At 45.0% G+C, this 144,179-nt stretch overlaps 1 protein-coding gene across 1 annotated transcript; it reads left to right on the forward strand.

Annotated features, from left to right (window-relative positions):
- The first annotated feature begins 1,836 nt into the window (after positions 1-1,836).
- Positions 1,837-58,202, forward strand: MSMO1 (methylsterol monooxygenase 1). The gene is made up of 6 exons (XM_069631382.1): positions 1,837-1,999; positions 11,940-12,248; positions 16,670-16,818; positions 24,981-25,107; positions 46,574-46,728; positions 56,746-58,202. Exons 2-6 carry the CDS (start codon positions 11,994-11,996, stop codon positions 56,951-56,953), a joined length of 894 nt encoding a protein of 297 aa, XP_069487483.1. The 5' UTR covers positions 1,837-1,999; positions 11,940-11,993; the 3' UTR covers positions 56,954-58,202.
- The last annotated feature ends 85,977 nt before the right edge of the window (positions 58,203-144,179 follow it).

Consider the following 144,179-nt stretch of genomic DNA (forward strand, 5'->3'; position numbering starts at 1 on the left):
TACTGTAACAGCCTCTATCTAAATCTTCCTGCCTCTACTCTCCGCCCTTTGCAACTCATCCAGAACAGGACCGCGAGACTTGTCCTTGGCCTCAAGCCCAGGGACCGTATCTCTCCAGGACTGAAATCACTACACTGGCTCCCAGTGGCTGCGAGGATTAAGTTCAAAACCCTCTGCATTATCCACAAGACCTTCTGGGGCCTTGGGCCAAAATACCTTCAACTCTCTCTTCCTAAATATCTTCCTTCTCGACCTCTTCGCTCATCCACCTCCAACTACCTCAGGGTCAGCTGCTTCTCCAAGCAACGAGCTGGGGGTAGATCTCTCTCCGCAGCAGGGGCCTCCCTCTGGAACAGCCTTCCTGCCGCCCTGAAACTTGAGGAGAACCATCTCCGGTTCCGGAAGCACCTCAAAACCTTCCTCTTTGCCTCCGCTTTCTCTCCCTCTCTCCCCTGCTAAAATCACTGAACCTTCACTGAATCTGCAACTGGGCCACTCACCGATCTCAGTCCTTGGCCCAGCCACTCTTCCCTGCACTGCCTACCTGCACTACGGGACTGTCTCTGTATCCTACAGCCCCTTTCTCCCGGCACTTACCTTGCACTTGCCACCAGCTGGCCCTATTATTTATCTTGTATTCTACTAACCATGTGCTGCACTTTCCTTGCACTTGCCACCAGCTGGCCCTATTATTTATCTTGTACTCTACTAACCATGTACTGCACTTTCCCCTCTCCCCTTCCCATTGCACTTTTCCCAGTCCCCTCTACCCTTGCACTTACACAATCTGAATGACACCTGGCCTAGTAGGATCATTGTCTGTCTCCCCTTGTTCCCCTCCCCCCTGCCTCATCGCGCCTTGAAACACTTGTGTATAGGTGCGTTACAAATGCCATATCATATCATATCATAAATATGTGTCTCCTATTTTCCTGTGGAAATCTCCCTCCCAGGTGCATCTGAATGTTGGCATGTATGATAATGTGATTTTGCGTGTACATGTGGCGCCCTGATGCTTGCGGGCTATGGCGCGGTAGGAATAAATTAATTAATAATAAAGATATTGTAGTCTTTTGGATACATTTGTCCATACATTGAATGCCGTGTTTCCTTAGTTGTTGAAAGTGGGATACGTATGTAACATGGTTGAATCGAGTGCCTGTAACGTCTGTTTCTTTCTTGTACGTTTGTCACCCAATGATTTGTTCTTCTGTATATAACTCAAGATTTAATAAAAAAATGAAGTGACTTTTTTCACTTTTATGCTTTTTATTACAGTTGCACATACATTGTGACTGTTCATGTGTAAACCATCATCACTTGTATATTATATATTGGGAGCGTTTGGAATACGATTAGCTGTTAAGGGCGTCAGAGAAAGTCTTGGATGTAACGCACTGAGGCCAGCAGATATTATTTTGTAATTGTAGGGGGTATATTTTCTGCAGGGTAATACGACACTGAGGCACCCGTTGGGACTGTCCAGATGTGTGAAGGCTCCATCCCGTCCCTACTCTACCTTTTGCTACCCCTCCTTCCCAAGCATTAGTCACAGGACGGACGAAAGACAGCACTGTAAATGTTAAAGGGACTCACACATCTTACAAAACTAGACCTAGAGTTGGCGCTTCGTGATGTCTTGCCGCCATATTAGGTGTAGGGAAGCACTCGCACGTACGTGACTGACCGACTTATCTTTCTCACCTCACTTTCGTCACACGGTTCTCGTTTGCTGCCGCGTTTCTGATTGGTTGTGGGTGAGCTGTCTGACGATCCTCACTCCATCCGTTCGGCCAATGCATGTCGGAGTAGGGTGCTGTGACGTTGTTACCTCTCAGTCTGTTATCCAATGGGCGCGTAGCCGGGCGAGGACGCTCCACCGGCAGAGGGGGACGGAGAAAGGGTGGCTCTGTCCAGGTGCTGAAGACACAGCGGGGGCTGCTGCTTCATATATAGAAGAGCACACACAGGTGTGACACGAGAGGCCTCCACAGCAAAGGTGAGTGACTGCGCGCTTAGCGATGCCCCATCCCCCCTTCACATCTCCCCAGAAGCCTTCACCACATTTTACTCCACGTACCTGCCCATACAAGATGTGCATATCCCAGGCTCCACTCCTCCAAATATCTAGTTCAAATTAATACAAATATGCAGTAGAGCGGATACCAAGAGCAGCGCCTACGTATAAAACAGCTCCCCAAGAGTAGGAGCTATAGCGGGGAATGTGGACCTATGTCACATTTAACTTCAGCTCCCCAAGAGTAGGAGCTATAGCGGGGAATGTGGACCTATGTCACGTTTAACTTCAGCTCCCCAAGAGTAGGAGCTATAGCTGGGAATGTTGACCTATGTCACGTTTAACTTCAGCTCCCCAAGAGTAGGAGCTATAGCGGGGAATGTGGACCTATGCCACATTTAACTTCAGCGTAACTTGCGAGCACTAATTCTCCATCGCCTATGGAAATGTGCTTTATGACACGTTATGCTTTAAAGAGATTGGAGAGCCGAATGGTGGAGTGATCGCTGTCTAAGCATGGTCTTGCAATAATGCGCAGTAACCAAAGTAATTGAATATGTTCCAGTTCTGTATTGTGCTCGGCCACATTAGATCGTGAAGTTTTGCCAATAATATCGACCTCGTCACAGTACTTTCCATGACAGAAGCCCCTTTTTAATTTGTCCCACAGTTGTTTACTTAAAATGTTCCTGTCCTCCAGGACCGAGGTAAATCGGAGCTCTGGGTACTGCAAGACATGATGTACTGATTTATTTTAAGAAGAGCAACTGAAAATACAACCCCTTTCTTTCCAAAATGATTGCTGCATGACAAACGTCTGCACTTGCATAAACGTTTACCCCTTTCTTGAACTGGGTGTTAATGACTTCTCATGCCACAGTGCTAATTCTGAATACACTTTACTGTGCCCTCTTCCAATCCTCTTTCCCTGAAGCACTGTTTGGTGTCTGTCCGGGGTGTCTGTGCTCCATTTTGCTTCTAGGATCTTACAAAAACTATATCTTGTGCCTGACATTTTGTGCATAGATGCAGCTGCTGCCTTACGGAATATGTCTAACTGTTATGTCAAGTGCAGCGATGGAACTGGGGCATTGTTGATGGGGTCCAGAACAGCACCGATGGGCACATGATGTGAGGCCAGGGCACCTCTAGTAGGAAAAGAGGGAGAGACAGAACTGAAGGCAATGCCAAACTAACAGAACAGTTCTGGTGAGAAGTGGCTTGGCCATTTGTGAGTAAATTGGACAAGTGGTCACAGAACAGGGTGTGGGGCCTGGGCAGTTCTGCCAGAATGACTGGGGCACTTCTGCTGTGTACAAGGACTGGTGTTAAATCGCTGGGCCGTGCAGGTGGGCACTGGGTGAGAGCCAGAGGCACAGCTGGTGGGCATGGGATAATGGGTATGGGTAACATGCAGGGTCGGCTATAGGGTTTGCAGGGCCCTGGGTGGCAAAAGGTGTTGCGCCCCCTAACCCCCCAGTATTTGCATAAATAGGGACAACAGTGATATTACAGAATATATTATAGAGTCTTCAATACGCAACAGTATTAAGGGAAGTTAAATTAAAAAGACGTTGCCACGAGTTAAGGCAGGAGAGAAATAAACTGCCGTCCAGTATATGGATTGTCACTATTAATATTTACCCATGTGGAAATATCAGGAGTGAGACTTTTTCTTAAGTTGAAGGCAGCGTGAGCGGGATACCTCAAATAGACTTCTATTTTTGGCAGAACACTTCTAATTTTGGCAGAACAGGCATGGTGAGATAAAAGCATCTGCCCAAGAGCACACACTTCGGTTAAGTGGAGAAGACGGTATTTGAGACCAATCTACAATTCAGAAACTTTAAAACATCTCTTCACAAATTTAATTGGTAGAAATGTTGTTTGTAAAAGGTATTTTTGAAACTTCTGTTTGAAAACACCATCTGAATGTGGAAGACCTGCAGAAATGTGATTTTGTTTTGCTAACCGAAGTTAACTGCTGTTTTTGTAGGTGTTTACCAAATTTTTATATTTTTTATTGTGGATATATTCGGCCATACTGTACAATCTAGCAGTAGGCTTTTATTTCAGAAGCTACAGATAAGTATTACTTTGGCTGTCAAAATAAATAAACACTAAGCAAGTTCCAAGGATGTCATTTCAGGGCAGGACTTGGCCCTGGGGCAGTCAATGTAGGGTGCGCCTACTGCAGGATTGCCTTATATTGCGATATAGCCTATTTACGAGTCCAGTCTTGAGGCAGGGAAGTACGCTTTTTCAGGTCTTCAACGTTAACAAAATGAACGGGGCTCGAGTTCTAAAAAAAGTGGGAGCGTGTGGGCTCAATAATATATGCATAGGCACTGAGTACATTGGGTAGAGGGCACAGCTGCACCCATTATCCTTGATATGCTCATCCAAATCATTGTTTGTGGCCGGATTGGGTTCAGGCTTGGTGACATGTTGGCATACATCTTGCAATATTAGCAAGTGCTTCTCACTACAAAATTGGGAAGGGGCCACATTAATGGAACACCTGACCTTTGATTGGAGGGGTTGGCAGGCCATATCTGCTTTGCAGGTGCAGGAGTAGCCGGAGATAAAATAGCAGAATGCTGCAAAGACAACTCAGCAGGTTAGGTGACTTGCCGAGATTGTATCTGTTTAGACCTTTCTATAAATCATACAGCTTTTTTCCATTCCTGCTAAAAAATGTGCTGTGAAATGTGTTGCTTCAAACTAGGGATGGGTACAGCTCCCTCGTGTCATTCAGTGTTGGAAGCCCTGCCCGTAGCAAAAATCAAAAGCTGAGACCCATTAATATATGCGTAGTAAGTGAACATATCTTTAAGTGAGATATGCAAATTTAGTTCAATTGACCTTTCCCCTTTAGATGAAAGTGCACAAGACAAGTGAGCATTTACAAAAAAGTAGTCAGCACTGTAAAAATAACATCAGAAAGGACAATTTCCCATAACTGTGCTGGCAAAGTATTAAAGCTGCCCACCTTTTAAACCCAACAATTTATAACGAAATATTCCAAGGAAAACAAAATCCAAACAGACGATGTGTGCTTTAATGATACTTTTATGTGGTCTTGTGGGTAAGCTTCTGTACTGGAAACATGGCAACCTGTGGTGAAATCACAGTAGCCGAACACTTGAGCATGCACATTTTTTCTAATGCTTGCCTCAAAAACACCTAACATGGGTTGCACCCACCCCCTTAAAAAAGTGGGCATACGCTGTCCACCCACATGTATCCTTGACCTGCGCCCTGAAAATCAGCACACGGCCAGAACCAGAGAAAATAACTTCTCCAGGCTCAAGGATTGCAACCTCTCTTGCCACATCCTGGGAAAATATTCATGACTCGCTTGCCCTCTCATCCTTACCCCTCTCAACCCCACGTTTGGCTTTCAACAATACTCTCTTTTATGAAGATAACTTGAAAAGTACACAAACCATATTAAAGTACTCACACAAATATATAAATCATTATAGAAATATGCTAGGCAAAAAGCTTACAATTGGGGCAATATTCCCCCACCTTGAATGGAAGACTACATATACCAGAAAGGCAAACATGGTCTGTGGATTCAAGACTTGAAAACTCATAACAAAAGGTAATGTCTGAAAAGGTTACCTGGTTGTGTTTCAATGTTTGACAAAGCCAAGCTTCATATATAATGTTAGGAAAATTTTACATTGTACCTAAAAAAAAAGGATCTACGTGATCCGACCGCGGCTGGTTTTCCTGCGGCCGGAAAGTTTGCATGAGAAATGCGTGAACCACAAAAGGTATGCACATTTCCCAATGCCAACACACGTACACAACCCCTACATACACATACCCCCACCCACCTAAACAACACACCCACAACACCACCCCACCCACACCCTCAACACACCCCCACCCACACCCCCAACATAAACATACCCTGCTTACCTTTTTCTTCACGCTGAGTCCCTGCAGCGCCAGTTCCCTTTCAGTTCTGTAATCGGGAACCGGCGCCGCAGGGTCCTTTTCTTTTTTTAACATTTTTTTTTTAAAGGGGGCTGCAGGGGTTTCCCCCGCAACCTCCGCTCACTATACTCCAAAGTATAAAGTATAAAGGGACAACCCCGCAGCCCCTGTTTTTCTTTTCTTTCTTTTTCGGGTGTGCTGTGGGGATGTCCCCCGCAACACCCCGCTCACTATATTCTAAAGTATAGTGAGCGGGGTGTTGCGGGGGGACACCCCCGCAGCCCAGGTTTTTTTTTTTTTTTTTAAATCTGCGAGAATGTCCCCCGCAACACCCCGCTCACTATACTCTAAGGTATAGTGAGCAAGGTTGTGCGGGGGACACCCCTGCAGACCCCGCAGTCTTTTTTTGTTTGTTAATACTTACCTACAATGCTACCACCAAAGGTTCAAACCTTTGGTGTTCAAACCTTTGGTGGTAGCATTTTTAGGGCTTTTTGTACATGCAACCTTTTGGATACGGTCAAATCGTACAATACCAAAATAAATGCTTTTTGGCGTGGTAAATATATACATGTGAAAATAAGGCAGATAGCTAAAATCAGTTTTGTGTGATAGATTTAAAGGACCGCGAGGAGGGCATAGATTTAGGCAGCCAACTGGTGCTTTGCATGTCCTTTTAAAATAAAAATGTCCCTTTGCAGTTCTCAACAAGGTAACATTAAAAATGTCTTGTCCAAAACTATGGTCTCTTAAGTAGGCCCTCACTTGTAAATCATTCCCACTTTACATGCTCTGCTTTCAAGAAAGAAAGTGATAATCATTGCTTCCGAGGCCATCAGCGTCTGATGGGTGCGGAATGGGTCCGGAATCAACAGTAGCACAGAGGAGCTGGAGGCATATCAAGGGGGACATCAGCATCTTTTGAGGGCATAAAATGAGATGTCAACACAAAACAAACAACTTCTTCGGAAATGGAGCATTCTTGCCTGTACCCTTGTATGCAAGGCAGTGTCCTCTTGTTGTTTATTTAGAATCCAGGGTCCGGCTCATTCTACTGGATTCTTGCTATTCACCACATGCAGCCATAAAAGGCATGGAAACCTAGATAATTCCTTGGCTGTGGTGCATTTCACTTCTACGTGCTGGTTAAGGTCATTCCTCTCTGATCGTTCTCAGTCTCTCTCGCTCTCTCCTTCAATTACAGCTCCAAGGCCCCTTACTTGTGGTGTTCCTCAAGTTTCTGATCTTTCCCCTCTTCTTTTTAATCTTTATATTCAGCCGCTTGTTAAACTGATTCACTCTTTCGAGTGTCAGTAATTCTCATACATAGATTAGACTCAGATCTCGGTCCGGCTTGATCTCCCTCTCCTTGCCACTGCTGAGCGGTGTCGTACTTGTCTGTCTGCCGTCCATCTCTGTTCACTATAAACTGCGCATCCTGTGCAAACCTTTACCCTACCACCCCCTCCGCTTCGCCCTCTGGTTGCAAGGCATATATTAGTTTTCGCAAATTGATTAGCTGAGTTTGCTAATTAACATTTTTTTGATTAGCAAACAGACAAATTTGATTAGCAATTTTGTACTAATATTGTTAATGTCAACAGATATTATTTGTACCTAAGACATGAAATACAGCAGTTTAGCGTAATTCTGAAATAAGGCATTTGTTAGAGGAGTCAGACATTGCCAATTATTTAAAATTCAGCTGGACCTGCAGGTTGGGTGACTTAGTTTCCCTATTCAACCTAAGAGAAATGCACTCATCTCATAGCAATGGAGGACAACAAATTTAAAATGTGATTTGTGTACAATGGTGCATGCCACTACAAACCTGCTTTGCTTGGCACACTACTGCCACCCAGAGGCCAGCCATGCACAGTGAAACTTTGTTTGACATTTACTGCAAAGTAAATGTTACATACAAGTTTCAAACACCTTTTGCAAATGCTACTGGCCCATCATAAAATGTACTCAACTATGCGAGTGGGCGAAAAGATTTTGTGAGCCACAACCGAGTGTCTATAAAATGTAAAAGGTTAGCTGCTTGAATGGACACAAATAAATAGGTATGATAAAAAAGACTCTGAAAACAGTTTGGCCAGATATCTCCTGCAGGTGGTAATCATCATAAAGCAAAATGAGTTCTGGAGGCTAACTACAGTGTTTGGTATTGCACTAGATCTGTAGATGTACAGATTGGATGGAGCTATTGATCACTACTTTGCCTCTAGTTAGCTTTGTGTATTCATTATGGAAGTGGACAGAAAGAGACTAAGCAGAGTGGATTGCGCAGCACGCAGAGAACTTTGCAAACTAAATGGAATATTGTAGTTTGTGGTCATCTCAATTTCAGGGTACGTGGTATAAAGCAACTGAGTTATAATATGAATGGCAAGGAGTATGGGTTTGTTAATGGATTGAGCACCAGTTGCAAAATGTATGCAACCTGCAGGTTACAGAACTAGGTTTCCCATCAAAAGCATTTGATCATGTACATTTTCAAAGTGTTCACTCGTCAATATCATGCACTTTCCCCAACAAAATGAAGTTGACACAATGACAACTAACCTAAACTTTGGAGATGATGCAGTGTTTTACAGTATCAATACTGTAATCATGCATTATGTAACAACCTTCATTTTAGGAATGGAATCGCATGACTGTCTTTTTAAAAAAATATGAAGTTGACACATACTGGTCTTTACCAGACAGCATATACAAAATTTAGCATCCCGATTATTTCTGATTTGCATTCATTTGAAAAAGAAATTCTTGACTTGCAATCCCACACATGCCTTTGACACTTAAGAGTGGAGGAGATGATTACTGCTGCACCTTCTCTCCATTAGGACTTAAAGTGAACAGAGAAAAGAGGGGGAAGAGAGCATAGAGGGTAAGAGAGCAATGCAGCGTGAGCAGTGCTTTCAAAGAAGAGGGCAACTTAAATAGCTATCTTTGCTACACAAGTGTCCATTTGATTAGCAAACTGACAGAAATGCATAGTAAACTGCTATGCAACACTGCTTATTTTATGCCTTGGGTTATATCTTCTTTAACATTTGGATCTTTGGACTATTGTTAATTAGAGTTTTCTTGCTCACTCTGCTTTTCTTCTCCAGCGATTGCATTGAAAATTCTCCAAGATTCTGCAGCGAGGCTGGCCACTGGTCCTGCTCATTATTCCTCTGCATCTCCCATTCTGAATGCTTTGCACTGGTTGCCTGTTGCTAAACGGATCAAGTGTAATGCCCTTTGTATTGTCCATTGGTCCTTTTACAAAACAGGGCCCCAATATCTGCAAGGTAAATTTGGTCAGTATGTTCCTTGCGCTCCTCTTCTGCCTTGTGGATTCTCGTTCCCCTCCTCAAATATTCTTGTGTGGGAGGTCGCTCTTTTTCTGTGGTTGCGGCTCAGCTGTGGAACTTCACTTCACTGTCCCTTCGTGAGATTGTTGACCACCAGACTTTTCTCTTCACGGCTTGAGCTTTTGCTCGCTGCCTCTTTGCTTGCTCCCTTTACAGTTTCTACCCCATTAGCGCCATTATGCCCTAGCTGGCGAAGGTTGCACTTAAGAAACGCAGTTAACATAACATACATGCAGTGTCGGATACACGCCATCATGAAAATAATTGTGGCCATCAATGCAACATAGATTCCTATAGAATGGGTCTGCTTTTTCCTGTTTTGGTAAAAGCGTGCGCTGTCCGCAGGACTCAAGCTTCTCTGTGAGGATCCGAATACTGATTCATGCAGGTATTGTGCAGGGTTCTCACACAATGAGCGGCGGGCGTCATTCAGAATGGGGTGAATGACAAAAAATGCACAGCCTGTCTTTATTTGTGCTATTTCTCTGAACCAGGTTTGTGGGAAATTTCGCACACTGTAGGAAATATTTCATATTTGTTAACCGTTGGATTACTGGTTTCAAATCAGCACAGGCAAAGCATAGGGAGCATGAAACATCCCATACTCTTTAAATCACATACTGTTAATCAAAGATATGACAGGCAGCCTAGCTAGCACCAGTTGTAATGATTGGATACACACACGCTCAGATGTCCACTGCAGCTCCAAGTCAGTGACTGATGTAAAAGGTAAGCTGTATCTAGCTAACAACTTTACAAAATGCAGAGTTTACAGTTCATCATTAATCTGCACTAAAGATACTTGCTTTATGTGGTAAAACAAGAAAATAAATTGCCAGACAAGGGAATTGAAGCACAAGAAACTAGCGATTTGCACAACAGCAGCCCATGTCGGTCAAGTAAGGAAACCGAGATCAGGATGCAGATGTTCTGGTTCCAATTTAATGTAACACTTCATACAGGTATACCGTTTATTACTAAATATTCCAACCTGTATCAAATGTGAGAACGGAGAAGAGATCGAAAGGTATTTGACCAGGCTCACAAATACTGAAAGCGGGATTAGGATCAGTAGGGTGAAGTCACTCAAGTCATCAGGGTCATGGAAGCAACATTGCATAAACCTTCATCCCTCAATGACATCACAGGAAGGGACACAACATGATCCCTTAAACTAACTGGGAGCCGGTGCATGCTTTTTCACAATGCTGGAAATGGGAGGCCACAGCGGCATGTTCATGGATAGGGATTGATAATTGCCACAGACCCAGTACCTGAAACCTCCAGGCTAATGGCATACCGACTTTTAACAAATCAGTAGTCAGATTGGTTCAATCCCAGGCGCTGCAATGCGATCCACAGTGATTGCAAGCCACAACAATAGGGATAGTGATTGGTGCACTGAAATGATGTCCACGATTAGAATCCAGACCTTCTGATTATCAAGTCTTTGGTTTTGCCACTAACATACCGTTCCTAACGGATTCCTTTGGTGAACTAGTGTGCACTATGTTCATTTTGTTTCTAACCACTCTCAAATTTGACAGATAATCACAAACAGGAAGGTTAAGTGATTTGCCCAGGATCAAATGAAGAAGTGGGATTAGATTCTGGATCTTTTCGATTTTAATTCAGTTCTGCATATTTCTTTGAACTCCCACATTTGGCAGCCAAGGCAATTGGAGTGCAGTAAGTTAAAGTGATGTGCCCAATATTACATAATTTTGGGCAAGTGGGTAATTCGGGATTACAATCCTTATCACCTTGTTGCAAAGTATGCCGTTTATCCACTGGACCACAACCGTACTCTTTTGGGAATTGTTTCTGGCTAATTAAGCATTTAATATTGGTGTTTAATATTGGTATTCCTTTTATTTCTACGCTTCCCCCACATTTGTCAGATATTTAAACAAAAGTGAAGGGAAATAGTCAGTTGCCCAAGTTCACATATGTTGTTCAACTAAGGAAGCCAAATACAAGCCCAGTTCTTCTGGTGCTGAAGTTGGTAATTTAACTCTGTCTTTCTGTCCCCATCCTTTACCCTTCTTACCCATTTGCGCTCCGTCCCCCTATTTTTTCTGTCCTTCAATGTCTCTATGGCCAGTTGGGTAGGGTGGAGGGTACAGTGGAAGGAGGTCCCATTCATGTTTGAATTTGTGGAGTTGATGAAGAGTGGGGCTGTGCCTCTGTGGGGCAGATGGGATGAGAGATTCCATGTGTTTGTTACTGTAGTATGTGGGCCTGTGGGGATTTGGTCAAAGGGCGGTGCTGTGCCTGTTTGGGTGGATGGACAGTGGTTAACTGCCTTTGGTGGAGTGAGTAGGGTGTTGGAATGTGTCTGTGGGGGTTAGTTTGTTTGATTGTTACAGGAGACGTGCGAGTGTTGCTGGGGATGTGCCTTTTACATTAAGGCTGTCTATAAGGGATGAGTAGTTGGTGTTTGGTGGGATACCCCAGCCATACAATGTCTGAGCGCTCTGGACGTCAGGACTTGATAACTGGTGAGCTACACTTCAGTGTTTATCAGTTTACAATGGTAATTCCCCTAAGCAATTAATAAAGATCCTAATTATTTTTGTAATTACTTTTACTTTACTTGTTTACAGTTAACACTATACTACCGGATATCCAGTGCCCAAGAAGTGCCTTCTGCGTGGACAATGGCAGCCAACGACAGTGCGGACATCCTAAACTCCGCCTACCTGGCTGTGGAGTACATTGACTCTCTGCTGCCAGGCAACCCACTGCAGCCTCCATTTAAACATGCCTGGACCTACATGCTGGACAATTACACCAAGTTTCAGATTGCCACCTGGGGCTCACTGCTCGTCCACGAGCTCATCTACTTCCTGTTCTGCCTTCCAGGATTCATATTTCAGTTTCTGCCCTTTATGCAAAAGTATAAGATCCAGCAGGTAAGTGCGGCCATTCTGAGGATTAAGCGCTCTTTGGGAAATGAAAAAATGGCAGTCAGGGAATCGATACTCTGGGAATATCCCACTTCCTACCGACAGCGAGCATGAAGCACACAATGACAAGGCGTCGTTCGTCCTGATTTCCTTGAAGGTTCAGATGCTGCACATAACTGCAGGGCTCCGGGTCACTATCGGCTACATTACACGGATGTGTACCCTCTCGATGTTTTGGCTTTGTGGTTTTATACCGGTAGAGTGAGGCACATGAAAGTCCAATGTTCTCTGTTCTGACGCCTGTAATTTCTTGCTCAGAACGATCATCTGGGGCAGATTACAGAAATGTTGCACTTGTGCAAGTGCAAGGTTGCACAGTATTAGCACTAGGGCAAAGTTTGCCCTGTTTTTTAAAAACACTGAGACATATTAGAAAATCATTGCATCATGGCAAGTGCAGTTTGGCGGGGTATAACCACCTGGACAAAGATTGCCCCAGTGCAAACAAGATAACTTTTTGATGCATTTTTGCACCAGGACAAAGTTTGGCCTTGTGCAAAAATGCAGTTAAATGTATCTTTTTTGCACTATGGCAGCTTTTGGCCTAGTGGTTATATACCATGCGCCTGTTATGATGCAGTGGTTTTCTAATATGTCCATTGTTTTAGGAAATAGGGAAAACGTTGCCCTAGTGCTAATACCGTGCAACCTTGCACCTTGACCAGTGCAACGTTTCTGTAATCTTGCCTCTGGCCCAACGTTTGAGACCAGGTGATCATACATGTAGCAGATTCCCTGGTGCTCCTGAAGGCTTATCTATATGAGTACTCCCTGGTTTGCCAGCCACAAAGCGTAGAGCCATTTTCTAGCTAGGTGCATGTTTTGCTGTGTGCTATTTTATGCAAGTTGGAGCTTATACAAGGGATGAACTAATGTATTTAAACCCAGGAATCACCAAAGGCCTCAAGCTGTCCTGAGGCAGATTTGAGTAGCTGATATAGCCCTGTTATTTTATTTGCATATTGGGACTTGTAATCCTGCATTGATAATGGTGAAAGGCAAAATACAAGTACCAAAATGAAACAGCATACCAGGACTCGTGTCTTGCATGTCTCTGCGAGCAAATCTGCAATCACAAATACAAACCAAGCATGTATTTTGTATTTATTGAGGCTACAGGTGTTTCAACAAGAAACTCGTACAAAAAAACACTCAACAGACACTGCTGTAATATTTAGTCAGGTAGCAAGAGATGGTTGCTAGATGGTGGATGATGGCGGAGTGTGTTGCGGAGAGCGGGGAAAGGACAAACACGCCCGGCAGATCTGGTTAAGAGCAGATTAGATGGTACAGTCATGGTAGAGCGCAAAAAGGCCGGAGAGGAGTAATGTAGCAGCAGGGTGAGGAAGCGCCTTCTTGGTTTAGGAGATGGAGCTTCCGTGAGTACTTGAATGACTGGGTAGTAATAGAGATTTTTTTTGTGTGTGTGTTGGAAACCAGGTACACTTTATGTACATATTTACATTGCAGGGTTCCTGTTACTCTTAGCTGTATACATGGACAGAGAGACAGGGATCAGACCACCCACTGGCCATCCTCTAGAACCCCCAGCTCAGGCCCAACTGACACACAGCAACACTCACGAACATTCTACTGAGCTGCCAATCACTCCTAGCACCAACATTCTCACAGCATTCATAGATGGCCAGCAGGGACAGGACAACATAAACACATACTAACATCTCTCCCCTTACAAACACACAACCAAACACGCTGAAACCTACACCAACAGCCAGTACTGCAGATGTACCCAACAGGTGCTCGGGGGCAAGGGTGGGGCACCAAAAGTTGTCACTCAATCAAAACTAGGATGCACCCTTTTTTTGGGTGCAGAGCCCCGGCCGGACAAAACAAGACCATCCACGTTCAACCAGCACACCTACTAGCAGATGGTGCCGCACAACGCCTAGTACAGCAAACAAGTGAGGTGAATAATCCTTCACTTTCCACCATCTCACAAAATATCTCACACCAAACAACCTTCATTCACCATACAGCAACCTGTCCCTTCCAGATGAATACTCATTCCAAAATCAAGCCACTCAGTTGACCAAACACTCCTCCCACCGTACACATATACACAACAAAGAAAACATCCCAATAACACTTTCAATCGGTACACTAGGCAGTACCCTTAACTGTAAATATCGCTACAGGCTATTATCTATAAACTATAGCGGATCCTCAAGACACTAAACATTTCCTATGTACATCCTTAACTGCAGTTAATGCCGAACCAGTTTGTTTCCAATCGCATGGTATTTCTCATCCAATATATTTATAGTCCAGACTTGTTTCAAAAGTTCTGCGAAGCTCCAAGTAGAGTAGTGGAGAGTTTAACATGTAGAGGAAGTAACTTCCAGGGAAGTGAGGGAGTTGGAAGTGGCTGTAGCCAGAGGGAGCCCAGGGAAGATTGGGCACAGAGAGATTAGGCAGTGAAGAAGAGTGGATGGAGCTCAGGGGAGTGTACCCATCAATAGTGTTTGCTTAGAAGGGAGGAGCAAGTCCATAGAGGGATTTAAGTGGCAAGCAGTAGACATTTGAGGAGAGATTGGTTTCTCTTACAGAAGGTAGTTTTTGGATGTGGGAGAAGAGCGGGGAAGTTTGCGTAGGGTGCAAATGGACATTATTGCGCAGAGAGAAGGAGAAGAGAGAGAGGCCAAGAAAGAGTATGTGAACGGTGATTGTAATGTCAAATGTAGCAGTGTACGGTTAGTGTTGTTTGGAGGTACTTTTCACACACCAAAGCTCTCGAGGTGTTATGCAATATCAGCAATTTACCAATTTGTGCACAATGCTTGTGACACTATGCCCAGAAGCGTGAACGCCAAAGAATATTTGGTGTTGCATTCATAGACTACTTGTTTACATGCGTGTCTTTGGTTATTTGCTCAATTCCATTCCATTTCATTTTCAAACGATCTTAATAAAATGTTAGCGAAACATGACAAGGGCCACCTACCATAGGGTGCAGTCAAGGGGAAACAGTCACACATGTCAGTCAACCAGCAGCCACACAGTAGCGATTCCATCTCAGATTCAGATTGCAGGTTGCAGCAGCACATCAGTCTGGCTTTAGATATGATTGGAGCTGTTGACCCCAAGAAGTGGTTGTTCTTCAGTGCATTGGACATGCCCACGCCTTCCACTCGTGCCTTGATTCTGAGGTGAAAACCCATGATAAAGTGGGGAGTGTGGTGCATAAGTGATTATATCATGGATGCATGTGATATTGGGACCAAGTGGCATTAACTTAATGAGAGATAGTGTGGTATAACTACAAGGTTCCTGAATGAAATGATGTCAGTATGGTAAGCAAATTCTGATGTAACTGTTCTAGACCTTGAGAGTAGGGATAAGGGGTTACGCTTAAAGCAACCCCTTTAACAAGGCTGGCATGCCAGCCCACTCCCCCCTACTTAGACCCATCTCAGTTCATGGAGGATTCCCACATGAAAGATACCAGGCTCAATTATGGTAGTCAGAAATGTTAGAGCCATTGTACTGAGAAGGATCACAGTTAAGTGGGAAGATACCCACTCAAGAGGACCTACATTCACGTTCTCGCCCACTGCCTTTTACCAGAGGAGATATATCAGTTTGCATGTCAGTCTGGCCCCCCCCCCATCAAGGACAGTGCAGCATGGACATGCTTGGGAATTCTCCCCTGAGCAAGAGCACTAACCGAAACCCCAGACACGTGTTTATGCCTCTTTGGGCCTCATCAGTGAGCTTTAACTGTGATGCTGTGTCTCCCTACGCACAGAGAGCAAGGGTCCATGCCTGGATGACCCTTAGTAACGTTAGTGGTTTATGGTGGGTGCATTCTGTAGTAAAAAGAGAGTTAGGATGTATCTTGAAGAGGTGGCCTCTGGATGGAAGTATTTATAGGTATAACTGGTGTCACATGGTGCCAAGTCATGTTGGGGACAGAACCGTGTGTGGTAAAGAAGGAAGATTTGTCTTCAGTGGATGCACTCGCAATGTTTCCCATGTGGGCAGTTAAAGGCAACCAAGTTCTGTTTTTCCAAAGCCTTGGGGACAGTCTGAGGTAATTTAATGTAGTGTTTCTGTTTGTTTAGACAGCCCCATTTCCTAATGCGTTCAAGAAGCAGGTAGTGAGCTTGTGATATGTGCAAGGTGTCCCGCTTTGTCACTGCCAGGTGGGCTTGTAGGTAGCCCCCGGATCCGTGCTTGTGCCAGAGACTCCTGAGTGCATGTCTCCTCACATCTGGTCTAGACAGGTTCTGGGCTTCCCAGAACCCAGACGTACATTGCTAGCAGGTTGTGTGCGCCACGAAGACACAACTGAATGACAATTCCTCTGACTGCAATTAAGATCACTTGTGGTTTCTTTCCTCTGTTAGGATAAACCGGAAACGTGGGAAAAGCAGTGGAGATGTTTCAAGGTTCTTCTCTTCAACCACTTCTGCATTCAGCTTCCTTTGATTTGCGGAACCTACTATTTTACAGAGTTTTTTAACATTCCGTACGACTGGGACACCATGCCAAGATGGTAACTATACACTGCCCGTTTTCTTCAGCTTTTCATTTATGTAATCAAATATTGTGATGCTATGGTGTGTTGTTCGAAGTACAGAGAAACCTCTTAGACAGTGCAGCAACATACAAGACAATGCCATTATACATAGCACATAAACAAACCGTAGAGGGAGGACATGCTGGCATTTATCAGGGTGACTGCACGGATAACATGTAAACACATGTGCTAGAGTAGGGTAACAGCTAGTTGTTGGGGACAATCTTCAGCGTTTTGGGTGATCATTGGGGTGGGGACAAGAATTGGATAAACAGTTCGGTTTGGAGCTCCTTTCTAAAATTGGTGGTGAGAGAGGGATGGAGTCTGAGGGGTAGATCACTCGAAAGTCTTGGTTCATCCAAAGGCTGAGGGTTTCTGATTGCCAAGTGAGATGCACGTTTATTCCATAGATACAGGGAAGCATAGGGGCCGAAATAGTATAAAGATAGCGGATGTATGTGATTTAACCGAATCTACTTCACCTAAAGGTGAAATCTTCAAGTTTTTTATTCTTCACATTTTGTTTTTATTATGCGGGGGCAGTCCCCCCGCCCCTCTCTTCCCCCTACCTTATCCTAACCCCTTACCCCACCCTCCATCTATGTTTTAAAATTTGCCCACGTACCCAACCAAATTCAAAGAAAATAAATTCAAAGATTTCTCATTAGGTGAAATTGGATCCGGGAAATGTAGGTATCCCAATGTTAGCTGCTGGAATATTGCCCCGAAGGAGACTCACTTGCTACCAGGCAGTTTGGATCTTTGTCTGTGAGCTGAGAAGCAGCATACTTATCACTTGGGTTAGCTCCGGGGGGTGGCGAGGGGGCAGGCAGAGCCATTGCAAAGCCATATAGAGCTATTGCTGGGAGTCGTAATGGAATTGGGGTGAAAGAGGTGTTGGGTGGTGTAAACACTCTGCTTGGATTGGGTTTAGTTTGAAAGAGATCCATTTTTTCTTGTCATCGCTTGTCAGCCCGCTTTCATGTGTACTTCCAGTATTTGAGTAACACCGAGATTTAGCATACATAGGTGATGGTGGCTGAAAAGGTGCATACATATATCCCTTTGACAGTCTGTGCTGTGTGAAGATACCTCAGAGAGTGATGGCAATAATACTGGTCAAGGACTGATGTCATCATTACAGTAAGTACATTTTTCAGAGTAACTCCCAGGATCAATGACAGTGCATAGTTTATTTCCTTCCCTAGGATAAGTGTGCGTAACACGGTGGTAGAGCATTGCTGATTTTTGGTTTACTTTGTTGCAGTTCTCCATGTTCCCGAGTTTTTACCCAGAACATTTGTTAACCAAATAGGTTTATTCAAGAGTAGTCCTCCTGTAGAGAAATCAGCCTGTTAGTTCGAGCGATGTGCCAGCGCATTTGTATAAAGTGAACACTTTCCAAATATTACCTATGAAACCTCCTTGTACTGGACCCAGGGACTGGAGTAGAGCTGGGCGAGCCCGTTGGAGATCAGGTCAGTCCGGGCCTAAACTAGGGGGCTGGCATGACCCTCTTCTCACGTCAGTCCGGCCCAAAGCAGGGGCCGGCCACAAGCACCACCTGCTCCCACGTAACACACATTAAAAAAAAAAAACATGCTTACAGGAGCTAGCCGGCTGACTTCCTGTCCGGGCCGTCTGACCTCCTGTCCCACCCCAGCCACTTGATTGGTTGAGACGGGGCCAGAGCACTTCCAGTTACAATGAAGTAGCGGAAGGCGGTGACTTTAAAGTTAAGTGCCTGCCTTGCATCTACAGCGCTTGTTCCCCTCGCCGTCTTCCATACTACCCACCCTTCCAAACAATACCCACACTGTCCCTGCTTCCCCCAAGCACCACGATCCTCTTTTCCCTGATACCCTCTTCTCCCATCCCCAAAACAGCAGCGCTTTCCCTGCCCCCAAGCACCACCATCCCCTTGTTTTCTGTCCCAGCTCCTCTCCTTGTCAAACGCCCCCTCCCCATCTCCTCGAGCGCCACAACCCTCCTCCATCATCCCAAAGAGAAAAATCCCTGTACTGATGCTGTCCTCCATGTGCCACCATCACAGACTCCTCCCAAGTGATACCAGTGGCGTATCCAGGGAGTGGCCTGGGGTGGCACGTGCTACCCCTTCAATCTGATTGGCCACCCGAGGTGCCACCCCATTCTCCTAAAGTATGATCATTATGTGTGTGTGTGCTAGTACTTCATGCCACCCCTGCATAAGTCAGTGCCCCACTTGGGATATCCCAGTCGAAAGAGAGGACAGGCCACCGATGGATACAGGGAATGCATCAATTATTGACAGAGGTAGACCTAAGATATCGTGATGAGATGGAATGCTAGGTTCATGTTATAATGCTATGGCAGATTAACTTTAGTTGTGCAATCGACTCAGGGGTCATTACTCATGGTAAAGTAAAAAAGAAAAATAGCTCTTCAAATTACTTTAGGGACATTAGTTGCTGCTTGCAACATTTTGTAATGGGAATTGGTAAAAAAAACAAATGGCCAGCACTGAAACTATGTACTTTGAGGTTTAGTAGAAATAGCAGTATTTGGATATAATGTACGATGCTTCTAGAATTGTTGGAACACAAGCTTGACTGTACTCCCCGCTTTTGTGTTTGGAGAATCTAAACCATGTTAGTCTTTCCAGAATTTTCTCTGGAAAAATCTGTGTTCTAACCAGTGAAGCACAGTGGACCAAAGCTCCTCCTACAAAGACCTGCCCCATTGCATGTTATAGACAAATGGTCTTTCTATATCTTGAAGAGAGGCCCCAGATCTTTTGAGGAAGAGCATTTACTTATCATCCAAGGTGTCATGGGGAGACAGAGGGGTTGCAGAGCAGTGGCGTGCCATTTCAAACCCCCAAAACCGGGGACTTTCTTACTCTAGGCCCACAACCCACTACTAGCTTCACCCTTTTCTAAAAAAAAGTAAATATCTTTTGCTGAAAGTGGTAAGCTCAATTACCCTTCATCACAGTTCGCCTCGTGCCAGGCATGCTCCCAAAGAAATTCCACTTTTACTCAGTATAATGGTGCACTGAGAGACTTCTCCCCCTCCTTCTTGCCTGCCACTAATAACCCCCCTGCCATTTAGCAAGCTTCCCATTTGCCAAAGCTGTGTTATTGGCAGAGAAGGCGAGTGGGATGTCAAGACTGTTGTGACGGAGAGTAGGCCAAGGAGTAGCGAAGATTGCATGTCACAAGTATGAATCCCGGCAAGGCTGACTCAGCCTGCCATCCTTCTGAGTCAGTAAATTGGGTACCATTAAATTGGTAACAATAAGCTATTATTCCAGTGTTTGAAAGTGGGAGGAATACAACATTTATTTATGTTGTCATTTCTAAAGCGCGCTAATCCCAGAGGCATCAAGGCGCTGGTTACATAAGGAACTTCAAGTCACAAAAATAGTATTAGTTATAAAACATTACGTGTTGCATAAGACAAGTTTCGTGAGCAGATAGAGTTACATGAAAGGCTTGGATTTGGATAATACATGAGCATTGAGTGTTGGTGGCTGGCTAGTAGTGGTCTTTGGTTTCCTGTTCTTCTTCGAATAGCCATGTTTCTAGGTGCTTGCGGAAGGCCCAATAGGAGAGTTCGGACCTTAGTGAGGCAGGTAAGGCGTTTGAATTCTTCGTTGCAGCTACCGGGAAACTGAACCCACCAGCCCTTTAATGGTTATATCTCGGGGCGGAGAGATGACGCATGTAAGAGGAACGGGTAGGTCTGCTGGATAGACAATTGGTGAACTTGGTAGAGAGATATTTTGGGGCATTATTGGCTAGGCACTTATGGGTGATGGCCAGTGTTTTGAAGTGGATGCGATCACGGATCGGCAGCCAGTGTACTTTTCTTCTGACTGCAGATATATGGTCTCTCTTGGGAATGTTCAAGGCTGCTCTCAGGGCATTATTTTGAATCACTTGCATTTTCTTGAAATTCCGGCTGCAGGTGCCCTCAGTGAGTTGCAGTGGTCTTGTCTAGATCCTATCAATGCTCCAGCTTGTGTAACACAGCTTTCTGGTGAGAGGAAGGGTCTGCTAGCATTGATTCAATTCATAGCGTAAGCTGTTTAGGAGGCAATTGCAAGTGACAGGTTAGAGGCCAAGTAGACCCCAGAGTTTTAACCCCATGGGAGACAGGGATAATGTTACCGTTAATGATGAATGATTTGTAGGCTGCGTCAGAGTTTCTTTAGCTGAGGTTGCAGACCAATCAGGAGGAGTTCAGTCTTGTTGTCATTTAGGCAAAGTGATTAATGCGCCATCCAGCACTGAATGTTGTGAAAGACGTTATCTAGCGTTTTTGTGTCAATGGAGTAGTCGCCTGTAATAGGAAGGAGAATCTGAGCATTATGTGCGTAGTGTAGGAGATACCCTGCGATAACATGACACACTACAAAAAAGAACTTGCTATAAACGCCTAATTTGTACACAATTCATTTAAAGGCAGATCTAAAAATTGAGTTGTGTTAAATGTTGTAGTCATTATATTGTCAGGCAAAAATGCAACTGTAAACTTCCTTAGAAAAGAACACTTTTGTGACTCGCATCGTACCCAAAAATGGCATATGTATCTGTATAGAAGTTTTATATTGCATGCTTTGTGGACATTTGAGGGTGAACATGGCAGATGAGGATAGCAGCTACATATGTGAGGTAATGCCTTACCCTATGTTATGTTAAGAATGCATCTTTCATATTACACCAATCAGCATTGTAGTAGTCTTATAGCACTGAGGCTAGGCTAGACCTATGATGACATATGATGGTATTATTGGTGCCTTAAATGCTACACTTAACGTATGAGAGCGAAAACATGTTTTATATCCAATTGAAATCGAATTAAGGAACACGAACCGAAAATAAAAATGAGTGTACACATTAGAAAACCATTCTGAATCTGAGAAACCATGCATGCACTTTAAATATTGACCACCAGAGGGAGACTCAGCGACACAAACATAATCTTTCACAGAACACGGAAATGATTGGTAGAGGAGATTCTGCCAAGAAATTATGGATCCGTGTAGCAGTTCTGTCCAAACTAAAGAATACAGTCACCAGATAGGAGGAAACACATTGGAGGGTTTTGTGGGAAAGTTGAGGTTGCGGAGGCAAGTACAGAGGGTAATAGAGGGAGTATAGTGAGGTAATATTCATTACATCGAGTGCCTGGAGACCATGAAAATGGCACTGGTGTATGGTATAAATTCCAATACTATAACAGTCAATTTCTGTGGTTTGGAAATTCACATTAATCAAGCATTGGCAAAGCCAGTATATTTTGCCTGTCATATGTTAAGTGTAGCCTCAGATGTCCCAATAAACATGCTATGGGCCTCATTACGACTTTGGAGGCAGCCATGACGCTATTAGCACCATGGCTGCCTCCAAAATCGGGTCCGTTCTGGTGGAGTGGGGACTTACCGGGACATTCCGCCCTAGGCGGACCCGGTAAGTCCCCATTCCAAATGCCATTCCCCATTCCCATTTGAACCCCCATAGGGCTCAACGGGAATGGGGAAGTAGCTAATAACGGTACCACAATTTGCGGTACCGTTTTTAGCGCCCTGGTCCCTTAGCGGGACCCGTAAAGGATGTGTGGTCAGACCACACGTTCTTTGAGGCTCCCGCTAAGGGACCTCGGAATTGGGCGGTAAGGAATTACCGGCACCGGTCTCCTTACCGGTGCCCGGTATCCCTTACCGCCCAACTTGTGATGACCCCCTATGTCTAGATAGCAGAGTTCGCTCCAAGTGACATCCATCTTTAAAGTACTTAGCATAAAACAGGCACAAGCTTGAAAGAAAAATCTAGAGCAAAGCAAACTGTTTAGTCAAACCTTGATATCTGGGGCTATTTCTATTAAAATGACATCAGAGGTAAACTTTTACAACTGAGGCATAGGCAGAATAATGTCAAACATAAAATTGTAGGGAATAATGACGCATCACTAAGGTAAATATGTGTTCATGCGTGTTTTCTATCTACGCCTATCTATACAAATAGTTTGTAATCCATTCAGCATGAGCCAAAACCTAAGATGCAGATGTTTGTATTTGTATTTATTAGGTTTATATAGCGCTTTAATCCAAAGTGCTTTACAATATAACAACAGGATACAAGAGAAATGAAAGAAGCATATTTACAATCATGAACCAAACCAATGAAACAATATGTAGAACAATTTATTAGGTGGAAGAATGTGAGGGGAGGGGTGAGGAGAAGGGAGAAGAGGAGGTAGTCAAGGGGAAGATGACATTTCTAATTACAAGGGGGATAGGAGGAGGGAAAGGAGAGGGTAGGAAGGTGGGTAGAAGGGAGAATATGGAAGTAGGAGAGGAATGAAGGTGGGGAAGGAGGTCAGGGGAGGAGTGGAGAAGAAGAGTTTTCAGGGAGGTGCAAAAGGAGGAGTAGGTGGGGATGGAGCAGATAGAGAGAGGTAAACAGTTCCAATCTAGGGGGGCCAAGAACTGAAAGGAACGGAAGCGTGAAGAGGCGCATGAGGAGGGGGGGCGGTGAGTAAGAAGAGATCGGCAGAGCGGAGAGAACGGGAGGGAGGGTAGAATGAGAGGAGAGAAGAAAGATAGGGGGGGGCAAGGCCGTGGAGAGATTTGAAAACAATATAGAGGAATTGCAATTTAAGTTGGGAGTGAAGGGGAAGCCAGCCAAGGTAAGAGAGCGAGGAGGAAATAGAGTCGCGAGGAGCAAGGAGACAAAGGGTACGGATAGAGGAGTGGTAGAGGGATTTGAGGGGGGCAAGATGAGAGACAGGGAGTCCAAAAAGAAGAGAAGAGCAGTAGAAGAGACGAGAGAAAATGAGGGAGGAGATTAAGAGTTTAGAGGCATGGAAGGTGAGGGAGGAGTGGATCTTACGAATGTTGAAGAGATGGTAGCGATAGGCAAGAGAGGTGAGAAAAATATGGTGAGAAAAGGAGAGGGAGGAGTCAAAGTGGAGACCTAGATTGCGAGCAGAGATGGGGAGATTGGAAGGGGGGAAGTGGATAAAGGGGGGGTAAGGAGAAGTGTGTTTGGAAGGAACGAAAAGCACTTCAGTCTTGTCAGTGTTGAGGGAGAGAAAGTGGGATAACATACAGTTTTTGATAGCTGTGAGGCAGGAAGATAAGATGAGATGGAGGTCAGGAGTGAAAGAAGAGAAGGAGAGGAAGAGCTGGATGTCATCTGCGTAGAAATGTTCTGGGCATGTGAACGGAGGGAGTGGAGGAGGTTGATGGGCCTCCACAGCTCCCCCTCTGATAGTCTCCTTTTCCCATTTCAGTTCAAAACGTATAACTATCCTCACAGGAATGGTACAAAAACAATACATTGGGATCTGCATTCAAATTATAATAAAAGATGCTACTAAATAACAAAATGAGAGACCATACATGTAAACGCTGTATGGTATTTTTTTTAGCAGTATCTTCACTGGTGCTATTGAAATTTCTACTTACTGTAGTCTGACCAAAGATGTAAAAAGGGTGAGGGGGGAAATAGTACGGAGACCATCGTATTTTCCCAAGAATTCTGGAGAAGGCCTGCTTTTCGGGAGCCTTTGTGTTTTTGGAGATCAAGGCTATTCCTTTAACATTCGCTCTCAAGCGGCCTCCCAGGGTTTGATGTTGATCTTGGTTGCCTGTAAAGGGCAACGCAGCTGCATGTTGTCAGCCAAAAGTCATAGAGCGCGTTTTGGTGGCCTGGGTTATGCAGCATGGTATATGCAGGATATTTGGTGATGGCCAGAGCAGAGGTATCTTTGTTTATGCCCTTATGTTTGACGGGATAGGAATGGGACAAAAAGAGGCAGACTAGATGCACCGACTCCTGCTACTCTGCAGAGGCACTGGAGCGAGGTGTGGCCAGCCACTGGATCGATTAGCTTTCCTTGATTTCTTTTTGCCAAATGTCACTCTGCCCAAAAACTATTTTCCCACCTTTTCTTTTTACCCCCCACAAATCAGCAAATTGCAATATACCATTGCATATTGCTGCTTCTGTATTTGGTAGAAGCTCTATTACATTTGATTGTGAAGGTGGGATGGATCCAAGTGGGCTTGCAAGTGAGCTACAGTGTCTTTTGCTAATGCTTTCCCTGTGTGTAAGCTGTATCTAACAATGTCTTTTTTGTTTGCGTAGGTACATCCTTTGTGCACAGTGTTTTGGCTGTGCAGTTATTGAAGACACATGGCACTATTTCCTTCACAGACTTCTGCATCACAAAAGTGTATACAAGTATATCCACAAAGTCCATCACGAGTTCACAGTAAGTTACCTTTACATTATTTGTGGTTGCAGTGAAAGTTGTGTCTTTGGGGGTGATTTTCCCCATACAGTATGTGCCCCTTTTACCAAAACAGAAGGCCAAATGTGCCTTTTTCTAACTGTTTCTTTATATATATATATACATATATATATAGCAGCGGTCGTCACCCTATAGTTAAGGTGAGCCGGACTCCCATAGGAACCCCTCAAAATTCTATTGTTAATAACTTTTGATTTCAGTCAGATTTGACCGAAAATTTGAAAGTGAGTAAAGACTTGCAGGCCCCCCCAGACTGCAAAGTTTCGTAAAAATTCATTCAAAAATAAAAAAGTTATTGAGAAGACAAAATAATTTTTTTTCTCCAAAAGTGCAGCCTACTTCCCATTCATTTTCCCATAGACAAACAAGATACATGTTTGCCAAAGCACACAGCCCAGACCGCTGGATGGATTTGGATCAGGTCCGACACAACTTGGGCATGAAGCGTTGTCTCACAATCCATGCTTGGTTTGGGGTTATTCCGTGTAGGCGTTTTTTTTATATCTGACGGACAAGGGGGTGCCCCCTTCTCCAAAATAGATAGCTATATTTTAGGGATTTATCCAAAACTGGATATTTGTAGCAATGAAACAGCCGCCATCTTGGTTTTCACTCGATGCAAGAGATAACCGTGGCTATAGCCTAGAATATGGGAAAATGAAACGCAGGAAAACAACCTATTTGCAGGTCAAATATGTCATCAGGTTAGAGGTGGGGGTTGCTAGAGGGCACCAAGGGAAATATGGGAGTTGGATGGGGTCTAGGGACTGAGTTTGCAACACAAAGCTTTCTGTAACCTTGGATATAGCCTCCATTGCAACGCAAACTGCGTCACAGAAACAGTGTGTGTTGTGAGGGGAAAGGGAGAGGGTAGGGGAGGTCCGGAGGCAATCTGGCCAGCAGCAGGAGCTGGCACAAATGAGGGCCTGGGAGGTCAGGAAAGCATTTTCTTTATGGCTGTTTTTCTGACTGTCCGTGTCTATAAACCACTACGGATAGCCGATGGTATGTATAGTTCAGTACCTGTGGTTACAGTTAAAAAAAAGTCCTTTAGATGTTTTGCACTCAGAGACCATTTTTTGCCTTTTGCTGAATTGCATTCTGGTGTTTGTAGTATCATAGTCAAAATGGGGTGTATAATGCCACAATTGTACACTTTTTGCATAACATAGTTCTATAAAGATTTATATATTTGAGTGACGCTATGGTATGTGTACTTTTCATATTAGCTTTATAAAGCAAAGTATTGTTGAAAGCCAGACATGGGAGTGAGGAGTGGAAATGATGAGAGGGCAAGTAAGTCATAAGTATTTGCCCACGATGTAGCAAGAGAGTGTGTAATCCTGTACACTGGTGCAGTTATTTTCCCCTGAATGTGTCTGCTTTTTAGGGCACCAGTAAAGAACACATGTGGGTGGACAGTGTAATTTTTTTCAGAGGGCGGACACAACCCCTTATGTGTTTTTGAGGTTGGCAAGCTTCCTCAAGTATTTGGATACCAGGATTTTACTCAAGATTTACTCATGTTCCCAGTGCAGAAGCTTACCCACAAGACCACAAGCACTTGCTTCGTAGTGGGATTTTGTTTTCCATGGAATATTTCACTGCAGATTGCTGGGTTTAAAAGGCGAGTACCTGTTATACCTTGCCAGCATATTTATTGGAAGATTTCCTCTCTGAGGTTATTTTTCTGGTGTTCATGACTTTTTTTAAAAGTCTGATGCTATTTTGTCTTGCGCTCTTTCTCCTAAGGAGAAGGTCAATTGAACTACATTTGTATATTTCACTTTAAAATATATGGTCACTTACTGTGCATATATTCATGGGTGCCTGCATTCCACTTTCTTTATTGGGGCAAAAGTACCTGGGAATATGTTATTCTTGCAGCCGGTCATTTCTTTCCCTTTTACGTGCTGCTTAAATATGGTTAATTGGGGTTGTGCTATGTATCACAACAGTCACCAAGAGACCGGCCATAAAACAAGGGGCTTATAGCACGCTGCTTAATCAAAGTGTGTGATCCTCGGCAAATAATTTAATCGCACAAGGCATTAACTAAAACCTAGAGAGTTCTCAAAGCCTGCAATCTTTCATGCATAATTTTAAAAAATAGATATTTTTACAACTACAGTGACATCAGTGGTGAATAATCACTAGTGACCTTGGTCTCCCATCCATGCAGTAACCAGGACCGACCCTGATTAGCTTTAAAGCGAGGAAAAGGCCAGCCCCCTCAGACGATGGTGCCTAATAAATTAGGCAAAATTATAAGATCACTTAGAGAAACATGGCCTGTGGGGGCCGGCCCGTTCTCACTTTGAAGATAAGCAGGGTTTGTCTTGGTTGTAGGGACGTTAAGGTGAGCAATACTTTGTAACAAAACCTTTGAAATTCAAGGAAAAAACATTAGTTGCAGGGACGTTAAAGTGAGAACTTAATGCAACAAAACCCCTGAAATTCAGCTAAAGCCACATTTACTTCACACCCCCGGTTGCGCAGCCTATGACCACAACAATGACATCAGAAATCACATCACTGATGACATCACTAATTACATGTTGTATGAGAACACGGATGACATTCCAACTCACATCACTGATGCCATCACTGGTGACAACACTAATTACATTGTAAATAACTGATTACATCAATGATGGAATTAGGCATAACATCATTTATAAGTTAGCTCTTGATAACTTTGATTACCTTAATAACAATTTAGGCAGTGGACATGGCCATGACAAAGGCTGGGGTCACTGGCCAGCACAAAAGGCCATAGCTAGTGGTCGGTTAGTGCTAAAAAAATACCAATGTGCTTGGTAAAAAGCCATGCCTAGTAGCCCATCAATGTTTTAAAATATAATGTGGGCAACATTGAAAGTTGTAGTCAGTGGCCGTGGCAAAAGGACATAGCTAGTGCCTATTAATATGTTAAAATATATAGTCGGCACAGCAAAAGGCCGTAGCCACTGGCTAGTATTGTGTTGAAGACCATGGCAAGTGGCTGGTTAGTGTATATGAAATAAATTGGTCACTGCTATCGCTTATTGCATTTTATTAATTTAAAATATACAGTGGACATGGCCAAAAGATGTACAATCTGCTCAAGGTCAAAGGTCATGGCTAGTGGCCCATTTATATGTTAGAATATATAGAGGGCACAGCGAAAGATTGTGGCCACTAGTCAGTATTGTGCTAAAGTCCATGGCTAGTGACCTATTAGTGTATATAATATATAGTGGACACGGTTGAGAGCTGTATCCACTGGTAAAGGCAAAAAATCTGTGGTTGGTAGCCTGTTAGTGTTTTAAAATATTCGGTGCACATGGGTGAAGGTTGTGACCACTGCCCATAACTGAAGCCCATGATAAGTCCCCATTCATGTGTTAAAATATATTTGGCTATGCAAATTGACATGGCTGAAGGCCATGCTTAATGTCAGTTACTTTTGTAATGTAATTAGTGATGTCATCAGGCATGTGATCATTGTGTTCATAGGCTGTGCGACAGGGGGCACCAAGTTAAGCTGGCTTTAGCTGAATTTCAGGGGTTTTGTTGCATTAAGTTTTCACCTCCACATCCCTGCAACTAAAGTTTTGTATATAAATATATATTATAGGCCGGTGGTCGCTGCAGTATAGTTAAGGTAAAACAGAGTTACATAGGACATCAAAAAAATGTATTGCTAATATCTTTTGACTGATTTGGCTAAAATTCTGCAAAAGAAATGTTTGTCACAGCCCTTCCACCCCCCACCCACAGTAGAAAGTTTCAGAAAGATTCTTTGACAAATAGAAAAAATGATTAAGAAAATAAAAAACGCAGTTTTGGCCTCGTCCCCATTCATTTTCCCAAAGACAAAAAAGGTAACATTTTGCCAGACCGCACAGCCAAACAGCTGGACAGATTTGGACCAGGTTAGAAACAACTTGGGCACAAAGCGTTGACTTGTGATCCTTTTATGGTTTGGGGTTATAGTCTGTCCAGTACTCTTTAAAATATTTGATAGAGAATGGGGTGCCCCCTTCTCCAAAATAGATAGCTATATCTCTGGTAAATTGCCAAGAAACAGGTTGTGTATAAATGAAACGGGCACCATCCTTTTTTCCCCTCAATGCGCGAGATAGCCCCAGCTATAACCTCGGTTAGCCAAAAACGAAAAAGCAGGAAAATGCCATTTTCAGGTGAAAAATCTGCGAAATGCCTTTAGGATCTAGGTGGGATGGTGGGCAGGTAATAGGACACCAAGTTACATCTGGGAGTGCAACACAAAGCTTTTCTGTAAACTCGGCTATCAGATATCTCAACCGGCTTAACTTGTTTCACAATGCGCTGAATTTTAAGGGTTTGGAGTTTTGTTGCGTTAAGTTTACTCACCTTAACTGTACTTCAACTAAAGTTTTTTCCTTCAATTTCAAGGCTTTTGCTATACCATATATTTTTATACATGGCCACTGTGTATTTTTAGGTGCCGTTGTCCATGGCCTTTTGCCGAGGCCACTAAATTTTGGAGCGGCGCTGGCCATAGCTTTCGTCCAAAACACAAACTGGCCACTAACCACGCCCTTTGTCCGTGCCCACTGTATTTTTTAAATCACTTCCTGCTCACTTCATGGCCCCACTCTCTATTTTCTTTAACACTACGCCCTTCGGCCGTGCATACTCTCTATTGTTTTTAACACTACGCCTTCGGCCATTCCCACTTTATATTTTGGAACACTACCAGGCCTTCAGCCGTTTGTCATCAAAGTAGCTGTAAAAATATATACCTTTTTAAAAATAACTTTTTTTCTATAACCGCAGTTACATTGTAATGAACTACAAATACCCTTGGTTATACCCTTAGTTATTTGTAGTCATTATACTCGCGTATATCAGGAAACACTGTGAAGAAAATATGCTTTTTTGTCCTCCCAGGCACTCACCAAGAGCCCCCTTATCTGTGCCTGCTCCCCAACTCCCCTCATGGCCTCCTCTCCTATTTCGCCCTAACATTTGTTGTTTCTGTGACGCAGTTTCATCTGTGAAGTCTGGTAGCCGTGGGTTATTCCTTCAATATCCGAGCATATGGGAAAGCTTTGTGTTGCAAACTCTGTCTCTAGGCCAAGTCCAATATCCTCTTGCCTATCCCCACGTCTTGCATAATGGCATGTGCTTATTTTTTGCACTGAGTGGCATTTTTCTGCCTTTTCTTTTTCCGATAACCGAGGGTATACCCTCGCTTATCTCTCGCATTGAGAAAAAAAAGATGGCGGTTTTTCCATTTCTGAAAAGCCTCATCCTGTAACGCATCATGGGGACATGGCTTTAATTTTGGGGGAAGAGGGACCCCCTTCTCCGTCAAATATTTAAAAAACGACTGGACAGAATAACCCCAAACTGATTGCGAGTCAATGCTTCTTGCCCAAGTTGTTTCGGACCTTGTCCAAATCCGTCCAGCGGTTTGGGCTGTGCGGTGGAGCAAACATTGACCCTTTTTGTCATTGAAAAAATTAATGTAGAGTAGGCTGAATGTATGTGCTGGGGTTGGGGCGTACACATTTGTCTGCAAAATGTCAGCCAACTCCGTTGCATGAGGCAAGTTTTAGCAATTAATTTTTCCTATGGAACTCACTACTCACCTTAACTATGGGGCGGCTGCTGCCACCCTATATAATATATATATATATATATATATATATATATATATATATATATATATATATATATGATATATGAGAAACTAGTTTGCTTATAAACGCTTCTCATGTTATAGCTCTTTGACTCGAAATACCTTTGTTTGTTCTGTGGCGAATCCCAGGATGCTTCATAGGGGGATCCCCTCCCCACGAGGCCAGGCCGGGAGGTGAGGCTGCTACCCTTTTGTCTGCCTGGGGCTGGTACTCAGCAGAAGAATCACATGGGGAGGGAAAACCCCTATGGGACCAGTGACGACTATTTAGGGAGAGCACGGTACACACACAACACCCACACCTCTCCTTCAACCGCGATCTCTCTATCCCTACCATCCTCTCCCAAGTGTTTTTGTACAGCTACCGAAATAGAAACCACTGAGATGAGGAAGAATAGGCCAGACTTGAAGGAACTAATGTGTAACACCACTGAAACGAGGAACAGCTGCAGAGCCCTACCAAATAGACTGCAGAATCAACCTGAGCGGTCTAGAAAACAGGAGCCAAGTAAGACAAGCCTAGTGATAAAAAGGAAGGAAGGACTACCAAAAAGGGTAGATCCTTCCAGGAGGATCTGAGAGCCGGGAAGCCGTCCGGTTTGGGGCAAAGAGGAGGAGGCCAAACGGGATGCAAAGGTGATGTCCTTTTTTCGGTTTACAATCTGCAGACCAAAATGTGAGTTGGAGGAATGGGAGCAGAGCTGAAGCAGCCCTCAACCCACACGACTGTGGAGAGAGATTCCAACCGCTCAGCCTCTACCGCAGCAGGACCGCCACAGAAAGAGTAGAACCTGTGGAAGAGAAAGAACATGGGAAACAGAACTGAGCACAGGAATGCTCCTTGTCTGGCGAGAAGCCCGGTAACCAGGGTTTGTGACCCATCACTGCAGAGCCACCATGAAGAGGGCACGATCACGCAGATGAACAAATAGTGGGTCTTTTTGTAGCGGCTGTAGCAAGTCAGGAAGGAGCTTGAGGCGATGAAGAATTGGTTCCCACTATTCGAGTAGGCTCTGCCCTTGGCAGCAAAGCAGTATTCAAAAGGAGGGGAAGGGCTAGAGAGCGCAGGCTATCCCAGCCAAGTTTGAATACCTTTAAGGGATACTCATACGTAAAAATGATCGGCTGTGCCAGGGGGCTACCAGTAAGTTATGCAAGTACTCACCGACCCTCGGCACAGTCCGGACCAAACTTCTCCGGTTTATTCGAGGTCGCTAATAGGTTCGAGTCCTGCAGTGTTGCTGCGCTCCGGCTCTCTGCGGGGGAGAACGATTGTCCGTGATGGGACAGTTGCCTTTTCTCAGCTACCGAAGGAGGTATGAAGAAATTTCCGGTGCAGCTGGCTTCAGGGCACAGGTGAGCAGAACAGCAGGGGAACTATAGTGACGGTCACCACCAGGTAAAGACGTGGGAATCGTGGATGCGGGCAGGATTACAGACTCTCATTATTCGGGACCCAGAGGTGCTAGGCCTGCGAAATCTGGTAGGAGTATGCACGGGACCACAAGCAAGCAATGTCACAAGTCCCGGGTCTACACTCTAGATGGCGACGGTGCTGCGATTTACCCTGAGGTAGAGCTGGACAGTTTGCTGGATGGCTCAGGAACACTTCCGAAGGGGCTTGTTTGGGGGGTAAGCAGGGGTCGCAGAGAGTAATTGTTCTCACTACTCCAAAGGGGCGAAGCACCTTGGCAGGCCTTCTTGATCGAAGAAGAAAGCAGGGGTCTGACGGGACAGCAGATGGCAAAGGGTGCCAAACCTTCCAAAGCGTCTGCAGCGGTTTCACGAGTCTGTTTCTCGTGCACGAGACTTGGCTCCTTCTGTAGTTCGGTGAGAACACAGGTGATCGACCTGGAATGGCTCCAGAGCCCCTTCTCTTATCCAAGATTAGCTTTGCACTGTAATCAAGGACTTCCAATAGAAGATCTGCTCTCTGGCAGGCATCGCTAACGTGGACCTATCAAAGCCAACGGTGGTCTCAGTCATTCAGGCACTCCAGACATCCTGGCACCAGTAGTGTGGACTGGGACTAGACAGTCCCAGCCCTCCTCCTGTAAACACATATGTGACAGGCAGAAGCCTGTGAAAGAGATCGGTTTTTGCGGGAGCCTGCATGCCCAAATAAGGAAAACCCATGTTACTCGACCTGGGCGAAGGCAACGGACAAAATGGCCATGGGACAGAACAAATGACTTTGTGGCTCTGCCATTTTCGGACCTGGCCACAGTCTTCAGCCAAACACGGTAAACACAGTTTAACTCAGTAAAAAGAAGTGGAACATTATGAAAAGTAACTGCTGCCGCCAGTTCATCCCAGGCACACTGGTACAATCACCAAAACATCCTTTGAGGGTGTCTAGGGCCATAAAACAGAAATGCCAACATAGTTGAAGACTAAGGTAAACCCTATTTCCCAGTACTGACAGTCTGAATGACGTGTCAGTTTCTCCATCACAAGTGAGCAAAAGCCCTGGGGAGTTCAGCTGAAGGCTGGGCTCGACTGGAAAAAGTCAGGTTAGGATAGCCACACAAAAGCAAAAGTTTGGGGGGGTCCATAAATGGAGGGAAAATTGCACATAAATGAAATCTTTCCTAACACCACCACTCTGATGACAAGGAATGCCCAAAGAATATGTAATTCCACCTCCCCTAGTGTACAGTCCCAAGTGTTTGTTGGTTATTTGGTCATGTGGGGACTGAACAGGACAATCCTGTGCAAGGCCCCTTTAAAGTGGATGGCTATGTTCCTCACCTGGGGCTGTTGCCGTCTCTTTTTGAAAACCAGAACCAATGGAAACCTCCCTTCTATTACAGGTAGGGACCTAAGTACACCTGTAAGTCAACAGGGCAAGAGAGAATCAGCCGGAGAGCATGTAACACCGGCTAACGCAGCCACGGACAGGAGGTAGCCTCTTCTTCATGGGAGAAGCAGGACTGGAGAGCCATGTAGTCGGTGTGGTGGGTGGGTTAACCCTATTTCCAGTTAAAGCTGAAATTGTCTTTCTTTTTATTTCATAGTCGAAGGGCATATGTTAACATAGCATAGGTTTTGGACAGAGGACAGAGTTTTTTTGTAAGACGTCCTGATGAGTTCCCTTTTGTTGTTTTATAGAGTAGGGACCCCATCGTAGAGGTAGGTGTTTAGAGGAGGTTTTCCTTTTTCTTTCTATAAAACATTATATTCACTGGTCCAGCTCCTATATTTGACTTGCCACAACACACTCATAGCTGATGCCCAGAAGCAGTTTTTTAGACTTTTAAAACGATTACCCATTAAACCACTGACTGGTAGAAACATGGAAATCATCCATACCAGATTCCATGCTACGAAACCGGAGTGACAGGCACTTTACTTATTTTTTGATGGGTTGTTATTGATTACTACTAGTCAAGGTCTATCCTTTACAGTTTAAATGTTCTCCGGAACTTGAGTACACAAAGACCACCACAAAAAGGAATTAGAACATGAATAACTGAAGTTCAAGCCTGGTTTCCATCCTGGGGAAGGACAACCCTGTTAAAAAGATAATGTAGAACATTTCGCCAGCATTCTGAAAGAAATTCTTTGCAGATTTTTCAACACCATATACTTTCCAGCTCCCACTTAAGTCATAGCTAAGGGCCCATGCACAAAGAAGAAGCTTGGCAGTTTGCCTTAGAGGTCATTGCCCAAATTGTCCTTGCAAATTCCATTTGAACAGGAAGGTCACTGTCAGAAATCAAGATCCTACGTGGTCTCTTGTTTTCTAGTCTCTTAGGCTGACCTTAGAATTTTGCTTCATCAATACTGCTCTTGTAATCACTAAGGCAGTTGCATCATTGTGTTGGTGGGTCTGCAGGGACAATCTGCCAGTAAGGCCTAGTTTTTAAAAGGAGAACTTCAAATGTTTACAGGGCAATAATGATCAGAATCACCTTCTGTCCTATTTGGGGAAGCGTATATTTCTCCAGATAGGTCTGATACTTGTACTTTTTTAATGGAAACATTGCCACAGGTTAGGAGTATAAATATAACAGTGCCTTGAAAACTAACATCTAAATACAGCACCAGAAACAGGGAAAGAGGAGACCTTGTGCCCTCTCCACTTGGGTGGCAGTACTGTGTTAAAGATCATCTACTGGCAGTGTATTCTGGACAATGCATTTCTAGTGGGCAGGCTAGCTTCATCCCAGATGTTCAGTACAACCCGGCCACATTTATTTGCATATAACACCTTGTGAGTTTGAGCAGCAGACAGTCCATTATATTTTCACAAAATTGCAGATTGTGTCAGTGTACACCATCTTTTTTTTCAACATCTTTTATTTAACAGACTGTGAGCAAGGTAGTTGTGGCAAAATACAGTATGTGCACAGGCAAAGGGTTACTACCAGTAACACAAGACAAAAGAGTTGTACAATATAGAGCATCAGCAACACGATAAACAATGAATGCCACCCGAACAACTGATCTATGCCTCGCCTGCATGAGCCTGTTCGACTCGCAAACCATCACAAAGGAACTCATAACAACAAGAATTGTCTAAGTATGGTCAGCTTCACAGTGATCGCGGGAACTTTTTTTGGAATATTCTATGAATGGCATCCATATTGACCTGTACTTTGCGTACCGACCCTCACTTATAGTGGTCATTTATTACCCTTCCAAAATCTCCCACATCTCATCTCTAACACCCTTGACATCCATGCCACTGTCATGATTATTCACCTAAAATATGCCTCCAAAAGGCAACAGCTGGTACGACTCCGATCTAGCATCTCTGAAACGCAAATGCAGAATTTCTGAACGGAAGTGACAGACCTTGGGCTTACCCTCTGACAAACTGGCCAATATTGCTTCTCTATCCTCTCCAAGAAGCGGGCCCACACCCAATCCCACATCTCTGGAGCCACAAACAACACGGCCAAACTTTTAAAAATCTGCAACGAACTTGCCAATCCAGCTGCAGTCTCCACCTCTCTTCTCCAGTCCCAGGTTCTCTGCACTGCATTGGTCTCTCATTTCACATCAAAAACCCAGGACATCATGTCCTCACTCTCCTCCACTCCTGCCCCTGGCTCCCTTGGCTCCTCTCCTTCCACCCCCTCACACTCCTTCCTCCTACCCCTAGCACTGGATGAAGCCTCTAAGGAGGTCCACTCTATTAAGGTCTCCTACAAACAGGCGCTCCCCTGCACCTCCAGAACCATTAAGGACAACATCTCCTCTCTCACCCCAGCTGTTGCTGACTTCTGTAACCGCTCCTTCACCACTGGTTCTTTCCCTCTATCCCTCCAGCACTCCCTGGTAAATCCAACTCTTTAACAAGCTGCCTGCTGACCCCTCCTGCCCGGCTAACTGTCGCCCTATCTCCACTACCCCTTTCCTGGGTAAATTATTGGAGACATTGATCCTCCCTTAACTGACCCTCCACACTGATCTTGTTGGTTGCCTTCACGACCATCAATCTGGGTATCCAGAGGCATGGAAACTGCTCTCAACACCCCTGAAATCATGCTCGCAAATCTTGACTCTAACTCTCCTGCTGTCCTCATTCTCCTTGATCTCCCCTCTGCCTTTGATACGGTCAACCATTCAATTCTCATAAAACGACTCTGTGACACTCTCGGCATCACTAACCGGGCACTGGATTGGCTGGCCTCTTTTCTCACTAACCACCCTTCCCAGTTGAAATTGGGCCCTTTCCCTTCCACCACATCCATCCCTCTCTACCTGTGGCGTCCCCCAGGGCTCTATCCTATCGCCATGGCTCTTCAATATCTGTCTTGCCCCTCTTGCTCACCTGATTTCCTCCTTCTCTCCTCATTTCCAGTGTTATGCTGATGACACACAGCTTTCCTTTAAACTTCCCTCTACTACCTCATCTTTCTCTTCTCTGATCCCTGACTATCTGTTCGCCATTCAGGCATAGTGTGCAGCCAATGATCTCTGCTTTAATGCCAGTAAAACAGATCCTTATGATTGGGACACCAGCGCCTTCTTTTCCTCCTACCCCCTGAACACCCTCTTTGGGCCCTCTACCCCCACCATCCTGTGATGCCAAAAACCTCGGGGTCATCTTCGACTCCTCTCCTTCATCCGTCACATCATGGATCTTATTAAGAGGTCCCACTTCCAGCTCCACCTCCTCAGAGGTATTCTTCCTTTCCTCAACTTCCTCCAGAAGCTCAATGTCTCCAGAGCTCTGGTCTTCTCCAGGTTGGACTACTGCAACAGCCTCTTTCTCAATCTCCCTCTTTCCTCCCTACCCCCCTCCAGCTAATCCAGAATAGGGCTGCAAGACTTATCCTTGGCCTCAAGTCCAGGGACCATACCTCTCCAGCCCGAAAATCTCTTCACTGAATCCCGGTGGCTGCAATGATCGAATTCAAGAACCTCTGCATTATCCACAAGGCCGTCTGGGGCCTGGGACCACGGTATCTCCAAATTTCCATGCGTAAATACTCCCCTTCTAGAGCCTTACGTTCCTCTAACTCCAACTCTTTGACTGTCAAATGCTTCTCCAAGCAGAACGTGGGGGGCAGGTCTCTCTCCTCGGCTGGCAGCTCCCTTTGGAATAGCCTCCCTGCCCCTGTGAGACTTGAGCCAGACCTCCTCAAGTTCTGGAAACTGCTCAAATCTCTGATGTTCTCTACCTCCTTCCCTCTTTCCCTTCCCTGCTAATCACCCCACTGCTGCTGTGACTGGTGGCCTGATCCTCATGAATCGCACAGGATTTCAGGCCTTTCTTCCCAGTCGATACCAGCACCCCACTGCACTGCCCTTGCGGGCTCCTGCCTAGCGGCTCTGCATCCCTGCCTTGGGAGTTGCCTGCACTAGCACTTAGCCTCATGTTCTCCCCCAAGCACTTCCCTCCACCAACACTTGCCACTCCTCTGCTCCCCCTCCCTATCTCCTGCACTTCTCCTCAATGCACTTGCATGCCCGAATGCCACAAGGCCTTGTAGGACCATGACTTTATTTTACTATTTTTGCTATTATTTTTCCCTGTTCCCCTCCCATTTCGCCTTGCGGTGCTTTGAAACACTATTCATTTGTATAAGCACCTAACAAACGCTCAATAAATAAATACATACATATAAATGTGTGCCAACGGCCCTTCCAGGCTTTTCAAACTGCGGGCAATGGTTATTTTGGCTGCCACCAATTGGTGTTCCACAAGAGTAGCCAGAGGTCCCAACATAGGGAGAGAGAACACCCTCTCAAGTGTCACCCAAAAGTATAATCAAGGGGTCCACTGGCAGCTGTAGGCCGGTAATCTCTTTGATCTGGGCCAGCACCTCTTTCCAGAAATACTGCGCCGTCCCACATGGCCATACTAGGTGTAACAGAGACCCCTCAGCCTAGCATCCCCTTCAACAATTGGGTGAGTATACACATTTTATTTTGTGCAATATCTGTGGGGTAGGTACCACCTGTAACACAATTTGAAAATACTTTCCTTATCAGTCGCACAGCGTGATGATTTATGCATCTGGGACCATATGCAGTGCCAGGCCTCCCCATCAATTTTCTACCCCCAAGTCTTGTTCACAATGAACCATATAAGGTAATTGTTCCTGGGGATCTACTCTATCAAGCAGCCTTTATAAAGACAAAATCTTTGATTGTTGTCAACACCCCCTAAAATGTTATTACCAAGTATTCAGTGGCCTACGTTCCACCTTGCTAAGCTTGAATTCAGCCTTGCATTCGCCCCTCTTTGTATAGTTGCTGCAGGGTACCCAACCCCTGTTAATCCAACTCACAGAACTGTTCCTTATGCATACCCGATTGGAACTCTGAATTGTTCCAGACTGGAGACAAAAGCCCCACTCCCGCCGGGGAACCCCAAAGCCCCATAGCTCTATTTATGCAATAGATTGTGTTTTTGGTCGATGTCAGCACACAGAAACCATATCTGTCACCAGTGGGACACCAAAACGGGGTCTGGGACAAGGGAACTGGAGACATTGCTTGTTCTATTGCCTTCCACTTGGACGTCAAGTCCCCCAGACCAGAAACTGAGAAACTTGCACAGCCAAATTGTATCGATGAACATCAGGGACCCCTAGCCCACCGCTCCTCATCACATGCATCAGGACCTTCTTGGAGATCCGTGCTTTCTTGTAACCCCAGATAAATTGGAAATATTTTGACTGAAGAGATTGCAGAATAGGATCCGGGATCTTGAACGGTAGCGCAAGTTAGTGGTACAGCAGTATGGTGACAAGGTTCATCTTTACGGCTGCAATTCTACCAAGCCACAAGATTTCCTGCTTGTTCCATCTATTAAGACCGTCTGAGAACTTCTGCAAAAGCGGCAGAGAACTGCTGTGGAAGACCCTATAGGTAGTTATCGGGATCCGTACTCCCATGTAAGGAATGCACTCGGATTCCCACTTTATCTGGCATAGTGTTTATAAGTGTGTGCGCATGAGGGGAAGGATAGAAACATCAAGTATGCAGGATTTGTTATAATTGACAACAAAGCAGAGACGGACCCACAGTTGGATAGTTCCACCAGCAATGCCGCCAACAATGCGTGGACATTGCGTATAGTAACCATGACATCATTGGCATATAAGAATATTTTATATTTCTCCCTACCGACCCTGATCCCCTTGATCCCTATATTATGCCTCTCTGTCCTAGCCAATAGTTCCATAGATAGTGTGACAATTAGCAGCAATAGGCCCCCTTGAAATCGCTGCTGTATGGAGCCTGTTAACCCTAATGGAGGTCGACTGTGCTTGATAATTTGCTAGGACAAACTTCCTAATATTATGGCCAAATCCAAAGGCTTCCAAGGTGCTTTCATTATAAGCTCAATTCACCCTATCAAAGGCAATCGCCCCCATTTCAAATCCCCAAGCCCAAGCTTGATCAGGTTAAAGACCCTCTGTATATTGTTGTGGGTGCTCCGGTCCACTATGAACCCATTTTGGTCTTGATGTACCAACCCTGCGAGGACTCCCATTAGTCTGTGTGCCAGGATCTTAGAATAACGTTTGGCATCATAGTTCATAAGGGTAATGGGTCTATCAGACTCGCAACTGGTCGGATCTTTCCCCGGCTTAGGTATTAGTATCATGATAGATTCCTTCATAGTTGCAGTGACCCTACCCATAACCAGGAAAAAATTAAACCACTTGGTTAGATGGGGCATGAAAAGGTGCTGAAACCTCTTATAAAAGGTGGCAGTAAAGCCATCAGGTCCTGGGGCTTTGTTCTTGAGATTCTTTATGACCCAGTTCACCTCAGTAACTTGGATTGGGGCATCCTGTTCCAGAGCGTGTGCAGCGGAAACGTGAGGATGGTAAGCATCAGCAATGTATAGCTTTTGCCCATTCGGCTGCTAATATTCAACCTCCATCTGGGTTGCATAATATTTGCGTATTATCCGTAGTTTCTTCGGGTCCCCGATTTGACCGGCGTCATACCTCGTTGCTTGTATGTTATTGCATGTTCTAAGCTTTTTTAAGTTGTGGACTAATAGACGATTAGCTTTATTGCTGTGAACATAATTGAATTGCTTGGTTTTGAGCATTGCCTGTGCTGACTTGTTCGCTAAGTGAGCTTCCAGTTTAGCACGCGCCAGTTTCAGCTTCCTAAAAGCCACGCAGGATTGCGTTAGTTTATGAGCTCACTCACCTACTTTTGAGACTGAGAGTGAAACAATTTACGCTCTCTTGACTATGCTGCCATGAAGCTTATATTTCGCCACTTACCTCTGCTTTCATCGCGTCCCATGTGGTTGCCAGGGAGACATCGGTGCTACAGATTTCCGCAAAGTAGTTTGGGAACAACCCTGCTAATTCCTGACATAATACTACGTCCTTCAATAGGGGGTGAAATAGCTATTAGGGAAATCTGGTTGGGGGGCTACCAGTGACTATCAGGGACACTAGTACTACAGCGTGGTCGGAACGCGTGCACAGCCCTATTGACGCTTTCTGAATGCATGGGAGCAATGTGCTTGGAAGCAGCAGCAGGCAAATCCTAGAAAATAGCCCATGTGCATGTGAGTAAGAGGTATACGTTCTATATTCCCCATTAAACAACCTCCACACATCAACCAACCCCAACTCGCATAGCAATACTAGCAAAAGAAATTGCATTTTTATAATCGGTTCTGGCTGGGTGTGACGTCTTATCAACCTCGGTATTTGGGACCATATTAAAGTCTCCACCAATCACTATTTTCCCTTCTGCAAATGCCAGTGCTTGGGGAATGAGGGCATCCAGAAACTGAGCCTGTCCGCTCTTAGGGGCATAGTGCAAAATCAGGGTGAATCTGCACCCACATAGATTGCCCTTGATGCACACATACAAGGGGTACCGCAGTGTTTGAACCTTACAATGGGCACCTGCCCAGCCAATAAAATAGCTACTGCCCACTTTTCTCCCTCCCCCCCTGAGGTGAGAAACTGACGTGGGTAAGCCTTATGCATAAAACGTAGTTCATCAGCCTTAAGCAGGTGAATTTCCTGAAAGAATACAATTGCCATAGATGGGTCACTCAATTTCTGAAGGACACATTTCCTCTTCATGGAGGAATTCAGCCCCTGCACATTCCACGTGCCCAAGCAAAGCACATCGCCTCGCCCTCATGCGGAATAGTCAGGGGCATGAAGGTCTAAGTAACACTCTTGCTGAACTAGCTGTCCCCGCTGGAGGAATATATTCCAACCCAAGCCAAATTATTGTGCCTGCAACATTGTTGATTTTTATAACCATAACTGTAAACCTCAAAACATCCCCCAACCCCAAACAATACAAAACAGTACCAAAGAAGCATGCAGAAACCCCTACATAGGAGGCCTTCCAGACTTGGAAAGGGACATCGACCAAGAAGCTAGACAAGCCTCCTCCTCCCAACAGTACGGCTAAACAAGCAGTGTGCGACATTCTCAAGGAGCACATGTAATCCAAATCAAACCAAGAGGGGAGTGGTGTAGATAGGTGTCAAGAACTTATTTTGCGACCGTAGGGTCAGTCGTTCCCGCCTCTGCCACGTTTAGGGGGGCTTTTCGGGGTCCCGGACTTCCAAGCTTTGGCCTATTTCGAGGAGAATACCAGTGGTCGTGAGGAAAGTGCAGTGTCTTCTTAATCTGTCCTGGGTCTCTCACCCTCTGATATCAGCAGCGACTCACCTTCTTTCATAGTTTTGACAGACCACTGTTTCTCCTTGAACGTGAAGTTATGCATGGTGATAAAACCACATCTTTCGGCTAAAGTCCTTGCTTCATAACCATTCAGTCATTGGGCATAATGGTCTTCTTTTTAGAAAGGTGGATACAGCCAGGTCCTGAAACAGTGAGATGTTAGAATTTCTCATGACAAGGTCTGGGCTGTCCCTTGCCACCCTCATTATACGCTCTTTAAACACATAGAGGTGTACCTGGGTTAAGATATCTAGTGTTTCCCCCTGATGTGAGGAAGCCCTGGGCCTTGTGCAATAGGTTCTGTCCAATTCCACAGAGGAGTCGGGCAGGAGGTCAAGGATGGTCCAGAAGAGACTGTTGATGTACTCTGAAAGCTCGGCATCCCGGACTCCCCCACGGACTTGTTAAATGCGTATATTTGTGTGGGAGCGGTTCTCAGCATATTCCTGCTGCTTTTCCAGGTCTTCAAAGCGGGCCTCCAACACCTCGATTTTATGTGCACTTACTACGAAGGACTGCTCACACATAGTTATTTCCATATCACTGACTCTGCTCTCAGCTTCCGCCATGCGCTTGTCTAGCGCTGAGATTTTGTGCGATAATTCTGCTCTGCTGTTGTGTATCTCTTTTTTGATTTTGCTAAGCATGTTCTGAAGGTCAGCCTATGTGGACAACTGCGAGGGTAAACCCTGGTAAGTATCAAAAGCATGAACCTGTGCCGAGATTGTTTCCGCCTTTTTTTTCTTTGTCAGGGGGGTGAAGCATCATGGCAATGTCCATATGTTTACTGCCCTTTGGTATTTGCTCACACCAGCCAGGACGCGCCACCGTCAACTTCAGTGAATCCCAAGGGGGCCTCCAGAGAAACTAAACTAGACTCCCGACAGACACCATGAGGGTTACAGTACCCAGCTCATCATAACTCTGCTGCCCTGCTGGACATCGTGGGGCAAACAGTGCCAGTCGATGCAGAGCCTCCAGGGGAGCCGGGATACTCCTGTGCATGCAGGAGAGCTCTAGAGCGGCCGTGCAGGAGGACGCCAGGCCCACCGTTCTAAGCAAGCCATGCAAAGGGCTCAGCTCTGCTCCCCTGTTGCGTGCATTCCCAAACGATCCACCTGTTTCGGACGTTCTCCAGAGCCTCCAAGGTGGACCTCCTCAGTGTTTCCAAGGGCCCACCACCCCACTTAGCTAGGGCTCATTTCAGGGTCAGGCTAGGCCAGCTGCAGCATAACCATATTCCAGGGAGCAGCTGAAGTGTCTCAAGCACCAGTCCGTGTAAAGAGGCACCTCAACAGCCCGCTTCATTCAATCAGCATCGGACTGATCCATGAAGGTCTGTCCACCTATTGCAGCCTCGGGTGCTCGGCACCATCGTGCATACACGCACCCCGCTGCGTCCCCGCAGGGGAGCTTGGCCTCCAGGGGTCGATTGAATCTGAAGGTCTGTCCACCCATTGCAGCCTCGGGTGCTCGGCACCATCGTGCATACACGCACCCCGCTGAGTCCCCGCAGGGGAGCTTGGCCTCCAGGGGTCGATTGAATCTGAAAAATCACCTGCACGTGCCCCGCTGCTGCTAATCATGACACTCCACGGACCGTGGGGGCGGGGATTAGTTGAAGTTATCCCACTCGCATCGTCAGAGGCATTCAGACGTATGGTGCTCCAGGCCACGCCCCTCCAGTGTACACCAGCTTAATCCTACAAGCTATGTGATCCTTTGTGCTTAATTTGGTCACATCGCGCCAACAAAATAACTAATATTAAGATTTGTAAACTGCTTGTGAGGTTTTCAATGAAACTGTTGAGTACAAATGCAACTTAAGAAATAGTACCAATGTAGAGTGAAAATGTTAAAGACGTACTTAAAATATATACTGTCATTTTAAAAAGGTTGGCTAACAAGGGCTGGCAGCTGGCACTCTCAAGCGATGCGCAGATGGTTATTCGTGGGTAATTAAAAACAAGTCATTAGAGGTTGGGGAGGCACTTCTTTTATGTAGACTAGCAGTGTGTTTAGAAAGAGGTTATAGGGGTTCTCCCGATCTCATGTAATAGGGCGAATAAAGGAACTAGGAAATGGCTGAAAAGCAAGGGCGTTAAGTAAGAAGGATAAAATATCAACATGCAGTGTTAAATTCAATAGTTTGATCTTTCGACATGCCTATAGGGGTGTCACGGTATTAGTTTTATGACGGTACAATAACCTTATTGCCAAATGACGGTATATCATGGTTATCGCGGTATAGCAGGTGGCGTTAACTAATCTTAACAAATATTTTCTAAAAGGTCATAATGTCAGATTTATCATCGCAAACAAAACCAGGCACCCAAGGCCAGAATTGGGCTTTTCAACATACTTTCCACTGAAATGCCACCCCTTGCTTCCACCAAACACACATGTGGAGAGGAGGAGGAGGGGGTGGAGGGGGAGCCCTGCTGCGACTGGCAAATCAAACTGAATAGCTTTTCTTAAGTGGTCATTTAGGCTTTTAGCTCCCCCACTGGCTACTGGTGAAGGTGAACATGTTGCCATCTTGATAACCTGCATTCCACAGATCAATGGAGTCTGATGGTATTTTACGCTTATGCGCATACACACAAACACACACACTCTCTCTTTACGTTACAGCCTTTAGTTTACTTGCGGGCCAAAAGGTGTTCAGTAATCACGGACATGTTACCCTTTGGTATGGTAGCAGGGAATACCCACAGAGATGAGTAAATTTCGCAGTGTGACTTATTATATCTAAATTCAATGTCAATGATAGAACTAGGGAAATCCCCCATTGTCATATGTTTAGAAAACATTATCCATCATAAATATATAAACCCCAAAGCCGCAAACCCAAAGAAACCCTTTTCCTTCTTGGCACTGTATTTATTCTTCCTATTGCTAACATATTGATTTTGTGTCAGGCATGTGTGGTTTATAGAATGGCATTAAAAACTGCTCCAACTGAAACTAATTGGCAGACGGCACATCCAACAGTGAAAGACCAAGACTGTGCAGCACTTGCTTACTGCAGCCTTTTCAAATCAGATTGAAAAGCACGCTTAATGGTATGAACGGTATACCGGTATAAACAATGTGACGGTTATTATTGTTCAATTAAGTGGTTCACGGAATCTTTAACGGTATACCGTAATACTGTTACATCCCTACTATTGATACATAATGTAGGTGACTAAGTTTCACTCACATAATCCTTGATTGAACCTCTTTCTCTTTCTTACAGAAAGGGACATTAACAATCTTACTTGATCTTTTTTTCTCTTTGTATTTGGCTCTCAGTGCCTCACTTCTCCAATTGACTTAAATGTGTATCCCCATGATGGATTCCTAGAGTACCGCATTGCTTGGCCATGGCCCTATTCGGCCTCCTTTAAATTACGGGGTTGCTGATACAACCATATTGGGTCCATTGGGCCCTTGGGGTTGGAGTGTTACCTAAATGCAGTTTCAAAAAGCCATTTTTAGAAGAAACATTTTCTACAGGAAGCAGATTCTTCCATTCTGTCTAAGCCAGGACAGATGCACATGTATATGTTAAAATAACTTCATGGCTGCCAAATCAGCTATAAATGGCCACATTTGTCACAAATACCTAAGCAATCAGCTGTGCTTCCCTGAAGACACTGACATTACATCAACCTAGTTTATTACTTCTAGTGCCTGTTTCTAACGAGGGCAAAGATTCATTCCCCATGAACATATAAGTTTAAAAATGCTAAAACATTCAAAAACGATCATTGGAGTGAGTTCTCCCGATATTCTCATTTTTTTTTTTTTATTTCCAACCTATTCCTGGCTATTCTCCTTCCACCAGGCTGTAATAACTCACACGCTCAATGGCATGCATCCATCTGCCACATATATCCCACTAGCTTTTCCTTTCTGTTTTTCGATATTTGTAAACAAATTCAGTCTGTAATTCTTTCAGTTGTTTTTCTTTCAGTTACGATTTGTTGGATTTTTATGTAATTATACTCCTTTCCTAGTCTTTTTCATCTTAATGAATCATCTTTTTAAATTTTATTTTACATAGATGTGTATCAGGCCTTGCAAATTCTTAAAAATCCCACTAGACATGCAGGGCGAGTTCCTCATTTTACATACTCGACCTAAGAAAAATGCGCTTGCCCCAAGGTGACTAGTGACAAAATATTTACCACTGCTTTTTGTAAAATGGTGCATGTCACCATAAGCATGCTTCATATTTGCAGCAGTGCTGTCAAGTATGCACTGTGAAACCTGTATTTGCCATTTACTGCAAACAAAGTGAGTTTGTAGTAAATGAAAAATAGGTTTCTAACATCCCCATACTCGCCAGCAAGGTCGAGTATCATGCAAATGGTACTTGCCCTGCATAAAAACGACTCGCCAATGCTAGTGGGCTAGTAGATTTTGTGAGCCCTGTGTATTTTTAATTCAAAGATGATGCTTCATATATTTTATTAGTATAGAAAAAGACAGACCTCTAATTTGCCTAAACGATTTTATTTCAACATCAACAGAGATGTGAGCAAAACAGGTGGAATTAAAATAATGTGTACTGTGGCTAATGATTTTTATAACATGTTAATAAATGCTTCCCTTTATTTAGTCTCCATTTGGAATGCAAGCTGAGTATGCACACCCCCTGGAAACCCTGATCCTTGGTGCAGGCTTTTTCATTGGTATCATGACCTTCTGTAACCATGTGATTCTCCTTTGGGCCTGGGTAACATTTCGCCTGGCAGAAACCATAGATGTCCACAGGTGAGTCATAAGATTGTTTTTATTTTGTTGTGTAAAATAATGCTATGCCATTTTAATATCAGTTTCCAAATAGTAGAATCACTGTGCTGCGCTGTACTTGTAGTCAGACGATGGATCAATGTTCACCTGTTAGCACAGCATTGTATTTCAGTGTGATCATAAGGTGGACAGCCCTTTACTTCCTCAATGCATATCTCTACCCATTTAGAGTGCTTTATTGAAGCCATTGGTCCGCCCATTATTCCAAGTATGATTTTGAGGTGGGAGTATTTTGCTTACTACTTTTGGAAGAAAAGGGGAATTTCGGGGAGTGAAAAGGTAGTGCCGATTCTCGACTGGAGTATTTTTAATCCAGTAAAAATATATTTATAATTTTAATATGTATTTGTTGGAAATAAGTAATTCCAGTAAATTAATAGGTCCATTTCTAAACTTACGGCCCCCGTAAGATCAGAAAACACATGTGGCACGTTTTATGGATGTGCAGATGGTATCCAGGGGTCAGAGACCTGTCTTCTACAACTCACTATTTTATTTTATTTGGATTCCTAGCTTGATTGTAGAGCATAAAATAGAGATGTACCTGCTTATCTAGAGCCCTGGCTCCCTCTAAACTTCCCAAAGTTCGGGTCGAACTTGTGCTACAGTCATTTCCCAGATGTCTGGCCCTGTAGTTAGTCTCCACTGTTTCTTTATTGGCTCCTAGGTAGAACATGTTACTAAATGAATTCTGGAAGGGAGAGAGGGAATCGGTGAGGTGCCAATAAAGAACATAAATCAAAATACTGAAGTATTGACGAATAGAACAGAGAAAAAACATCAGATCCGATAGAGAAGTGGCTTTGAAAGGCATGAGGTTAGAAAAAGAGTGTCGTAAAAGTGTACTAGCATACAGTGGGGATCATTTTTAAAACCTTTCACTGTATGTAATTTGGGTGCTTCTCCCATACGAAAGAATGATGAAGATTTAACAGTTCACCTTCTCAACTTTCCTTGGTGCAGACCCCAATCAGAGCAAGGGAACTGTATGTACATGTATATTATCTTATGTTATTAAGATTTATACCACACTGAGTTGTCATTTGCATGGTCTCCATGCACTCTGGTCGATCTCAAAGGGGGGGGCGAGGTGGGTACTGGAGAGAGAGTAAAATTCACAGTAGATTTGCTGTTGTATTGTTGCATGCAGACCGGAAAAAACAGTTGTAGAGGTGTAGTGTTTTGAGGCTTGGTGTCTGTTGTGAGGGGTGTTCAATTGCCACGTGTCAGTGGTTTACATGATATGTGTATTTTGTATTGGAATGTAGAATTGGAGCGGGTTAGTGCAAGGAGCAGTCAGAGACCTCGATCGGCAGACAGACCTGAAACCACATATTTAAGTGTTAACCATCAATTCCAAGGGCTACGTGAGGGCCTTTAACAAGGGCCACGGGATGTTACCACCCATTTAAGCCCCTGGAACGGGTGGTTAACGCTACTATTACCTGTTGCCTGGTGTGTACTAAAAGGAAGACAGTATTTTCGTTCAATGAACGGGTCGCCTAGTGGTATCCGTTGACTGAAGGAAAATACTCACTCAACATGGCCACCATGGATCAGGGAGGCGGGGCTCCATACAGAGCCCCTCTTCCATTTCCACGACAGCCACAGCGGAGCGGGAGTTAAAGCAGCAGCAGCATCTGCCACCGCCGCAATCAGGTAATTGGGGTGGTGAGGGTGGGGGGAATTTAATGAAAATGGATGGTAGATGGCGGGAGAAACGGCCATCAGGTGGCTTGGAAACACGTGCTTGGATCGGTAGTTCAGCCTGCGTTCCGAGCAACCAGATTGGTTGCTCCCCCGCTCCAGGGTGCTAATGAACATTTTAACATTGACTAGCAAGGCATGGAAAAAGGCACACACGTGATCACAATGTATTTGAATTCATAGAAACCCCCGGAAAAGGGATTACAACCTGGTGTCCTTGCAATGGTCCTACCACTAACCGACTGCAGACAGGTCACATTTCACTTTCCCACATTGTCAATATCCGACCCTGGTCATCTGTTTTTCTGTTTGTGTGTCTCGTTCTGTGTGTGTCTCCCTCCCTCTCTCTTTCACAGATACACACATGTTACCCTATGTACCACAATGACCTGGAAATGGGCCGGTAAAGGAAGCTGGTAGTCTAGGGACTCCACTTATTAATGTAATCTAGCTGCTAATAATTATGGGAGGCAAGACCTTCTGGTGCAGAGAAATCACTGATTGAGATACGAAGACCCAGGCACCCCTCTCAACTTCCTTAGTATGTAGGTAGGTTGGCAGACAGTGTTGCCTCAAGCCTCACTCTAATTTGCTCAGGTGCTATTCTCAGTGGCCAGTTGGGACATTTCCCTTCGGGGAATAGAGCAGCGTTTATCAGGCATTTGTCCGGCGATTAGGGCAGGGGCAAGAATCCCTTGTTTCTTTCAGGAGTCTACCCCAGTGTCTCCCATACGCCTCATACTCTTCTCACACAGTGCACACAGTGACAGGCTAAAACGGAATCCCTCCCAACTGCCACCCCTTAGCTGGTTTTGCGGCCATTTTACATCAGTTTCAGGATGATTTTGAAAGCCTGCTGCAGTTTCTTCATAGGAAAATGTTGAGCAGGAAAGTTAAAAGGAGGTGTCCAGATTCCTCAAAGTGACCCATAAAGCTGTGTGCTCCATCCTTGAGTCCTAGAAGGGTGCACTGGATGCAGGAAGATTGAAGAGAAGCATGCTGACAGAAAGAGAAGGGGTTGGGTCAGGTGGATAGAATGGGTGGACCAGTAACCCTGCACTTTCCAATTTGCATTATCTCCTGCCCCTTACTGGGTACTGCTTCATGCCCGAGCTTCTAGGAAAGCTTTGTGCCATAACTAACTCATGATACCAGGCCAGGAGCTGGCATAGCGTTTTTAACTATCTTTAGGGGCCGGAGATAGGGAGGGGCTCTAAGGGGTTATCACGGGCACAAGTTGTGATCTGTCCTCATAGGGGTTCTCCTGGATCCAGGAAGGGACTGCCTCAAACAGCAACAGCTATTTGCACTGCAAAAGGAGCATTAAGGGCGCAGGAGCTTCCTTTCTAAAGCAAGGTGAGGCTATTGGTTTGTGCCCTAATAGTAACACATTTGCACAAGTTGGAGTGTTTTCTGGGATGAGTGTCAAAAATTGACCTTGCATATTTTTGAAGCTAGTTCCAAAAGCTACACAGAGACAATCAGGTTTCATTCATGCGGGCTCCTTTTGATTTTCTGGGCATTTCTTCCTTCTCTTGTCACGTGGGCCCTCCCAGAGTACATAGTTGCCCTTGTCTGACTATTGTAGGCCCATCCTTTCTGCATAGTTCCTGCCTTCTCTTGACACCCCCCCCCACCTACACCCCACCCCAATATGGTCTCCAGTGGTTCCTTCCCATCCTTGGCCTCTTCAGTACCTTTTCACCCTTTTGTCTGTACGTGCTCTGCTTTCTCGTGATAAGTATGCCATTCATGGTCTCCATCTTTGTCCATGTCTCTTCAGTACCATTTCTTCCTTTTGTCTGTGCATGTTGTCCCGTCTTGTGGCCTTTCAGGGGATGGGAGGGAGGTACTGGCTGACTGGGTTTGAGCAGGTGTTTATTGAAAATATTGAAGAAGGTGCTCCTCAAAGAGGAGTGCCATGATTTCTTTTCTGATTTACATTAGTGTCATGGCATATGTTAGTGTTTACTGGTTTGAGGCTTCACAGTCTGTGGTCTCAGACCGAGAATGCTTGCGTTTTGTTTCTTTCGTTTTTGAATTCCTGATTCTTGAGGCTCTAATCTGGCCAAGATCTGATTTCTGGTCATCCGCTGACTGGCAGAGGTGAGGAGAAGTTTTCTACTAAGAAGGAGTGAGCATTCATGGTGACAGCTTTGCATATGATACAACTGGTTTTGAAGGTATTGTGTGCTTATAGGGGTAGCCAATGAAGAGGTTTGATGTTTGTTGAGTTATGTGGTTCTGTTAGCTGAGACCTTTGATGAAGCAGGCAGAACTGTGCAGAACACCATTCACATGTGTTAAAGTGGTCATGAATAGGCTAGTGAGCAGGGTGTTTCCTCCATCCAGGTTAGAGAGGGCCACGGTGTGGACGATGGGACAAAAGCTGGTATCTGGTAGAATAAGCTTAATTTTCCACATAAGGGATTGTTAATACCATGTTGTTTGAGTTTGCATGTGTATTTTGAAGTAAAGTTAGCTGTCTATGTGTAATCCTACGGACTTGGTTTAGATTGTCTGCTCTGGGATCAAACCCTTATGGTTCATGGCGGCGAGCCACATTTGGATGTGAGGGTGTTGTTAGTGAGGAGGAGGAATTCTGTCTTGGTGGAGTTCACTTTGAAACCCACCAAACAGGTTGAATCATGCTTTGAGTGGACGTGGTGGATACCTTCAATAGATATTATTTTCAGGTAGAGTTGTGTATCGTCTGCTGATGTGGGTGGTGGGCTGGCCACGAGGGTTTCCAGTGGCACCATATACATGTTCAATATCATGGGCTAGAGGATGGATCCCAGTGGTGCCTCACAGGTGACAGTGTAAGCTGGTGATCTGGAGGTAGCCATCTGGACAATCTGATAGTGGGCTTTTAGGGAGCAGGTGACCAAGAGGAGGACATTCTCTCAGATACCTGTGCAGTTGACAAGCATGGTGGTGAGATCTTGATTGTCTACCATCTCAAAGGCTCGAGCTGTGGAGAGGTTGAGGAGTACCACCCGATGGCTGCACTACCTTTTGTTGTTTTGATCCTGTGTTGTGCACTTTCCACTCCTCCCCTGCCCCTAGCACTTTCACCTTCCCTCTCCCCTGCACTTGCGTGTTCTCAATGTCACTGGGCCTAGTAAGATAGTTGTTTTGTCCTCTCTTGTACCCCCTCCCTTGCGTTGGTGTGCCTTAAAACAGGGCGCGATAGAAATAAAATCTCATATCATATCATACCAGGAGGCAGCTTTGTCTGTCATCGAGGGGCCAGAGTGCATCGTCTACCTCTTGGATGGTGGCTGCTTCGTCGCCTCTCTGGTTCTAAAGCATGATAGGCCTTTAGGAGTGGCGAAAACATTTCCAGGATTTCACATAGGTCAGGAAGTAATGTGATGGGGTGGTAGTTGGTGAGGTCATCAGTGTCCAGCATTGGCTTTTTTGTCATGGAAGGATTTGTCCTGATTATTTTAAGGTGGTGGGGAAGGTGCCCTAAATGAGGGATTTGTCGATGTTTTTATAGATTTGGTGGAGGGCTTCAGTGAAGATTGCCTTGGGAAAGGAGGCTGCCAAGATGTAATTTGAGTAGTAATTTGCTTTGAGGGATGCTTGTGTCTTTGTCAGATCTTCCATTTAGAGTGTTCTGGGCATCACTATTTGGGGTCTTTCTTTACAGCTCTGTCCAATTTCCTCTGCTCTCCTAACTCAAAATAGCTGCCCACACAATGTTCTAAAGTAGTAACATGCATTGGCACACTTAATAGGTTTGCCTCGTTTTACAGTGGTGAAAGGATTGTATGATTGTGTGTCAAGTGAATACTGTCAGTTGTTGGTAGTCACGGCAGTAAAGACAAGGTGTGAATAGGTGTACAATCCATTTCCTCCTAACTCTCCTGAGCAGTTAATACTGCGGATTAGCACATGGAAATGGCTATTGACCTCCTCTCAGCCAATCAGAATGTTTAGAGTGCAGTCAATAACTACTGGTATTGGCAGCTATCTGAACATTCTGTCTTGACAAGCAGAGAAGGAAACAGCAATGCAATTTCCAGGAAAGATGTGTTTTCTTCAATAAAACACTTCCTTTCTGGGAGGATCATTTCTTTTTGCTGAGACATTCTATTTAACACACAAAAGAGAAATTTACGAGGTTTGAAACGGCTATTGCTTTCTCGTAGAGAAACCTTTAACTTTGGCATGACACCTAATGCATGCTTATGTTAAACTTGTTCCAGTTCAACTAAGTTGCAATGGAAATGCTCAATTTACGAAGGCAACCATTTTATTTAAATACTTGATAATAAAACCACATTTAATATCTCAGTTTGTCTATTTACTTTTCTCACACATACAATATTTTCTACTTCACTACCAAAATGCCTGTATTGCTCGTACTATATTAGCCTTACAGTCCTTGGGATTGGTCATTATCGCTTGTGATAGTGACCCTTCCACAACTTTGGCGGTCATGATCTTGCGGTAATGATCCCTCTCTCAGTGTGTTAGGCTATACTAGTAGCCAGTGTAAGAATCCTTTTTAGCAGGGTTGCATTTCTTATAGCCGGGGCCTGCAACCTTGACTCCCCAGATGTTTTGAACTACATCTCCCATCAGAGCTAGCCAGCTTAGTCTATGTTGCGGGATCATGGAATTTGCAGTCCAAACCATCAAGAGAGACACAGGTTGCAGATATAGTACCAACATTCCTCAGCAGCGCCGTTAGGTGTTAACTTGGTAGGGTGATTACTGGATCTCCCAGCACAGATGCTGTCTATGTAACGGGCTAGTACTTGGATATCATTTTATTATAACTCAGACACACATTCATTTCGTATTCAAGACTAACAAGACGTTTTTGGAAGAATGTTGGTCCACGAGACTTGGGCTGAAGCCGAAACAATAGATACGTCGATTTGTATCTAGTTCTCAAACTATCACTACATTCTTGTGTGCCTCTCCTGTGTAAAATCACACATACTTACTCCATTTGTATTATTTTCTTTAATTATCAATTTCTATCCGTTTTTGTAAAATGGTTCAATGCTTGTTTTCAAGTATGTGGCACGTGGAGGTGGCGGAAAACCCAACTATTTCTATTTTCATGAGGCCACTTCAAGGTATTGGCCTCCGGGAAAACTAGGAACGCTCATCAAAAATATTATACAAGTTGGGCGTCCTCTGTCCGTACCCTGCACCAACATAAAAAGCTATATTTACTTCTGAACATACACACCATCCCAAAAAAGATTAAATGTCCATGCCCTGAAAATTAATGATTGGACTAATGGCAAGAATGCTAGCGTTCCACATCTGCTGACCAACCCGATATCCCCAAAGAGATGCCGCTACATTAGGTCGATGAGCGGGCACGTTCCTTCCGGCCAGACCTACGAACTGCGGAGTTTGTACAAAAGAATTCCCCAAACGTGTTGTTTACTCTCAATGTGTTACTGTGACGGAAAGGAGCGCGTGGATCTAGGGCTAGGCCATGGCAGCATGTTTATTACCACGTGAGTCAATAACCTAGTACAGAACAGAGTCAAGCTGGCGGGTATGGCACGGATTCCGACCGCATTCTCCCAGCGGCTGTACGTCATATGCCACCAGTACATTGCTTTGCAGTTTACAACACCATCCGCGTCTGATGCAGCTTGAACATGTTTCTGGATTTACGGTTTCAGTGACAGCTGTTCTGTGCCTTGGATGAGTTTACCTTGATTATTGCAGCACTAGATCTTTCACACGGGTAACATCTGTCCCAGTGCAAATGCTGTTTGAAAATCGCACTGCACCTGTTCCAAGTATATGTAGTACGGGGAAACGGGCTACTTCCAGCAGGGGGCAGACGTGTCTCATTGTGTCAGCCGTGAGCCTGGTGTTTGAATTTGAGATTTTTCTCCACAGCAATGCCCGCTATTTCTCAATAGGAGAAAGAAAAGACTTAATAGAAAACTAGCCCAGCATGTTCAACATTTATCTTGGGCAGAGGAAAGCCATCACAAACAATCTGGTTCCAATCCAAATCCATGTTTTTGTTGTCTTGCTATAATCAAACAGGGAATATCAAAAAGTGGAGCAATGACACCCTGTTAGATTAAACAAAACAAATTAATACAAAATATGAGGACTAAAGTCCTCGTTCTCGACCAAAGTACCATTTCGAACGTTACGTTATTATGCTGTTTTGTGTTTGTGTGTGGCGCCCTCTCCTGGGCACTGCAAGCAATTATTTGACCATGTCGTTTCAGGCGGGACACCATTCCTTAAAGTGGGTCGCATTGTGCATGCCGTACAGTGCCACGTGGCTGTAATTCTGTTACCGCCAATATTACCCCGCATTACCTCGCTGCTGTACTACGAATTTGGCAGGAAGACACCTTACTTCCAAATATTATCAGAGTTACCAGGCAGAATTACTGTTCGCAGTAAATCCGCTAAAAATCATCATGGAGTCCTGCTGTCTCCAATAACGGGGATTGACACTGCTGCGCCATCACTTGTAACCCTTTGATATGATCATGGGCCGAGTGGCGGTAACAGTCAAGGAAATTGGAGATACATTTACAGATTTGCTGCTGTTTTTCCACCAAACATTTGATGAGTAGTGTCCTTTGTTTGCGCTGGACATGCCTCAAGAGAGTTGCTCAAGACGAAGCCTTCTGTGCATGGGATTTATTGAATTGTTATCGTTGGTTGGCGCCATTTATAGCCGGTAGTCCGGCCATAATCGCACTGGTTTAATAGTTCAGTTAAAACAATATGTAAAACTCCCTGCTTCTATGTAGAAAGTTAGATTTTTGTATTTTATCTTTTTTTTTTTAATTTATTTTTCATGTTTGGAACCCTGAAATTGTCACATACTTCAGATAAAACGTAGTTCTCATACATTAATGTGCATGTAGTAAAATGTACTGACAATATTTCATATTAAAACCGTTTATTAAAATGATGATATTATTCTCATGTTTTCTTAAACTAGAAACGAAATGACTTGTTTTCTGTTAGAACAGAAATGTGTGTTCTTCAAAGCAATCCTCCATGTAGTATACTGGACAAGAAATAATTTCAAACTTATTTTTCAACGTCATCAAAAAAACTCATTCCGAGTTGTCCTGTAGTGTAAAACTTATATATATTTCCGAATACTGCTTGTGTTATCGCAATGGACTATTGCGGTTTTCAGTACCGGAAGCCTGTAACACACCCTGCTCTGTGTAGAAGTAGCTACCACCACAAAAAAGCATTACCGCATGCACCATAACCCATACATTGTTACCGCCTGCAGTAATGCTGCAGTTCCTGAAGAGTCCAGTGGGATTACAAAACTGGGAATAACAGTAAACCATGCCAACCTTCCCTTTACTGCATGTTTACCACATGAGGTAACGGTATTTGAGTTTGGCAGTATTTCCAGAGGATCTCTTAATGAGGAAGTGATTGGCAGTGCATTAGTATAGCAAATAAATGTACTAGTATAATGATTCTCAAAACGTTTTATTCATTTATATCACAAGATGCAATGCCTCATAGTCATTGTGTTTGTATACTCAAATGTAGCTTGCACTCTTATTTATTTTACAGAAAAAGGGGCTATGTGACACTGTTTTATAATTGGTGTACTAAGCGCCTTACTCTAGATGTTGGAGGTTACACCGGAGAAGGTTCCATGTCATTTCGCCGATCCCCTTTTTTCCGATTGGTGTTTTGCCGCTGGAGTTTTGCTGAAAAACGCCATCAAATTATTTTTTACATTATTTTGGCTGGTGGTTCCCCCCCAAGCCATCCTTAATTTAATTATTTTTTTATTTACCTTCCCCGTAACCTTTTATTTACCCTTTACCACCCCCACAAAAATGTTGATGGTAATTTTTGTCAAAACTCCTGGGCCAAAACACTCATCGGAAAAACAGGTGTCGGCAAAAGGACGCCATACCCGAGGGTTAAATCCCTTCAGCCACTGCCACTAAAATATTATGAAGAGTAGGCACATGCGTGTGATTACTCCTCATGTTTTCGTCCTATGCCAATGTGTTACTGTGCAAATGTATTAACACCTCATTTTATCTCCAGATGCACAGTGCACTGGGCATGCATACGGTGGAGCACTACAATGGGGCACCCCATTGTAACTCCACCACTAACATGTATTACCTGCAACCAGAGTAACAGCACTCCACTATGACTCATGGCACAGAATGTACTGATGGGACATGATATGTCATTTCTGACCTGTATTGAGTATGCTCAATCCGCAATCTGAGTAATAACAGAAATCTCCTTTTCTTTTAGTGGCTATGATGTTCCGCTCAACCCTCTGCATCTGGTGCCTTGCTACGCCGGCACGCGCTTTCATGATTTCCACCATATGAACTTTGTGGGAAACTATAGTTCAACTTTTACGTGGTGGGACAGGCTCTTTTCTACAGATTCTCAGTACAACGCGTACAATCACAAAGTGGCGAAACAGGAACAGCGGCAGGAAAAGAAGTCAAAATAAAGTCACCTTTTTTAGACGTTTGCAGCTTTCTGACTAATTGATTAAACTGTGTTAAAGCAGTCATAAAAGACCTTAAACTAACTGGATCACCGTCTCATGGATTAAATGAAGAAAGCGGTCCAAAATAAAAGTACAGCAGCTACCACTCTTTATGTCTGATGTTTGAAGAAATGACTTTGCGTAGTCCTACCGCAGTGTCTTCTTTACGCTCTGTCGGGCGTTTCTTCCAAACTCTTCTTGTGATCTGCGTCTGAGTCTATCCAGCTCCTTGATTCAAGACTTAAGAGTACAGTCAGATGCTTCCCTTGTCCATTTCGCGTGCAAAATGCTCTCAATGTGGTTTTAGTGGGAGAAACCAGCCAGTGGATGGTCCCAGAAACACATTTCCAATATGTTAACACAGCATTCCCATATCATTTATTCCACACGCCAGCAGGGCTGCACATATCTTGGGGGTTGATCATTCAGTTATCAAGACACATCGCCCATTACACTACCATACTCACCCATATCCAGCTCCTGACCCTCTTTCCAGACATTAGCCCCTGTAGCCACCTCACCCACCACCAGATATATGCACTTAAAAGAGGCCACTCAGTGGCATGTATGTATTGCAAAAAAGTACACAAAACTACCTTAATAGAGATGTTCATTGAACAGACTAACATCATGGAGTTTGCATGGACCCATATGCTAGTCTCAGCCTGTCCGATGCACCCTCTTTCCTTGCGGGGGACAGCATCTAGTATGGTTATGTCATTTATTCTCTGCAGGCTCCGATGTGCTACCTCTATACATGTTCGACAGGAAATTAATACTTTTATGTCCATCACACAGCAAGCATAGAGGCTAATCCCACTGCAATATCTTCTTCATCAGAATGTTTATATTTGATACACAAGTGCTTACATTTTTATTTACATTTTGTTACCATGTTTAATGTTGCTATTAAAACATTCTGATGTCTTTATTCCTGCATGATTGTTGTTGAACTTGTATAATATGTATTTCCCAAATTGTGTTTCAAAAAAACTTGTGAATTCGAGACAAATACATCTTGTTCGAGATGTTATTCAATGGGAATATTGGATTGCAATTTCTCTGGGAAATCATTAATGCTGCTAACAAATGAAAACCTAGAAAATATGTAATTGTAAATAGAAATGTTCCCAAAGTCTTTCATTTTATTCTTGCTTTATTTTCCTTGTGCAACGATTGTATTGTAAATAAAACCATTTACATGTTTAAATGGATTGTTTTGGAGTTCTCACTTCGGCATCACGGAATTAACATTACCAGGTGACCTCGTTGTCATTTGCAGAACCGCTGCTGAGTTGATGAAATACATGTAATGCTGGTATTAAGACATGGGCTTTGTTACATTGGTGGTTTGCTGCATTGACGTTTCTAACTGTTTTTTATTGCTATCTGTAGTACCACATATCTACCCTCAATTACCATGAGCATGCAAACATGTACCAGAGGTGCCCCCATACTCATGTTATGTTATGCGAATTTATGGAGCGCACACATGCTGAAGGCACCATGGCGCTAAACGTGAGCAGAATAGCTTAACACCAGAATTAAAATACAAAAGTTTTCAGCAGACGTTGAAAAGTAAGGTGGTCAACAGTCTTACGCAGAGCAAGAGGAAGAGCGTTCAATGCCTTAGCGGCAGCAACCCAAAAGGCACGCCTGCCAGTACGAGTCAGTCTGAATCGAGGAACCACAACCAGAAATGCGGACTGGGATCGAAGACGCCGAGTAGGAGTATAATGGGGGAATTTCTCCTGGATATATTTGGGCCGAAGGCCATTGAAGGCACGGTGCACCATACACAAGGACTTGAACAGAATCCGCTTTTCCACCGGGAACCAGTGGGGCTGCCTCAATAGTGGAGTCATGTGGGTGCCAAAAGGGGGCCGTAAAATAGCTCTTGGCAGCAGCAATCTGCAACAGCTGAAGCCGGTTCATCAGATAGCATGGCTGGGCTAGGTACAGCGGGTTGCAATAATCTAAGCCACTCATAACAAGCGCGGCTACCACGGGGGCCTGACATTTTTCAGGCACGAATGAAAGAACTTTCCTAAGAATGCTGAGTTTAAAATGACCGCTTTTACATACCGCCGCAACCTAACCATCCATGGCAAGGAAGGTGGAAATAATGACTCCCAAATTCCTCACCGATATAGAACAGGTACTGGAAGAGGACCAAAAGAGGCAGGCCAGCATTCATTGGTCCAGAAAAGAAGAGAAGTAGTACCAACCACCAACACCTCAGTCTTACTGCCATTTAATTTCAACCAATTGGCCGTCATCCATTCTCCTACCTCCTGGAGACACTTCCTAAACTGACTGGCCGTATCAGACTGATTTAAATCAAGCTGGACCAAAATGTGCATATCGTCGGTGTAGGAATAATAGCCGAAGCCATGGGACTGGATGAGAGACAGAAGATACCTGATATAGAGATTAAAGAAAATAGGGGACAGGACAGATCCCTGCGGAACCCCACAAGAAAGAGGAACCGAACCAGATTGAAAAGGCGGAAGAGAGACCGATTGTGAGCGATCAGCAAGAAAGGAAATGAACCAGTCAAGTACTTTCCCAGACAGCCCAGCGGTATCAAGCCTGGTGATCAGGCTAGGATGGTCATCAGTGTCGAACGCAGCCGACAGGTGTAATCAAACAACTGCGCCAAGACCCCTCCTGGTCCACCAGGCGGGTCAGGTCGTCCAGTACGGAGTTAAGGACTGATTCAGTTCCCCTTCCAGGCCGAAAACCGATTTAAAGGAATCAAAATACAAAGAAGATTCGAGAAAAGTAGACAACAGAGGATAGGCCAGGGCTTCCAACAATTTCATGAGGAAGGGCAATGAGGAGATGGGCCGGTAGTTACTTACTGCCACATGTATTTACAAACCATGTATTGGTAACCTTTCACCATGCAGTTATCAGAGCAATAAACCCCTCTTTTGTGGCTTGAGAGGGAAGTTAAAAGCCCGGAGCGGAGTGGACAGAGTGTTTCCTGTGTGGGGCAGTCTGTCATCCATTGCTATACTGGAGAGGAGGAGCCAGCCATTAAAATTCCCCAGCAAAACGAAGCGGAGTGGAGCGGAGTGGGCAGAGTGTTTCCTGTGTGGGGCAGTCTGTCATTCATTGCTATACTGGAGAGGAGGAGCCAGCCATTAAAATTCCCCAGCAAAACGAAGCGGAGTGGAGCGGAGTGGACAGAGTGTTTCCTGTGTGGGGCAGTCTGTCATCCATTGCTATACTGGAGAGGAGGAGCCAGCCATTAAAATCCCCCAGCAAAACGAAGCGGAGTGGAGCGGAGTGGACAGAGTGTTTCCTGTGTGGGGCAGTCTGTCATCCATTGCTATACTGGAGAGGAGGAGCCAGCCATTAAAATCCCCCAGCAAAACGAAGCGGAGTGGACAGAGTGTTTCCTGTGTGGGGCAGTCTGTCATCCATTGCTGTACTGGAGAGGAGGAGCCAGCCATTAAAATCCCCCAGAAAAATGAAGCGGAGTGGACAGAGTGTTTCCTGTGTTCCCTGGTGGTCCGTGGAGGTCCGGAGAGGTTCGGATACTCTCACCAGCAGAAGGCGGAAGGTGACACGATCGCAGGATAGAACGGGTAAGAGCAGCTGCGCGTGCACCTTCCCCCTATTTTCCTGCCCGCTGTCCGCTGTGCCGCATTTACCGCGAGTGAGCTCTGACGAAAAAAGACGAGAAGTGCGCCCTGCGTCAGGAGCGTTTGGAGAGATCCGGAAGTCTCAAGGATGAGGACCGGAGACACTGCTCCACCCAACACGCGAGCACACGCAAAGCGAGGGAAAGTAATGTTAAATGCCCCGATGAAGGGCTTACATACCACTATCACAGCGACGCGTGGAAAGTCATCAACGGAGGTGAGAGAGGAAAGAGCAGCCGGAGCAGAGGTCCAACATGCAACGAGCACAATCTCACCGTACCACCTCGCTGCATGTTCTGAGCCCCACGCTGAATCATTGAGATCAAGAAATGTGAGGAAAGACAGCTCAATTTTAACCCGAGAGGTAGAAGTCGCTAGCTCAGCTAGTGATGAGTTGAGCATTGTAAGTGACAGCTAGGGGACAAGTGAATCAGAGCACACTGATGGCGCTGATGAATCTATGGAGGGGGATACTGGTGGCTCAGGGGAGTGGGCTTACGTGAGCAAGGGATGTGAGAGTGATACAAAATAAGGGACTCCCCCCCCCCCCTTCGCTCCGATGCAAACTGAGGAAACTACTGACACGATAAAGACTGAAATAGAAGAGTTGCAAATACAATCGGAGGAGGAGACAAAAATGGGGGTTGAGTCGAGACTGAATATCTGCACTGCTATGGTACACTGCGGCTCTGCCGCAACAACATCTAGTGCCGGAAATTCATTCTTCAGACCCACGAGCGAAACACTTGCAATTACGACTGAGAGGAGAAGGTCTATGAACGTTACCTCAAACCCTATCCACATGGACGCCCAGATAGGACTTAGAGACCACTCTGATAAAGTCAAGGAGAGTGTAGATTTACCTAAAGACGATTCACGCTACAATAAGCAGAGGAAAGAACTGAATAAAACGACTTGTGCGTCAGAAGAGGATACAGCAGCAGAGACGTTTGATCTAACAAAAGAGTCATCTCCAGGGAGTGTGAGAGGACAAAGTGTGTCCCCAGCAGGTCGCGCGGCTGTCCCCTCCGAGACTTTATCCAAACCAATACACACAGGCTCTTCTCTAAAGATACTGGCATGGACAAGAGTGGCTACAATGCACAAGGAGGATCGCAAAACTTTAAATCCACAAACTCAAAAGGGAAAAGAATATGTAGTAATAAACAACAAAAGAAGAATATCGGACTCTGATTCCTCCTTCCTAGAGTCAAGCGAGAAAACCAGTATCGCTGTGACAGAAGGAGACTCCAATGAGGAGCGGTCTCGCGCTGCGAGATGGAAAGAAAGACTTACCAAGGAAAGAACTGTCGAGGCACCACGTAGAAGAGACTCAGTAGGGCTCGCGGACCAAGTCCTGAGAGACCTAGTGGAAATGAATTCCAATCTATCGAAACGACGAAGGAATTCAGTAACACATTCATGTGGAAGGACATCCCCACAAGTAGATTGACAAGGAACTAAGGAAAAGAGCCTACACGACGTGATGACGCTAGAAGCGAACACTCCTTCCTTCGAGTCTAGAAACGAAGAGATTGTAGTTTCACAAAAAAGGAGCCGAAGAAAATTAAGCTCTGACTTAGAACTCGAAGGTGGACACAAAAGATTTTAAAGTAACACAAGACGGAGTCTGACGCCCACACCGAAGAGATTAAGTGAGCAAGCACTGAGTCAGGCATCATCTGTGTCTGAGGATGAAGCAAAGTCTCTCCATCCAAGAAAGGTGAGACAACAGTCTGAGCAACCCCCAGCTCCGATGGCTCCTCAAAATTCTTACGAAGTCACGACACTCGTTGAGACGACAATTGGAAGGTTGAGCCCCATTTTAATGTCTGCAACGACAATAGCGGTGGCCCCGTTGTTGAAACTTTATGAAAATCTAAACGAGAGCCTTCGCGACCAAACATTGGTCGCCCTGCTGAACTCGAAAATTGTAAAACTCGAACTAGATTTGATGGACATGACGGCACAGGTCGTGGAAACTAGAAGAGGTAATGACATATCCTTAACAGCGCTAAGAGAGTCCTTAAAAGCAACAATCGAAGATAAAAGACTCTTGGCAGAAGTGACGAAACAAGCTTTGACGCTCTTACAAAAAGTTCGTGAATATAGAGCGGATGCAAGTGAGAATCGACTTCCATCAAAAATCCAACTGAACTCAGAAGCAACACATGCCACGACCCCAAAAGACAGCGACGTTGTATCACTAACAAATGAGAAAACGTCAAAACTTAAATCTGTGCCTATAAGAGCAAAGAAGAATAAGAACTGCTGCTCTGAAGCAGACTTGGAAATGTCAATTCTGACGAGGGACAGCCCAGAGAAAACAAATAAGATAACGGACTCCTCTGACAAAGTGAGTGAAAGAAACAGCAAAGAGAAAAACAATAAAAAAAGGAACCCACTAAAGAGATCAAAGATAGTGGTAAGGTCACGAAGGAAAATACCCTCAAAACCCCAACAAAAAAAAAGATGGCCGAAGAAATGGACCTAATTGAGATTGTACAAATTGGAAATGATGAGGGAGGAAGTGAGAGTGAAGTTTTAGATGATCCAAGGCTGAGTATGAAAGAAAAAGACGCGAGACAGACGACTTTAAACAGCAAAGTCAATGTCATAACTGAAAAGAAGAACGAAGCTGAAAGGGAGCGCGGGTCAAAGTGTGAAAGGCAGGTCTGTCGACATAAATCAGAGTAAACATAAAAAGAAATCTAAAAATCAGCAAGTGCAGAAGAACAAAAATCCACGAAGTTCTGCAAACTTCTTCCGAAACATTAAAGCGCTAACCATCACAGTAAATAATACTGAGCCCACGGGCGTGACTAACAAAAAATGCAGCACAGACTCCAGCGAGGCTGCAAGAACAACGGCCACAGAAGATCCAGCTAAGAGCAAGACCAGACAGATGGAGACAAACGAAGAAGAAGGAAAAACAAAAACATCATTGGTGATTGAGGAGGAAGTTGAGGATGACGAAAATTTACTGAATATGGCAACCTTTAGCTCACGGACAGAAGGAGATGTTGAGGAAGACAACGCCACTGAGACAGCTGATGAACGCGAAGCGAAAACCCAGCAAGACAAGATGAGAGGAGTGCCAACTTCGACATGCAAGACCCCTATCGAACCTGAACAAGAGGGAGCGACAGGGCAACCAGGAAAAAGAGTCTTCCTATGGCCTGCAACTCCAAAAAAAGCAGAATCAACGTTACAGAATAAAGAGCCCAAAGAGGGAAATGATAAAAACTTTTGCACGTTGGAGGAGAAACGTGCAAGGATTATACAACAACAAAAAAAAAATGCTGTGTGTAGTCCAAGTGGGTTATCAACCAAACCAATAAGCAATGACATGAAGTGCCAAACGACGAGGGGGCCCAATCAATTACAGCACTTTCTCCGAAAAGTCAAAGAAAAACAGCTAAACCCATCGATCACAGCTGCAAATCTAAGAAAGATGAGAATTCCACCCGATATAGGGTACTGGTGGAAAAAATTGATCTCAAAAAGAGTGACCCCGCTTTAAACGGATACACGATATTGCAGATATTCCAAAAGATCCCGGTGCTAAGAACTTTAAAGAGCCCACAAATTGACAGGGTTGAAATTATAGCAGACTCAAACCAGAAATTTGTACTGCTTCACATTGCTGAGAAAAAAGTTGTGGAACTGATAATGCTGAGCGAGAGACAATTGTTGAACACAGGTTACCAAGTGTATGAGGCAGATAATGCCCTGGGAGGAAACGACTGTGATAATCCAAAAGATAAAGGTGCTCAGTTGAGATCCGAAAAGGAATTACAATTGAAAAGCCATCAGGAGAAAAGTCTAATAAATGAAGCCCAAGAACTAGACAAAAATGTATGGGACGAAGAAGGTGGGGGTATACAACACTCGTTTGAGGAGATAAAGCAGAAAAAAATCAGAATAATAGTAGAGAACACCCAGGATTTAAAGAGGATGAAGTGCAAAAACACACTGAATACTGAAGATGACTCCCAATCATGGGGATGGATAGCAAAATCTTTAAATGGGTCACCAATGAGCTAATGCCAAAGGGGAAAGCTGGTGATAAACTCCTGGAACACGAGGGGGTTCAACCATTTATTGAGTTCAACACCAGAGTTCTTGAGAAAAGCCGGTATTGTCTGCATGCAAGAAACATGGTTAACATGTACACCGTGTGTAGAAGGCTATGAAGTAGCTTTCAATCCAGCGATTAGCAAAGGAAAAGGTCGCCCAATGTCGGGACAATTAACCCTGATTAAAAGAAAAAGCGGTCTGAGAATTAAAGAAGCTTGGAATCTATCGTCCCAGCTACAAAAGATTTGCATTGAACCAGTGTGTCCGTCAACAACTAACAATGAGACCATCTACATTTTAAATGTGTATTGGAATACAACAGCGAAACTACATCTAAAATTTGAGGATGACATCTTAGATGCAATCGACAGCATACTAGAAGGAGATCCAAACGCACTAATAATACTGTGTGGAGACCTTAATATGAAACTGATTGAGATCTCTCAATTTAAGGCATTAGCGAATCACAGAGAAAAAACAAACTGTGATCGCTGGCTTGATGAAATGTCTCTAAGAAACCTAGTAATGCTGAATGGAGCGATAAAGGGTGATACTCCAGCCAAACCAACCTGGATACGAGGAAGTCAAAAGTCAATATTAGATTACATTTTCGTTTCTGACAATCTATTCCAGGAAATCGACTCTTTTGACGTGGTTATGACTAACCACAGCGACCACAATATGGTGGCAGCCGAATGGAATAAGAGCATCTCGGTGGAGCGTAGGCAATGGAGACAAGATCCTGGCCGTAATAGACTGCGTCTGAAACAACGGGACATTGTGTCAATCACTGAATCAGTAAAAAAATCTCAAGAACAGAACCTCCCGAGGTCAATTGAATACCAACAACTCCTTGAGATCTATAAAGTCAAAAAGAGAACGTCTTTGACGAGATCGGAGTACAGAAAACACCAGTATGACCCGGAAGTAGCACGAAGAAAAAGAGAATCAAGGAAATTAATACGGAAAATTAGGGCCATACACGCAGTGGACATGGAAATACAGATAAAAAAGGTGAAAAACCAATATAACAACTGGTACAAACAGCGTAGAGCAATATTTGAACAAAGAGACGCAGAGTCAATGCTGAAGGCGCTAAATCGAAAGAACACCAGAGGCTTTTGGGACATTATTAACGACACACAGAACTCCGATAAGGCACTGCTATCAAGCATGGTGCACGAAAAAGAGTGGGTAAAGCACTACACAATGTTATTCCAAAGGAGAAAATCGTCTGAGCCACCAAATAAAGACACTAGACAGCCGTGGGAAATCGACATGGAAAGAGAAGACATCCGAGCGACCATCAAGAGATGTAACACCTCCCGTGCAGCGGGACCTGATGACCTGTCAAATGCAGACCTAAAAGAAAATATCGAAGAATGGTCAAATTTCTGTCATACACTTTTCAAAGCAATAAAAAAGGAAGGGAAAATCCCTGGGACATGGAAATCCGGGATTATCGTTCCGATTTACAAGAAGGGCATCTGCACAGATCCCTCGAACTACCGCCCAATAGCCCTACTCGATGTAGTGGGGAAAGTGTTTGCATCGATGCTGCTAGCTCAACTGACCATGTGGATCCACCAAAACAAAGTATATGATGAACGCCAGTCGGGCTTTGTCAAAGGTGTAGGCTGTAGTGTAAACTTGTTGATATTGAACCTGCTAAAAATCGATGCCATCAGATCAGGACGAAAAATATACCTGGCCTTTATCGACATGGTGAATGCCTTCGATGGTGTAGACAGAGAAACCTTATGGGAAAAACTCAAAGAAAGAGGATGCAACGCGAGCCTCATCCATGCTATTAAAGATCTATACTCCGACATCTATATACAGCTGAGACTAGATCGTGAAGGAAATCTAACCAATCCCATACCAACGGAGAGGGGTGTGAAACAAGGGTGCCTGTTAGGAGCTACCTTGTTTAACTTTTATATATCGGAAGTTGGAACAGCACTGTCATCTGTTGTTTCATTTCCGCCGCTCATAAATGGAGTCCCAATAAATCATATCATGTATGCGGATGACATGGTAATTATAGACCAGATCCCCATAGCGCTCCAAAGAAAACTTACAGCACTAAGAACTTTTGCTGAAGACTTGGGTCTTGAGATCAATGTGGCCAAATCAGAGATTTTAGTATTGGAAAACCAAAGAAGAAGAACTGCAAGTAAAAAAAAAAACAACTTGGTCAATAGGAACAAATAAATTAAACAAGGTGCCGCACACAAGATATTTAGGAACCATGATTAACTCCAGCATAAATGACACCCCAATGATAAAAAAAACTCCTAAATAGCTGCAAATTATTAACAGCACAGGGTACCATTTTACAGCAAAAATATGGCAAATTTTCTTATGAAGCGGTAAGAAGATTTTACCAAAGTAAAGTAAGCCCAATTCTCACCTATGGTGCCAAGAATATGTTTGGCTGTGATTACAAAATATGGGCCCGTTGCGAAAGCATCTTTTGGAAAAGGATTCTCCAGATCCCACTAAGCACACCTACAGCATGTGTACTGTTTGAGATAGGAATCTCTACTCTTAACGCGAGAATCACCTGGAATAAAATGGCTCTGTTCAGGAAAACACACGAAGTAGCAAACTTACCCTCCGTTAAATTCTTGATAGAAGACAAAGGACAAGGAAAATCAGCATTGTGTGAGTGGAAGCGCCAGTGCAAAGAAATTCTAGCACAATTGGGTTCAGACGAAGATACTTTATGGCAGAATCCAGATCTAGTAAAACGAAAACTATTAGACTGGGACTGGATAGAAATCAACAAAAAAAGATCTTCGCATAAGTGTATGCTAAACACTCCACCTGAAGCCAAAAGACGCAACACACTCGCGAAATATCTAACGCTATCACCGTGTAAACGATTACGAAGACTATACTTAAAATTTCGCCTAAACATCTATAAAACCAAAGAGATCCTAATCCATCGAAGGAAGATTGCGGCTGGAAACTCTAAATGTAGGTTCTGCGCAGAGGAAGACGAAAACTTAAAGCATCTGGTCCTGCGTTGCCCCGAACTTAAAGTTCAACGAGAAAATTGCTTAAGGAAGGAGAGGAGTCGAGTCCTGTCGTATGGTCTGGAAGAATGGTGGATACATCTTCACATTGGCGAAAGTAAATCCCTGCTGATTGCAACGATGCGATTCCTTGATCAAATGCAAATTCGGTTGGAGGAGACTTCTCAATATTGCGAGGATAAGACAATCGCAAACAATTGACTTGGTGAATAGTGAAGACACTGAACAAAAAAGCCATTTATTATATACACATAGATCTGAAAACGGAAGGTGTAAAGAGTACAGAAATAAACGAGAATTAGAGGAATCTCCCGAATGGAGATATACCAAGGTCCATTTGCGCTAAGCTAAGAGAAAGTTTGCCATTTAGTTGTACTTCCTATTTTTGTTTTTGGACTCAATTTTATGTATTCTAAAAGTGTTTTTTAATAAGTTAAAGTGTTTAAAAAGTTTTCAAAAAGTTGTAAAAACTGAACGAAAATTAAAAAAAAAAAAAAGCCCTCCAGCCCTGACGTCACATGGTCAGAGGAATATATCTGCCTCTCTCTCTTTCCCCAAATGTGGGGGTTATTTTAACACTATTAGCAATGCAGAGCTCCCTTTGGGGTGTAAAGCACATTTAAGATTTCCTTTTAGGTAATTGAGCTCCATGTATTTTGTGCATTCCCAATTTCCCTAAAAAAATACAAATGAACATGACCGCCATTGAAGTATTAAAGGGAGCACATCTGTCTCAAGGTTCTGTCTCATACAGAGGATATTACTTCTCATCAATGATCTTCCCTGTTAGCAGTTACAGGGTCCTGTGTCTGTCTGTCTGTCCCACATATACAGAGCCCTCTCAAACCTTAATTCCACAGGCAGACTAGCCTACTCAAAATGCAGAAGACTGGTAATATAGTATTCCTTTTAATGCGATTTTGAGTCATTGTCACCATTTTTTATGGGATTGTTGTCATAATCGGTTAGAGATGTAGCGTAACTCCTTTTAAATTAATGGAAATATAAGATGATGAATGGTAACGTTCAATATTCTCTCAATTTCTTACACCCCTTAGAATATAGGATGACTGGTCTTTCAATCTCTTACTGCCCCTCAAATATAGGTTGATGACTGGTAGCGTTCTATATTCTCTGAATCTCTTACTCCCACTTGGTAGCATTCTATATTCTCTCAATCTCTTACTCCCCCTCAAATGTAGAATGATGACTGGTAACATTCTATATTTTCTCAACCTCTTACTCCTCCTCAAATATAGAATGATGACTGGTAACATTCTATATTCTCTCAATCTCTTACTCCCCTTCAAATATAGGATGATGACTGGTAACATTCTATATTCTCTCAATCTCCTACTCCCCCTCAAATATAGAATGATGACTGATAATCTATATTCTCTCGATCTCTTACTTCCCCTCAAATATAGGATGATGACTGGTAACATTTTATATTCTCTCAATTTCTTACCCCCCCCTCAAATATAGAATGATGACTGGTAACATGCTGTATTCTCTCAATCTCTTACTCCCCCTCAAATATAGAATGATGACTGGTAACATGCTGTATTCTCTCAATCTCTTACCTCGCCTCAAATATAGAATGATGACTGGTAACATTCTATATTCTTTCAATCTATTACCCCCACTCAAATATAGGATGATGATTGGTACCATTCTATATTCTCTCAATCTCTTACCCTCCCTCCAACATGAAAGAAATGCAATGATTTATTTCTCTGAATGCAAAAACTGTTACTGCCACAGATTTTTTGTTTGGCAGGTGCTACTATTGCATAACTAATTGTTCCTCATTTTATTGACCTAGAAAGGTTGAACGGCTAAGTTGGCTGCTCTCGGTTGTGTATGTGTGACTTTCGGACTGCATACAATACTTTTTAGTAGGTGCAGTAACCCAGTAAGCTATGCACCAAGCTATGTTAGACAATGCAGTTAAATGTATAATATGCACTAAAGGTCTATAACATTTAGAAGATGTTCAGTACATCGCTTTTTTGGTTTATTCCAAATGCTGTTATTTCTGACAATATAGTGAAAGATGGGAAGAGCTTAAGTTTTGCTTTTAATTTTTTTAATGTATTCTTATCTAAATAATGATTAGCATAACAAAGCTCTTGCTTAAGGCCACTTGGAGTTAGCACCAGAATAAGGTATCCATTGAAATAATTGGATGCAACATTACCTAATGAGATATGAGCACATTTATTTGATCAAATTTGTTAGGGACTTTTGTACACTTGTATTAATATATATGTAAGTGATTTCAACCCAGCACTTCACCTAAGTCAATGGGCCTCATTATGAGGTGGGCGGTAAGGGATTACCGGCACCAGTAAGGGCACCGGTAAGGGCACCGGTGCCGGTAATCCCTTACCGCCCTACTACGAGTTCCCTTTGCGGGTCCTCCCTTAACGCCTGGTTCTACCAGGCGTTAAGGACAGGACTCGCAAAGGGACCTTAGAGCTAATAACGGTACCGCAATTTGCGGTACCGTTATTAGCGCCTTCCCCATTCCCATTGAGCCCTTTGGGGGCTGAAATGGGAATCCGGTGAAGGGCCCTGGTGAATGGGGAATTACCGGCCCCACCAACCTTGGAATGGGGCGGTAATAGCTCCATTCACCAGGGCGGAGTTGGTAAGGTTTTGGAGGCAGCCATGGCGCTAATAGCGCCATGGTTACCTCCAACCTCGTAATGAGGCCCAATGCCTAGCATGGGATGCACAATTGAAACCCTTAATTATATATTTTTGTCTATAAGTTCTTTTATTTCTGAATGATGTACCCTTATATCACGCCTCTCTCTTTGAATCCCCCCCCCCCCCGGGTCTCACTGAACCAGGAAGCAGGCTGTTTTGCAAAGTTAAAAGATTTATTTTTGGATTTGCACAATATATATATATCACACTATGTAAATGGTTTATACACGGATCACCAATGGGGTGATGTTACAATCAACAATCTCTTTAATCAGAAGGAGTCTGGATAAGAAAAATAATGCAGCATAGAATAATACTTTGTGGAGGTTCAGTCAAATACAATGTCACTCTTTACCCCTGCACACTACTCAATCCCCACAATCTGCAATATAGAGATGGAAGGCGAGAAAACAGGTTTCAGGAATACAAACTCAACAAATACACTTTCAATCCCAATTTCCCCCAGCAAATTCAGAGAGAAACAGGAATGATTGCAAACGGGTCAAATGCTTTTGAATGTGGCTTTGAATGAATGGTTAAAAACACTGAAAAATGGATTTAAGTCACTAAATTGGATTCAAAACTAGTAGGAGCCGCTTTGTATAGTTTCAGATCAACACTAGCAATGATTATAGAATAACAAGCAGATAAATCACTTAATTCTGAGGTCAGATGCAAAGAACAGCTGTTTTACACGTGATGAAATTGAGCCAAACGAAAAATTTGTGGCAAACTTTTCCGCGCACGGGAAGTTGAGGATGTTAGCTTCAATTTAACACTTAAATTTCGTTTCTAGCATACACGGTACGGAAGTTACAGAGGTTTTAGTAGAGGTCGGTTTTTCTCGGAAAGAGTCCACATTTACAAAAGAAAGATGCGCTTTTGAATATTCCAAACAAGATTTTCTTTACACTAGGGAGTCTATGAAGCCACAAGCTACACGACAGCACAGCCACCAATCCAGCGACGTCTGCGGATGGTTTCTACCTGCCGAGACGCTTGTCTTTCTTCAGCAAATATATTAGCGCTAAGATGATTTTAACACTACTATTATCAAAGGACTATAAGAATGAGAGAAAGATTCAGGAAAGACAAAAGATTTTCTACAATGCAGTTCTGGATATGATAGAAGGGTTTGGATAGGATTACTTATGAATAAGACACTGGCTAGAGACAATTCTATGCTATAGATACTCACTACTATTGTTTGGAATGGGCCCGTCAGGGATCTGGTCAAAGATTTTGGACTGGAATTCTGCTAGCCCACCAAATGGAATTCAGGGCGCTCGGGATCTGCACTCAGCACGGCACTCTGGACACTGCACAGCACTCTGGACTGGATCTGACGGGTTGGTTCTGCGTTACAGCTATCTGGTTACAGCTCTGCTCTACTGGTTTGGATCTCTGGATTCTAGCAAGAATTTTTAGCAAGAAAGCAGAAACAGCACAGCCAGGCTGTTCCTTTTGTTGTCCATTAGAGGTCTGGGGTAAAATCAGGTTTCAGGATTTTAAAAGGCCAAGCTGAGAAGGGTTCAGCTTTGGAATTGGGCCTCTCTGCTTTCAAAGTTCTGGAGTCTTGGATATGGATTTCTCTTCTTGCAAAGTGCTTCGCCAGCAATCAGTTGATGAGGGAAGGTATGTGTGTCTCTAGATCCTAAGCTTTCTCTATTTATGTATTTCCCAAAGGGGTGGGTAGGCTGAATTATACTAGGCACACCCTCTAGGAATCCTATTGGTTAGGGTCTGTCCTCTCCTCTGATTTGAGAAGAAAATCTGGTGTTGTGATGATGCTGTATTTTACAATCCAGGGAGCACTCCCCTTTGTTTCTGCACAGCAAATCTATTTTTCATATGAAGCCTATTTACAATATTACCAACTTGCTAGCAATAACATATCTACATCACAGATTTAGTGGAGCAAGTATTCATCCGAGTCCCATCTCAGTGAGAGCTTCGGTTCAGATTTGACAGTTTTCTGCACTTTTGGTTGGGTACCCAATGTCAGATTTGTCCACATTTGTATACTTATATGCTCATGACATCTGGGCATAATCCTATGAAGTTTCATATTTCTAGCATCATCACAATTGCTACAAAATCACAATTTCTGTAGTCTTGTCCCTGAACATAGCACAGAGTTCTGAGTAGTTTCAAAATGTGACCAGAATGTTCATGTTAACAACACTATATTTTACAGATTTTTACAATTTTGCACAGTTCTCTGTGAGTCTTTTTCAAAAATATACTTTCTTGCGGTTTAAGGATACACATATCTGTCTGGCCCGCCCCCAAAGTTTTGATGGACCAAGAGCAATCCAGGCCTCTCTTCCTGCTGGCAGTAGTTTCTGCTGACACTTGAATTTGCATACCCTTTCAGTCCAGGAAGTCTAGTGTCTCTCCCCAGAGCAACAGAGCAAAATCCCCTCCCCTTTTCATTAGCATCTGTCTGAGAGTTCCTGGGGCAGAGAGCAAAAGGAAGGCACCTTTTGTTTGGGGTACGCTGTGGAATTTGCCTTTGAAGTTCTGTGGCTGGCATCAGAGGTTACTTTAACACACTTTGTTTAAAATTGTCTTTGCTAAAATAACCTTTACATTTTCAAAAAGTAGGCACACAGATCTCTAATTCCAGTCTTTTTCAACATAGAAATTAAATAGTGGCAACATATATTGCTTTTGATGGCAAGTCACTTCTTTTCAACAATTTGATTTTAATGCACAAGTTTAAACTCCTAATGCACTTAACTGACAGCTGTCATGCAGGCAGGCGGCGGTACTGCGCCCATATTGTGACAGACTTTCTCAGACAAGCACCTTTTTTTAATGTGGATATTCTTGTGATGAAATCAGCTTCTCCTGACATTGTGTGCTTATGGGAATTCCTTAACTAAGGTGATAGTTAACACCCAGCAAGGATGTTGGATCTTTTCTGATGTTTGGGAACCATTATTTTGCAATTTCAACAGCCAAGGATAAACAGATTTTAGAGCACTTCTGGTTTTCCTGGCAATGAAGCACTGCCTTTTCAGGTATTTTCCATTTTACTATGTGAGCAGCCCAATGACAGGTTTTGGCAGTGTGGTCTCCTGTTCTACCACTGACACAGGCAAAGTAGATCGGCATCCAATTTTTCCGGTTTCACTGCGCAATTCTCAGAGATTAAGCGCGCATAGGACTTTTTGCGGCCATTTTGTTGGTTCTGCTGAAAGCAGCACACAGTGATGTCGCAGGGCAGAGCCTAGTGGGTCAATGCATCCGACATATAGATGGTCGGTGGGGTAAGGAAATAGGTGAAGGTAGGGGGAAGTGGGAGGTGTGTGGGGTCTGCCCCGCATTATTAAAATAAATTAAACCCAAAATAATCAGTCATTTCTCATTAAGTATTTTTATTTTTGATCATTTCATGGTAATCCCCAGATTAACTGTATCATCTGCGTACTGGAGGGCGCTGAACTTGCTATTCCTCAGGATAGGGTGAAAAACCTTTTTGTGAGACTTGCTTGGATCAAACTCTGACATGAGCAAAATGAACACCATGTGGGGCGTGGGCTCCCCTGCTTAACCCCTTGGTGGTGGAGAAGTAGGGGCAGTTGACACCTGATCTAGCATACCTGACCATGGTGCTAGTGTTCATGAGCAAATTTTAAACCGGTTTAGCAATCCTGGCAGCATCCCGGTAGCATCTAGCTTGCAACACTATTTACACCTATGGATGGAATCAAATGCTTTTTTCCAAATCTAGTAATGCTGCATAGACAGTGCCCCGACCTGTCTGTATTTATCAATGATTGTACTCAAATAAATCAATGATTTACTGTGGAGAAACCATGTCTGAAACCCACTGGGGTTTATTTATTTATTTTTGCAATTGTTAAGTGCTCTAAACCCAGAGGCATCAAGGCGCTGGTTACATACAGTGCAGTACATGAGAATGAATACAGTGTACAGCAAGCTTAGATTGGTTTCAGTTTGACAGCAGCAAGTTAATTGCGAAGAGTAGTCTTAAATTGTTTGCGGAAAGACCCAATATGAGTGTTCCTTTCTCAGAGTCAATGGTAAGGAGTTTGAAGTCTTAGCGGCTATGACCGGGAAGCTGGAGACCCCCACGCTTTGACGCCTCAGGCGAGAGTTGGTTGGCATAAGAGGCACATGTAGGTCTGGTGGATTGGACTTTTAAAGGTTTTCTTGTGAAAGGTACTTATGTGCTGAGTTGGACAGGCATTTGTGAGTGATTGTTAGCATTTTGGAGATGATACGCTCTCAAATTGAAAGCCAGGTGGCATTCTTTCTGGCTGCTGAGATGTGATCATGCTTTGGTATGTTGAGTGCATCTCTGAGGGCATTGTTTTGGATGATTTGGAATTTTTTGTAATTGCGTGCAGAGGTGCCTGCAAATAAGGCTTTGCAGTAATCCAATCTGCATCCTATCAGTGCTTTGGCGATAGGGATGCAGTTGTCAGGGGTGAGGAAGGGTCTACATGCATTGATTGGTTTGGATGTATGAGCTGCCGAGGACGCAATCTAGTTGACATGCCTGGAAAGGGATAAGGAGGCATCAAGGTATACACCCAGCATCTTGACATTACTGGATGGCTGGATGATGTTGCCCTCAATAGTAAAAGACTTGTAGGATTGGTCGAGCTTGCTGAGTGATGTTTGAGAGCCGACCAGAAGGAGTTCTGTCTTATCATCATTTAAACATAAGAGGTGGTCGGCCATCCAAGCTTAAATGGTATGGTAAACTGATTGCAGGCGGTTGGTGTCTAGGGCATAGTCACCCGTTTGAGGGAGGAGGATCTGTGTGCCATCTGCACAGTTAGTGTAGGAAATTCCATACTCATCAAGGTGATCAAAGAGTGGTTTTGTAAACATGTCATAGAGGGTCGGGGAGACGCAGGAGCCTTCTGGGATGACACATGTGACTGGGGCTGGTGGTGCAGCAGCATTAGCTGAGAACACTCTTATTGACCTGTTAGAAAGAAATGAGGTGATCCATGCAGTGGTTACTGGCAAGAATTGAGCTGCTGGCGCTAGGTGGCGGCACAGGGTGTGGTGGTCCACTGGTCCACTAGGTCGAAAGCAGCTGACAAGTCAAGTAACAGCAGTAGGGCAATTCTGCTGCTGTCTTTGATATCATACAGTTGATTCTTAAGATCCAACAGAGCAGTTTCAGTGCCAAACCCCAGTCGGAAACCTGATTGGCAGAGGCCTAAGAGGTCATTAGCTTCCAAATGGGATTGGATCATAGGTATGCCGCGCGATCTAGGATCTTAAGAAGGTGATGGGGCGGTAGTTAGTGGGGATGGCTGGGTCTAACATAGGCTTTTTTAGCAGTGGGAGGACCCATGCTTCCCAGAGGCTGCTGGGCACATAGCATGAGGCAAAGGAGGTGTTGATGAGAGTGATTATAAAAGGTGCAAATGGTTCAGAACAGTCTCTGATGACTGTTGCTGGGCAAATGAAACCCTGACAGCATGATGGTTTCAGACCTTAAATGATTTCAATTGCCTCAGTTTCAGTAACTGGTTTAAAGTTGAAGGTGGGTGTGTTGTGTAGGCTCAGCTGATGACTAGGGCTAAAGATCATAGGTAAGGGGCTTCTCAAGGAGTTGGCTGCTATATATTATTCTCAGCCACCCAATCTTACAGTCTAGCTTAGAGCCATTTAGAGTAGAATTTTGAAGATATGTCCAGTAGTGAAAAGGGCCTATAAAATCATCCAGGAATCCCTTTTTATACATTGGGACAATTATGCCACACCAGGGCACAAAAGAGTTGTTTGGCATGTGGCAAACTGCTCCCCAACCCAACTAGCCTTTCAGATTCGCTGGGTTTGTTGGTAATCGTCACCTTTTCACTTTAACCCAGTTAGGAAGCAGCTCTTGTTCACCTCTGTATTTCGAACAACTAACGTGTGAATAGGGAATATAGGCTATACCTTTGCTATGCTGGGTGCTCCTTGCAGCCCTGTTGACTTTAAAGTATGATAGGAGGGCGTGTGAAATAATGTAGCAATGCTGTCTTCTGACTTCCCAGTCTGGTCACTTTCAGTACATAGGAAAATAATGGCCCCAACTATTTGTAAAAACGTACACAATTCAAAACCGAACACATCAGAGTTTGAACAAAAAGTGTTTGATGTACATGCAAAGTCTTCAAAGGGACAAGTGCAATTAATATGTATCTTTCCTTGCTTGGTCGGTCTCTCTCTGCTCACTCCTTCTCTCTACCACAGAGAATTGCTGCATCAAATGTTTAATTATCCTCCAAGTTTGCATTCCTTCTACTATTTTAATCTTATGGCAGAAGCCGCATGTTCTGTTTTTAGCCAACCTTTGGGCGAAGAGCTGCACCCCTATTGGGCACAAATAGAATCAAGCTATTTCCTTCATGTTATGTCAGTCAATTTCTGACAAAATCAGGAACAAAAATAACTTGGGTACTTATTAGAGATGCCAATTCTTAGTTGTGTTGTTACTCGGGCTATCGGCATCCTCTGATATCACGATCATTCAATTCTAGCAACTCGGCTACAACAATTGGCTGGGATATCAATTACTACTAGATAGGGTACAGCAGTGGTTAGGAGAACGAACACTTTTGCTTGGAGACAGGGTTCTCTTAATATAGCCTTGTTGTACATAGCTGCAGGCAATACCAGTTGTTAAAGGCCACTAAAGCGATGGCGGTTAACAAGATGTGGTCATGTGTCCTCCAAGAGAGTAAACAAAATCTGGTAACCTGAGTTTTTTTCTCTATGACTATAATCCTTTGAAGGGCCCAGCAGCACTGCAGGAGGAACTAAAGTGACAAGTCAATAATGAACATGGAATATTGAGCAGTTGACCTGCTGGGGAGAGAATCCAGTCTTAAAGTCACCTGAAAATGGCCACCAGGAGGCAACATTTCCCCAAAACTGCACCCTCAGTAAAATCAAACCCTTTTCCCAAATATGCCAGGATTGGAGTTTATAATAAAAAGTTATACCTCTCCTAGAATATTTGGGGAAAGTATTTTAGATTCCCAGAGGGTGAAGCAGAGACTAGAGAGCAATCGCTATGCATAGAAAAATAGCTTTCCTCCATGAGTCAGGTCTCTGCTGTGGGCCAGCAGTAGCACCAGAAGTGGACATTGAACTGAACAACTCTCTCAGCTGAGAAACCGTGCAACCACTGCATAAATGCCACATCACAAGGAAGCCAAGCAGTAGGGAGACGAGAAGTTTGCACAAGAGTGGGAGAGAAAACCACCACTGTTCAGCAGGGATTGACATGAAGAGCACCGCAAACATACATACAAGTTCTGAGAGCAATACTGAGAGAAAGCCAGAAGAGAGTGATCAAGAATATCCAATAAGCTTAGAAGTAAAGGTATGTAGTAAAGGTGTGTAATAGGCTGTACAGGAGGTAATTGAAGCACATTGGCAAAGCCGAATCTGGTAAGTCGCGTGAAACTTTATGAATCGCTAAATATTGGGGAAAGATTTAATAGAAAGCCAAGAGTCCAATCTCTCTCTATCCTCGGACGTTGTTCCTGTCTCTCTTAAACATGAGCTGGGCATTCCTCTTCTCAAGAAGCCCAGCCTGGACCCTGCTCTTCCTGCTAACTTTCGACCTATCCCTCTTTTGTCCTATAATATGAAACTGCTTGAATCTCTTACTATGCCTCTGTTCTCCTCTTTTTTGGGAAACTCTGGTTCCCTTGACCCGTTTCAATCTGGTTTTAGGCCGGGTCAAGCCACAGAATCTGTTCTAGTGTTGTTGCTGGACGTTCTCGCAGAGTTTGCTGACCAGGGGGCAGGGGTAGGTTTCTGCCCTCCTCCTCCTGGACCTCTTGGCGGCGTTCGACACCATTGACCACACCATTCTTGTTCAGAGGCTTTCACTATTGGGTATCTCTGATTCTGTCCTGCAGTGGTTTGTTTCTTTTCTCACTGATCGCTCTCAGTCTCTGTTTCTGTCTCCTTTCACGTTTTCTGTTCTTCCTCCTCTTTGCAGACTCCATCAAGGCTCGGCACTTTCTCCTCTACTCTTTAATGTCTATATCCATCCACTCATCCTGCTAATTTAGTACTTTGGCTTTCGCTGTTATTCCTATGTGGACAATACCCAGATCCTGATGAGGCTGGATCTGGCCGCGTCTGACACCGCTTCCTGTTGCTGGTCCTGTCTGTCGGCAATTCATTCGTGGCTGGTCTGTAATTGGCCCTGTCTCAATGGGGACAGGACAGAGGTACTTCTGGTCCTGCCTGATGCCGGAACTGGGTCCTCTGCCCACCCCCTCCTGCATCATCACAAACCTGGGGGTTAAGCTGTCCTCCTCTCTTTCACTTCTTCCGTAGGTGAGTGAGGTTTGCCAGGCTGTACATTTCAAACTTTGTGTTCTTCTGAAAGTTCTTCCTTTTATTGTGGTCTCCCTTCACTCTGCGGTTGTTTCTTCTCTTGTTTCTTGTTCCCTGTATTACTGCAACTCCCTGTATTTGGCTCAACCAAAATATCTGCTTCATTGTCTTGAGGTTCTACAGAACCCTGTGGCTCGCCTGGCTTTGGGGGCTCCTCGGTTCTCCTCGGCCTCTGCCGCCCAGAATACTCTGCATTGGTTACCTATTGCTAGCAGGGTTGATTTCAAGTCTTTTTTTAAAATCGTTTTTATTGATTTTAACAACATAAACAACCAAAAACAATCAAACAGTGAACAAGTCATAAGTACAATCCTTATCATGACATATCCACCGCCTCCCTTCTACTCCCCCCACCCTCCCGAGCTTCCTCCACTACCTCATCTTCCATCATATCTTCTAAGGGTGTGCTCCTTCCTGCGCCTGCCGAGGAGTCATCTCCCCCTGAGCTGGTCTGGGCCGGCTCAAACAGTGTGGCGACTAAATGCCTCCAAGCCATCAATGTCTCCCCCAGGTCATCCGTCCCCTCTGCCAACTGCCTTGCTCCACACCACTGTCTCTGCGTCCACCCATTGCTGGAGGCCTTGCCACCACACTTCCACCCTTGGTCTGGTGACAGCTTTCCAGCCCATGACCATTCTGCGCTTGGCTAGTATGTAGGCCAAGTCCTTCAGTTTACTCACATGTTTCATCTTGCATGGCCTGGGGAACCCTCCCACCATGCACGCCCACACAGGCCCACTTCCAGTGTGATCCCTCTATTGTCCAAGCGTTGGACTACCTCACTCCAAAATCTCCCTATTTCAGGGCATGTCCAGAAAATGTGTATCATTCCCGCATTCACCTCTCCACATTCAGAACATGTTTGTATCCCAGCATTCTTAAATTTTGCAATCCTTTGAGGGATCATGTACGCCCTATGTGTAATATACAACTGGATTTGCTGCAATCTCGCGTTCCTAGACACTTTTTTGTGATACCGCTGGACTCTCACCCACAACCCGTCTCCCATGTTCTCCCCGGCTTCCTCTTCCCAGTCCCGTCCCAGCTGGAGCACCTCTTTACCAACCCTGGACATGAGTAGTTTGTAAATCCAGGAGACCTCATGGCCTCCAAAATTGTTTCTATGGTCGTGTCGGGCTGACCTCCCAGCACTGTATCTGCCCATGTGTCTTTTACTATCCACACCAACCTGGTATAAGTGATATATTGTCCCCGGTGCATCACGTTATCCTCTACTAGGGTGTCCTCCTTCCCATCTTGCCATATATCCCCCAGCGTTGCAATGCCAATCGGTTCCCAGAGGGTTGATTTCAAGTCCTTGTGTATTGTCCACCGTGCTTTCTATAAGAAGGGACCTCTATCGGCAATCCAAATTTACACATTACATCCCCTCTCGTTTCCTTCGTTCTGCTTCTTCCTGCTGCATTTCCGTCCCCCGTATTCGACGTGCTTGTTTCAGAGGTCGTTCGTTTTCAGTCTGTGCTGCTAAGTTGTGGAATCTGCTTTCCCTCTCTCTGCGTCGGATTCAGGACCATCTTGCCTTCCTGCGGTAGCTTAAGACTCTACTTTTTCGGTCGCACTAATTTATTTGTGCCCTTTTTTCTACTTCTCTGCCATGCTATCCTACTACTTTTCTTTGCCTAGCGCCTTGATGCCCCAGTTGGTGAATGCTGCGCTATACAAGTGCCCTAACATAACTTAGCATAACAGAGTTAAGCTGTGTAACAAGGTGTAAAAGAGATACCTGAATACCTGAAACACCTTGGACAAGCCGAATTAAGTAAGGGTTGGCAAACATTGTGTGAAAAGCTGAGTAATAGGAAAAGAGGCCTGGAAACTGAGGAGAACGACGCCACAGTGGAGTGTAAAGGAGATACCCGAAACATGGGATCCAGCTCTTCATTGGGGAAATGGGTGTAAAATGCGCTTTGCTGATAAAGGGAGTCTTGAAGCCCGGATTGAAAAGAATCCTTATTAATTGACCAAAATGCCTGATGTCTTAAAGCCCAGAGTGAGAAGTCGCAGTAAAAGTGCCAGCTCCATATTTGGTTGAAGAACAACTTGGACGCATACAGAATAAATCAGGCCAATGGATTGAGTAGATGGATTGATTGTCTTTTCATTTAAGTTAGGGGGGAAGTTGTAATGTCAGTGCTTTTGTGTTTCAACCTTTTCATATCATTATATTGAGGAGGGACTACGTTTGGGTCAAAGGAAGGAAGTGATGTGTGATGGGATGGGAACGGGAAAGAAGGAAGTATGATAATAAAGAGAAAGCGTGTCTTCTAGTCAATTTGGTGTTTATGTCTCATTTACACTGACACATCTTAATTTAAGACACAAACTGTTCTCACAGTTTGACAATGGCTTTATGCAGGTAATTTTCAAGCCCATGCTTCACATCTACTGCTGCCCAGCTTTTCTGCTGACATTGGAGGATCCCAGCACTGCTCAATGACTACACCAGCTTCCTCCATCCACCTGACTCGCTGCAGCTCTCTTTTGTGTATCCTGCATTCACTACTCATCCTGCTCTGAACACTTCATGCACTAAGGTGAAGGCAAAGGTTTGCAAACGTGCCTGGGCCCTTTTCCATCTTCTCCACAGGCCATTGCCACAACCGTACTATCCAAATGGCTGGGACCTTATCTTGCAACTGTGCCCAGACCCTCTTCCTCTTGCTCCATGTGGTGCTGCCACTCATGTACCGTTCTCTGCTACAAAAAGTTTACTTTATGCGCAGTGGTGCATTCTGCCATATAAAGGCCTTCTGAGGGAAAGGAACACCTCTGTTGCCACACACAATGTTCTCAGCATGTCTGAAAGAACTACAGATACACCATGCTGTTGATTTCTTTCATATCAGTGCATCCTGAGGTCAGGAAGTGACACATTGCATGGCAAGTACATCTTTCTGGACCATCAATAATGTAGTTGTACTTCTGATTTCAGCAGTGCCTGCACCTTTTCACAGATTACGTACATTTCAGACCATGATGAAATTATGATCATCCAAGTCACTCTTGCCAGGCCAGTCCTTCCACTGCCAAATGATGCACTGGCAAGAGTGTAAGGGTTGACCTTGGAGCTCTGCACTGTAAATGAGCCCACCGCTTAAAAAGAAGTGAATGCATGTTGCATAAAACCAAGTTTATTTCACAGCAGCCATTAGGAGAGAAGCCAGAGAACTCCTTGGCGATTGAACTAACCTGAGTCTCTCCTCAACCACAGAACAGATACAGTATATATACATTTCCAGAACATGTAACACATTCCCACGTTTCTCAAATTTTCCCTTACAAGTCATTACCCAAAATACAAATGGGTTGGCCATATACAAGGAAATTTAATCCCCACAATCCCATTGGCTGCCTTCACTGTAGCACCATTCCCTTGAATAAACAATTTTCATGGCGTTGCAAACAAAAACAATATTCAAATAACTACTGCATGGAATAACCTGAAACCACACATGGATTGCATGTCAATGCTTCGTGCCTAAGTTGTTTCGGACCTGATCCAAATCCATCCAGCAGTTTGGGCTTTGCATTTTGGCAAAAATTGACCTTGTTTGTCTATCGGAAAATGAATGGTAAGTAGGGCGCACTATTAGAAAAAGAAATGTTGTCTTCTTAATATTTTTATTTTATAACAAATCTTTACGAAACTTTGCAGTCTGGGGGTGCCGCGAGCCCTTAATCACTTTTGAAATGTCTGTGAAATCCGTTACTTGAATCAAAAGTTATTAACAATAGAATTTTGAGGGGTTCCTATGGGAGTTCCACTCACCTTAACTTTAGCCGTCCTATAATGAAATCATGTAAATCTATTACTAAGTAAATATTTTGAATAGGAATATAGGCCAAGGGCTACCTTAGTTCAGTGAACCACAGAGCACTGATTTGTTGTTGCTACTAACTTGCTGATTTTTGCCGCATATACAGCATGCCAAACATGCTTGCCTAGATGTACATACCGTACAAAAGGAATCTGAGCATGACATGCTTCTCTCCATCATCAGAGACTGCCTCCTAAGTGGCAAGTGGAAACATGTCAAAGAAATGGCGCTGAAAAAGGCGTTACCACCAAACTTATAATGAGGCCCATTATAGCCTTCCCTAGCATGTAGGGGACGAAAACAGCAGGAACATGGAATTAATGGGAAAAGTATACATGATCCAACTTTGAAAATGAATGCAAACATGCTCTGTGATAATAGGTACACATACATACAATTGTAGAATTTTAGGTGAAGCGGTTCCCACTAGAAATTGCGAAAGATTATTAGAACAACTAAATTACATCGTAGAAATTTGGGAGTTGGAATGACGGGTTCAGTGTAAAATATGGACTCTGCCTATGTGATTTTAAAAAGCACCACAACTGTACAAATGTGCATTTGTGTCATAACTGATTTTGGCAAATGTAACCGTGGGATAACTTTGTACATTGTAAAGCACTCATCATAAAACTGATGTCATGTCGCTGAAGTCCAACCGGCTGACAGGAAGGCGGTGGCTGCCACCCCTGACCAATCCAGTTGTTAGAGTCCTGTCAGGCCAGAGGTCTGCCCCATAGTAAATCCTGTGATATCATCCGCCTTATAAAAGCTGGAGGCTCAGAGAGACAAAGGACTGACTCTCCTGACTTCCCGCTTCAGCATATCCTAAGATCCAGACATTTCATACTCACCCTGCAAGATTCCAGATTCCACTGCCAGGAAAGGGGTAGCTGATCCAGACCCTCCTATCCAGGCAGAACCACCCTTCAGAAGTAAACCCCACAAAAATCCCACTAATTCAGGGAGAAAGGGGAAAGGTGGCTGAATCCTCAATGGGATTATCCAGCGCTACCTGCTTGCCCTGCTTCCTGCTTTATCCAGCTGATGCGCCTCTGTGCTGTGACCAGACCCTTGCCCCGCTGTTCAGATACCCAGTTGACGGTCCAGAATCCCATATTCAAGTGATTATTGTAAGTATCACCCCATCACATAGCAAAACATAGGATATCCCATTGTTATACCTTGTCATTTTTTCAACCCTATAAGTAATCCTGAAAGTATACTAGTATACTAGTAACTGTTTCAATTATCAGAACCCTCTGTGTATGCTATTCCTTGATTTCCCTGTGTTATTGCCATTCTTTACTATCCTTTTAGCCCATTGCATTAGTCATTAGTCATATTTGGAATAAATTAATTAAATTCCCATCTAAAGAGACACATAGCATGAAGGGGGTTACACTTGCAAAGTAACTTGTGTTGCGCTCCTCTTTTCTAGCCACTAAAATATCGTTTCAGTAAAAACTTGTCATTTCCTTTCCAAAGCGATTTTCCCTGTCCACTGCGTTCACTTTTGAAACCGAATGTCCTTTCCCATTAAGAATCTCCCCCTGTCATTCATTTAGAGTCACCCTTTCACTTTCTTATTATTCCTGTGATGTGTATCTGTCCCTTAGCATAAAAACCGCATTCCGATTTTGTCTGTTGAACCCGTTTTTCAAGCTGTTTTGACATTTAAACACGTGAAAATAAGAAAATGCAATTTCCCCACGTGTGATTTGGCTGCACTGTGTTTTTCCTTCCCAAGTCGATTTTCTGAATTGCATGCCCGTTGTTATGGCATTGCTTGGTAGTTTGCTAGTCTTCTTACATCTCTGTTACTCTGATACTCATTTGTGCCTTTTCCATTCAAATGTGCATGTAAAATAAACATTTAGTAATTTTGCTCAGTTTTCGGGGAGCTAAATCCGTTTTTTCGCCTTCTATTCAGTGGGGGTAAGTCAGATTTTAATTCTGATTGTTGCATAGTGTACTTGACTCTTTGCTACATCTCCCCAATCCATGCAACGTTTGATTAATATGGGTTTTAGGGAGTGTTGCAGGGGGAATTTTTAACTGTGATCCCATTTAAAAATCCACTCAAAAGTTAATTTTGCTTTCTTTCAAGTGTGTAGTGTTTATCTTACATGAAAAGGTCTAACTAAGTGCATTCCATCAATTTACCATGTAATTATCACCCCACTAGTGATTGCTGCCCTATATCAAGATTGTATGATTTAATTTGAATTTAAAAATAAATAAATATTGCATTACTATTCACCGACCTGGTTCATGGTCCATTGTGGCCCGGGGTATTTTTAACAGGGGGTGTGAGACGGGTTGGGTGCCATCTCAATCTGAATTCTTAGTAAATAAAGTAAAAGTGTTTTAATTGTGCGCTGCATCCTAGGCCAGTGGCAAGAGTCCTGGTCTGGCGTGTGACGCCCCTTTAGAATCCTTAACAGATTGGAGGCTCGTCCGGGATTGAGAAAGTGTTGCCACTCTTCACAACTTAACACAGCAGGCCGTCCTTCAAGGTAGTGATACTTTGTGGGGTTAGAAAGCTGTGTTAGACTGTAGAAGCGCCCTCCCAAAACATAGACCATAAGTATCAGGCCTGTGTGTAAAGATAACGTAAAATCAACCCTGAACTAGACAAAAAGCAACACAATACAGGTTACCATAATATAAATAAATTAATAAAGAAACAACACTCTCCATAATGACCACAGTATAGATAAACACGGCCAGGCAGCACCTTCTGCATAAACTATTTATTAGAGGATAATGGGCACAGCAAGATGAGGAGGTCTGGCTAGGAGAAATGATGCAACAGGTCACCACCATGGACATGGATGTGTGGCAGGACGGTAGCCTTGAGTGAACTGTATATGACTCCAATCATTAAGGTGGAACAGATTAAAATGGTCCGCTTCACAGCCTACATATATCTCCACATGGGGTTTATGCAGAAAAAATCTGAAGAAAACAGAACTCTTGCGCAAAACCAATCTGAACTCTTAACACAAATCCAGACTGAGCTCAAACTAGTGGAAGGGAAAAGTTGAGAACTACATCAAATAGCTAAAAGATAACTTGCCTCTGCAACAACAAAATAATTCAGACCAAGAGGCCCAATTAAATGCATTAAGAGTGGAGTGTCAAGAAAAGGTTGACACTTTGGAAGAGAGTCAAATGGAATTAAAACAAGTGAGATAAAATAATGTCAGCACAGAGCAAATAGTCACTTTACAGAATCAGATAAAAAACTTGGAAGAGGAAAGTAATACATTAATTATTAAAGAACTCCACTTTCAATCAGAATTTGATGAAGCGTGCCAGAAATTAGGCACCTTAACGTAAGAAAGGGATGACTTGGCTGAACATAGGGGCACTCTGTATCAGGAGAAAGAGGCCCTGTACCGGGAAGTGTGCAAATTAAGAACCAATCTGGAGAGAAGGGAGTCAGACCTTCAGGGGCTGACTGGCATAAAAGAAGAATGTGAAAAATGAATGGGACATAGGAGATAAATGGGACTCGAGTTAGAGCAGGCCGTAGAGGCTCAAAATGTGCAGGAAAAGGAGGTTCACAACCTGCAACCAAAATTGTCTCCCAGTCCATACAGGCAGCGCAAAGAGACAATGAGACCCTCTGTGAGGAGAATAATGGACTCCACAAGCAGGTGGTAGCTCAAGAGCAGGTCATAGAGTCCAGTCAAGCCCTGATAGCAGAGCAAAAGGCTCAGACTTTTGCCTACTATCAAGAGGTAGGGGCTGAGAAGGAGAAACTAGGGAGGTTGGATAAAGAGTATGCTAGTCAAAATACCCGAACAAGTAGAGAGGGACAGGGCTAAGACCCCGAACAAGTAGAGAGGGACAGGGCTACCCCTGATCACAGTGTGATGCCCTCAATACTAAGGGCCTCAAACCCATTTAACACTTTGTATGTGCAAGGTACTGCTGACTTCATGTCTCCCGGTTCACATGAGCCAGAAACCATGAGGCAGTCAGAATTATATAGGCCTAGCATGATAGAGCCGGCAGGTCAGCGCCCCTCAGAAATTGATGGACGGGCAGCCCTGTCTAGATACAAAAATATTATGGCTGATGTCTACTATGAGGAGAAAGTCAGGGAATTGGATCTGCAGAAGCACTATCTCCAAAGGGACCAATTGGTTTGATTTGCACAAAATCAGCATGTAATGAGGCCCCAAAAGAGCATTCTAAAAACCTCCACCCAATCAGGACAGTGGGGGAGATCTTCCCCTAATGCTGGAAGCAGAGAGGAGTCAGAAGACTAATCTCCTGTGCGCCACAGGGCAGAAGAAAGAAGGCCCTACCATTCTGCGAGGCACTCACTAGCTCAAAGAAACAGGGAGTGCCTAGAAGATAATGAGGGGACCTCAAACAGTAGCAGCTGTGAGTCTGAGGGCGAATGGACTCAGGTGACATGGCAAAAGCAGACAAATAAATAGAAGAGATCGCTGGGGAAAGACCCCATTAGGCAGATTAAGGCAATTAGGAATTTCATAACACTGTACCACAAAAATGCAAAATATTCTGTCTGGGAGCATCTGGAACTATATGAACAGATGATGGACACTTTCACATCAAAGATAGCCAGAACTGCATAGACCATGCAAATGGACGTTCTCTCCGGAGTACTCCAGCTTCTTTGCTGGACTGGAAGACCAAAACAATTCAAGGTGGTCCACCTACAAGGCAGCCATCTTGAAGCACTTTTCCACCCACAGAAAGCCCCTGGAGGCTTGCAAAGCAGCCTACAATTTGCAATGCGGAGAAGATCAGGCCCCAAAAGAATTTGGGCAGGAGCTAAAAAGCACCTTTGAACAAACTACCAGGAGGGTGCGCACGAATACTAGAGAGTTTATAGCTACCTATTTTCATGTTCTCCCAAAATACATAATGACCAAGCAGGCTACCCGAATCTATGAGGTCCAAAAACCTGCAGAAAATAAAAACCAGACAAAAACCTCAAACCAACCAACACCCCTGCTGCTGCTAACGTGGCGGAGGTGAAGGTTGCCCCGATTTTAGACCTAAAAATGAGGCGGCCTAAAAACAAACATTCCCAAAACCAGCCAAATCAGAGGCAAAGAAGGCCACCTGATCAATCAGCAGCAGGTGGCAGTCAGGTAGGTAATCCCACCAATGGGACCCCTAACTCTCCTGATTACATAAGTCCCAGATACAAGGGCAACAGACCTATCTTTGGGTATGTATGGCCTCCCCCAGCCCAAGGGGTGGGGGGATACAACCAGGTGAGTCCTTCCCCAGAAAACTTCCCTCCTAACTTCCCTCAGGGGGGCAGTAATCCCCCAAATCCAGGGTTAAGTTTCTTTCCCCGGTATCTACCAAACCCCAACCTGCAGGACAACCCTCCTTTCTTTCCCCGGTTTCAGGAGTCCAGACCACCCAATTCGGGAGAGGGGAGGCCAAGGGTGGAGGGTTACCAAGGGAATTCCCAATACCCAGGGTACTCGGGGAGAATGGATAGTTACCCTTCCCGTGAACCACCTAGGTTTGAACAAAGACCCATGTACCAGCCGGAACAGGTGCCCCAACTGGAGCGCCAGGTCGAGAACCTCACACAGGATCTGAGTGCATGATGAGGGCTCAGCAGAACCCTCAGATGAACATGGCGGGCCAGAACCCCTCAAACCAAGGGTCTGGCACCACAGAACAATGACAGGTAGAGAACTCCGACAACTCACTGGATCCAGAGGAGGAGGCAGGGGGGAAGAGGGGTGTAAAGCCCCAGAGGAAGCGTCCTTCCTCACCCATGAAAATCCCCTGGACACCCCGGAACCGGAACTAAAATCTCCTGCCCCTGAAAATCTGCAACCCAGGGATCAGAGAGTGGGTAGGAGAAATAAATAAATCAAAAATGCCCATTTTGTGGAGGAAGTTAGTTTCCTCCAGTTTGAAGGGGAAGAATCCTTGGAGGATTCTGGGAAGAAAATCTTCTTCAGGGACGGGGGAATTCCTTCAAAAGAAAAATGGGTCCCAAGAGATATGAATGAAGACTGGGTGGGTGTGGGGACCGATTCAGAGTCACCCATCCTTGAACCCCAGAATTGTCATCCTGAGAAAAAAATATTAATGGGGGGATCCTCCCCACAAATTGGTTCTAGTGACTGTCACCATGTAAGAGGGGGCAGCACAGAGCTAAGGGAAAAAGGGGATTCCAAAATCCCACATATTTCAGGATGCCACAAATTCGTGTTACAGATTCACAGACTCCAGCACAGAAAAATGGCCAAAACCTCACTGTGTCGGAGTCCAAAATAAAGAAATTGACTGCCCAAAATGCCCATTACCTTTGCCCGCTGGAGGAGAAGGAGGGGAGATTCTATTCCCCTGTCCGAGTGTAAGGGTAATGTCCATTTTTAGCACTGGTGGATACTGGCTTTCAAGCTACTCTTCTGTCTAAAAGGGCATTTGAGCAGCTAAATTCAGGAAGGGGGGAGAGATACCAGATAGAAAGAGAAAAGGGATCCAAAAGTAGGAATTCTCCCGTCCCTCGCACACTATCAACAATCCACCAAAAAGTTGGTAACTAGTTGTCGGTGAAGATATACACATGTGAAATAGAGACTTCAATGAATACTGTTACATACATAGATGTCAAAAGAAAAGAAGAAACTCCAGAAAACATGGATTTAATAAAATACACAAACATTTTAATCACAAAGCGTGATCATAGGCAAACATATAATTCTCAAGTCTATATACTGTGGCTTTACGGGTTTTGAGGGCGATCCCTATTCTTCAGAAGCCTAACTTGAACTGTCAATACTTGATAGCAGGTAATGAAGGGGTGGATTGGAAGGAGAAAGGAATGAATTGGGAAACAGTGTATTAATAAATGTGTCAAGTGATTCTACTTCAAAACAACTGAAATTCTTACATTTTTAAATTCACATAATCAGATCCCTTCCAAGTGGAGGGTTCTACCTTCAAGTGGCTACATTGGTCCATTGGTACACACAATCATACATATGGAGCTTTTTCAGTAAGTTAGTGAGTGATAATCTTCAGGTTGAGTAAAGATATAGATTAAACCAATACAACAATATAAGACCAGTATTACACTCATGTTAGCATTGGCCAAGGTAGAATGTGCCCATGGGCAACATATAAGAAGTACCCACATGGAAATTCTTAGGGAAACCACACAGCAATCAGAGCACAGCATTGACTCTACAGGGGGTCTATTGAGGTAACAACCAAATCTGGTAGGGTTAGACACGTACTAATAATGAAGAATAAACTTGAAGGTAGTTCAGAAAGATACAGGCCCTTCAAAAAAATGGTCTTCCATAGAACGGATCCTATTGGAAATAAATGGAACTTACTCCAAGGATCTACAAACAGTGACCAGAAATAAATAGAGTGTACATTCATCCGATCTGATTTCAAATCACAACTCCTCATAATGGCATATTAGTCAATAGATTTACACGTCACATGGAACGTAAGTGAAAAGACTGTCATGTTTATATGGAAAGCCAGTCATAAAAAGTTAGGGCTAAAGCAAAGGTACGGATATCCCAGTTTAAACATAGTAGGCGAAAAAGAAATATACAAAGAGAGGAAAAAACAGTTCAATATTATTGTTAAATGCTCTAGCTTACAAACAATGCCAGAAGGGTTCACCAGGTCTGCATATATAGCAATTAAAGCCTGATCGGGCCGGCTGCCATAGCCGATGCTTTCAGATGAATGCACACAGTGTTTAAAGAAAAATAGTAAAAAAAAAAGGGGCTATCTCAGTAATCGAAAGGGTAATTAATATGTACCCTTTAACCAAACATTCTGGTCAAAAGGGAAAAGTAGAGCGTGCTTACATAGGTCTGGTTCACTGACAATGTTAATCTAGTCCCCGGCCAACTGAGTCGCGGGAGATGTTCTGGAAATAATGCCAATAGTTAAGGGATGTGACGCACAGGACTGAGAACTCCAGTGTAGTAAAGAATCCGGATCCCAAGGTCCAAAGTGGGTCCACTACAGATGGAAACAAGAGTAGTGCTATTACGGATGTCAATTACATACTATACAGGGGTAATCACGAAATGTAGAGCGATTTGTATGATCCTACATCCGATTAACAGGATTGTGGAACGGGAAGACACAAGGCTAGGGAACTGTAACCCGAGCATCCCTGGAGACAGTAGTCAGGCTCTCTGCAGCTCTGAGTATACAGACATGCGCGCCGTACAATTCATAAAAACTAAGGAAGGACTAAATCCAACATGGTGCATGGTATTAGGCAGACATCTTGGAGTGTAGTAATACACTATAACCCGAGCATCCCTGGAACCAGTAGCCAGGCACTCTGCAGCTCCACATATACGGACATGCACGCCGCGTGATTCATAAAAACTAAGGAAGGACTAAATCCAACAAGGTGCGTAGTATTAGGCAGACATCTTGGAGTGCAGTGCTACACTAGCCCAGATATCCTAAATGCTGTAGTGATGAGTACGTAAGTGGAAACAAGGTGGAGATTAGTAAAGATTCAAAGTAAATGTACTGGGTATGTTAGTAGGAACACGATACAAAATAATGTATGTTGCACGGATAGGCGAGCAGGAAAAAATATTTTTGTAGGTGAGACTCACCTGCAAGATTAAATTAGATAATCGGTCGAAGCTCCATTCATCACTGGAGTCCAGATGTGTGCAGTGTGTTGATAAACTCAAAAAAGCTCAAAATGCCCATAGACACATCTAGCCCTGGACAATCACTACAAATAAGAAAAGCAAATGGTACACAGATCATGAAGTATTCTAGGCGCATCAAGGGCCAGAACTAAATGCAAATGCCCATGTCATATCATTTGTCACAGGTAATCAATTCATAATCGGTGACTACACAACCACCATGTTAGATCAATACCAACTGCGATATTAAGATAAAGTAAAGGATAGGCATTTATAGATGAGAGTAAAAGTATACTAGGTCACATTGTTGCCATATGTTATCCTAGTTCATGTAATATACAGTTATATATTAGTTACAATCAGCATATAGCAAAGCTTTACATGTGCTCCAAATTAGATAAAATACCAGCCAATTTCCAACATTTACATGCATTTGATCACCTTACAGTCAACCAACCCCTTGGTCCCTCATTGTGTGATTCAGATAAAACAGCTCAGTGAGAACTCATCATTTAACCCTTTTGGTTGTAATGTATCCAACAAATGAATCCAGAATGTTTCCCTTCTGGACAGGAGTGCATGGTAGTTACCTCCCTTAGGGGCTTTTTCACAACCTCAATTATCTGGAATTTTATTTGGGGGAATTGAATGTCGTTGCTCAAGAAAATTCTGTGCCAGAGGTGACCGCATGTTTTTACATCTGATTGTGGATTTGTGTTCTGTCCACCTGTCTTTTACTGGTCTGGTAGTTTGGCCAATGTATAATTTACCGCATGGGCATTTGATCGAATAGATAACTCCTGCAGACAGACAGGTTGCAAAATCATGTATTTTAAATGTCTTCCCAGTTTGAGGGTGGGAAATGGTGTCACCCTTTATAATGTTGTTGCAATGTTTGCAGTTTAGGCAAGGAAATGTGCTTTTCTTCTTTGTTTTCAATAGTAATTGATTATCTTTAGGCGGTCTTTCAGCTCTGACTAGTCTATATTTCAAGTTGCGTCCTCGTTTGAACGCCATCATGGGCGATCTTGGGATTAACTGTGCAGGGTTGTTGTGGAATAAAGTCCAGTGCTTTCTTATGATTTTGCTTATTTGAAAACTCTGTCACGAGTATTTGGAGATGTAGAGAAGAGGTGTGGATTTATCTTTCACCTTGGGTGTAAGGAGTTGTTCTCTACTCAAATTATTAGATCTTTCGACTGCTGCTTCCAAGATCTCCTCCGGGTAGCCCCTTGCTCCAAATCTGTCTATAGGTTTAGATCGTTTTGAGTCTAGACCTGCCGGGTCTGAAATAATCCTCTTGAGGCGCAACATTTGACTGTAAGGCAAACTTTTTAGCATCGGTTTAGGGTGGAAACTAGTGTAGTGTAGTACATTGTTGGCATCTGTAGGCTTATGGTAAATCATGGTGGCAATCTGTCCATTTTGGATCCTTAGTTCAACATCAAGGAAATGAAGAGATTGTGCTCCTGTTTCTATTGTAAATTTGATTTTCTCATGTACTTCGTTCAGATAATTAAAAAATTGGTCTTGTTCAGATCTTGTTCCACACCAAATCCCAAAAATATTGTCTATGTACTGTTTCCAAGTCAGCAACAGGGATGCCCAGTGTTGATGGTCCAGTACATATTTCTTCTCAAAGTGGTACATACATGTGTTGGTATAAACGGGAGCCATCGCTGACCCCATGGAGGTACCCGTAATTTGACCAAAATATTTAGACTGAAAACGGAAGTAGCTATTCTTCAGAATCAAATCCAATAGTTCAACAGCAAATTCAGGGTTTCCTTTTATCTCCGGTGAGTTAGAGAGTAGCCATAAAACTGCTTGAATGCCTTCATCATGTGGAATTATTGTATACAGGCTACATACATCCATACTGAAAATAATATAATCATCACTGAGGGCTCGGATGTCCAGCAAGCAGTTAAGGAAGTCTGTTGTGTCTTTCAAGTATGTGGGGATTGCTTGTACTAATGGTTATAGAAGTCGATCCAGGTAGATGGCTAGTGTGTCAAATACACTCTCAGTTCCTGCCACAATTGGTCATAATGGGGGTTCATTGGATTTTTGTGTAGCTTTGGCAAACCGTAAAAGACTGGGGTGATAGGATGCTGGTTAATCAAGAATTGACTGGTTTTATCGCTGACCATCCATCCATTCTCTATTGTATTGTCAACCGCTGTTCCTATAATAGTTTTAATCTTTAGAATGGGATAATGATCCAGCTTAATATATGTTGTTTCATCATCAAGGAATTCCAAGCAGTTGCCAGTGTAATATGATGAATCCATTACAACAATGGCCCCCACCTTTGTCCGCAGGTTTGATTGTCAGTTTCTCATCCCTCGCTAGCAGTTCAACGTGGTCTAGTAGGTTGTTTTTTATGTTGAGCGAGGCATTTCTTTGATAGTTGATCCATTTTAGATCATTAAGGACAGTATTTTCAAATAGGTCCAGGATGGAATTCTGGATGTGTGGGTCGAAGGAACTTTTAGGGCGCATCTCTAGGTTCTCATCAATTTGAGTGGAAGTCTGTTAATCCATGTCAGTTTTGAAAAAGATCTTCAATCTAAGTTTTCTCAGAAGTGTATGTAGGCAAATTTTCTCTTCAAATAGTGTTGTGTTATTAGTGAGGACAAAGGATAATCCCCGGTTAAGTATGTTCCGTTGTCCACTCGTCAATGGTTTGCTGGAGATGTTAACCACGAGGTTCTCAACTATTTGTTCCTTCCTCTTTGTTTTTTTTTCCCTCTCCTGGTTTTTCTCTTTGTTTGTCCAGTAGGCCTAAAAAAGCCCCTGATGATTATGTAGTGCCACTAAGGTTTGGTTCCACAGATCTTAATGTTGAGCCTTCTGATGTCCCCTCCTGGTTATTAGGTTGGTGCTGTGCCCTATCAGGCCTAGTGGGTTCCCCAATACTTCCACTGCTACTGTCACTCCCTGAGTCCGGCGTATTTGGATTACGTGGTTTGTTCCTATTTTGGTTCCGATGTTGATAGTATTCTTGCTAATTGGAAACAATGTTGTTTAGGTAATCAAATGTATCCCTTTTGAATTTTCTAAGCTTCCTCTGTTCAATGTCAGATTTATATCCATTAGTTTATGGTTGATGTCTTCTAAAAGTTGCGATAGTTCCTGCGTGGATTTAAATTCCGATAGCTGAGTTTTCAAAGAGCTTTTGTGATATTTCTCACCTAATAAGCTTCTCCAATTGGAAAATGAGTCTGTCGGGATTGTTGGTGCTTTGTAGTGATACCAGATCCCTCTCACCCTTCTTCCTGGACAACTCCAGAACTTCCATGGGAATTAAATTCCTGTCGATTGGACCGCGGATCTGGAAATAAAAACTGGGTGACGTAATGTGAATCACCCGGTCATAGTCGTGACTCCAGAGGGAACCCCTGTCTATTAGGGAATTACATCCTTTGCAGGTTGTCTCCCCTAATAGACTGTGTGAACAAGATTCTCTGGACTCAGACTAATCGGCCAATCAAATTAAAACAAAGTGTCAACCATGTTAGTTTAAATGGCACATGCCACATGGTTGAACAGAAATCTGATCATATTGAGTTTCATTTCCAAAATAATCAAACACCTGACGTTACAGTAATTGCTCTAGAACAACAAACTGGTGATGGGAACTCCTCTCCATTCCTGAAAATCAACCTTCCTTCTAGTTTTAAGTGGCATTCCACACTGGAAGGAAATACTTTGAAATTTTATACCAATTCACAATCTGAAAATCCCAATTCTATAGTCAAAAGCGATGAACAACCTGCTCAAAGTTTAGCTGACATTCAGAAAATTAGAGAACAGATGTTCCTCCCTTTTCAGTTAAATGAGGAGAAGGAGTCTGTTCTCGCCCGAGTGTGCCTTAACAACGGAAAGAGCTTCATCAGCGAAGCCATGTTCAGAAAGCTCCCAAAAGATCCAACCATTCCCACATTTAAATTGATTGCTAAGTGGGAAATGGGCATGGAAAACTGGAAACTCCCAATTCCAAACATCTCCTGCCTAGCAGGTGTATGCTCAAAAGTTCTATAGGTGACAAAAGCATAGAGTATAATTGTTGGGTCGTGAGAGATATCCCTGCTGCATTCTATTTAGGCAGTGACATTCTCAATCGGTTTGCAATTAATTTGGACCTTATGAATTACAAGGCCAGGTCCCGACCAGGGGGCAATCCCATGGGCTTTGATGATTCTGAAAAACCATTTTGGTCAGCCCAATTGCTGCACATGCAGTTGAAGTTGAAATTGGAGAGGAGATCACCATCCCAGAATGGACCCCGACAAATCCCACTGGACTTAAAAATTAAAAGAGGACAGAAACTACAAAATCCAGATGCATATGTACACCTCAATGCCATTCTTCAACAGCAGGGGTTGGGGTTAAACCCAACACCATTAGTCAATGTAGAACATAACACCATTCCAATAGTGGTGGATAACAGTGACCTCAGGAGTATCACTCTGGGGGCAGGCACCATTACTGGAACGGCAGTTGAGGACCAACAGTTTTCCATGGATCTAAGAAATTAACTGACAGGACCAATCCCCCATGACTGCTATGATCATGAAAATGACGATGACATACCACCAGACAGGATCTTCATCCGGCAAGGGGGAATTTACTGGTGTATTCTTCCTGCCCTTATGGAGAGGAAGAGGTGACCTGTGACATCAGGAAAGATGAGGTGATCTTCCAGGTCCACAATGACTGCCCCTGGTCAACACCCTAACCAGAGACCTCTCCACTCAGTTGGAGGAGGCTGCTGAGATCGCAAAACCCGAAGTCTTTCCAGGCTTCAGGTAAATGGTTGAAGAGCAGGTCAACCTCAATGATGCCTGTGAGACTGAAGAGCAAAAACAAAAGTTGAAACAGGTGTTCTTAGATTTCCAAGATATCTTTGGTGTGGACTCATATGACTGTGGTCGCACCGAGATACATACTATCACAATTCCCACGGACCCTGGGATGACTCCTGTGTTTGTGAAGCAATATCGCTTGCCTCTCACATCTATGTTGTCCCTGACAGAAATAATCAAAAATCTAGGGCCCAAGGTGCAAGTGCAAGGGAATGCCCACAGTTTAAGTGGACGGGTGCTTCTACCATGTTGATAACAACGGGGAAAAGGAACTGGTGGCCGGCGTTGGGATTGCCTGGGTGAATGATGCCCTGGAACCCTCTGCTGGGTACAAAATCGGTTCCGGCAGTAGTCAGGTGGCAGAGTTGATGGCAGTTCATCTAGGCCATCCTCACTGCCATCCAACACCAACTCCACGAACTGGTCATAATCACTGATTCAGATTATGTCCGGAACGGGTTTGTGGAGCACCTGGTCAATTGGAAAACCAGAGTCATGCTGTGTGCTAATAACAAACCACTTAAACATGACAAGCTAATACAAAATATTGATGATCTGGTCACCTCTAATGGGATGACCATCTATTGGAAAAAGATTAAGGGTCATTCCAGGATAGAGGGGCCAGACAAAACTGGAAATTACCTAGCTGATCAGCTGGCCAAAACCAGAGCCATCCAAGGGATATCCTTGAGATCGAGTCCCTGTTGGTGGAAATCCAGGTCAATGCTGTTACTAGGTCCCAGACAAATCCTTACAATGAACTCTCAACTGCCCAGTGGAGTAAGGAGACCCTGCATGCTGATTTAATCACAGCACAAAAAGGGGATCCGATTATTGGAAAATGTTATCAACACATTGAGGACCCTGAGAACTTTGCTCTGACGGAAACCGATTAAATTGGGAAATAGGACCTTAGGGTGTTGATGAAGTGTCCCAAAATGTCCCGAATCCAAGACGGTTTGTTGGTAAGGAAATCCAGCTCTGGTTGTGACCAGTGGGTGGTACCTACCTCATTCTGAAGCCTGATGCTAAGTCACACCCGTGACGCGGCCACAGCCGGTCATCGGGGGTTTCACACTACTCTAGAAATCTTGCGGGAGGTTGCATACTAGACACACGTGGGGCAGGACCTTGACAAATATTTGAAGGGGTGTCTTGTGTGTGCACAATTTTCAGCCAAGTTCACTCACAGACTGAGCTCCCCTCCAGAAGAGAGGATGACACTGCCTTGGACAGATTTACAAGTAGATTTCATCGGGCCTGTGATTCGCTCCTCTAGGGATAACAAGTACATGTTAACAGTAACATGCTTGTTTACCAAATGGGTGGAATGTCTTCCGGCCCCAAATTGCAAGGAAGAAGCAGTAGCTGCCCTGATGATCAAACGCATCTTCTCGTGTTTTAGCCTACCCCAGAGGATTGAGTCAGACTTTACAATTGAAGTGATGACAAAGATGTGGTAGATTCTTGGGGTAAAAAAGAAAGTTCATATTGCATACCAGCAGTCCTCTAGTGGGGGAGTTGAAAGGTACAATAAAACCATTGTGAGCATTCTAAAAAGGTTTGTGGCACATTCTGGACTAAGTTGGGACATCCGATTACCGCTTGTCCTGATAGCCATCAGATCTATCCCATCTTTCTCCATTTGAGCTAATGACTGGATGAAGGATGGTGCTACCTCAGCATCTGCTCTACAGAACACAAGAGCAGACACTGACAATCGCCTCCACAACACATGAGTATGTTGAAAATCTAAGAAAACACCTTCAGCATGCTTTTGCGTACACTCAGCGAAATCTGGAAAAATCAGCAGAGGGGATGAAGACGCAGTATGATTTAAAAACTAACAAAAAAAGAGTACCAAATAGGAGACAGGGTCTACTTGTACAATTCTCAAAGGAACCAGACTAAGGAGAAAAAATGTCTCCCTTCCTGGCGCGGTCCTTTTGAAATTGTAGATACAATTTCACCTGTTGTCTACAGAATCCGCATCCCCAAAGGAGAGCTGTCAGAAGAGAAATGGGTCCACATTAATCAGTTAGAGAGTTGTCACCCTAGGCACACTTTGCAGCTGATTGAGGAGCCAAGGGAAAGTCAAATAGAGGAGACATCTGGAGAATGAGAACAAGAAAAAGAAGAACTACAAGTCATCAGGTAGGATCTGTCATGATCTCTGCTTCCAAAAGGTCAGGGTTTTCCCAACTCCCTTGGAAGCAGATCCATAACCCAGGTTCCAAGTGCCAACCAGTCCCAATTGGGACCTTTTGGACCCAGTCCTGGCGCCAGTGGCACCAGGCTCATAAATATGCCCAGTCCCAGCGCTGGAAGCGCCGGGCTCATAATGCTTGGGTGGACTTACCTGCAGCAGACCATGCTGCTTACTTGCCTGCCAGTTGAGCCTCTGATCCTCTTCTGTTTTGAACTACTTTTCCTGTTGGGTGGGGCAGGAGCCACTCCCTAGGTTCAGAACACTGGAACTCTTCTGGAAAGCAGGAACTCTTTTCTTACCTAGGCGTGGCTGTGGAAGGAGACACCTAAGCACTACAGGAGGCTATTTAAACCACACCCGATGGATGAATCTTGCTTTGCGTTATTCTGCATCCTCTGCAGCAGAACGCTCATCGTGTCTTCTGCATCTGATCCTGGGCCTAAGGAAAAAGGCTTACCATCCTGAATCCAGTCTTCAGCAACACCTATAAAGACAAGAAAGAACAGGTTAGCATTACGGTCTTCAGTGACAGCGCTTCACTTACCTGGTCCATCGGCTGTCACCAACGCCTCGCGCTGCATTCCGGCATCTGAAAGACAAAGGCTTACCTACTCTTCGTGCGCTCCAGAGGTCTTCGCACTGCATTCCGGCATCTGAAAGACAAAAGCTTACCAACTCTTCGCACGCTCCGGAGGCCTTCGGCGCTGCATCCCGCATCTGAAAGACAAAACAAGGTGCGTTTAAAGACATTGGGGAACTTTAATACTCACGTGCCATTACTCCTTTCCACATCTAACCCAGTGGGTATTCCGGCACCCTGCAGCCGCTCCGAACTTGTACCTGCAAAATAAAAAGACAGTTAGAGCGCATCGTGAAGCAGGCAACAAGCGCTTACTTACGTGCTTCCAGGCGCTTCTATTCATCACACGGGCTCCATCTTCAACTCACTTCAGCCCGTCATCCGCCATCACCGGAACCCTGCAAAACAAGAGACATCATTACTAAAGACTTTTAAAGACATTAGAATTACTCGAAACTTATCGTTCGTGCAGTAAACGACGGTCAGCAGTCCTCTGAAGTCAAGAGGCCTGCTCCCCTTATCCAGTGAAGAAACTGGTTACAGCACCCTGCCCCGAGGCAGATGGAGAGCACGGCGTTCACTTACCTAAGGTGAGAGCGTTAACCTTTGGGGTTCTACAGGAGAAGAGAAATGGAAGAAGAGAGAGACATTCAATAACCCAGTTCATTAATCCCATATTTTCTATCTGCAGACATCTTACCCTTCGAGTCAGACATACAGTGCACAGAGGTCCAGCCCAAAGAGCCAGCCGTGTGTTACACATCACCTTTGAAGATACGGTATACGCCCAGTCAAGACCGGCGCCTCTACGGGAATCAGGTGAGCGTTACAGAACGCAAAGCCTACCGCAAAACTCCCGTCCAGGCGCTATGGAAACCTCGGATACCGACCAGCTAGCCCAGTTACTTGGGGAACTAAGGGCAGAAGTGCATGCAGCCCGTCAGGAAACGAACGCTCTAAGAAGGGAACTGATTATTTCCAAGGAGCGAACAGATGATCTCGCTAGACAATTGCTACAGTCACAAGCCGGACAGACCCCGTTACCCGCATCTGGGGGAAATCTTCCTTCTACATCCTCTATGAATCCAGTGCAGATCAACCTACCTGGGAATGTACCTCTGGCTCCGCCCGAACGATTTTCTAGTGACCCAAAGAGGTTTGCAGTATTTATCAATCAGTGCCGGTTGCATTTCTTATGCCGGCCAGCAGCCTTTCCAACTGATCAAGCTAAAGTAGCTTTCGTGCTTTCGTACCTTAGTGGCAATGCGGCAGACTGGTCGATCCCTCTGGTAAATCAAGATGATCCGGTCCTCCATGATTTTCAAGCTTTTCAGCTCAGTATGGAAAAACTGTTCGCAAGACATTCACAGGGGCAGGCCTTGGACAATGAGCTTCTTTCGTTGCGACAAGGTAATCAAGACCTTTTGGCTTATATTGCGTCTTTCAACAGACTGATAGTGGAAACTCAATGGCCTGAGGACAAAAGGATTACGCTGTTTTATAGAGGTCTACGTGGAGAGCTCAAAGATGTGTTAGCCCAAGTAGTGAATCCCCCACAAGATTGTTCGGACTATATAGATTTAGTCATTCAAATAGATCACAGACTGCAGAACAGGAAGGCCGATCGTTCCAAGTTTGATGCTCGAGTATTTTCCAAACCGCCAACTTCTTCCAAAGGAGTAGACTCCGGGGAACCCATGCAAATAGGGGGCCTGAAAGGTCCTCTAACACAAAAGGAGCGGGAAAGGAGAAAACAGTTGCAATTATGCCTCTATTGCGGAAACTCAGGGCACTTTCTTCGAGACTGTCCGGGGAAACCTGCCAAGAAGGCAGTAGGAGCTGCAGTTACCAAAGTTACAAACTCTGAGCAGGGAAACGACCTCGCCCGACAAGAATAGGGGTCCTCTTGCCGAGCGTGAAAACCAGTTCCGTGACCTCGCATTTCGTGATACCTATGGTCCTCATTAGCCCTGATAATCCGGATCGATTACATGCAATTGAAGCTTACGTCGACAGCGGTGCCATCGGCAATTATGTGGATCATGAAATGGTTTTGAGGATGAATCTAACTCTTTGTCCCAAGGCTGTAAAGGACGTCATTACTACGGTGGATGGAACGGAGATAGCCTCCGGACCAGTAACGCATACCACTCAAGAAGTGACGCTAGTAAGTCAAGATGGACACCATGAGAAGATCGTGTTCGATGTGATCAAGGCTCCTCAGTTTCAGATTATTCTAGGAATACCTTGGTTAGAGAAACACAATCCTCTGATCGATTGGCGAGCAAGAACGGTCCAGTTTCCAGAATGTGTCTCTACTTGTCACCCCCCACCTGGTGTTGCACTAGCAGCAATTTCTTCAGAGACTCCCCAGTTACCTCCCGAATACCTAGAATACCAAGATGTTTTCCGGAAGGATCAGGCTAACTCTCTACCTCCTCATAGGTCTTATGACTGCCAGATAGACCTGATACCTGGATCTACTCCTCCTTGTAGTAAAATGTATGCCCTCACCGAGCCTGAGAACCTTCACCTTCGACAATACCTGGATCAATACCTGGCAAATGGGTTTATTCGTCCTTCCAAGTCCCCTGCTTCTTCAGCTTTGTTCTTCGTTCCAAAAAAGGAAGGAGACCTTAGAACTTGTATAGATTATCGCTCCCTGAACCAGATCACCGTCAAGAATAGATATCCGTTACCTTTGATCCCTGAACTCCTGGACCAAGTCAGAAAAGCATGCATATATACAAAGCTGGATCTTAGAGGAGCCTACCACTTGGTAAGAGTAAAAGAGGGCGATGAATGGAAGACGGCCTTCCGCACCAAATATGGGCTATTTGAATATCAGGTCATGCCCTTCGGACTTTGCAATGCCCCGGCCGCCTTTCAATATTTTATGAACGATGTCCTCAGAGAGCTCATAGACGTGTGTGTTGTTGTTTACATTGACGACATCCTCGTTTATTCTTCATCGGAATCTGAACATCGGAAACATGTGAAAATGGTCCTCGAAAGATTGCGTCAACAAAACTTTTCGCTAAGTTGGAAAAATGTGTTTTCAACGTGACTGAAGTTGAATTCTTGGGATTCATATTATCACCTAGCGGAGTGCGTATGGATTCAAAGAAGGTCGATGCAGTTCTCAAATGGCCATCACCATCCTCCGTAAAAGGTGTGCAAAGCATGTTAGGCTTCGCTAACTTTTACCGCAGGTTTATCCCCGAATTTTCTCGAATAGTCCAGCCCATCACTGCCTTGTTAAAGAAAAACAAACGTTTTGAATGGTCTACTGAGGCGGAACAAGCTTTCCAGGATTTGAAGACTAAATTTATCTCTGCACCAATCTTAAAGCACCCTCGCCCCGAACTCCCCTACATCGTGGAAACTGATGCTTCAAGCCTTGCCATGGGGGCAGTTCTATCACAAAAGGACCCGGTAACCAATCAGTTGCATTCCGTGGCATTTTGGTCCTGCAAATTCTCGCCTCCTGAAATCAATTACACGATTACTGACAAGGAACTTCTGGCTATCAAGTCTGCCTTTAAGGCTTGGCGGCATTATCTGCTGGGGGCCCGACACACCGTTACTGTGATTACGGATCACCGAAACCTGCAATATTTGAAAACCGCAAAAGCCCAATCCTCTAGACAACTCCGTTGGGCATTATTCTTTGCCGAGTTTGACTTCATAATTACCTATCGACCTGGTACAAAAAACGGTAAAGCTGATGCCCTTTCTCGGATGGGAGTGGAAGAACACTTGATCAACCCCAAACCTGTACCAATCATTCCCGAACAAAGAATTCTGGGTGTAATCGCCACACAATCCATAGAGGAAGTTAAGGATAAAGCCAGGCAACTTGTAACTCCAGCTGACATACAGAATTGGCATCTGCAGGGAAAGGACTTTGCAGTAAAGGACAACTTATTGTATTTCCAAGAACGATTATACCTGCCCAGCACAGATTTACAGAAAAAAGTAATCTCTTGTTATCACGATTCTTTAATGGAAGGACATCCCGGTATGGCTAAGACCTCAGAAAAGATCAAGCGCTACTTCTGGTGGCCGTCTTGGAAAAAAGATATCAGAGACTTTATAATGTCCTGTGGAGTATGCGCCCAAAACAAGAGTCAAAAGGAAAGACCAGCAGGCCTCTTACGCCCTATTGACATCCCACCTCGCCCTTGGCATACGCTTTCTATGGACTTCATCACCGATCTACCTCCATGCTCCGGATACAATACGATTCTAGTAATCATGGACTTATTCTCCAAGATGGCGCATTTCATTCCGCTCAAAGGCTTGCCAACAGCAGCAACTCTGGCCCGAGAATTTCTCGAAAACATCGTCCGACTGCACGGTTTTCCTTCGGTTCTAATTTCGGATCGAGGTAGTCAATTTATTTCTCATTTTTGGCGAAGTTGCTGTCGGTCGGCTCGAATTGATGTGAGACTATCGACCAGTCACCACCCTCAGACCGACGGACAAACCGAGAGGACCAATCAAACTCTGGAACAGTATTTACGCTGCATGCTGCAACAAACTGAAAAAACTTGGAAAGACATCCTTTGGATAGCTGAATATGCCTACAATAACTCTGTCCATTCGGGAACTGGGAAAACCCCGTTTTTTCTTTTATACGGCAGTCACCCTCGAACCTCGGAGTTGGATCCCCTCCAAGATCTTGAAACACCAGCAGTAGACTACCTGCATTCTACAATCACCCAAGCCTTTAAGGAAGCTGTTTCTCACCTTCAAAGGGCTAAAGAACAATACAAGAAAGGAGCAGATCAACATCGGAAGGAAGCCCCTCAATATCAAGTAGGGGATCAAGTCTGGTTATCCACCAAATATCTACCTCTAAAAGGGCCACGCACATTCAACCCAAGATACCTTGGTCCCTATTCCATCACTACCATAGTAAACCCAGTAGCGGTCAAGTTGGACTTGCCCCCGCACATGAAGATACATCCGGTCTTCCACGTCTCTCTATTAAAACCCGTGCAACCTCAAACCCGACTAACTAAATCTCCAAAACCCATCCTAGTTGATGGAGAACTTGAGTTTGAAGTCAAAAGCATTCTGGACTCCAAGATCTCCAAATCTAAACTATTTTACCTAATTGACTGGAAAGGCTACGGCCCCCAAGAGAGATCCTGGGAACCTGCTGAATATGTCCACGTTCCTCGCCTAATCAAAAAATTTCACCAAACATTTCCTGACAAGCCAAAACCCCCGGAGAAGCCCGGTTTGGGAGGGGCCTTGAGGGGGGGTACTGTCATGATCTCTGCTTCCAAAAGGTCAGGGTTTTCCCAACTCCCTTGGAAGCAGATCCATAACCCAGGTTCCGAGTGCCAACCAGTCCCAATTGGGACCTTTTGGACCCAGTCCTGGCGCCAGTGGCACCAGGCTCATATATATGCCCAGTCCCAGCGCTGGAAGCGCCGGGCTCATAATGCTTGGGTGGACTTACCTGCAGCAGACCATGCTGCTTACTTGCCTGCCAGTTGAGCCTCTGATCCTCTTCTGTTTGGAACTACTTTTCCTGTTGGGTGGGGCAGGAGCCACTCCCTAGGTTCAGAACACTGGAACTCTTCTGGAAAGCAGGAACTCTTTTCTTACCTAGGCGTGGCTGTGGAAGGAGACACCTAAGCACTACAGGAGGCTATTTAAACCACACCCGATGGATGAATCTTGCTTTGCGTTATTCTGCATCCTCTGCAGCAGAACGCTCATCGTGTCTTCTGCATCTGATCAAGGGCCTAAGGAAAAAGGCTTACCATCCTGAATCCAGTCTTCAGCAACACCTATAAAGACAAGAAAGAACAGGTTAGCATTACGGTCTTCAGTGACAGCGCTTCGCTTACCTGGTCCATCGGCTGTCACCAACGCCTCGCGCTGCATTCCGGCATCTGAAAGACAAAGGCTTACCTACTCTTCGTGCGCTCCGGAGGTCTTCGCACTGCATTCCGGCATCTGAAAGACAAAAGCTTACCAACTCTTCGCACGCTCCGGAGGCCTTCGGCGCTGCATCCCGCATCTGAAAGACAAAACAAGGTGCATTTAAAGACATTGGGGAACTTTAATACTCACGTGCCATTACTCCTTTCCACATCTAACCCAGTGGGTATTCCGGCACCCTGCAGCCGCTCCGAACTTGTACCTGCAAAATAAAAAGACAGTTAGAGCGCATCGTGAAGCAGGCAACAAGCGCTTACTTACGTGCTTCCAGGTGCTTCTATTCATCACACGGGCTCCATCTTCAACTCACTTCAGCCCGTCATCCGCCATCACCGGAACCCTGCAAAACAAGAGACATCATTACTAAAGACTTTTAAAGACATTAGAATTACTCGAAACTTACCGTTCGTGCAGTAAACGATGGACAGCAGTCCTCTGAAGTCAAGAGGCCTGCTCCCCTTATCCAGTGAAGAAACTGGTTACAGCACCCTGCCCCGAGGCAGATGGAGAGCACGGCGTTCACTTACCTAAGGTGAGAGCGTTAACCTTTGGGGTTCTACAGGAGAAGAGAAAGGGAAGAAGGGAGAGACATTCAATAACCCAGTTCATTAATCCCATATTTTCTATCTGCAGACATCTTACCCTTCGAGTCAGACATACAGTGCACAGAGGTCCAGCCAAAGAGCCAGCCGTGTGTTACACATCACCTTTGAAGATACGGTATACGCCCAGTCAAGACCGGCGCCTCTACGGGAATCAGGTGAGCGTTACAGGATCATAGATATATCTATCTAACAGGGATTACTTTTCTTCATTATCAGTGCAAAAAGGTATCACAAAACCATGGTGTAAATATTGATAGTTATCTGTGCCTTGTTAAGGAATTATTTGATGATATTGTTCGAGTACTGTAATGAATGTAATGTATGTTTGTCCCACTGATGTCAACCTTCCGGGAAGACAGTCAGTGGGAAAATGTTGTAACCTGTCTTTATTTATCCACTAGTTAGTACTGATTCTATTCCTTCATAGACCAAGGAGGACTTCCTCTGGGACCCGGAAAAGGGAAGGAAGGAAAGGGGGTGTCGCTCCACACTCCAATGAAAGACAAAGGGAGGATCTTGGCATACCGCTTCCTGATAGAAGAAGAACTCCGCCCGATGAACCCCACTTCGCCCTACTTTCTCTCAACAAGAAGTCTCAGGGAAGCAGGGGTGTGGGATCTGTGGGTACATTTACCCGCCCAGCAGAATTCCCCTACAAGAGAAGACTGCATTTCAGCAGTCACCAGCAGAACGGCTGCACTGGCTTTGTTGAGCACTATCACCTTGCATTAAAACTGTGCTTTGCAGTCACCAAAATAATGGCTTTGCTTCCTTACCAGCCACACAAGGGGCAAGATGAAACACAGAACACGTCGAGAATTGCTGCCAGCATTTTCTTCATTTGCACCAGAGAAAAGAAGTCAAAGGCAGCGTTGCTATGCTGCCAGTTCAAAACTCTTTACTGAAAAAGAAAATATTCTGCCTTTTAAAATGACTGCGCCCGGATGCTCCTTACCACCTTTTCAGAAGTACACAACTTGGTTCCAGTGAGACCCAGCTATGTTCATCCATATTCAGGTTGTACTCCAGCAAATGAGGACATTTCTCATGGAATGACATTTTGTGCCAGGCAAGATCTGTAAAATAAAGAACTTCACTCCAAGCCGTATGCAAAATGCTTTACTTTTGCAACAAAATATCACAGATAAACTCTTTACAAAAAGCCCTCTCTCTCTCTCCGAGCTCATGTCAGTTTCAAAGGACCTTTTATTTGAACAGATGCCTGTGCATTAGGAACATGACTGGGGAAAAGGTTCCGAATATGGATGCGAAGAAGGCCACATTGGAAAGTGACAGCCAAGGAAAATTAACCACGTATAAAATGGTGCTTTTTACAAACAAGAAAATGTCTGTTTAAAAGTAAATTGTTGAATTAAGGCCCTGCCCTTGCAGAGAAATGTGATGGGGGTTTGTTTTAAAACATGTATAGGATATTTAATTCCAACAGACTTGCTTTCTGGTTCAGGAAAGAAAAATAAATAAATACATATATTTGCTGTGAGGCCTGCAGAACAGGTTTTTACAGGCCCTGGCTTCGAAGGATCTTGCTTCCTGGTAACAGGATCTACCTCTCTCCAAGTGGAGCCGCCCCCGGGGCATATGAATAGGCAAGGGTGGACAATCTTGCACCCTTGTCAGACAATGCGGCAGTGCTCCAGCCTGGGACAATGGATTTCTGGGACACATAGTTGTGACTTTCTGGTAGCACCTCCCCTCAACTCAAACTTCAACGGCATATCCATGAGAACACTGGACTAAACTGATCAGAGCCTGACATTTGGCTGTGGCCTGGAGAGAATGCCCTTATTTGGAAGACAAAGCCAGCCCATGTGGGGTAAAAGGCTGTTCTTATTTAATACACTTTAAGACTTTTATTTCTGCAACTGGAAAATGCTGTAATGCACCATTTTAACAGTTTAAATGTAATTTGTGTGCCATCAAAACAAGACATTGTATCTTTCCCTAGCATGTAGGGGAGGAAAACGGAAGGAAAATGGAATTAATGGGAAAAATATACATGGTACAACTTTGAAAATTAATGCAAACATGCTCTGTGATAATAGGTACACATACATACAATTTTAGAATTTTAGGTGAAGCGGTTCCCACGAGAAATTGCGAAAGATTATTAGAACAACTAAATAACATTGTAGAAATTTGGGATTTGGAATGACAGGATCCGTGTAAAATATAGAATCTGCCTATGTGATTTTCAAAAGCACTACAACTGTAAAAATGTGCATTTTGTGTCATACCTGATTTTGGCAAATGTAACTGTGGGATGACTGTGTACATTGTAAAGTACTCATCATAGAACTGATGCCATGTCCCTGAAGTCTAACCGGCTGACTGGAAGGTGATGACTGCCCCCCAACCAATCCAGTTGTTAGAGGCATGCCAAGCCATAGGTCTACCCTAATAGTAAATCCTGTGATGTCATCTGCCTTATAAAAGGTGGAGGCTCAGAGAGACAAAGGACTGACTCTCCTGACTTCCCGCTTCAGCATATCCCGAGATCCAGACATTTCTTACTCACTCTACAAGATTACAGATTCCACTGCAGGAAAGGGATAGCTGATCCAGACCCTCTTATCCAGGCAGAACCACCCTTCAGAAGTAAACCCCACAAAAATCTCACTAATTCAGGGAGAAAGGGGAAAGGTGGCTGAATCCTCATTGGGATTATCCAGCGCTAACTGCTTGCCCTGCTTCCTGCTTTATCCAGCTGATGCGCCACTGTGCTGTGACCAGACACTTGCCCCGCTGTTCAGAATCCCATATTCAAGTGCTTATTGTAAGTATCACCCAATTCCATAGCAAAATATAGGATATCCCATTTTTATACCTTGCCATTTGTTCAACCCTATAAGTAATCCTGAAAGTATACTAGTAAACTAGTAACTGTTTCAATTATCAGAACCCTCTGTGTATGCTATTCCTTGATTTCCCTGTGTTAGCGCCATTCTTTCCTATCCTTTTAGCCCATTGCATAAGTCCTTAGTCATATCAGGAATAAATTAATTAAATTTCCATCTAAAGAGACATACGGCTTGAAGGGGTTACACTTGCAAAGTAACCTGTGTCCCGGGCGGCATTCCTCTTTTCTAGCCACTAAAATATAGTTTCAGTAAAATTTGTCATTTCCTTTCCAAATCGATTTTCCCTGTCCACTGCATTCACTTTTGAAACTGAATGTCCTTTCCCATTATAAATGTCCCCATGTCATTCATTTAGACCCTTTCACTTTCTTATTATTCCTGTGATGTGTATCTGTCCCTTAGCATAAAAACTGCATTCCGGTTTTGTCTGTTTAACCTGTTTTTCAAGCTTTTTTGACATTTAAACCCATGAAAATAAGAAAATGCAATTTCTCCACGTGTGATTTGGCTGCACTATGTTTTTCCTTCCCAAGTCGATTTTCTGAATTCAATGCCCATTGTTAGGACATTGCTTGGTAGTTTGCTAGTGTTCTTACATCTCTGATACTGTGATACTCATTCGTGCCTTTTCCATTCAACCGCGCATGTAAAATAAATATTTATAATTTCGCGGGGTGTTTTGCTTGGTTTTCGGGGGAGCTAAATCCATCTATTCAGTGGGGGTGAGTCAGATTTTAATTCCGATTGTTGGTTAGTGTACCTAACTCCTTGCTACATCTCACCTTCCACACAAAGTTTGATTAATAGGCGTTTGACGGAGTGTTGTAGGGGAAATGATTAACTGTGATACCATTTAAAAATCCACTCAAAGGTTCATTTTGCTTTCTTTCAAGTGTGTAGTGTTTACCTTACATGAAAAGGTCTAAGTGCATTCCATCAATTTACTGTGTAATTATCACCCCACTGGTGATTGCTGTCCTATATTAAGATTGTGTGATTTCATTTGAATTTAAAGATAAAGAAATATTGCATTACTATCCACCGGCCTGGTTCATGGTCCATTGTGGCCTGGGTATTTGTAACATGGGGTGTGAGATGGGTTGGCTGCCATCTCAATCCGAATTCTTAGTAAATAAAGTAAAAGTGTTTTAATTGTGCGCTGCATCCTAGTCCAGTGGCAAGAGTCCTGGTCTGGTGTGTAACGCCCCTTTAGAATCCTTAACAGTGGGAGTTGGCGGTACACAGAAGTGTGCAGGTGAAAGGTAAATTGGGATATAAAGGGGTGCGGCTGAAAGGTAAGTAGGGGTATAATTGGGTAGCGGGTATGAGGATGTGGGAAAAAGTGATCTATGTGATCACTGCGAATTTCATAGTTATCATTTTCATCGTCGGAATTTCAGGCCACGCAGTGATCCCATAGATCCCTCTGAGGGAATTCTGTCCACTGATACTGTGTCTGTGGAATGTGTGATGGCAATGCCCCAAGAGCAGGGGTGTTGCTAGGTCTGGAAACAATCCAGGGCTACACTAATGTTGGGACTGTCGAGACTCGGGGCTAGCTAGTCCTTTGGTTGTAGCTCCTGAGTTTCTATCCGGGCCTACAGCCAAAAGACAGCTATAGCCCCCTCATCCCCCGCACCCCCCAGCAATGCCTCTGCCCAAGAGCACAGAGGATAGGCTCACTGTGGCAAGGTATTGCCATTTCCTAGCCGCAGCGGTTGCAGGGGTGGCTGCAGGGCTATGCCATAGGGCCAATGCAGCCAGGATCCCTCTACCTTGATCGTGGCAAAGGACAATTTACCAGGCGCTCTGCTGGCAGCACATGCCCCCAAGTAATGCACAAGCACCTGCGGTCACGGCACCTATGCCCGGAACATGCTGCCAGCATGGCCTGCTCCCCGCCCCCTCCCCCTTTGGCTGTACATTGTCACGCTGATGACGAGCAGAAGTAGAATTTCCGCACCTCCAGGATTGCTCTAATCAGTGATCGAAGTGAGCGGGAACGGTCGGGAGCAGTGTTCCACTACTTTTATTTTTTTCTGTTTACCATTCCTTTTACTTTTTATGACCATATTCACCATTCTATACAGAGGATTTGTCCATTCATGTCCCTGTGCAAGTGTGAACTTGTAATAGGAGCCTTAGTTACCAGTCACTTAGACTATTGGAATTTCCTGCCACAGCACTTGTCACATGTTGCACTATGCTTCCGCCTACCCTCTACCCTGCCTAGACCACAGTTCCACTACTTTTTTCAGTACATTTCTACCGCTGGCTATAGCCTGCTTTACACTGCTTCTTAATCTCGCCTTTACCTAGCCAAACTAAGACCTTGAATAATGAAAACAATCAGGGTGTTTTGTTTGCTGATACGTTGAACCCTGTGCCATAGATACATGCCGTAGTAAGCTGCTGTATGCTTCTCTAAGGAACGCTAAAATCCTTGTATTAATCACTTTGCTTCCAAATACAAAACCCTGCTTGCAGGCGCTTTCATTAAAACTCATTTTGACGGTATTACTGCTTCATATACAGAGTTAGCTACTTACAGGTGCGTAGTGCCCAAAACGTGATGGTTTGGCTTGTGGGTGGGCTTCAAAAATCTACGACCAATTCGCAAGCCCCACAATCACAAAAGTGCAACACGTTCAGGCGCCCTGTTAGACGCCTTTTCATAAGTAAGGAGGCATTTCTGCGCTTTTTACAGCATCTCAAATGGGGGCATGCCTCTAAATGCCCAGAAAACAAACATATTCCCATGAGCCGGTTTGGAACAAGCCCATGGAGATTGACATTACATGAAAGGGTCAACTCTGACAGCTGTAGTTTAAAAACTTTGTTGTCACACTTGCATTTCTAACCCTTCGACGAAATGCTTTTTTTTTAATGTTCATGGTCCCTAAAGGCTCATTCTGTGAAATGCGCTCACAGGTGTACCCACATAGGCACCAGCAACTTGTCATACTTTTGTGACTGGAGAGCGATCCTGACACTAATATATGCAGTGGCGCTGGCCAGTTCATCATTTGTGCTGAGTCCCCGCCACCCTAACCGTAAAGTCCATAGTGTTGGCTATTAGCTGGCACTAAAGTACCACCCATAAGCCGAAACTACTGCATTGCAGTACAGCTAGGAGGGAGATGGGATATGAGGAGATATACAAAGCTTGTAGGTGTTGTTTTGGTGTTTACCCACTCATTGGGGTATCTTTCAGCTACATTTATCAAGCATTGCCATAAAGTTTTGTACTGGAAGTGCCTGACATTGTTCTTTCAAAGCATTCTTCTGAGAGCTATTTGGAGCCATAAATGTACATCTGATGTAATAAAAATGTCTTAACCAAGTGTGCCTCCAGCAGCAGTATGCGTTTCCTTCACTGAAGTCTTGTTAAAAATTAGCATATCCAAAGTCAACAATTTTGACTTGCCTATAGGTTTTTCGAGCAGCATTTGACAAGCACTGTTTTCTGCCCAGTTATTCGCACCATTTTGCAGCGGCTATTATTAATGGTTGGTTAGTAGTACTATAGCAGTGCCTTGCAAATGCCTATACAAAAGCCTAAACTGTTGACATTGCCAATGCTTGTTTTCTTGCTTTAGTTTTTCAGACTGTGTCCCTATTCATTTTCTGCTAGAAGATCTCTTGCAGTGGTTTACCAGTTGCAATTTATGAAGGCCCCCTTAGCATTCAGATGTGGCAATGGGCTGTTGTTGAGCCCACTCACCAACTGGGTAACACCTTGGCCCTCATCTTCTCCAAGGACTCGCTTATTTTAGTTGCCCCGGGCTTTCAAATTTTATGGTCTGGCAATTTAGTGGTGTCATTTCGATTATTGTCGCAAGCGACACATGTCGTTCGGCAATCTCACGATGTCCTCAAGCGGAATTGGCGCCATGTTAACTCTGGCTCTCTTGCCTCTATGTGCAGGATAAATGCTCGGATGCCCACCAAGTGGATCTCTCTTTTCTGTCTGCGGTATTTAAGTCTATGGCTGATACTTTTGCTCCATTGAAAGTCAGTAGATCCCTTAGACGACCTTCAGAGTCATGGTTCACGGACCATCTGAGGGCCTTTCGTCTTAAAAGGCGGCAAGCGGGGCATAAGTGGCGCTCCACCTATGGGCAAGGCGACAACGCACTGTTGGTTAAAGTGTCTAAACATATCATCGGGCTATTTATACAGCTAAATGTGCCTTTTATACCAATAAGGTTGAAAATGGCCAGAACCAATCCAAGGAATTTCTTTATTTGGAGTGCTCACTTCCTTCTAAATCTGCTTACACAGTGGGCGCAGTTCCATCTCAATCGTTCTGTAATTCCTTATCTGACGTTTTCATCACTAAGATTGTGGATAACCGCAACACGATTCGGCCCTCGTGTTCAAGTGGTGACTGTTCTATTTTGAACACACATGGGACCATCTCTTCCCATTCTTGGTCATCCTTTCCTGTGTTCATTCCTAAGATAATACTACATGCAACCAGTAGTCTTAAATCGGCATCCTCTCTTGGCCCTGTTCCTTTGGGCATGTTGAAGGATATCATACCACAGATCGTCACTTCGGTTACCCAAGCACTGACTTTTTCCTGCTCATTTGGTGTTCTCCCAGCTGATTTGAAACAGGCACCTGTTATCGCGCTTCTTAAAAAGCCTGCACTCTATCCCACTATTCCAGCTAACTTCCATCCTATCCCACTTCTTCCCTTTTCTATGAAACTTCTTGAGTCTTTGATTTCGCCTCTTCTCAGTTCTTTTCTTTAGACTACCAACTATCCTGATCCCTATCAGTCAGGCTTTCGGCCAGGCCAAACCATGGAGAGTGTGCCGGTGTCAGTATGGACGATCTATCCCGGATGGTTGATCTGGGGGGACTGGGAGCACTGATTTTATTATATCTTTTGGCTGCTTTCGACACAATCGACCACTCCCTCTTGCTGCACCAGCTGGCCCTAGCAGCACTGTCTGGCTCAGTACTGTCTTGGTTTGCTTCTTTTTTAATCAACAGGTCTCAATCACTCTCTCTCTCTCTCTGTTCACTCATCACCCTGCTCTCTTTTCTGTGCGGTACCCCAGTGCCCTGCCTTTTGTGCCATATTATTTAATGTTTATATGCAGTCACTTGTTCATCTCATCCACTCCCGCAGCTTCTGTTGTTATTCATATGCCGACGACATCCAGATCATTGTTCGGCTCGATCTTTCCCAATCTGAGATGATGTCGTGCTTCCAGGAGTGCCTGCGGGCAGTGGGTCATTGGATGGGTGACAACTGGCTCAAAATCAATGGGGACAAGACAGAGGTCCTGGGGGATGCCCCTGCTTCAGTTTCATCTGCTTCCTCTCTATGGATCCCTTAATTTTGGCCATCTGCGTTGAGGTTCCTCCTGTGCCGTTGCAGTGGTCAAGAACATAGGCGTCAAAATGTTTCTGTCTCTTTCTGTGGAAGCTCAGGTCAGTCATGTTTATCAGAATGGCCATTACCATATTAGGGTTCCCCCGAAGAGTGCTTGACTGCCTCCCGGTACATCTGCGGGCGCGGGTGGGGGCCTTTCTTGTGTTAAGTCGTATTGATTACTGTAATGCTCTTTAGGCTCAACCTCTCTTTCTTATACGCCGGCTGCAACTCCTTCAAAATTCTGCAGCACGTGTGGCTACAGGATACCCTTATAGTTCCTATATTTCCCCAGTGAGACGGTCTCTCCAGTCGTTAAAAGGGGTAGAGTTTAAATCCCTTTGCATTGTTCACTGGGCTTTTTATGGGCAAGGGCCCGAATACCTATGTGGGAAATGTGTTTCTTATGTACCGGGGTGTACTCTCTGTTCTTCTCAGGATACTCAGTTGCTTGTAGTTCCACGTTTTCGTCTATCCAGGGCTGGTGGACAAGCCTTTTCTTTTATTTTTTTTAAACTGTATTTATTGAATGTTTCATTTTTTAACACATAACAAAAAAAACTCAGCACACAATTGCCCTATGAACCCCCTACTCCATCCCACTCACCGACCTAAAGTGCAGCAATAAGTATCCCCCAAAGCAAAATTAGGCAAATCAAGTCCAAACCTAAGAAATAGAATTAGCAGTCGGATCCCGCAGCCATGTTATTGCTATTAGAGAGTAAGTACGCCACATACAGACCCCAGATGTCCTTGGGCACCGTAGTCAGTTTCCAGCTCGTAGCAGTGTGCAATGTCCAACTTCCACTGATCATGTTCTGGAGGGCGGCCTCCTCCTCCATACCATAGCTACCCTTCTTTTGGCCAACAGCAACAACAGACCAAGGAGTTTCCTAACATGTTTAGGCAGCTCTCGTGTATGGCCCAGCAGTGCCACAACGGGGGACTGGGTTACCTGTACACCAGCAACTCCCTCAACCAGGTCGAACACCTGTTCCCAAAAGGAATGTTTTCGGGGACAGAACCAGGCCAGATGAATAAAATTAGCTGGAGAAATGCCGCACCTCAGACATGAGTCCGGCGATTCAGTGAAAAACCTATGAATATCCACCGAGGTTAGATATAACTGGTGCAAAAATGTAAAGTGTATCAACTTGAAATTGTTATTGATCGCCACTTTTTGCATCTGCATGCAACAGTATTTCCAGTCATCTTCTGAATGGGGGATACAGAGTGCCTGCTCGCACTTAGCCCGAGAGTCCACAGCCCACGGACCTGCCAATTATAGTGGTGTATAGCTTGAAACCATCTTGGACCTATTCTCCGTGCTAATCATCCCATGCAATAACGAGGCCACCGGGGCTCCCGAGGGAAGTCGGCAAACCTGTCCTTCAATCCAATTTGGAGCCTAAAATAAATAAAGATGTCCAATGCCGTCACCTCCCCCCTTGGCCTTAAAGGCATGGTCTAGTAAAAAATGTTATTGTCCCTACGGGTCGGCCATGTTTTTTTAAGCCTAAGTGGCTCGATTTTAGAAAACTTTCCTATGGACCTTACCCGAGTTTTCGTCCATTGAACGCATGCGAAAACAAGCACAAGGGAGCCGCCATTTTCTGATAATCCTATCTTTTCCCCGATCGCCCTGGCTTACCTGCTTTTGCGGCACTAAATCAATTCCCCCGCCCCTGAGCCTGACATTATCAAAACATTCATATTCCCCGCCTCTCCCCGTGACGTTACTGTACTGCGTAGGCAAACGCGCCCAGTCGTCTTCTGCGCGACTCCACACAGAACCCGGAAACCAACACAGATCAACTCACAACACAGCGTGCCACAATTCGGAATATGAAACTGTACTTTAAAATGAAACAGCAACACAGTACATTTGGTAAAGTACATTTATTTGACATTAAATGTTTAGAGAATATTCAGCAATTGACATATGAACTCCAGAAGCCATTTATTTTCTTTTATCTCTATCCGCAATAACTGTTCCGTTTCATCTTGAGTCACGCGCTGTTCCTTTATGGTACACAGGGTGTTCATTTTCGTAAAAAGAATCACTTTGGAAGCACGGTGAACCGCAAGGCTGTTCCATCAACTAGGCACTAGTCCAGCCTAAAGGTTGGTATGTTGCTTCTAGCCACTAGTACAGCGTAAGGGCATGTGGGCCCTTGGCGATCGTCCCATAATATGGTGATCATGCTCCAGTTGTTGACACAAAGCTGCAGGTGTCTGCTGAAGAATCCATCCGCCGGTGTCTCCAACAGATGGCAGTGGCAGAAAGGGATCAAATACCTGTTATGAAAACAAAAAAATGATAATTAGTCTCGCTAGCCGAACTTCATTAATATTACTCATTTTATTTATTACGGCCGATCAGAAACTATTTGCTTGCAAGGATAGTTCAATGGAGTATGTTCGTCTCTAAAATCAATGCGAAAAGTAACGAGATAAATCGAGGCCAACACACAATGATAAACGACAGTCTACATGCGTGAGGAATGATATGATATATGATATGGCATTTGTAACGCGCCTATACTCAAGTGTTTCTAGGCGTGACGAGGCAGGTGGGGAACAAGAGCAGACAGACAACGATCCTACTAGGCCAGGTGTCTTTCTGATCGCGCATGGGGAAGGGCTGTACATGGTTAGTTGAATACAAATTAAATAATAGGGCCAGCTGGTGGCAAGTGCAAGGTAAATGCCGGGAGAAGGGGCTGAAGGATACAGAGACAGTCCCGTAGTGCAGGTGGGCAGTGCAGGGAAAAGTGGCTGGGCCAAGGACTGAGATCGGTGAGACCAGTGGACCTGCATGCCCATGTGCCCACTACGAACAGTTTTACTTGCTTTTCCTAGCTCTTCATTCATTCATTTATTCATGCATCCATTCATTAAATCTTCATTCCGGTATAAAAGCGTGTAAAGATTTACTTACATTATATTTGAAATTTCCATTGTGTCTCTTCGTAATGCAGTCTGTAAAACGGACCGTGCTCTTGACAATGATTTTTCGTATACTGACCTAAAACTGAAACTCGGTCTAGTTTCTGAATTTTCTGCCTTATCGTCTCTTACGTTATTGCGCACTCCCTTCAAATGTAGTTCTTTCGGCATGGCCCCTGTCTCAAGGTCAAAAAACAATAGACCCTTATACTTCCTGTGCGACTTGTGGGCCTCATCTGGGCACTGTCCTTCGCATTCTTTATTTGCAACATCACGTAGTATAGGCATCTGTGAGAACTTGAAGTTTAGAATCCGTCTATGTAGTGCGCCTCAATGTGCAAATGCGAACTGGCTTCTCTCCCAAATGCCACGGCCCGCTTGGCTGGCGCGTTCTAAGTGCCCCAATTTTGTCCCCGTTGTCTGCGAACTTTGCAGCCCAAATTGAGACATTTAATTTTTGGCGGAAGGTCAGGGAAAGTATAAAGTACCACAGGAGTTGAGTTAAAAGTGAGATTTATTGTTTGTTTGTTTGTTTTATTATTTGCAATACGCAAGCCTCCCCTCCGTTAACAGTGCGCAGCATTTACATTTACATGAGATGAGACATGAGAAAAATATATACATACACATATGTGAGGTGAATAGAGAGAATTCAAAGATGACACCCAGCTTGTTCGCCACCCATGATGGTGAAGGTAGGGGTTAGGTTTACAGGTACACTGTACAATAACATTTATTTACAAAAAGACAATCGTATTGCAATTATTTAAACCGGGATTTGTACTTCACAATCAGCTGTGCTTCGGGTGGGCATGGCACAGTCGCAATGTTCGGTGGCAATGGATCACTGCTCTGCACAGAAACGTCCAAATTTCCATATCTGTGCTTCTCTAACACAGCAACAATAAGGCCTTTCACAAAGTCGAACTGCATTTCATCATAGACTGGTTTGATCACCCATTGCTTACTTCGTTTTGAAAACACCTTAGTGTAGCGAGGCATCCTTACTTTACCCCTAGTCCTAGATTGTTCACGTCCGACATTGCTGTTATGGGCCAAGACCGCTAGTAGAGTGCGATGTTTCATGCCCCGAAAGCTAAAATGCAAGCGCTTTGGCCTGTACTTTAGGCACATATTGTGGAACACCTCCAAATCTCCTGTGTGACAGAATTCTGTCAGTCCTCTCAAATCTCTTGATAGAGGTTTGTCGAAAAAAATCTTCTCAATGGCTTTGTGTGTCGGTGAAGATGGAATCAACCACTGATTTTATAAAACCTAGTTTCTCCATGGCCACTGAGGATGTACATTGTGTTACCTGCACGACCACCGAACTCACAATTTTCTTACTATCCATGTCCTGAAAGTGGTAGGTGCAGTACTTGGCAGAAATCCAGGGCTGTCGCACTGTCCATCGCCGGCTAGCCTGAATCGTTTGCCTTCGAATGTACTTGCTATAGACAATTGTTCAATTTTCCAAGCATCACTAATGGCCGGAAACAGATAATCACGTTGGTATGTGTAGTACAGCGCTTTAGAAATGAAATGGAGTCCCACAAACTGAAAGAAAGCCTCTAACTTTCTAAAACTGGAGCCACTAAAAAGTGATGCAGCTGCACACAGTAGATTGCCTGCTGGCAGTTTCCCCAGCATCGGTTGTGCAGACCATGAGAACCTATGATTTAATCTACAGGCGGCATTTATTTTGACGTTACTGCCTTTTATTTGACGAGTCACATTAATCAATGGCTTCCCACATACTTTCCCTCTAATGGAATGCACACATTTCAGCATACATATAATTTCCATCAAACAACTGTCGAATACAATGTATTTGCTCTCTTTGACAGGACTGTCATCCTGCGTCAACGTTGTTTCGGCCTTTGGCGTTGTGGAGATTTCAACACATTTGAAAGTAATATCGCTGATATCAAGTTCTGATGCGTCTATGGATGCTGCGGCTGGTTCATTCTCTGTCATTTCAACATCTATTACTTCAACATTGATGGGAGAACACAACAATGTCGACAGGTTTTTTGGTGGCAAATTTTTTGCGGGTGTAGATTGTGTAAATTGATCTGCAACTAGTTCAGAGCTATCTTCAATACATTCAATAACATCTTCTTGTGGTGGTGCGGTCGCACTGTAGCTATGGTCCAATGCAACTTTGCTGTAGTCTCCAAACACAATTAATTCATGTTCTGGCCATTGGACATGAGCATCTCGAGCCTGAACACGCCTCGCCTCAATTAATAGTTCCTCCATAGTGTACACGGTCTGGCAAGCCACATCTCTCATTTGCTTCACTGTCTGTGTGTGTATAGTTCTGACACCCACGGGTAACTGGAGGAGAGATTGGAAAAGGGATGTTCAGTTTAAACACAAGATGGAGTGTAGTAGAATTGACTGGAAAAAAACATAAAATAGTCCCCAACACAATTGTTTTTAAAGTTATGAACTGTTTGTAACTAACCTTTTTTTGTTTTTTTTCTTTGCAACTTTTTTGACTCGACCTTCAACATCTGCACGCTGTAGCTCCGATTCGTTTCCGCATGTCCTCCCTTCCTCTTGCGCTGCAACGACTATATTTTCTGTATCCGCATAGACAGCACGGAATGAGGCTCCATCGTCTCCCTGAAACATAGTACTTTCATTACTATGTATCAAAATATTGTTAGCATAAAACACACGTGAGGACGAACACACAGGTACATCTCAATAGCCAAATATGATTTAAACATTGTGTGCAACAATCAAACGACAAGTATTCGACCAGTGATGATCTATTTCGATGGAACTGTCAGTATCCATACCTCTGGCTCTGCATGGACTGCCATGAATGGTTGTATTGGAGAGGAGGCATCCGCATCTCCCTGAAACACAGTACTTGCATTAGTATGCTTTTCAATATTGGAAACACAACACACACTTGGGGTCGACGACACAGGTACATATAAAGAGATAACCGCAAATGATGCATTGTCCGAAAGAATCAAGGAAAATCCAAATATGATCACATTTCATCGACTTATTTCAACGATTCCTTTACATCTGCATCATCTAAATGAGATGTTGTGATTGTGGTGGAAGCTCTGTCGTCTCCCTGAAACACAGTACTTGGATTAGTATGGTTTTCAATATTGGAAACATAACACACACTTGGGGTCGAACGCACAGGTACATATAAAGCGATAACCGCGAAAGATGCATTGTCCAAAAGAATCAAGGAAAATCCAAATATGATCACATTTCATCGACTTATTTCAACAATTCCTTTACATCTGCATCATCTAAATGAGATGTTGTGATTGTGGTGGAAGCTTCGTCGTCTCCCTGAAACACAGCACTTGCGTTAATAGGGAAGAAAGTATAGCAAATGGAATCACGTTATATGATCACGCATGATGGAGCTGTCATTATCCATACCTCGTGCTGCTGAAGAATATCTACGGATGTTGCAAATGTAGTGCGCACTTCCGAAAGCTGTTGCGCCGATTCGTATACTTGAATGTCAGGCTCTGCATCAAGTGCAGGGGTTGACGCTCCATCAACTGCCTGAAACATAGTACTTGCATTAGTGAGGATTACAATTGTGAAAACATAACACACACCTGGGGTCGACAGCACAGGTACATATCAACGGCTAACCACGAATGAAACATTGTGTAGAACAATCAAACGACAAGAATTCCAGCTCTGATGATGATGCTCGATGGAGCTGTCAGTATCCATACCTCCTGATGTTGAAAAACATCTAGAAATGTTGTAGATGTGGCGGACGCTTCAGCATCTCCCTGAAAGACAGTACTTGCATTAGTATGGATAACACTAATTATAACTGAAAACAAACACCAGTGGACGAAAACTAAGGTGTATATCAATTGGAAAGCAGTAACCAAACATTCGGTAAAATAATTACACGATAGAATAAAACTATTACTTGACATGCATAAAACAAGTATGTAGCGGATTAGCCTAGTAAGATTACCTGATACGCGCTAGAAGTGGTTGATAACTGCGACCACGTCAAGGATGTAGAATGTTCTTGCTTCAGATTCAAGGGATAGTCAAGAAGTTGTAAAGGTCAATTAATGATTGATAATGAAATGCCAATGTTAAAAATAGCCATGTAAGCCGACAGAATACTTGAAAAATGCTCAATACAGCACAGTTCCCTGTCCCCATATATATATACATTGCGTTTGTGGGTTATGAAATCGAAAAAGAATATATTGATAAATGTCATTATTCAAAAAACTATACACTCATATCAATATCGAAATTATTACAAGGGATAGAACACCTACAATATCAATTAATCCATTCGGCTACACACTACCGCAAGGCCGAAAGCTAAATCCAGACACTTGACTCACCGGTGGCGGAATGTGGACGAATAGAGTGGGAATAGCGTTTTCGCGCAATTTCCGTGTCGTTCGCCGTTTATTCTTCTTTGTTACCCAAGAAGTTGTGTACATGTCCAAGGAAAAGTGCCGGCTGCAGATGCGGTATCGATCACCCCTCTTGTCCTCTAAGACTTGTTGGACTCTACTTTCCAGCTCATCCAGTGGATATCCGCAATGTCTGACCCATTCTCTTATTCGATCAACAGTTTTCGGGAATACATGCATTGTAGTTCCTTCAGATTTCGCATGGGTCTTCGAAGGGCAACCGCTAATCGAACAGGCAGGCATTGTTGATAAATCTGAAAAGTAAATATCGACATTATTATACAATCTTCAAGAGTAAAGATTTGATACAAAAGTAAATGAATCATACAATGATCAATGCAAGGTTTGTTTTGGTCGCAGGAACTATACCAGTTCATTATGTGGTGCTTAGTATTTGCATAAATTGCAGAAATGTATAATTGATGTGACTGAAATCTGAACATGTGACTCGTCCCTTGGATGTTCTGTCTTGCACGAGAAGGAAACATGCTTACATTATAGACTGGACCCCCGAAGGATGCAATTCAATGACAATAGACACAGATGAAAATAATTAGATCTATTGATAGCATAGCAATGGAAACTCAAGTCAATAGCAATGAGACCAATGAACATAGCACTATTGTGTACTCTACTCGAAAATAGATAGAAATTTAAAAATCTGCGAAATAGGACCAGGATACATGGCCTTACCTTGACCAACAAACAGTTGGATTCAGCAAGCAGAGCAGTATGTTGCGGGAGAATAGGTGGATGGCCACAGGTAGCGCACTGATGGGTATGCTCGAAGCGGTCACAGAAGTTCACGGATAGCACGTCGACGAGCAGATTAGCATAGATCTCAGTGGTTCCCAGGTAGCACGTTCAGGAGTTGACTTGCAAAGCACAAAGATGTTCTCATGAGACATATCGAGTGGTTTTTAAAGTATTAGAAACTGGGTGTTTGTGAATGAATGACGTATGTATGTCGTGGTATTAGGGGGCCGGCCTGCTTGAAGGGGAGGCCTGCCTGGAGACACGGGGTCTGAGGAGGCCATGTGACCGATGGCCCCTTGGCGTGGGACACCTTTTGAAGTGTACATGCAGTTTGGCACCTTGGCCTTTCGCGCCCCTGACAGCCCCCCATGCCAGCGCTCATCCCCGGGTGTGAACCGCCTTTGATAGAGGGGGGTGGGATGGATGGGCCTGGGGCATGCAGATAAGGCACAGGAAGACTGCTGAATGGAGACACACTTATGTGTATTGCAGGGGAGCGGCCTGCCTCAGCAGAGGCCTGCCTGGAGACACGGGGTCTGAGGAGACCATGTGAACAATGGCCCCTTGGCGTGGTCTACCTTTTGAGTGTACATGCAGTTTGGCACCTTGGCCTTTCGCGCCCCTGACAGCCCCCCATGCCAGCGCTCATCCCCGGGTGTGAACCGCCTTTGATAGAGGGGGGTGGGATGGATGGGCCTGGGGCGTGCAGATAAGGCACAGGAAGACTGCTGAATGGAGACACACTTATGTGTATTGCAGGGGGGCGGCCTGCCTCAGCGGAGGCCTGCCTGGAGACACGGGGTCTGAGGAGACCATGTGAACAATGGCCCCTTAGCGTGGGACACCTTTTGAAGTGTACATGTAGTTTGGCACCTTGGCCGTTTGCGCCCGTCACAGCCCCCCATGCCAGCGCGCATCCACCGGCGCGAACCGCCTTTGATACAGGGGGGTGGGATGGATGGCCCTGGGGCGTGCAGATAAGGCACAGGAAGACTGCTGAATGGAGACACACTTATGTGGATTGCAGGGGGGCGGCCTGCCTCAGGGGAGGCCTGCCTGGAGACACAGGGTCTGAGGAGACCATGTGAACAATGGCCCCTTGGCGTGGGACACCTTTTGAAGTGTACATGTAGTTTGGCACCTTGGCCTTTCGTGCCCCTGACAGCCCCCCATGCCAGCGCGCATCCACCGGCGCGAACCGCCTTTATATCAATATACAGTATATCGCCTTTATATCAATGATAGTATATCGTTGCTTATCAATAACAAATGCCACATACCGGAGATTCTTGTGAGCACAGACCCACACTTCAACCGGTGTATTATAGTGGTCAAGACTGTATAATCCGATGGTAAATGTTAGTATAGATATATGTGTGACTTTTATAGAGACATAACCTACTGAAAGACTTTGAACAAGTGTGTTTTAGTGCATGCATTATCGAGAATATGTTATGTTAGCTTAGATAGATAGTGACCACCCTGCTTCACAGCAACCAGACCTTCACCCATTCGGAGCACAGATGTCTGACGTCCATCCTTGAATGGAGACACACTTGATTCATTAAAAAAATCGAGACAACCGTCGGTAAAATATATGTGGTGTTTTATTTTGTATCTTATTTTGATGACACAAAAATACAAGACTTTACACATTGTACAGGTCAGGTTGCAGCACAGCGAGAGAAAATCCCCTGTACTGACCGCTGTCACTTGGGATCGTTTCTCTAATGGCACGAACGGCACAGGCGGGTATCACTCTTCGAACGCGGTGTCCAAGCCTCCCGTGAAGCCACCATGTAAAGGAACGATAGGCCACCAGCCTGTACCACCTGTGAAAAGGAATGAAACAAACTGTTTTTAAATTACCAAGGTAAGTTTAATAAACGTTTGTTGTCAATGACAATTCTTGTAACTAATGGCATTTTACACGGACAAATGCTATCTAGACAATGCACACTATTCAACGACTTACATGCGTTACAATGATATGTAGATGTAATTTTGGATATAGTAGAAGACCATGAAATAGGAGTGGCATGGCAAGCAGAGTATACTTACTCGTTACTCGGATTACTTACCTCTAAACTTACTTGAGCCTCAGAGTATTTCATGTGCATTCTTAAACACTGCATACTGTTGATAAGTAAACTTACATTATAAAGGCAAACCTCTGAACTATAAACGATAACGATGTTTTTCCTTTTTCTTTACTCCACCTTTACCTTATAATGGAAACGAGATAATAACTACATGTTAAAGGACCATGTCGAAGACACCAGCACAACCGATTGTCAAAACTTGCTTTCACTCCTGAAGAATATTCATGCCATGGGTGCTTTAATAAACAGAAATGTGTTGGGAGTAACAGTCTCATTGATTGGCTTCCATTTATTAGAACTGATATATAGATGTAATGATTTGGTTCTCGGTTAACATTTCCTTAATTACAGTCATCTGTTTCTTGACTCTCAACAGTAAAACAGAATATGTTCATGTGATTTAGTAATATGATTTTTTTACCCACAATAATGGCATGTTATGCATAATGGAAAGTATGCTGTATGAAGGTTGGTGTGATTCTCATGTGGCATAAGATGGTCAGTAGAGAGAATGAGGTCTATTGAATTTAGATATGGATTTTATTTTTATTGTAAAAATGAAAACAAATGCTAAATTGATGGCAGTAGAGTTGATTTTTGTGCAGATTAATTATCTCATAAATTGCACCTTTTTGTTTTACCGAGTGGAGATATCAGAACAGGGCCTGAAAAACGAAAGAAGTAGCATTTGTTGTAATGTATATTCTTGGCAGCCAAGCAATACCCTATTTCTATAAATACTGACACACACGCTTCAAGTAGTATTGTTTTTCAATGTTCTTACCAAAAAATAAATAAATACATACGTATATAAATAAAATGGTCATGTGCTGTGAGCAGTGCTACAGGGCATGGTTCTGGCTATGCCCAGTCGGCATCACAGTTATGGCAATGTGCCAGGGTTGCTCCTCCCGCAGAGCATGGGCGCCATCCATGCTCCCAGGTTTTACCATCTAAATTGATGATCACATTGTATCTTTCCAAGCCCCCCCTGAAATCAGTTAAAAGATGTGTTAAAGGGAATTGAAAAGGAATAGAATGGGCTGGTTGTGTCATGCCTAGGAAAATAAGCAGAAGGGACGTCTGTGGGTAGAATCGGGATAGGGAGGTTTTGTCGCGGGAGAATTCATCGAAATCCATTTAATCGAATTTATTTAAACTAATTTTGCCGCAAATATATGTGGGGGTGGGTTTTGGGTAATACATAATGTGGGGCGATATGGGAGGCAGGTGCTACGGGGGTCTCCCCATGCATATATTTGCGGCTGAATCTACCAGAAAAAAAGGAATCGATGAAACCGAATTCGATGGATTCTTTTCGAGCAAATCCCATAGCACCTTTAGAATCCGCTTCCTGTTACATTTGTGGAGAGTTATCTATGCTGCCCAGGATAGATCCAGTACTGCCCTAGGCTTATCTCCGCTGGGGTAGTCAGGCGTAGTGCTGCCCACCATAGACATACCTGTGCTCACCACCGATCTTCTGCCAGGGTGAAGAGCTCAGCCATGAAGGTAAGAAGCTTCCCTCCTGCAGCTGACTTCTAGTTGCGAGAATTCAGTGGCTTTTTACCTCTTTTATTAATGCAGATTAGATATCAACACAACCTAATCAGGTTGCAGCAGTAGCAAAGGCATTTGAACATTAAAGGGGCAGTGTCTATAGTGTGGACCCCCTTGGTTCTACTTTATGGCGGGCACCTCTTATTGGCACTGTGCACTGTGAATGAAGTGTGTACAATGCATGCAGGGAATACATTCACAGTAGCTGGTACGATGAGGCATAATTCCCATTCGGGTGGTCCTCTAGGACAGGAACTATAAAGGGGAGCTCCCAGAGCGTAAGAGGTTATGCCCCCCTGGAATAGGATGTTCAGCAGGGGACTCAAACATATCCCAAAAAAGTGTGATGGGAAAGTGTGCATAGTAGAGGGCATTCTGAGAGCAGTGATGGCAGTAGACAGAATGCAAAATATGGCACTCTTCTGAGTCAGTGTAGAATGGCGATGGTTGCAAAGTAAATAGGGACCACAATGAGGACAGCCCGTCAATTTCAGAAAAAATTGCATTTGTCCCACAAAATAAATTACGCTATTCAGTGGATTTCAGTGACAATTGATGCAATTTTTGGAAGATGCCAATGGTAAAAGGTAGGATCCCTCTGCTGCAGTGTGTCTGCAATGGGAGCCTTCCTAATATTTAGTTTGGGAAACCTACCACTGAGAAGCAATATGGAACTACTATTCCCTGAGTCTGTGATAATACGTATGGCGGTGACCCTCAATGCCCCAGGCAGTGGATGGAATGTCGACCCTACATGTATATGATCTGCCCATCAGAGGTCCTGTTCAAAAAGGTTATTCCCTGAGAGTATCGCTGCTTGTGAGCTTCTATGTTGTAGGGGTACAAGTTGATTTGCTTGCAGCAACTCACCGTTCCTCTGCTACTGCGCAGTTTGAGGCGTCCGGTTTGTTTATTTTCCATCTTTCGCAACGCATACGTGGAAGTGTAGGGAGACGGGCAAGCAGGGTAAGGAGGGGTACTGTATGTCTGCATGTATGTGTGAGTGTATATATGTGGAAGAGTGATAGGATGAAGGAGGGAGAATGGAAGGGGAAGGAGAGTAGGCTGGGGGTGTCCCCCACAAAATAAAGATTAAGGAGTGGGGGTAGGAGGGCAGGGGAGATAGTGGAGGTTGCATTGGTGTCCCCTGCAAAAGAGGGAGGTAGGGAGGAGGCACGCAAGGGAAATAATGGCCCTGATCCATAGAATCTGGTGCAGAAAAGGCACAGCGTGCCGCACACCGGGAAGGAGAAATGATTGCGCGACACACATATTTATGGATTTCCTGAGGCATCAGTAGCTGTGACGCAAGGAACAGCAAACTGCACCAGTAACGCCCCCAACACGCCCCCACGTGCAGTAAAAGCAAGTGAAATGCCTAACAAGGTGCAAGCCTTTGCGCCATCACTGGGCCAGCATACAGCCCCCTAGCGAAATCGCGTGAAAACACAGCGCGATCCCCGGCCACACCCCAGTGTAATGGCACGAAAACACCTCGCAATCCCCAGCCGCACACCAGCTAAATTGCATGAAAACTCTGTAAGATCCCCGGCCGCACCCCAGCGTAATCGCGTGAAAACACCTCGCAATCCCCACCCGCACCACAGCCGAATTGCGTGAAAACTCTGCGTGATCCCCGGCCACACCCCAGCGTAATCAGGCAAAAACACCCCACAATCCCCAGCTGCAAACCAGCCAAATCGCATTAAAAATCGTCACGATCGCTGCCCACACCCCAGTGTAATCACGTGAAAACACCCCGCAATCCCTGGCCGCACCCCAGCATCTGCACCTCGCAATCCGCGGCAAGCAGACCCCTCCTGATGGGACACACCCACCCCAGCCCCCATCACCCGTGACCCCACCCTGCAGGCAGCCCTCTCCACATGGGATACCTCCACCCCAGCCCCCATCATCCATCACCCCACCCTGAGGCAGCCCACTTCACATGGGACACCCCAGCCCCCATCACTCATCACCCCACCCTGCAGGCAGCCCCCTCCATATGGGACACCCCAGCCCCCATCAGCCATGATGCCACCCTGCAGGCAGCCTTCTCCACATGGGACACCCCAGCCTCTATCACCCCACTCTGCAGGCAGCCCCCTCCACATGGGATACCCCAGCCCCATCACCCGTCACCCCACCCTGCAGGCAGCCCCCTCCTCATGGGACACCCTAGCGCCCATCACCCCACCCTGCAGACAGCCCCCCAACATGGGACACCCTAGCCCCCATCACCCATGACGCCACCCTGCAGGCAGCCCTCTCTGCATGGGACATTCCCACCCCAGCCCCATCACCCTGCAGGCAGCCCCCTCCACATGGGATACCCCAGCACCCATCACCCGCCACTCAACCCTGTAGGCAGCCCCCGCCACGTAAGATACCCCAGCCCCCATCACCTGTCACCCCACCCTGCAGGCAGCCCCCTCCACAATGGACACCCCAGACCCCATCACCCATCAACCCACCCTGCTGGCACCCCCTCCACATGGGCCACCCTAGCCCCCATCACCCATGACGCCACCCTGCAGGCAGCCCTCTCCACATGGGACACCCCCACCCCAGCCCCCATCACCTGTAACCCTACCCTGCAGGCGGCCCCCTCCACATGGGACACCCCAGACCCCATCACCTGTGACCCCACCCTGCAGGCAGCCATCTCCAGACCAGACATCACATGCATAGTGGACGTTGACATAGTGACACATCATCACTCCATGGATGGTGTGTTGTGCACCTTGACTGCCGTGTTGTGACAGCACCCTGAATATCTACTGGAAAATGTATCCTGCAAACACAAATAAATGCATTCACCTGGCCCACATTCATGAGTGTGGCAGCTGCTGAAACACAATTGCTGTCTGCAACCATCTCCCAACATAGACATGTAAGAAGTTATTGGTAAAGTGAGGCCCTGCTGTCCATGTAACAATGTCATGTCACAAATTCCCAGGGAGAAATAGTCAGACAATGACAGAATAAAAAGCAGCCTCAATGTGTGTCACATGAACAGACACTGTCCAGGTGTGGCACAGCCTGAGACTCAATGAGCTGCTATTACCAGAACAGATTTCCTAATAAACACATCACTGTTCCTCCCATGTGTGAAGGATATGATATGAAATCATTTAAAATGATATGGCATTCATAGTGCACCTATACACAAGTGTTTGAAGGCGCAGCAAATCAGGGGAGGGGGAACAGAGTGAAGACAGAGCCAGCGATCTTGCTAGGCCAGGTGACATTAAGACGGCGCAAATGCACGGGAAGTGGGAAAGGTGAAAAGTGCAGGGGCAAGGGAGAGGGGGCAGTGCAGTACATGGGAAGGACATCATAACAAATACAATAACAATGAACATCATCAAAGTGCAGCCAACTGGTGGCAAGTGCAAGGCTAAGTGCAGACATCAGGTGTCAAGTACCGGTAGGGTGCTGTAGGAATACAGAAAAACAGTCAGTGCGGGGATGCCAGGGAGACAGTGCGGGTGTGCAAGTGGCTGGTGAGGCGTCCTTGGCCTGAGGTCACAGGGTAGCCAGGTGACCAGTGCAGATACAGACAGGAGTTCAGCACGGTGGAGGAGGACCGAAAGCACAAGTAAAGAGGAATGACTTGAGTTTTGATTGAGTACATGGCAATCATTGGTCTGCTGATGTGTACATTCCAAAGTAATGCCAATATTGTGTGGCAGTGCAAGAGGTAGACCAACACCAGAGACAATGATAACTGCACAAACACATGCTGGGGAAGGTGAAAGCACGACATGTGTGTCACACAGCATCAAGCAAATTATGTGCCAATATCCTGAACATGTAACACTCCCACAGTAACCCCACCCACCTCCCTCACAAACACAGTGAGGGCCAATACACAGTGATGCTGCACATATGAAAGCAAATGCCATTTTACTGTGCACACTCAAACTCCCCCTTCACACTCCTCCAATGTTCAACCACATGTGTATATTCACCATGCAAATGGATACCAAGCATGACACATGCATGCAAGTAACTGCATACATGACCAATGATGGGCAGAAACAATGACTGTGAGTTAAAAGAATACATTATATTGAACAGTTGTATTGTGCTCATACACACTGTAAATTAAAGTTCAAAATATGTACAAAAATAAAAGAATGCAAAAAAGTCCATGTCCAAAAAATGATTCACAATACCATCAAAAATAAAAATAATAACCATTACTGCATGGTGAACACAAACAAAATAAGACCAATAAAACTATTTACACAATAAACATGGAGTAATGTCCAAAGTCCACTCCAACTCATAAAAAAATTAAAAGGAAACACACACATGAATAACTATGTACAAAAAAAGGAGTAATGTCCCAAAGCTCAAAATAATGGTTAAAAACAACGGAAACATATACCTAAAAAACTATTTACAAAGGAAGAGGGCTAGTCCTTCTCCTCACCAATCTCACTCAATGTCTCAGCCAGGGCATCATGGAACACTGTGTCCAATTCCCCTAGGCGGGCCTCAGCTCTCTCCTCAAGGGCTTCAGGGCCTCCAGCATGTTCCTCTCAATCCCCTCCCACTCCATGCAAGTATCCTCGAGGACCTCAACCCCCTCTCTGCCTGACGCAGTGCAACATCCGTCCTGGCTATGGTGAGTCTCACCTTCCAAGCCTGCCGCACTCTGCCCTGATTTGCTGCCCATACCGCACCAACACGGAAGACATCATTCTGCAAAGTTCCACATTTGCGTCCTGCCTGACGCTGGATACCTGCCCCCTTCGGATGGTATGCCCTAAGTCAGGAAGCCTCCTACACAGAGCCTTATGCTGCCTTATTGCCCAGTGCCTGTATCTCATGGCGACCCTCCGGGCTGATGAAATTACCCGGGGTGTCTGGCACGTGCCCTGCTCCTGGGTGCCTGCTCTCCCTCCATTGCCATAGCTCCTGTCGTAGCCTGGATCGGCGTGGTGACCACCTCGGCTGATCCAATGTTGACTCTCCATCGGACGGGATAACTTGGTTGGGACAGGTAGGATGACTGGCACGCAGAGGAGCAAGACGAGGAGAGGGTTGCATAAGTGACCAGCACATGCAGCCAATTTGAGACCAGGAACATTGCTAGCCTGTTCAGGAGATGGCTGACCTCATTGTGATGATGTGCAAGCCCACGATTGTGAGCCTGCACATCATCACGAATGGCGCCTGTACGCCTCGCGATACCAGCTGGCCGGGGTTACACTCTGTCTCAAATGGCCAGATCCGCAGGCAATGGGGTGTCAGTTTATGATATGATATGATATGATATGGCATTTATAATGTGCCTATACACAAGTGTTGCAAGGTGCAGCAAGGCAAGGGGGGGAACAAAGGGAGGACAGACAACGATCCTACTAGGCCAGGTGTCATTCAGATCGCGCAACTGCATGGGAAGGGGAGAAAGGAAAAGTGCGCAGGAGGAAGGGAGCGGGGAAGTGCAGTACATGGGAAGTGGAATAAATATGACACATAAACAGCCAGCTAGTGGCAAGTGCAAGGAAGTGCAGACGTAAGTGCTGGTAGGGGGACTGAAGGGATACAGAAAACAGTTCCCAAGTACAGGGGTTGCCAGGGAGGCAGTGCAGGTGGGTAATTGATGGGGCCTGGCCCAGAGATCAGAAAGGGTGGCCAGGTAGCCAGTGCAATTTCAGTCAGGAATTCAACAAGGGAGGGGAGGAGAGAAAGCAGAAGCAAAGAGGAAAGTTTTGAGGTGTTTCCGGAACCGGAGATGTTTCTCCTCGAGTTTCAGGGAGGCAGGAAGGCTGTTCCAGAGAGAGGCCCCTGCTGAAGAGAGTGATCTGCCACCAACTCGTTGCTTGGAGAAGCGACTGACCCTAAGGGAGTTGGAGGCAGATGAGTGAAGAGCTCAAGAAGGGAGATATTTAGGAAGAGAAAGTTGAAGGTATTTCGGTCCCAGACCCCAGAAGGCCTCACAGTCCTGTTCTGGATAAGTTGCAGAGGGAGGAGAGTGGAGGCAGGCAGATTTAGATAGAGGCTGTTACAGTAGTCCAGCTTGGAGAGAACCAGGGCTCTGGAGACAGTGAGCTTCTGGGGGAAGGAGAGGAAAGTAAGAATATCTCTAAGGAGGTTCAGCTGGTAGTGTGACTTCTTGGAGATGTCAGAGTTGTGAGGGGAGAAGGAGAGGGCAGAGTCGAAGATGACCCCGAGGTTTTTAGCCTTGAAGGTGGGAGTGGGAGGAGGGCCAAGAGAGGCCGGCCAGAGAGCTACAGGGAAGGAGGGAGTGGGTGTGCCGATGAGTAGAATCTCAGTCTTATTGCCATTATGGCAGAGGTCATGGGCGGCACACCAATCCTGGATGGCAGACAGACAGTCAGAGAGGTGAGAAGGAGAGGAGGAGGCCGAGGATAGCCTAGAAATGAGCTGGATATCATCTGCATAGCACTGAAAGTTGGGACAGAGAGCGGCGATGCGTTGGGCAAAGAGGGCCAGGTATTGGTTGAACAGCCAGGGAGAGAGGTTTGATCCCTGGGGGACACCACAGGTAGAGACAAAGATGTTGGAGAGGAAGGACCCAAGTTGGACCTCAGAGGGTCGGTCGGAGAGGAAAGAAGTCAGCCACGCCAGAGCCTGACCAGTGATACCCAGGTTATCACAGAGACGTTTGAGTAGGATGGCATGGTTGACAGTGTCAAAGGCAGAAGAGAGATCAAGCAAGATAAGAATGCAAGGGGTGATAGAGTCGAGGTTGGTGAGCAGGTCTTCACGGATGTTCAGGAGAGCAGTTTCCGTGCTTCTGGCAGCTCTGAAGCCAGACTGATGGTCATGAAGACAACAAACAGATTCAGTTTGGAGATTGAGCTCAGAGATGGCCAGTTTCTTCAGGAGCTTGCCAAGGAAGGGAGTGATGGAGATTGGGCGATAGTTAGCCGGGCAGGAGGGGTCGGCAGACACCTACATCAGTGCCTCCTCCAAGGAAACTCTCACCGACATCCTCTTTGTCGTTCCTTCACCAGATCTCTGGACCCCTCATATGGTCTCTGTTCTCTCTCCTTTTTCCTCTTCTCCCATTATTGGTGGTACCCGTTGGGACACCCTCCTGACCTCCTTCCTATCCTCCAAGGTCATCATTAATGTCTACTCTAATGGAACGGTCTTGGTCCAAGGCCCTCAGGCCAACCTTCATCTCTTTGATAGACGCTTTCCGCGCCTCATCAACTTCCTTTCTTCTCCTGCTGTCCCCTCCTCCCTCTCCTTGGCTACCTTGCCCCCCCCCCTCTCTGCCCCCTCTCGGGCGCTCTCTACACTTCTGCAGGGCGTACCTCTGATCTGTACCCCTCCCCGGAAGTCCTTCAAGGTGGGCAACCTTCTTCACATTGCCACTCTTAACTCCCGCTCCGCTGTCAAACACTCCTCTGAAATCTGCCGCCTTCTTGAAGAACTTGACCTCGATGTCCTCGGTCTCACTGAGACATGGTTTACGGCCAGCTCTGTCACCAGCTTTGAAACGCTCCTACCTGATGGCTACAAGATCCTCTCTGCGCCCAGGCCAAATCGCTCTGGGGTGGCATAGATCTTATCTTCCCTGAGTGGATTCCTGCTCTGTCATCCCTACGCAGGCCTACTCCTCTTTTGAATGCCTCGTCTGCAGGCTCTCTCTCTCGCCTAGCCACTCCCTCACTATGGCTACTATCTATCGGCCACCTGGTCAGGTTTCTTCCTTCCTCTCGGAGTGGGCGGACCTCTCCTCCTCACTCCTGGCCTCATCCACTCAACTCATCCTTCTTGGAGACTTCAATATCCACCTGGATGCCTCCTGTCCCCCCTCTGAACTCTTTCGCGACCTCTGAGACTCTCTCTCACTCACCATTCTCCGCTTTTTCCCTACTCATTCTGCAGGGCACACTCTCGATGTTCTGATCACTTCAGACCTTCCCCTCTCTGTCCCTCTTTCCACTCCTCTCTCCTGGAGTGACCACTTTCTCCTATCCTCCCACCTCACCCTCCCTAGCCCCGCAGGCCAAGCCACCTCCGTCACTGCCACCCACCTTCTCGGTCACCCGACCCATGAAGCGTGTGTCAGTTGAGGCTTTCGCCGCCACCTTCTCACCCCCTCCTCCCCTCCTGGCTGACTCTCACCCTGACACAGCCCTCTCCACACTCCACTCTCCTATATCTGATACTCTCGATATCCTTGCCCCTGTCATGAGAATCCGCCTGAAGCCCAAAGCCAAGCGGCTCCTGGTATGACTCAGACCTCGTCACCCTTAAACGCAAGTGTAGGGTTGCCGAGAGGAAATGGCGTGCTTCAAGCTCATCCTCTGACAAACTGGCATGCCGCCTGCTGCAAAGGCAATACCGGCTCTCCGTCCTCACCAAGAAGAGAGCTCTTATCCAAGCCCGCGTCTCTGCGGCATCTAACAACTCGGCTGAACTCTTTAAAATCTGCAAGGAACTGGCCAATCCTGCCGCAATCTCTACCTCTCCTGTCGCTTCCCAGGCCCTCTGCATGGCACTGGCTTCTCACTTCATTTCAAAAACTCAGGACATCCTGTCCTCACTCTCCACCTCTCACCCCCCTCCCGCTATTCCCTGCTCCTCCTCTGGCCCTTCTGCAGCCACCCCTCCTCCCTCCTTCTCTGCCTTTCCCCTTTTCTCTCCAGACGAGGTTTCTAGACAAGTCCAATCTATGAAAGTCTCGTCGAAATAGGTTCACTCCTGTTCCTCCAAAACTATCAAGGATCACATTGACTCCCTGGCGCCTGCCCTGGCAGATTTCTACAATCACTCCTTTGCCACTGGAGTCTTCCCTTCCACCCTGAAGCACTCCCTTGGGCACCCTCTTCTTGGGCACCCTCTTCTTAGGTTTCAACAATGCAGTTACAGTGGTGGTACCAATACAAATACTTTAGGGCCACCTACATTTGAGAATCCTAGAGAAGGGAGAAACGGCCTAGGTTTCAACAATGCAGTTACAGTGGTGGTACCAATACAATACTTTAGGACCACCTAAATTTGAGAATCCTAGAGAAGGGAGAAAAGGCCTAGGTTTCAACAATGCAGTTACAGTGGTGGTCTCAATACAAATACTTTAGGGCCACCTAATTTTGAGAATCCTAGAGAGGGAGAAAAGGCCTAGGTTTCACAAAGCGGTAATAAAGTCAGGCGGATTTGTGCATGAAGAACAGCGGAGGTTAACAGCTAGTGAGCGGAAGGAGGGGTGAGAAGGGGGTCGAAGGGAGGGGACTGGCGCCTGGCATCCCCTGCGGACACCTGCAGACACCACCAGGAGCCGCCAGTCAGGGAGCCGCCCTTTGTCTAGGGGGCACTTAGCCGAAGGGCTGCCGGGCAGAGGGCTGCCCAGGGATGGTCAGCCAATCAGGGGGGGAAGGGGCTGGCTGGGAGGCGGGAGGGAGAGGGAAACACAGAAGTGGCTGAGGGGGCGGGGGGATGTAGGGCAACACGCTCCGAGCGCGAGCAGGGCTAATTTAACTTTAAAAAAAAAAATCACCTTAATTAGGCTCCGGGCAGGCGAGTTCTCCTCATGAGGTGAAGGCAGGAAAAGGACAACGGTCAGCTGCAATTTCCGCTCTGCCAGCAATGAGGCGAGTGGGGAGAGCAGCTACCGTATGGCCCACACAGTAGCCCAAGTCAGCCAATCAGGAGGGGAAGGGGCTGGCTGGGAGGCGAGAGGGAGAGGGAAACACGGAAGTGGCTGAGGGGGCGGGGGGAGGACAACACGCTCCGAGCGCGAGCGGGGCTAATTTAACTTAAAAAAAAAGAAAAACCTGAATTAGGCACAGGGCAGGCGAGTCCTCCTCATGAGGTGAAGGCAGGAAAAGGACAACGGTAAGCTGCAATCTCCACTCTTCCAGCAATGAGGCAAGCGGGGAGAGCAGCTACCTTATGGCCCACACATCAGCCCAAGTCAGCCAATCAGGGGGGGAAGGGGCTGGCTGGGAGGCGGGAGGGAGAGGGAAACATGGAAGTGGCTGAGGGGGTGGGGGAAGGGAGGGCAACGTGCTCCAAGCGCGAGCAGGGTTAATTTAACTTAAATTTGTGTGGAAACATCTGACACCTGCGGATGGGTCCGGCCTGGGGCATGCCAGCAGGTGCATACTGGTGCAGGCGCTGGCCCAGGGGCAGGATTTGGCACATCCACCTCAACTGCGACCTGCCCTGCCTCCTGACCCTGAGTCTGGACTGGACCAGTCACAGCCACCTCATCACCTCCGCCGGGCCCCATGGACTGGGCTGACACAGCCTCCTCCTCCCCCGCCAACCTGGATGCCTCCACAGCGTCTTCTGCAGTGAATTGCCCCTGTGAGAGCTCACCTGTCCACGCCCGCTGCCGAGGAGTCCACATCCACCTTCGTCCTCTTGGACCTCCCCTGAGCAGCTGTGGCCGATGTTCAAGATGCGGCAAAAGTCTCCTCCCTGCCCGATGATGTTGATGCCAGGGGGCGGGACTGGGCCTTGCGTCTCTTCCCAGTGGAGGCATCCCGGCTGCCTTGCTCCACATCACTTTCTCCGTCATCTTCTTCCAGTGCCGCTGTGGATAAGGAGACATAGAACACAGACATCAGGGTACTCTCCCAATGTGTGTTTGGCACAAAACATATGCACATGAAGTACACTGCCAAAGGTCACAACCACCATCACCCTCAACAACACACAGGTCCATGCGATGTATATACATGCACATTCATGTCTGTCCTTCACAATAGACAATCACATCCTTGGGCATGGCACCTACAAATTATGCATGCTACATACAGATGCATCATGGGGCACACACATGTCATGCACACACATCACCTGACAGTCCTGAAGCAGTGCACTGAGGTATCACATCAGAGTCCCCTCAATGTCAATCAGGCAGCAAGAGTAGGGCACACATTGAAATGCACCAGTTACACCTATCCAGGAGTGTTGGCAAGTCACATCTCAGACACATACACATGTACTCCATGCCTGTTCATGACAACACCCATGTGTAACACCTCTCACACGGGCACGTCTCAGACACATGTGCACATCGTAATATGCTGCAATACAACACACATTGCAAAAGTAACACCGTTGGGATCACGCATGCTTCATTGAACCCATGTGCAGCACTGTCAGGGACATGCACACAGACATCCGTACAAGAGGAATACTTGCCATAAGGCCAACGTGCACACTCCCACCATACATAAGCATGCACATGCACAGTGGAGGACAGCAACACCTGGACACTCACCTGACGACTCCAGACGGTGCTGCAAATCTCTGACCTGGGAGTGCAGCGCCGGGTAAAACCTCTCCAAGACCTGCATGTGTGTGGTGTTCAACCGGCCCCGGCACCCCCCTTGGTTGGCACCAGCCTGGAGGAAGCGCTGGGTCTCGTTGTGGTTCCTGGACTTGCGCACATGGTGGTAGTCACGGGGTGCCACCCCCTCTGCGGTGATGGCACCCAAGATCTGGTCCCAGATCAGCTTCCATCCTTCTTTACCGACATGCATTGTGGGGTTGAAGAGGGCATCATAATGCCCCAGGACATGCTCCACCAGGCTGTGAAGTTGACATCCCTCTGCCTTGCTGCCGTGGGATTGCCACTTGCCTCTGGAGATGTTTGCTCAGACATGGCAACCACAAGTCAGGTGTGGGTGGGCAAGGTGGTCCTGGGGCTGGGCTGTGGAATGGTGGTGATGTTCTGGCACATTGGGAGTCTTCTGAATCAGCTCAGGTGGTCACAGTGCCGAGGACAGGAGCACTGGCAATGGCTTGACAGCAGGTACACAAAATGCAGAGCAGGTGGGCAGCAAGCACACCCAGTGGGCAGGCAGCAACAGATGGCTCGTAGGAGGCAGCTCAGGGCAGTAGGAGGCAAGTAAAATGACTCATAGGCAGGATCGTGTGGGTCTTGTGTGTTACTCGCGTGGGCAGCCAGAACCAGAAACAGAGTGACGGTTACTTTGTGCATGCAAAATTAGCGCGTACATGTAAAATCAGAGAAAAGGGCCTAATCGCGTAAGTTATGTGACATGCGCTGGGCGTTGGGTGTTGCCGTTCAGATTCGGAATGCAGGAGTGCATACGAGAACATCACACAGCTTGTGCGATGAGCGGACTGACGTGTCGACTTCGGAGATATTTGGGGTGCCACACATTTTGTTCACTACTGTTCTTATTTTGATTTGCCTCTGCACACACGCGCGTGTATTTGTCTTTTTTTGAGGCTAACGGTGAGCCACGTACACATTATTCATACTCTGGCTGCCCCTGTGTATCATGTACCCCCATTGTTAACATCACAGTGGCTTTTGTGGGCTTCACGTATGCATTTTCTGTGTTGCTGTGTGCCACAGCGTACCGCATAATGCTTTTTCTTTTCACGTGAGCTACCAAGGGGTCTTGTACACGCTTTTTTGATATTTGGGGTGCCTGTGCGTTACACGTCCCATTTTTTTTTCACTAGGGGTAATATTGAGCCTTGCTGGACCATACTAGTATGTTTTACATCACATACCCTCAGGGCCGGTGCAATGAATTTTGCCACCCTATGCAAACTGTCCGATTGGCACACCCCACCACTATCTTTCCTGGTCCTAACCGTTCTCATCCAACCGTCACCATTTTGTTACTGATTGCTGCAACCCATTACATTACCTTCACCTAACACATTGCTCACGTCTTCTGCTGTGTATGGACTCCAATGCACTTTCTTCACATTAAACTGCATGTCGCTGGTACACTGCAAGAGCACTGGCATGTCGCTGGTACATTGTATCCAGGCAGGCTGGCTGCTTTGTGCAGGCTCTCGGATGCATTTGTGTGTCAACTGCACACATGCTCGCAGCATGTGATGGGAGGTTGAAAATGATCCTAAGAGATGGCCAGGAACAGAAATTGCTTGTGCAGGGTTATTATTCAAAGGAACTCTTTCACAGTGCATGGAGTGTTCATGTCAGTGTGACACTTATTGTACACAGGGATGCACACAGCAGGCTTTGCTTGTACTAATGACTGATGCTGGCTGATTAAGTAAAGTAAACAGTCTGGCTTTCTTTTGTTTTGCGTTTTCACTTTCGAGGCTCTGTTGTAAGAAGACATTTCCAACACTTTTGCAAGAATATAACATACAAACCCTCACCCGACCAAATGAGGTAAAGCAAAAAAATAATAACAGTGACCCTGTTAGTGGTCAAGGTAAGCCCTCGTGGGCTGATCATTACAGGTGGTGCATTTCGAAAAAAAGACTCTTGCAAAGTGCAACACTTTTCGTAAGAAGAAAGCTCCCTCACTGCCTTAACATCTGTTTCCCTAATGTGTGCCTGAATTCCTGGGGAGCATAAGTTCTCGCTGCTGAATTAGCCTTTGTTTAGGTTATTCCAAGATGGCAGACCGCATCCAGGCACCGGAGTGCTTTGGGAGTAACCTTGTGGAGGGCCGATGATTGGTTAAGTCCCTCTTATCCTGGGTTAATCAAGGAGCCGGCAGGCTGGCCGCCAACTTCCAAAGGCCTCACTTCTAAGGCTCTTGTCTGTGCCTGTCTGGGCCTTGCTGGACGTTGCAGGCCCCCTCTACTCCTCTCCAACCAACAACATGCATCTTGAGGCTGGGTACCTCAACCAGGTAGGATTGGACTATGTGATTCCCCCTCAGCTATGACGTAAGTGGGGACTGTTGACCTATTGCCTGCAACATCCTCCTGACTCTGTGCCATGCCACTCTTGACAATCTCTCCTATATGTCTCAGATGACACTACTTCTTGCAAGTACCAGGCCATAACATTTTCCCTCCTTCCTTGGCCCTACACTTCTACTGCCTACACCCCTGTACTATTACGCTGCTGTACCTGTTCACCAAAAAATAATTTTTAGGTGTGTTTACATCGAGCATTGATTTTGCTGCTTGTTTAAAAAATCGCATTTAGCTGTGTTCACATCCTGCATTGGTTTTGCTGCTTGTTTTAAAAATGGAACTTAGCTGTGTTCACATCCTGCACTGGCTTTGCTGCTTGTTTGAAAATCAAACTTAGCTGTGTTCACATCCTGCACTGGCTTTGCTGCTTGTTAAAAAATCGTTTTTAGGTGTGTGCACATACTGTTTCTCATGGGAATGTGCTGACTGGTTAGCCCCTTCCCACTGTTCTGGTCTGTTATCTGTTCCTGCACCCTCTTCATTTCGCATTGTTTCCTCCTATCCCGTTTGTGTCTCCCTGTATGCTTGCTCCCCCCTTGCCTACCTCCTCACACATACCCCCCACTGCTCTTCCTGGTTAAGTATACCACACTCTGTGCCACACTTTCTATCTCCCTCATCTTCTCTAGCTGTCTCTCCATCTCCTATCCTTCACCTCTCACTAAGCCTGACAGGGAGAAACTCAAGAAGGGCATGCTGGACTCCAATCCAGGCCTTCCTATCGCTGACACCTATGTCAGTGCTTCCGCCAGAGAGACACTCACGGACATCCTCTTTGTCGTTCCATCTCCCGACCAATGTACTCTCCATATCGCCACTCTGCTCTCTCCTTACTCTTCCTCGCACATAAATGGTGGCACCTGCTAGGAGGCCCTTCTTGCCTTCCCTTCTACCTCCAGGGCCATCATAAATGTCTTTCGGAATGGTACCACCCTGGTACAAGGGCCTCAACCCAACCTCTTACATTTTGATAGGCTCCTTCCTCCCCTTATCAACTTTCCTCTTTCATCCTCACAGGCTCCCTTGCCACCCGCCTCGACAGCCGCCCAGGCTCCCTCGCAAACTTTGCCCACCTTGGCCTCCTTGCCGTCTACCAACCTCACCACCTCCCTCACAACTCCCAATGTCACTTTCAACTTTACAGGCTCCCTTACCTACTCGCACCACACTGACAACCTTGTCAGCCTCTTCCACCCTGCTGCTCTGGCCACCCATTGACGTCACATCTGGAGCTCCCTTGCCTCCTGCAGCTGCTCCCACACTGGCTCCCTCACCATTTTCCACTATCCTGGCTCCCTTGACTGCACCCCCTTCACTGACACCCTTGTCATCCTTGCCTCCTCTGCCTCCTCCTACCTTTATGTCTCAGGCAGTCTTTCTGCTTGCGGGGGGGGCCTCTGCCCCTGCACCCCTCCACGTAAGTCCTTAAAAAGTGGCAACCTGCTCCATGTTGCTACACTAAACTCTTGCCCTGCTGTCAAGCACTCCTCTGACATCTGCCACCTCCTTGAACTCTTGGACCTTGACGTTCTTGCTCTTACTGAGACATGGTTTAAATCAGCTCCGTCACGAGTTTTGACACACTCCTCCTTGAAGGCTACAAGATCCTCTCTGTGCCCAGACCCAACAGTACAGGAGGTGGAGTAGCCTTGATCTTTCCCAAGTGGATCCCTGTTTCCATTATTCCCACTCAGGTCTACTCCTCCTTTGAATGTCTGGTTTGCAGGTTCTCTTTCTCACCTGTCGCCTCTCTTACTCTGGCCACTTTCTATCAGCCACCTGGACAGTACACCCTCTTCCTCTCAGAATGGGCTGACCTGGCCTCTGCTCTCCTCTCCTCCTCTCCCCAACTCCTCCTATTCGGGGATCTTAACATACTACAACCTGTGTGACTCCCTCTCTCTTTCCATTCTACCCTCTGGTCCTACGCACACTGCTCGCCACACCTTGGATGCTCTCATCTCCACAGACATCCCACTCTCTATTCCTCTCACTACCTCACTCTCATGGACTTGAAGCTCTCTTCGTTTTTAGCAATGGCACACCCTACACTACCTCCTCCCTTCAAGGTCACCCAACCCATGAAAAGAGTGTCAGTGGCTGCCTTTGCCTCCACCTCCTACTCTCCTCCTCCTACTCATGCGGCTGACTCCCACCCTGACACAGCCCTCTCTAACTTTCACTGTTCCATCTCAAGCACTCTTGACATTCTTGCCCCTGTCATGAGGGTCCGAGTGGAGCCTAGAAAAAGGTGCAACTCCTGGTCGGACTCTGATCTGGCTGCCCTTAAACCAGGCTTGTCCAACCTTTTTGAATGTGGGGCCTAAGCATTAACTTTTTGTCACCCAGTGGGCCGGCGAGCCAAAAGTCAACAACCTCACCCAAAGCAGTATATTAAAAAGCGATATTGTGTGACCTTTGACACAATAGCATCAGAGGCAGTGATAGCCATGCAGTCCCAAAGATAGCTTTTGGTGTCATGGGCAGTGATCAAAGGTTAATTGCTTGTGATTTCTTCCAGTGTCTATGTGTTCATATTTTTGTGAAATAGTGGGGGCGACCGAGAGAAGCGAGGGAGCTACAAGGATCTAGGAAGGGTTTGGGGGGGTTCCCCCCAAGAATTTTTTTTCAAATCTGGGGTTGAAATGGTGCATTTTACAGCAGAAAAGGTGACCAAAAAGCCATAAGTTTACAATCAGTTCTAAAGGGGAACATGAAAATTCCATGTCACCAACAGCAGAAAAGAACATTTTACAACACAACACATTTTAATGATCAATGTGTCCACAGTGTAAGACAGCACTGTCACTGATGTAACACATTTTCAAAATCATTGACAACGCTGGAAACGGATATTGAAAATACTAAGAAAGCTCTTTCGACTTTTATTAATAAAGAGGAGCTGTCACAACTACTAGAGGAGGTGAATAGTAAACTGGATGATTTCAAAACTGGCCTTGAGACAAAAAAAGTTCACAAATTCAGGAGAGATACACTAGACTATAAATTAGACATTGTGTATACATGGAAAGAATACTACCAACAACAGGACTCTACAAGAAATAAACAACCCTTTTTTAACAAGAACAAGCCAACGCCGAACAACTCTACCAATACCTCTGAAGCCTCGAGTAGTGAGGTAGAAAACCAACAAGAACCTAGCGAACGCCCACATTAGCCACAAACACCAGAGAAAGAACAACGTGGCTTAAGTCAAACGCCTAGCACTTCCACAGCGCCGACATCAGAGATACCACCCACGTCCTATTCATTTTTAGACCGGCTAAGGGCCGACGCAGCAAAAAAAAGAAATCCACCCAGAAAAATACCCCCTCAGCCCAAGAAGACCTAGTAGTCAATATTTCTAAATACCAACTAAGTCAATTTGAACACCAGACGCTCCAAAAGGGACTCTCATTTGTTCCCCATTATTCGAGTACTTTATTGAAAGAAAAAATCAGTTTCTTTAAACTGATGCGGAAGATGAAACTTAAAGTCATTTTTGACTCAATCGAAATACCTGAAAAGGAGACTCAGTCTGAATTTCTTGAAATGAAATCCAAGAGCACATTTGCTCCTCCGGTTCAGAACTGTATCTTGGAATCTTTTCAAAAATCAGTTCTTAATGTCTTTAAGAAAATCAACTTCAAAAGAAAACATTGTACAAATCTGACTGCGAGAGAAGAACAAGCACTCGACAGACTCTGGCGAAACCCAGAAATTATTATCAAACCGGCTGATAAGGGCGGTGCCTTGGTGATATTAGATACATCGAAGTATAAAGCAGAAGTGGAAAGACAACTTGCTGATACAGAGACCTATATGGAAGTCAATACAGATCCAACTGAACAAGTGAGAGAGATAATCAAGAAAACCTTAGACGTGGCAGAAGAAGAGGAAATGATTTCATACAAAACTAAAGCGTTTCTGACAAATTCACACCCAATCATGCCGGTTATTTATGTTTTACCGAAAATTCACAAAGATCTACAGAACTCACCAGGACGTCCAATAATAGCGGCTAGCAATAGTCTCTTGGAACCACTTGCACAATATATAGTACAATTATCCAACCTCTAGCACAACAGGCTTGTTCCTACATCAAAGACACAGATGATTTCCTATCGAAGTTGACAATGATTTCCTTTGATCCAACTACGGACATTTTGTTTACTATGGATGTCACCAGCCTTTATACAAACATTACTCATCAGGCAGGACTTGATGCAATTGAATGGGCACTCTTAAAACAACCAGCAACATTAAGTCTGATAGACTGTTCATCATGCAGCTACTTACAATTGTCTTGAACAATAACTTTTTCATGTTTGAGGACAAATATTATATTCAAATCTCTGGAACCTCAATGGGTGCCGTGATGGCTCCTAGTTATGCGAATATCTTCATGACATACCTAGAAAAGACGAAAGTTCTCAATAATCAGATGTGGAATCAAAAATTGAAACTCTACACTAGGTACATAGACGACCTGTTCGGTATCTGGAGTGGAACAGAAGAAGAACTAACACAATTCTTCAAGTTTATGGATACATTGGCACAAAGGATCAAGTTTACCCACAAAGTGAGCGGAACATCACTGGAATTCCAGGACGTAATGGTGTATGAACATCAGAGGAAACGCTCTACTAACATATTCACCAAATCAACAGATAGGAATAGTCTTCTCCTTGCATCTAGCTTTCATCCACAAACAACGATTGAAAGTATCCCTCTGAGCCAACTATTGAGATACCGAAGAATCGTATCCGAAGAAGATGAATTTGACAAAAAAGCGAATTAACTTACCAGGAAATTA

This window comes from Ambystoma mexicanum, chromosome 6q (genome assembly GCF_040938575.1).
Source record: "Ambystoma mexicanum isolate Mex_15411 chromosome 6q, UKY_AmexF1_1, whole genome shotgun sequence".
NCBI classification, from domain to species: domain Eukaryota; kingdom Metazoa; phylum Chordata; class Amphibia; order Caudata; family Ambystomatidae; genus Ambystoma; species Ambystoma mexicanum.

Excerpts from the sequence above, each read along its gene's own strand:
- MSMO1 (XM_069631382.1), top strand. The coding sequence starts at position 11,994 with ATGGCAGCCAACGACAGTGCGGACATCCTAAACTCCGCCTACCTGGCT. Across the intron at positions 16,819-24,980 it reads TGGGACACCATGCCAAGATG|GTACATCCTTTGTGCACAGT; the intron begins GTAACTATACAC and ends TTGTTTGCGTAG. Across the intron at positions 25,108-46,573 it reads AAGTCCATCACGAGTTCACA|TCTCCATTTGGAATGCAAGC; the intron begins GTAAGTTACCTT and ends CCCTTTATTTAG.